The sequence below is a fragment of the Odontesthes bonariensis genome, chromosome 8 (assembly GCF_027942865.1).
Source record: "Odontesthes bonariensis isolate fOdoBon6 chromosome 8, fOdoBon6.hap1, whole genome shotgun sequence".
NCBI classification, from domain to species: domain Eukaryota; kingdom Metazoa; phylum Chordata; class Actinopteri; order Atheriniformes; family Atherinopsidae; genus Odontesthes; species Odontesthes bonariensis.
In genome coordinates this window covers 36,538,385-36,682,563 of record NC_134513.1, presented here as the reverse complement: position 1 = coordinate 36,682,563, position 144,179 = coordinate 36,538,385, and the positions used below count along the sequence as shown (strand labels likewise).

At 43.5% G+C, this 144,179-nt stretch overlaps 4 protein-coding genes across 9 annotated transcripts; all 4 read right to left on the bottom strand.

The window, feature by feature from the left end:
• Positions 1–31,859: 31,859 nt before the first annotated feature.
• Positions 31,860–50,410, bottom strand: tbk1 (TANK-binding kinase 1). Of its 4 annotated transcripts, XR_012770219.1 has the most exons (22): positions 50,002–50,350; positions 43,227–43,333; positions 42,531–42,671; positions 41,583–41,712; positions 41,306–41,487; positions 40,135–40,295; positions 39,941–40,051; positions 39,244–39,423; positions 38,966–39,162; positions 38,820–38,878; positions 38,630–38,721; positions 37,967–38,068; positions 37,807–37,885; positions 37,094–37,215; positions 36,932–37,008; positions 36,806–36,845; positions 36,619–36,720; positions 36,429–36,525; positions 33,430–33,530; positions 33,286–33,357; positions 32,129–33,154; positions 31,860–32,059 (listed from the first exon to the last, which is right to left on the bottom strand). XR_012770219.1 is itself a non-coding variant. In XM_075472338.1 (21 exons), exons 2-21 carry the CDS (start codon positions 43,311–43,313, stop codon positions 33,115–33,117), a joined length of 2,172 nt encoding a protein of 723 aa, XP_075328453.1. In that variant the 5' UTR covers positions 43,314–43,333; positions 50,359–50,410; the 3' UTR covers positions 31,860–33,114. The 4 variants fall into 4 exon arrangements, 3 of the variants coding, with proteins under 3 accessions (XP_075328453.1, XP_075328452.1, XP_075328454.1); XM_075472338.1 differs by lacking the exon at positions 50,002–50,350 and adding an exon at positions 50,359–50,410 and having other exon boundaries at positions 31,860–33,154; XM_075472337.1 differs by having other exon boundaries at positions 31,860–33,154.
• A 2,772-nt stretch (positions 50,411–53,182) lies between these two features.
• Positions 53,183–103,822, bottom strand: lrp6 (low density lipoprotein receptor-related protein 6). Of its 2 annotated transcripts, none has more exons than XM_075472343.1 (23): positions 103,513–103,822; positions 100,389–100,785; positions 90,031–90,228; positions 89,752–89,948; positions 86,470–86,604; positions 81,427–81,823; positions 81,173–81,344; positions 74,716–74,932; positions 74,201–74,490; positions 73,897–74,123; positions 73,621–73,805; positions 73,000–73,326; positions 72,677–72,879; positions 70,314–70,525; positions 64,737–64,927; positions 63,828–64,037; positions 63,461–63,586; positions 63,152–63,388; positions 60,411–60,521; positions 59,325–59,555; positions 58,901–59,037; positions 58,519–58,616; positions 53,183–56,659 (listed from the first exon to the last, which is right to left on the bottom strand). In XM_075472343.1, exons 1-23 carry the CDS (start codon positions 103,565–103,567, stop codon positions 56,359–56,361), a joined length of 4,854 nt encoding a protein of 1,617 aa, XP_075328458.1. In that variant the 5' UTR covers positions 103,568–103,822; the 3' UTR covers positions 53,183–56,358. The 2 variants fall into 2 exon arrangements, with proteins under 2 accessions (XP_075328458.1, XP_075328459.1); XM_075472344.1 differs by having other exon boundaries at positions 86,470–86,601.
• Positions 103,823–108,818: 4,996 nt separating this feature from the next.
• mansc1 (MANSC domain containing 1) lies at positions 108,819–132,143 on the bottom strand. Of its 2 annotated transcripts, XM_075472335.1 has the most exons (5): positions 131,556–132,143; positions 126,315–126,400; positions 124,799–125,122; positions 115,960–116,100; positions 108,819–112,054 (listed from the first exon to the last, which is right to left on the bottom strand). In XM_075472335.1, exons 2-5 carry the CDS (start codon positions 126,340–126,342, stop codon positions 111,015–111,017), a joined length of 1,533 nt encoding a protein of 510 aa, XP_075328450.1. In that variant the 5' UTR covers positions 126,343–126,400; positions 131,556–132,143; the 3' UTR covers positions 108,819–111,014. The 2 variants fall into 2 exon arrangements, with proteins under 2 accessions (XP_075328450.1, XP_075328451.1); XM_075472336.1 differs by lacking the exon at positions 126,315–126,400.
• A 7,326-nt stretch (positions 132,144–139,469) lies between these two features.
• Positions 139,470–143,433, bottom strand: c4h11orf98 (chromosome 4 C11orf98 homolog). Its single transcript, XM_075472334.1, has 4 exons — positions 143,275–143,433; positions 140,796–140,920; positions 140,626–140,723; positions 139,470–140,296 (listed from the first exon to the last, which is right to left on the bottom strand). The coding sequence occupies exons 1-4, from the start codon at positions 143,311–143,313 to the stop codon at positions 140,175–140,177; spliced, it is 384 nt and encodes a 127-aa protein (XP_075328449.1). The 5' UTR covers positions 143,314–143,433; the 3' UTR covers positions 139,470–140,174.
• Between the last annotated feature and the right edge of the window lie 746 nt (positions 143,434–144,179).

The window sequence follows — 144,179 nt, the reverse complement described above, 5'->3', positions numbered from 1 at the left end:
CACGAGCCCCCGTGAAGGGAGCTGACTAAACCCAGAGACTAAACCAAGAGAATAAAGCCAGAGACTAAGCCTAGAGACTAAACCGAGAAATAAAAAAACAAGAGACTAAACCCAGAGACTAAACCCAGAGACTAAACCCAGAGACTAAACCCAGAGACTAAACCCAGAGACTAAACCAAGAGACTAAGCAGAGACTAAACCAAGACTGAACCAAGAGACTAAGCAGAGACTAAACCAAGAGACTAAACCAAGACTGAACCAAGAGACTAAGCAGAGACTAAACCAAGAGACTAAATCAAGAGACTAAACCAAGAGACTAAATCAAGAGACTAAATCAAGAGACTAAATCAAGAGACTAAACCAAGAGACTAAGCAGAGACTAAACCAAGAGACAAAACCAAGAGAGTAAACCAAGACACTAAACCAAGAGACTAAACCAAGAGACTAAACCAAGACACTAAACCAAGAGACTAAACCAAGAGACTAAACCAAGAGACTAAGCAGAGACTAAACCTAGAGACTAAACCAAGACACTAAACCAAGAGACTAAACCAAGAGACTAAGCAGAGACTAAACCCAGAGACTAAACCAAGAGACTAAACCCAGAGACTAAACCAAGAGACTAAACGAAGAGACTAAGCAGAGACTAAACCAAGAGACTAAACCAAGACACAAAACCAAGAGACTAAACCAAGAGATTAAGCAGAGACTAAACCAAGAGACTAAATCAAGAGACTAAACCAAGAGACTAAACCTAGAGACTAAACCGAGAAATAAAAAACCAAGAGACTAAACCCAGAGACTAAACCAAGAGACTAAGCAGAGACTACACCAAGAGACTAAATCAAGAGACTAAACCAAGACACTAAATCAAGAGACTAAACCAAGAGACTAAAGCCAGAGACTAAACCTAGAGACTAAACCGAGAAATAAAAAACCAAGAGACTAAACCCAGAGACTAAACCAAGAGACTAAGAAAAGACTAAACCAAGAGACTAAACCAAGACACTAAGCAGAGACTAAACCAAGAGACTAAGCAGAGACTAAACCAAGAGACTAAACCAAGACACTGAGCAGAGACTAAACCAAGAGACTAAGCAGAGACTAAACCAAGAGACTAAGCAGAGACTAAACCAAGAGACTAAAGCCAGAGACTAAACCAAGAGACTAAACCGAGAAATAAAAAACCAAGAGACTAAACCCAGAGAATAAACCAAGAGACTAAACCAAGAGACTAAACCAAGAGACTAAGCAGAGACTAAACCAAGAGACTAAACAAAGAGACTAAATCAAGAGACTAAACAAAGAGACTAAATCAAGAGACTAAACCCAGAGACTAAACCCAGAGACTAAACCAAGAGACTAAGCAGAGACTAAACCAAGACACTAAACCAAGAGACTAAACCAAGAGACTAAACCAAGAGACCAAACCAAGAGACTAAACCAAGACTGAACCAAGAGACTAAGCAGAGACTAAACCAAGAGACTAAACCAAGACTGAACCAAGAGACTAAGCAGAGACTAAACCAAGAGACTAAATCAAGAGACTAAACCAAGAGACTAAATCAAGAGACTAAACCAAGAGACTAAATCAAGAGACTAAACCAAGAGACTAAGCAGAGACTAAACCAAGAGACTAAACCAAGAGACTAAACCAAGAGACTAAACCAAGAGACTAAACCAAGAGACTAAGCAGAGACTAAACCTAGAGACTAAACCAAGAGACTAAACCAAGACACTAAACCAAGAGACTAAACCAAGAGACTAAGCAGAGACTAAACCAAGAGACTAAGCAGAGACTAAACCAAGAGACTAAAGCCAGAGACTAAACCTAGAGACTAAACCGAGAGACTAAACCAAGAGACTAAGCAGAGACTAAACCAAGAGACTAAACCAAGAGACTAAATCAAGAGACTAAACAAAGAGACTAAATCAAGAGACTAAACCCAGAGACTAAATCAAGAGACTAAACCAAGAGACTAAATCAAGAGACTAAACCAAGAGACTAAATCAAGAGACTAAACCAAGAGACTAAATCAAGAGACTAAACCAAGAGACTAAGCAGAGACTAAACCAAGAGACTAAACCAAGAGACTAAACCAAGACACTAAACCAAGAGACTAAACCAAGAGACTAAGCAGAGACTAAACCTAGAAACTAAACCAAGAGACTAAACCAAGACACTAAATCAAGAAACTAAGCAGAGACTAAACCAAGAGACTAAACCAAGACACTAAACCAAGAGACTAAACCAAGACACTAAACCAAGAGACTAAACCAAGAGACTAAGCAGAGACTAAACCCAGAGACTAAACCAAGAGACTAAACCCAGAGATTAAATGAAGAGACTAAACAAAGAGACTAAACCTAGAGACTAAACCAAGACACTAAACCAAGAGACTAAACCAAGAGACTAAACCAAGAGACTAAACCAAGAGACTAAACCAAGACTGAACCAAGAGACTAAGCAGAGACTAAACCAAGAGACTAAACCAAGACTGAACCAAGAGACTAAGCAGAGACTAAACCAAGAGACTAAATCAAGAGACTAAACCAAGAGACTAAATCAAGAGACTAAACCAAGAGACTAAATCAAGAGACTAAACCAAGAGACTAAGCAGAGACTAAACCAAGAGACTAAACCAAGAGACTAAACCAAGACACTAAACCAAGAGACTAAACCAAGAGACTAAGCAGAGACTAAACCTAGAGACTAAACCAAGAGACTAAACCAAGACACTAAATCAAGAGACTAAGCAGAGACTAAACCAAGAGACTAAACCAAGACACTAAACCAAGAGACTAAACCTAGAGACTAAACCAAGAGACTAAACCAAGACACTAAATCAAGAAACTAAGCAGAGACTAAACCAAGAGACTAAACCAAGACTCTAAACCAAGAGACTAAACCAAGAGACTAAGCAGAGACTAAACCAAGAGACTAAGCAGAGACTAAACCAAGAGACTAAAGCCAGAGACTAAACCTAGACACTAAACCGAGAAATAAAAAACCAAGAGACTAAACCCAGAGAATAAACCAAGAGACTAAGCAGAGACTAAACCAAGAGACTAAATCAAGAGACTAAACAAAGAGACTAAATCAAGAGACTAAACCCAGAGACTAAACCCAGAGACTAAACCAAGAGACTAAGCAGAGACTAAACCAAGACACTAAACCAAGAGACTAAACCAAGAGACTAAACCAAGACTGAACCAAGAGACTAAGCAGAGACTAAACCAAGAGACTAAACCAAGACTGAACCAAGAGACTAAGCAGAGACTAAACCAAGAGACTAAATCAAGAGACTAAACCAAGAGACTAAATCAAGAGACTAAACCAAGAGACTAAATCAAGAGACTAAACCAAGAGACTAAGCAGAGACTAAACCAAGAGACTAAACCAAGAGACTAAACCAAGACACTAAACCAAGACACTAAACCAAGAGACTAAACCAAGAGACTAAGCAGAGACTAAACCTAGAGACTAAACCAAGAGACTAAACCAAGACACTAAATCAAGAAACTAAGCAGAGACTAAACCAAGAGACAAAACCAAGACACTAAACCAAGAGACTAAACCAAGAGACTAAACCAAGACACTAAACCAAGAGACTAAACCAAGAGACTAAGCAGAGACTAAACCCAGAGACTAAACCAAGAGACTAAACCCAGACACTAAATGAAGAGACTAAATGAAGAGACTAAACCTAGAGACTAAACCAAGACACTAAACCAAGAGACTAAACCAAGAGATTAAACCAAGAGACTAAACCAAGAGACTAAACCAAGACTGAACCAAGAGACTAAGCAGAGACTAAGCCAAGAGACTAAACCAAGACTGAACCAAGAGACTAAGCAGAGACTAAACCAAGAGACTAAATCAAGAGACTAAACCAAGAGACTAAATCAAGAGACTAAACCAAGAGACTAAATCAAGAGACTAAACCAAGAGACTAAGCAGAGACTAAACCAAGAGACTAAACCAAGACACTAAACCAAGAGACTAAACCAAGAGACTAAGCAGAGACTAAACCTAGAGACTAAACCAAGAGACTAAACCAAGACACTAAATCAAGAAACTAAGCAGAGACTAAACCAAGAGACTAAACCAAGACACTAAACCAAGAGACTAAACCAAGAGACTAAACCAAGAGACTAAGCAGAGACTAAACCAAGACTAAGCAGAGACTAAACCAAGAGACTAAACCGAGAAATAAAAAACAAAGAGACTAAACCCAGAGAATAAACCAAGAGACTAAACCCAGAGACTAAACCAAGAGACTAAACGAAGAGACTAAACCTAGAGACTAAACCAAGACACTAAACCAAGAGACTAAACCAAGAGATTAAGCAGAGACTAAACCAAGAGACTAAATCAAGAGACTAAACCAAGAGACTAAATAGAGAGACTAAACCAAGAGACTAAATCAAGAGACTAAACCAAGAGACTAAAGCCAGAGACTAAACCTAGAGACTAAACCGAGAAATAAAAAAACCAAGAGACTAAACCCAGAGACTAAACCAAGAGACTAAACCAAGAGACTAAGCAGAGACTAAACCAAGAGACTAAACCAAGAGACTAAATCAAGAGACTAAACCAAGAGACTAAATCAAGAGACTAAACCAAGAGACTAAAGCCAGAGACTAAACCTAGAGACTAAACCGAGAAATAAAAAACCAAGAGACTAAACCCAGAGACTAAACCAAGAGACTAAGAAAAGACTAAACCAAGAGACTAAACCAAGACACTAAGCAGAGACTAAACCAAGAGACTAAGCAGAGAGTAAACCAAGAGACTAAACCAAGAGACTAAACCAAGACACTGAGCAGAGACTAAACCAAGAGACTAAGCAGAGACTAAACCAAGAGACTAAATCAAGAGACTAAATCAAGAGACTAAATCAAGAGACTAAACCAAGAGACTAAGCAGAGACTAAACCAAGAGACAAAACCAAGAGAGTAAACCAAGACACTAAACCAAGAGACTAAACCAAGAGACTAAACCAAGACACTAAACCAAGAGACTAAACCAAGAGACTAAGCAGAGACTAAACCTAGAGACTAAACCAAGACACTAAACCAAGAGACTAAACCAAGAGACTAAGCAGAGACTAAACCCAGAGACTAAACCAAGAGACTAAACCCAGAGACTAAACCAAGAGACTAAACGAAGAGACTAAGCAGAGACTAAACCAAGAGACTAAACCAAGACACTAAACCAAGAGACTAAACCAAGAGATTAAGCAGAGACTAAACCAAGAGACTAAATCAAGAGACTAAACCAAGAGACTAAACCTAGAGACTAAACCGAGAAATAAAAAACCAAGAGACTAAACCCAGAGACTAAACCAAGAGACTAAGCAGAGACTACACCAAGAGACTAAACCAAGAGACTAAATCAAGAGACTAAACCAAGAGACTAAATCAAGAGACTAAACCAAGAGACTAAAGCCAGAGACTAAACCTAGAGACTAAACCGAGAAATAAAAAACTAAGAGACTAAACCCAGAGACTAAACCAAGAGACTAAACCAAGAGACTAAGAAAAGACTAAACCAAGAGACTAAACCAAGACACTAAGCAGAGACTAAACCAAGAGACTAAGCAGAGACTAAACCAAGAGACTAAACCAAGACACTGAGCAGAGACTAAACCAAGAGACTAAGCAGAGACTAAACCAAGAGACTAAGCAGAGACTAAACCAAGAGACTAAAGCCAGAGACTAAACCAAGAGACTAAACCGAGAAATGAAAAACCAAGAGACTAAACCCAGAGAATAAACCAAGAGACTAAACCAAGAGACTAAACCAAGAGACTAAACCAAGAGACTAAGCAGAGACTAAACCAAGAGACTAAACCAAGAGACTAAATCAAGAGACTAAACAAAGAGACTAAATCAAGAGACTAAACCCAGAGACTAAACCCAGAGACTAAACCAAGAGACTAAGCAGAGACTAAACCAAGACACTAAACCAAGAGACTAAACCAAGAGACTAAACCAAGACTGAACCAAGAGACTAAGCAGAGACTAAACCAAGAGACTAAACCAAGACTGAACCAAGAGACTAAGCAGAGACTAAACCAAGAGACTAAATCAAGAGACTAAACCAAGAGACTAAATCAAGAGACTAAACCAAGAGACTAAATCAAGAGACTAAACCAAGAGACTAAGCAGAGACTAAACCAAGAGACTAAACCAAGAGACTAAACCAAGACACTAAACCAAGAGACTAAACCAAGAGACTAAGCAGAGACTAAACCTAGAGACTAAACCAAGAGACTAAACCAAGACACTAAATCAAGAAACTAAGCAGAGACTAAACCAAGAGACTAAACCAAGACACTAAACCAAGAGACTAAACCAAGAGACTAAGCAGAGACTAAACCAAGAGACTAAGCAGAGACTAAACCAAGAGACTAAAGCCAGAGACTAAACCTAGAGACTAAACCGAGAAATAAAAAACAAAGAGACTAAACCCAGAGAATAAACCAAGAGACTAAACCAAGAGACTAAACCAAGAGACTAAGCAGAGACTAAACCAAGAGACTAAACCAAGAGACTAAATCAAGAGACTAAACAAAGAGACTAAATCAAGAGACTAAACCCAGAGACTAAACCCAGAGACTAAACCAAGAGACTAAGCAGAGACTAAACCAAGACACTAAACCAAGAGACTAAACCAAGAGACTAAACCAAGACTGAACCAAGAGACTAAGCAGAGACTAAACCAAGAGACTAAACCAAGACTGAACCAAGAGACTAAGCAGAGACTAAACCAAGAGACTAAACCAAGACACTAAGCAGAGACTAAACCAAGAGACTAAGCAGAGACTAAACCAAGAGACTAAAGCCAGAGACTAAACCAAGAGACTAAACCGAGAAATAAAAAACCAAGAGACTAAACCCAGAGAATAAACCAAGAGACTAAACCAAGAGACTAAACCAAGAGACTAAGCAGAGACTAAACCAAGAGACTAAACAAAGAGACTAAATCAAGAGACTAAACAAAGAGACTAAATCAAGAGACTAAACCCAGAGACTAAACCCAGAGACTAAACCAAGAGACTAAGCAGAGACTAAACCAAGACACTAAACCAAGAGACTAAACCAAGAGACTAAACCAAGAGACTAAACCAAGAGACTAAACCAAGACTGAACCAAGAGACTAAGCAGAGACTAAACCAAGAGACTAAACCAAGACTGAACCAAGAGACTAAGCAGAGACTAAACCAAGAGACTAAATCAAGAGACTAAACCAAGAGACTAAATCAAGAGACTAAACCAAGAGACTAAATCAAGAGACTAAACCAAGAGACTAAGCAGAGACTAAACCAAGAGACTAAACCAAGAGACTAAACCAAGAGACTAAACCAAGAGACTAAACCAAGAGACTAAGCAGAGACTAAACCTAGAGACTAAACCAAGAGACTAAACCAAGACACTAAACCAAGAGACTAAACCAAGAGACTAAGCAGAGACTAAACCAAGAGACTAAGCAGAGACTAAACCAAGAGACTAAAGCCAGAGACTAAACCTAGAGACTAAACCGAGAAATAAAAAACCAAGAGACTAAACCCAGAGAATAAACCAAGAGACTAAACCAAGAGACTAAACCAAGAGACTAAGCAGAGACTAAACCAAGAGACTAAACCAAGAGACTAAATCAAGAGACTAAACAAAGAGACTAAATCAAGAGACTAAACCCAGAGACTAAATCAAGAGACTAAACCAAGAGACTAAATCAAGAGACTAAACCAAGAGACTAAATCAAGAGACTAAACCAAGAGACTAAATCAAGAGACTAAACCAAGAGACTAAGCAGAGACTAAACCAAGAGACTAAACCAAGAGACTAAACCAAGACACTAAACCAAGAGACTAAACCAAGAGACTAAGCAGAGACTAAACCTAGAAACTAAACCAAGAGACTAAACCAAGACACTAAATCAAGAAACTAAGCAGAGACTAAACCAAGAGACTAAACCAAGACACTAAACCAAGAGACTAAACCAAGACACTAAACCAAGAGACTAAACCAAGAGACTAAGCAGAGACTAAACCCAGAGACTAAACCAAGAGACTAAACCCAGAGATTAAATGAAGAGACTAAACGAAGAGACTAAACCTAGAGACTAAACCAAGACACTAAACCAAGAGACTAAACCAAGAGACTAAACCAAGAGACTAAACCAAGAGACTAAACCAAGACTGAACCAAGAGACTAAGCAGAGACTAAACCAAGAGACTAAACCAAGACTGAACCAAGAGACTAAGCAGAGACTAAACCAAGAGACTAAATCAAGAGACTAAACCAAGAGACTAAATCAAGAGACTAAACCAAGAGACTAAATCAAGAGACTAAACCAAGAGACTAAGCAGAGACTAAACCAAGAGACTAAACCAAGAGACTAAACCAAGACACTAAACCAAGAGACTAAACCAAGAGACTAAACCAAGAGACTAAGCAGAGACTAAACCTAGAGACTAAACCAAGAGACTAAACCAAGACACTAAATCAAGAGACTAAGCAGAGACTAAACCAAGAGACTAAACCAAGACACTAAACCAAGAGACTAAACCTAGAGACTAAACCAAGAGACTAAACCAAGACACTAAATCAAGAAACTAAGCAGAGACTAAACCAAGAGACTAAACCAAGACTCTAAACCAAGAGACTAAACCAAGAGACTAAGCAGAGACTAAACCAAGAGACTAAGCAGAGACTAAACCAAGAGACTAAAGCCAGAGACTAAACCTAGACACTAAACCGAGAAATAAAAAACCAAGAGACTAAATCCAGAGAATAAACCAAGAGACTAAACCAAGAGACTAAACCAAGAGACTAAGCAGAGACTAAACCAAGAGACTAAATCAAGAGACTAAACAAAGAGACTAAATCAAGAGACTAAACCCAGAGACTAAACCCAGAGACTAAACCAAGAGACTAAGCAGAGACTAAACCAAGACACTAAACCAAGAGACTAAACCAAGAGACTAAACCAAGACTGAACCAAGAGACTAAGCAGAGACTAAACCAAGAGACTAAACCAAGACTGAACCAAGAGACTAAGCAGAGACTAAACCAAGAGACTAAATCAAGAGACTAAACCAAGAGACTAAATCAAGAGACTAAACCAAGAGACTAAATCAAGAGACTAAACCAAGAGACTAAGCAGAGACTAAACCAAGAGACTAAACCAAGAGACTAAACCAAGACACTAAACCAAGACACTAAACCAAGAGACTAAACCAAGAGACTAAGCAGAGACTAAACCTAGAGACTAAACCAAGAGACTAAACCAAGACACTAAATCAAGAAACTAAGCAGAGACTAAACCAAGAGACAAAACCAAGACACTAAACCAAGAGACTAAACCAAGAGACTAAACCAAGACACTAAACCAAGAGACTAAACCAAGAGACTAAGCAGAGACTAAACCCAGAGACTAAACCAAGAGACTAAACCCAGACACTAAATGAAGAGACTAAATGAAGAGACTAAACCTAGAGACTAAACCAAGACACTAAACCAAGAGACTAAACCAAGAGATTAAACCAAGAGACTAAACCAAGAGACTAAACCAAGACTGAACCAAGAGACTAAGCAGAGACTAAGCCAAGAGACTAAACCAAGACTGAACCAAGAGACTAAGCAGAGACTAAACCAAGAGACTAAATCAAGAGACTAAACCAAGAGACTAAATCAAGAGACTAAACCAAGAGACTAAATCAAGAGACTAAACCAAGAGACTAAGCAGAGACTAAACCAAGAGACTAAACCAAGACACTAAACCAAGAGACTAAACCAAGAGACTAAGCAGAGACTAAACCTAGAGACTAAACCAAGAGACTAAACCAAGACACTAAATCAAGAAACTAAGCAGAGACTAAACCAAGAGACTAAACCAAGACACTAAACCAAGAGACTAAACCAAGAGACTAAACCAAGAGACTAAGCAGAGACTAAACCAAGACTAAGCAGAGACTAAACCAAGAGACTAAACCGAGAAATAAAAAACAAAGAGACTAAACCCAGAGAATAAACCAAGAGACTAAACCCAGAGACTAAACCAAGAGACTAAACGAAGAGACTAAACCTAGAGACTAAACCAAGACACTAAACCAAGAGACTAAACCAAGAGATTAAGCAGAGACTAAACCAAGAGACTAAATCAAGAGACTAAACCAAGAGACTAAATAGAGAGACTAAACCAAGAGACTAAATCAAGAGACTAAACCAAGAGACTAAAGCCAGAGACTAAACCTAGAGACTAAACCGAGAAATAAAAAAACCAAGAGACTAAACCCAGAGACTAAACCAAGAGACTAAACCAAGAGACTAAGCAGAGACTAAACCAAGAGACTAAACCAAGAGACTAAATCAAGAGACTAAACCAAGAGACTAAATCAAGAGACTAAACCAAGAGACTAAAGCCAGAGACTAAACCTAGAGACTAAACCGAGAAATAAAAAACCAAGAGACTAAACCCAGAGACTAAACCAAGAGACTAAGAAAAGACTAAACCAAGAGACTAAACCAAGACACTAAGCAGAGACTAAACCAAGACACTAAGCAGAGAGTAAACCAAGAGACTAAACCAAGAGACTAAACCAAGACACTGAGCAGAGACTAAACCAAGAGACTAAGCAGAGACTAAACCAAGAGACTAAATCAAGAGACTAAATCAAGAGACTAAATCAAGAGACTAAACCAAGAGACTAAGCAGAGACTAAACCAAGAGACAAAACCAAGAGAGTAAACCAAGACACTAAACCAAGAGACTAAACCAAGAGACTAAACCAAGACACTAAACCAAGAGACTAAACCAAGAGACTAAGCAGAGACTAAACCTAGAGACTAAACCAAGACACTAAACCAAGAGACTAAACCAAGAGACTAAGCAGAGACTAAACCCAGAGACTAAACCAAGAGACTAAACCCAGAGACTAAACCAAGAGACTAAACGAAGAGACTAAGCAGAGACTAAACCAAGAGACTAAACCAAGACACTAAACCAAGAGACTAAACCAAGAGATTAAGCAGAGACTAAACCAAGAGACTAAATCAAGAGACTAAACCAAGAGACTAAACCTAGAGACTAAACCGAGAAATAAAAAACCAAGAGACTAAACCCAGAGACTAAACCAAGAGACTAAGCAGAGACTACACCAAGAGACTAAACCAAGAGACTAAATCAAGAGACTAAACCAAGAGACTAAATCAAGAGACTAAACCAAGAGACTAAAGCCAGAGACTAAACCTAGAGACTAAACCGAGAAATAAAAAACCAAGAGACTAAACCCAGAGACTAAACCAAGAGACTAAACCAAGAGACTAAGAAAAGACTAAACCAAGAGACTAAACCAAAACACTAAGCAGAGACTAAACCAAGAGACTAAACCAAGACACTGAGCAGAGACTAAACCAAGAGACTAAGCAGAGACTAAACCAAGAGACTAAAGCCAGAGACTAAACCAAGAGACTAAACCGAGAAATGAAAAACCAAGAGACTAAACCCAGAGAATAAACCAAGAGACTAAACCAAGAGACTAAACCAAGAGACTAAGCAGAGACTAAACCAAGAGACTAAACCAAGAGACTAAATCAAGAGACTAAACAAAGAGACTAAATCAAGAGACTAAACCCAGAGACTAAACCCAGAGACTAAACCAAGAGACTAAGCAGAGACTAAACCAAGACACTAAACCAAGAGACTAAACCAAGAGACTAAACCAAGACTGAACCAAGAGACTAAGCAGAGACTAAACCAAGAGACTAAACCAAGACTGAACCAAGAGACTAAGCAGAGACTAAACCAAGAGACTAAATCAAGAGACTAAACCAAGAGACTAAATCAAGAGACTAAACCAAGAGACTAAATCAAGAGACTAAACCAAGAGACTAAGCAGAGACTAAACCAAGAGACTAAACCAAGAGACTAAACCAAGACACTAAACCAAGAGACTAAACCAAGAGACTAAGCAGAGACTAAACCTAGAGACTAAACCAAGAGACTAAACCAAGACACTAAATCAAGAAACTAAGCAGAGACTAAACCAAGAGACTAAACCAAGACACTAAACCAAGAGACTAAACCAAGAGACTAAGCAGAGACTAAACCAAGAGACTAAGCAGAGACTAAACCAAGAGACTAAAGCCAGAGACTAAACCTAGAGACTAAACCGAGAAATAAAAAACAAAGAGACTAAACCCAGAGAATAAACCAAGAGACTAAACCAAGAGACTAAACCAAGAGACTAAGCAGAGACTAAACCAAGAGACTAAACCAAGAGACTAAATCAAGAGACTAAACAAAGAGACTAAATCAAGAGACTAAACCCAGAGACTAAACCCAGAGACTAAACCAAGAGACTAAGCAGAGACTAAACCAAGACACTAAACCAAGAGACTAAACCAAGAGACTAAACCAAGACTGAACCAAGAGACTAAGCAGAGACTAAACCAAGAGACTAAACCAAGACTGAACCAAGAGACTAAGCAGAGACTAAACCAAGAGACTAAATCAAGAGACTAAACCAAGAGACTAAATCAAGAGACTAAACCAAGAGACTAAATCAAGAGACTAAACCAAGAGACTAAATCAAGAGACTAAACCAAGAGACTAAGCAGAGACTAAACCAAGAGACTAAACCAAGAGACTAAACCAAGACACTAAACCAAGAGACTAAACCAAGAGACTAAGCAGAGACTAAACCTAGAGACTAAACCAAGAGACTAAACCAAGACACTAAATCAAGAAACTAAGCAGAGACTAAACCAAGAGACTAAACCAAGACACTAAACCAAGAGACTAAACCAAGACACTAAACCAAGAGACTAAACCAAGAGACTAAGCAGAGACTAAACCCAGAGACTAAACCAAGAGACTAAACCCAGAGACTAAATGAAGAGACTAAACGAAGAGACTAAACCTAGAGACTAAACCAAGACACTAAACCAAGAGACTAAACCAAGAGACTAAACCAAGAGACTAAACCAAGAGACTAAACCAAGACTGAACCAAGAGACTAAGCAGAGACTAAACCAAGAGACTAAACCAAGACTGAACCAAGAGACTAAGCAGAGACTAAACCAAGAGACTAAATCAAGAGACTAAACCAAGAGACTAAATCAAGAGACTAAACCAAGAGACTAAATCAAGAGACTAAACCAAGAGACTAAGCAGAGACTAAACCAAGAGACTAAACCAAGAGACTAAACCAAGACACTAAACCAAGAGACTAAACCAAGAGACTAAGCAGAGACTAAACCTAGAGACTAAACCAAGAGAATAAACCAAGACACTAAATCAAGAAACTAAGCAGAGACTAAACCAAGAGACTAAACCAAGAGACTAAACCAAGAGACTAAGCAGAGACTAAACCAAGAGACTAAGCAGAGACTAAACCAAGAGACTAAAGCCAGAGACTAAACCTAGAGACTAAACCGAGAAATAAAAAACCAAGAGACTAAACCCAGAGAATAAACCAAGAGACTAAACCAAGAGACTAAACCAAGAGACTAAGCAGAGACTAAACCAAGAGACTAAACCAAGAGACTAAATCAAGAGACTAAACAAAGAGACTAAATCAAGAGACTAAACCCAGAGACTAAACCCAGAGACTAAACCAAGAGACTAAGCAGAGACTAAACCAAGACACTAAACCAAGAGACTAAACCAAGAGACTAAACCAAGAGACTAAACCAAGACTGAACCAAGAGACTAAGCAGAGACTAAACCAAGAGACTAAACCAAGACTGAACCAAGAGACTAAGCAGAGACTAAACCAAGAGACTAAATCAAGAGACTAAACCAAGAGACTAAATCAAGAGACTAAACCAAGAGACTAAATCACGAGACTAAACCAAGAGACTAAGCAGAGACTAAACCAAGAGACTAAACCAAGAGACTAAACCAAGACACTAAACCAAGAGACTAAACCAAGAGACTAAGCAGAGACTAAACCTAGAGACTAAACCAAGAGACTAAACCAAGACACTAAATCAAGAAACTAAGCAGAGACTAAACCAAGAGACTAAACCAAGACACTAAACCAAGAGACTAAACCAAGAGACTAAGCAGAGACTAAACCAAGAGACTAAGCAGAGACTAAACCAAGAGACTAAAGCCAGAGACTAAACCTAGAGACTAAACCGAGAAATAAAAAACCAAGAGACTAAACCCAGAGAATAAACCAAGAGACTAAACCAAGAGACTAAACCAAGAGACTAAGCAGAGACTAAACCAAGAGACTAAACCAAGAGACTAAATCAAGAGACTAAACAAAGAGACTAAATCAAGAGACTAAACCCAGAGACTAAACCCAGAGACTAAACCAAGAGACTAAGCAGAGACTAAACCAAGACACTAAACCAAGAGACTAAACCAAGAGACTAAACCAAGAGACTAAACCAAGACTGAACCAAGAGACTAAGCAGAGACTAAACCAAGAGACTAAACCAAGACTGAACCAAGAGACTAAGCAGAGACTAAACCAAGAGACTAAATCAAGAGACTAAACCAAGAGACTAAATCAAGAGACTAAACCAAGAGACTAAATCAAGAGACTAAACCAAGAGACTAAGCAGAGACTAAACCAAGAGACTAAACCAAGAGACTAAACCAAGACACTAAACCAAGAGACTAAACCAAGAGACTAAGCAGAGACTAAACCTAGAGACTAAACCAAGAGACTAAACCAAGACACTAAATCAAGAAACTAAGCAGAGACTAAACCAAGAGACAAAACCAAGACACTAAACCAAGAGACTAAACCAAGAGACTAAACCAAGACACTAAACCAAGAGACTAAACCAAGAGACTAAGCAGAGACTAAACCCAGAGACTAAACCAAGAGACTAAACCCAGAGACTAAATGAAGAGACTAAACGAAGAGACTAAACCTAGAGACTAAACCAAGACACTAAACCAAGAGACTAAACCAAGAGACTAAACCAAGAGACTAAACCAAGAGACTAAACCAAGACTGAACCAAGAGACTAAGCAGAGACTAAACCAAGAGACTAAACCAAGACTGAACCAAGATACTAAGCAGAGACTAAACCAAGAGACTAAATCAAGAGACTAAACCAAGAGACTAAATCAAGAGACTAAACCAAGAGACTAAACCAAGAGACTAAGCAGAGACTAAACCAAGAGACTAAACCAAGAGACTAAAGCCAGAGACTAAACCTAGAGACTAAACCGAGAAATAAAAAACCAAGAGACTAAACCCAGAGACTAAACCAAGAGACTAAACCAAGAGACTAAGAAAAGACTAAACCAAGAGACTAAACCAAGACACTAAGCAGAGACTAAACCAAGAGACTAAGCAGAGAGTAAACCAAGAGACTAAACCAAGAGACTAAACCAAGACACTGAGCAGAGACTAAACCAAGAGACTAAGCAGAGACTAAATCAAGAGACTAAGCAGAGACTAAACCAAGAGACTAAAGCCAGAGACTAAACCTAGAGACTAAACCAAGAGACTAAACCAAGAGACTAAGCAGAGACTAAACCAAGAGACTAAGCAGAGACTAAACCAAGAGACTAAATCAAGAGACTAAACCAAGAGACTAAATCAAGAGACTAAACCAAGAGACTAAAGCCAGAGACTAAACCTAGAGACTAAACCGAGAAATAAAAAACCAAGAGACTAAACCCAGAGACTAAACCAAGAGACTAAACCAAGAGACTAAGAAAAGACTAAACCAAGAGACTAAACCAAGACACTAAGCAGAGACTAAACCAAGAGACTAAGCAGAGACTAAACCAAGAGACTAAACCAAGAGACTAAACCAAGACACTAAGCAGAGACTAAACCAAGAGACTAAGCAGAGACTAAACCTAGAGACTAAACCAAGAGACTAAACCAAGACACTAAATCAAGAAACTAAGCAGAGACTAAACCAAGAGACTAAACCAAGACACTAAACCAAGAGACTAAACCAAGAGACTAAGCAGAGACTAAACCAAGAGACTAAGCAGAGACTAAACCAAGAGACTAAAGCCAGAGACTAAACCTAGAGACTAAACCAAGACACTAAATCAAGAAACTAAGCAGAGACTAAACCAAGAGACTAAACCAAGACTCTAAACCAAGAGACTAAACCAAGAGACTAAGCAGAGACTAAACCTAGACACTAAACCGAGAAATAAAAAACCAAGAGACTAAACCCAGAGAATAAACCAAGAGACTAAACCAAGAGACTAAACCAAGAGACTAAGCAGAGACTAAACCAAGAGACTAAATCAAGAGACTAAACAAAGAGACTAAATCAAGAGACTAAACCCAGAGACTAAACCCAGAGACTAAACCAAGAGACTAAGCAGAGACTAAACCAAGACACTAAACCAAGAGACTAAACCAAGAGACTAAACCAAGACTGAACCAAGAGACTAAGCAGAGACTAAACCAAGAGACTAAACCAAGACTGAACCAAGAGACTAAGCAGAGACTAAACCAAGAGACTAAATCAAGAGACTAAACCAAGAGACTAAATCAAGAGACTAAACCAAGAGACTAAATCAAGAGACTAAACCAAGAGACTAAGCAGAGACTAAACCAAGAGACTAAACCAAGAGACTAAACCAAGACACTAAACCAAGACACTAAACCAAGAGACTAAACCAAGAGACTAAGCAGAGACTAAACCTAGAGACTAAACCAAGAGACTAAACCAAGACACTAAATCAAGAAACTAAGCAGAGACTAAACCAAGAGACAAAACCAAGACACTAAACCAAGAGACTAAACCAAGAGACTAAACCAAGACACTAAACCAAGAGACTAAACCAAGAGACTAAGCAGAGACTAAACCCAGAGACTAAACCAAGAGACTAAACCCAGACACTAAATGAAGAGACTAAATGAAGAGACTAAACCTAGAGACTAAACCAAGACACTAAACCAAGAGACTAAACCAAGAGATTAAACCAAGAGACTAAACCAAGAGACTAAACCAAGACTGAACCAAGAGACTAAGCAGAGACTAAGCCAAGAGACTAAACCAAGACTGAACCAAGAGACTAAGCAGAGACTAAACCAAGAGACTAAATCAAGAGACTAAACCAAGAGACTAAATCAAGAGACTAAACCAAGAGACTAAATCAAGAGACTAAACCAAGAGACTAAGCAGAGACTAAACCAAGAGACTAAACCAAGACACTAAACCAAGAGACTAAACCAAGAGACTAAGCAGAGACTAAACCTAGAGACTAAACCAAGAGACTAAACCAAGACACTAAATCAAGAAACTAAGCAGAGACTAAACCAAGAGACTAAACCAAGACACTAAACCAAGAGACTAAACCAAGAGACTAAACCAAGAGACTAAGCAGAGACTAAACCAAGACTAAGCAGAGACTAAACCAAGAGACTAAACCGAGAAATAAAAAACAAAGAGACTAAACCCAGAGAATAAACCAAGAGACTAAACCCAGAGACTAAACCAAGAGACTAAACGAAGAGACTAAACCTAGAGACTAAACCAAGACACTAAACCAAGAGACTAAACCAAGAGATTAAGCAGAGACTAAACCAAGAGACTAAATCAAGAGACTAAACCAAGAGACTAAATAGAGAGACTAAACCAAGAGACTAAATCAAGAGACTAAACCAAGAGACTAAAGCCAGAGACTAAACCTAGAGACTAAACCGAGAAATAAAAAAACCAAGAGACTAAACCCAGAGACTAAACCAAGAGACTAAACCAAGAGACTAAGCAGAGACTAAACCAAGAGACTAAACCAAGAGACTAAATCAAGAGACTAAACCAAGAGACTAAATCAAGAGACTAAACCAAGAGACTAAAGCCAGAGACTAAACCTAGAGACTAAACCGAGAAATAAAAAACCAAGAGACTAAACCCAGAGACTAAACCAAGAGACTAAGAAAAGACTAAACCAAGAGACTAAACCAAGACACTAAGCAGAGACTAAACCAAGACACTAAGCAGAGAGTAAACCAAGAGACTAAACCAAGAGACTAAACCAAGACACTGAGCAGAGACTAAACCAAGAGACTAAGCAGAGACTAAACCAAGAGACTAAATCAAGAGACTAAATCAAGAGACTAAATCAAGAGACTAAACCAAGAGACTAAGCAGAGACTAAACCAAGAGACAAAACCAAGAGAGTAAACCAAGACACTAAACCAAGAGACTAAACCAAGAGACTAAACCAAGACACTAAACCAAGAGACTAAACCAAGAGACTAAGCAGAGACTAAACCTAGAGACTAAACCAAGACACTAAACCAAGAGACTAAACCAAGAGACTAAGCAGAGACTAAACCCAGAGACTAAACCAAGAGACTAAACCCAGAGACTAAACCAAGAGACTAAACGAAGAGACTAAGCAGAGACTAAACCAAGAGACTAAACCAAGACACTAAACCAAGAGACTAAACCAAGAGATTAAGCAGAGACTAAACCAAGAGACTAAATCAAGAGACTAAACCAAGAGACTAAACCTAGAGACTAAACCGAGAAATAAAAAACCAAGAGACTAAACCCAGAGACTAAACCAAGAGACTAAGCAGAGACTACACCAAGAGACTAAACCAAGAGACTAAATCAAGAGACTAAACCAAGAGACTAAATCAAGAGACTAAACCAAGAGACTAAAGCCAGAGACTAAACCTAGAGACTAAACCGAGAAATAAAAAACCAAGAGACTAAACCCAGAGACTAAACCAAGAGACTAAACCAAGAGACTAAGAAAAGACTAAACCAAGAGACTAAACCAAAACACTAAGCAGAGACTAAACCAAGAGACTAAACCAAGACACTGAGCAGAGACTAAACCAAGAGACTAAGCAGAGACTAAACCAAGAGACTAAAGCCAGAGACTAAACCAAGAGACTAAACCGAGAAATGAAAAACCAAGAGACTAAACCCAGAGAATAAACCAAGAGACTAAACCAAGAGACTAAACCAAGAGACTAAGCAGAGACTAAACCAAGAGACTAAACCAAGAGACTAAATCAAGAGACTAAACAAAGAGACTAAATCAAGAGACTAAACCCAGAGACTAAACCCAGAGACTAAACCAAGAGACTAAGCAGAGACTAAACCAAGACATTAAACCAAGAGACTAAACCAAGAGACTAAACCAAGACTGAACCAAGAGACTAAGCAGAGACTAAACCAAGAGACTAAACCAAGACTGAACCAAGAGACTAAGCAGAGACTAAACCAAGAGACTAAATCAAGAGACTAAACCAAGAGACTAAATCAAGAGACTAAACCAAGAGACTAAATCAAGAGACTAAACCAAGAGACTAAGCAGAGACTAAACCAAGAGACTAAACCAAGAGACTAAACCAAGACACTAAACCAAGAGACTAAACCAAGAGACTAAGCAGAGACTAAACCTAGAGACTAAACCAAGAGACTAAACCAAGACACTAAATCAAGAAACTAAGCAGAGACTAAACCAAGAGACTAAACCAAGACACTAAACCAAGAGACTAAACCAAGACACTAAACCAAGAGACTAAACCAAGAGACTAAGCAGAGACTAAACCCAGAGACTAAACCAAGAGACTAAACCCAGAGACTAAATGAAGAGACTAAACGAAGAGACTAAACCTAGAGACTAAACCAAGACACTAAACCAAGAGACTAAACCAAGAGACTAAACCAAGAGACTAAACCAAGAGACTAAACCAAGACTGAACCAAGAGACTAAGCAGAGACTAAACCAAGAGACTAAACCAAGACTGAACCAAGAGACTAAGCAGAGACTAAACCAAGAGACTAAATCAAGAGACTAAACCAAGAGACTAAATCAAGAGACTAAACCAAGAGACTAAATCAAGAGACTAAACCAAGAGACTAAGCAGAGACTAAACCAAGAGACTAAACCAAGAGACTAAACCAAGACACTAAACCAAGAGACTAAACCAAGAGACTAAGCAGAGACTAAACCTAGAGACTAAACCAAGAGAATAAACCAAGACACTAAATCAAGAAACTAAGCAGAGACTAAACCAAGAGACTAAACCAAGACACTAAACCAAGAGACTAAACCAAGAGACTAAGCAGAGACTAAACCAAGAGACTAAGCAGAGACTAAACCAAGAGACTAAAGCCAGAGACTAAACCTAGAGACTAAACCGAGAAATAAAAAACCAAGAGACTAAACCCAGAGAATAAACCAAGAGACTAAACCAAGAGACTAAACCAAGAGACTAAGCAGAGACTAAACCAAGAGACTAAACCCAGAGAATAAACCAAGAGACTAAACCAAGAGACTAAACCAAGAGACTAAGCAGAGACTAAACCAAGACACTAAACCAAGAGACTAAACCAAGAGACTAAACCAAGAGACTAAACCAAGAGACTAAGCAGAGACTAAACCTAGAGACTAAACCAAGACACTAAACCAAGAGACTAAACCAAGAGACTAAATCAAGAGACTAAACCCAGAGACTAAACCAAGAGACTAAGCAGAGACTAAACCAAGACACTAAACCAAGAGACTAAACCAAGACACTAAACCAAGAGACTAAACCAAGAGACTAAGCAGAGACTAAACCTAGAGACTAAACCAAGACACTAAACCAAGAGACTAAACCAAGAGACTAAGCAGAGACTAAACCCAGAGACTAAACCAAGAGACTAAACCCAGAGACTAAACCAAGAGACTAAACGAAGAGACTAAGCAGAGACTAAACCAAGAGACTAAACCAAGACACTAAACCAAGAGACTAAACCAAGAGATTAAGCAGAGACTAAACCAAGAGACTAAATCAAGAGACTAAACCAAGAGACTAAACCTAGAGACTAAACCGAGAAATAAAAAACCAAGAGACTAAACCCAGAGACTAAACCAAGAGACTAAGCAGAGACTACACCAAGAGACTAAACCAAGAGACTAAATCAAGAGACTAAACCAAGAGACTAAATCAAGAGACTAAACCAAGAGACTAAAGCCAGAGACTAAACCTAGAGACTAAACCGAGAAATAAAAAACCAAGAGACTAAACCCAGAGACTAAACCAAGAGACTAAACCAAGAGACTAAGAAAAGACTAAACCAAGAGACTAAACCAAAACACTAAGCAGAGACTAAACCAAGAGACTAAACCAAGACACTGAGCAGAGACTAAACCAAGAGACTAAGCAGAGACTAAACCAAGAGACTAAAGCCAGAGACTAAACCAAGAGACTAAACCGAGAAATGAAAAACCAAGAGACTAAACCCAGAGAATAAACCAAGAGACTAAACCAAGAGACTAAACCAAGAGACTAAGCAGAGACTAAACCAAGAGACTAAACCAAGAGACTAAATCAAGAGACTAAACAAAGAGACTAAATCAAGAGACTAAACCCAGAGACTAAACCCAGAGACTAAACCAAGAGACTAAGCAGAGACTAAACCAAGACATTAAACCAAGAGACTAAACCAAGAGACTAAACCAAGACTGAACCAAGAGACTAAGCAGAGACTAAACCAAGAGACTAAACCAAGACTGAACCAAGAGACTAAGCAGAGACTAAACCAAGAGACTAAATCAAGAGACTAAACCAAGAGACTAAATCAAGAGACTAAACCAAGAGACTAAATCAAGAGACTAAACCAAGAGACTAAGCAGAGACTAAACCAAGAGACTAAACCAAGAGACTAAACCAAGACACTAAACCAAGAGACTAAACCAAGAGACTAAGCAGAGACTAAACCTAGAGACTAAACCAAGAGACTAAACCAAGACACTAAATCAAGAAACTAAGCAGAGACTAAACCAAGAGACTAAACCAAGACACTAAACCAAGAGACTAAACCAAGAGACTAAACCAAGACTGAACCAAGAGACTAAGCAGAGACTAAACCAAGAGACTAAACCAAGACTGAACCAAGAGACTAAGCAGAGACTAAACCAAGAGACTAAATCAAGAGACTAAACCAAGAGACTAAATCAAGAGACTAAACCAAGAGACTAAATCAAGAGACTAAACCAAGAGACTAAATCAAGAGACTAAACCAAGAGACTAAGCAGAGACTAAACCAAGAGACTAAACCAAGAGACTAAACCAAGACACTAAACCAAGAGACTAAACCAAGAGACTAAGCAGAGACTAAACCTAGAGACTAAACCAAGAGACTAAACCAAGACACTAAATCAAGAAACTAAGCAGAGACTAAACCAAGAGACTAAACCAAGACACTAAACCAAGAGACTAAACCAAGACACTAAACCAAGAGACTAAACCAAGAGACTAAGCAGAGACTAAACCCAGAGACTAAACCAAGAGACTAAACCAAGAGACTAAGCAGAGACTAAACCTAGAGACTAAACCAAGAGACTAAACCAAGACACTAAATCAAGAAACTAAGCAGAGACTAAACCAAGAGACTAAACCAAGACACTAAACCAAGAGACTAAACCAAGAGACTAAACCAAGAGACTAAACCAAGAGACTAAACCAAGACTGAACCAAGAGACTAAGCAGAGACTAAACCAAGAGACTAAACCAAGACTGAACCAAGAGACTAAGCAGAGACTAAACCAAGAGACTAAATCAAGAGACTAAACCAAGAGACTAAATCAAGAGACTAAACCAAGAGACTAAATCAAGAGACTAAACCAAGAGACTAAGCAGAGACTAAACCAAGAGACTAAACCAAGAGACTAAACCAAGACACTAAACCAAGAGACTAAACCAAGAGACTAAGCAGAGACTAAACCTAGAGACTAAACCAAGAGAATAAACCAAGACACTAAATCAAGAAACTAAGCAGAGACTAAACCAAGAGACTAAACCAAGACACTAAACCAAGAGACTAAACCAAGAGACTAAGCAGAGACTAAACCAAGAGACTAAGCAGAGACTAAACCAAGAGACTAAAGCCAGAGACTAAACCTAGAGACTAAACCGAGAAATAAAAAACCAAGAGACTAAACCCAGAGAATAAACCAAGAGACTAAACCAAGAGACTAAACCAAGAGACTAAGCAGAGACTAAACCAAGAGACTAAACCAAGAGACTAAATCAAGAGACTAAACAAAGAGACTAAATCAAGAGACTAAACCCAGAGACTAAACCCAGAGACTAAACCAAGAGACTAAGCAGAGACTAAACCAAGACACTAAACCAAGAGACTAAACCAAGAGACTAAACCAAGAGACTAAACCAAGACTGAACCAAGAGACTAAGCAGAGACTAAACCAAGAGACTAAACCAAGACTGAACCAAGAGACTAAGCAGAGACTAAACCAAGAGACTAAATCAAGAGACTAAACCAAGAGACTAAATCAAGAGACTAAACCAAGAGACTAAATCAAGAGACTAAACCAAGAGACTAAGCAGAGACTAAACCAAGAGACTAAACCAAGAGACTAAACCAAGACACTAAACCAAGAGACTAAACCAAGAGACTAAGCAGAGACTAAACCTAGAGACTAAACCAAGAGACTAAACCAAGACACTAAATCAAGAAACTAAGCAGAGACTAAACCAAGAGACTAAACCAAGACACTAAACCAAGAGACTAAACCAAGAGACTAAGCAGAGACTAAACCAAGAGACTAAGCAGAGACTAAACCAAGAGACTAAAGCCAGAGACTAAACCTAGAGACTAAACCGAGAAATAAAAAACCAAGAGACTAAACCCAGAGAATAAACCAAGAGACTAAACCAAGAGACTAAGCAGAGACTAAACCAAGAGACTAAACCAAGAGACTAAATCAAGAGACTAAACAAAGAGACTAAATCAAGAGACTAAACCCAGAGACTAAACCCAGAGACTAAACCAAGAGACTAAGCAGAGACTAAACCAAGACACTAAACCAAGAGACTAAACCAAGAGACTAAACCAAGAGACTAAACCAAGACTGAACCAAGAGACTAAGCAGAGACTAAACCAAGAGACTAAACCAAGACTGAACCAAGAGACTAAGCAGAGACTAAACCAAGAGACTAAATCAAGAGACTAAACCAAGAGACTAAATCAAGAGACTAAACCAAGAGACTAAATCAAGAGACTAAACCAAGAGACTAAGCAGAGACTAAACCAAGAGACTAAACCAAGAGACTAAACCAAGACACTAAACCAAGAGACTAAACCAAGAGACTAAGCAGAGACTAAACCTAGAGACTAAACCAAGAGACTAAACCAAGACACTAAATCAAGAAACTAAGCAGAGACTAAACCAAGAGACAAAACCAAGACACTAAACCAAGAGACTAAACCAAGAGACTAAACCAAGACACTAAACCAAGAGACTAAACCAAGAGACTAAGCAGAGACTAAACCCAGAGACTAAACCAAGAGACTAAACCCAGAGACTAAATGAAGAGACTAAACGAAGAGACTAAACCTAGAGACTAAACCAAGACACTAAACCAAGAGACTAAACCAAGAGACTAAACCAAGAGACTAAACCAAGAGACTAAACCAAGACTGAACCAAGAGACTAAGCAGAGACTAAACCAAGAGACTAAACCAAGACTGAACCAAGAGACTAAGCAGAGACTAAACCAAGAGACTAAATCAAGAGACTAAACCAAGAGACTAAATCAAGAGACTAAACCAAGAGACTAAACCAAGAGACTAAGCAGAGACTAAACCAAGAGACTAAACCAAGAGACTAAAGCCAGAGACTAAACCTAGAGACTAAACCGAGAAATAAAAAACCAAGAGACTAAACCCAGAGACTAAACCAAGAGACTAAACCAAGAGACTAAGAAAAGACTAAACCAAGAGACTAAACCAAGACACTAAGCAGAGACTAAACCAAGAGACTAAGCAGAGAGTAAACCAAGAGACTAAACCAAGAGACTAAACCAAGACACTGAGCAGAGACTAAACCAAGAGACTAAGCAGAGACTAAATCAAGAGACTAAGCAGAGACTAAACCAAGAGACTAAAGCCAGAGACTAAACCTAGAGACTAAACCAAGAGACTAAACCAAGAGACTAAGCAGAGACTAAACCAAGAGACTAAGCAGAGACTAAACCAAGAGACTAAATCAAGAGACTAAACCAAGAGACTAAATCAAGAGACTAAACCAAGAGACTAAAGCCAGAGACTAAACCTAGAGACTAAACCGAGAAATAAAAAACCAAGAGACTAAACCCAGAGACTAAACCAAGAGACTAAACCAAGAGACTAAGAAAAGACTAAACCAAGAGACTAAACCAAGACACTAAGCAGAGACTAAACCAAGAGACTAAGCAGAGACTAAACCAAGAGACTAAACCAAGAGACTAAACCAAGACACTAAGCAGAGACTAAACCAAGAGACTAAGCAGAGACTAAACCTAGAGACTAAACCAAGAGACTAAACCAAGACACTAAATCAAGAAACTAAGCAGAGACTAAACCAAGAGACTAAACCAAGACACTAAACCAAGAGACTAAACCAAGAGACTAAGCAGAGACTAAACCAAGAGACTAAGCAGAGACTAAACCAAGAGACTAAAGCCAGAGACTAAACCTAGAGACTAAACCGAGAAATAAAAAACCAAGAGACTAAACCCAGAGAATAAACCAAGAGACTAAACCAAGAGACTAAACCAAGAGACTAAGCAGAGACTAAACCAAGAGACTAAACCAAGAGACTAAATCAAGAGACTAAACAAAGAGACTAAATCAAGAGACTAAACCCAGAGACTAAACCCAGAGACTAAACCAAGAGACTAAGCAGAGACTAAACCAAGACACTAAACCAAGAGACTAAACCAAGAGACTAAACCAAGAGACTAAACCAAGACTGAACCAAGAGACTAAGCAGAGACTAAACCAAGAGACTAAACCAAGACTGAACCAAGAGACTAAGCAGAGACTAAACCAAGAGACTAAATCAAGAGACTAAACCAAGAGACTAAATCAAGAGACTAAACCAAGAGACTAAATCAAGAGACTAAACCAAGAGACTAAGCAGAGACTAAACCAAGAGACTAAACCAAGAGACTAAACCAAGACACTAAACCAAGAGACTAAACCAAGAGACTAAGCAGAGACTAAACCTAGAGACTAAACCAAGAGACTAAACCAAGACACTAAATCAAGAAACTAAGCAGAGACTAAACCAAGAGACAAAACCAAGACACTAAACCAAGAGACTAAACCAAGAGACTAAACCAAGACACTAAACCAAGAGACTAAACCAAGAGACTAAGCAGAGACTAAACCCAGAGACTAAACCAAGAGACTAAACCCAGAGACTAAATGAAGAGACTAAACGAAGAGACTAAACCTAGAGACTAAACCAAGACACTAAACCAAGAGACTAAACCAAGAGACTAAACCAAGAGACTAAACCAAGACTGAACCAAGAGACTAAGCAGAGACTAAACCAAGAGACTAAACCAAGACTGAACCAAGAGACTAAGCAGAGACTAAACCAAGAGACTAAATCAAGAGACTAAACCAAGAGACTAAATCAAGAGACTAAACCAAGAGACTAAACCAAGAGACTAAGCAGAGACTAAACCAAGAGACTAAACCAAGAGACTAAAGCCAGAGACTAAACCTAGAGACTAAACCGAGAAATAAAAAACCAAGAGACTAAACCCAGAGACTAAACCAAGAGACTAAACCAAGAGACTAAGAAAAGACTAAACCAAGAGACTAAACCAAGACACTAAGCAGAGACTAAACCAAGAGACTAAGCAGAGAGTAAACCAAGAGACTAAACCAAGAGACTAAACCAAGACACTGAGCAGAGACTAAACCAAGAGACTAAGCAGAGACTAAATCAAGAGACTAAGCAGAGACTAAACCAAGAGACTAAAGCCAGAGACTAAACCTAGAGACTAAACCAAGAGACTAAACCAAGAGACTAAGCAGAGACTAAACCAAGAGACTAAGCAGAGACTAAACCAAGAGACTAAATCAAGAGACTAAACCAAGAGACTAAATCAAGAGACTAAACCAAGAGACTAAAGCCAGAGACTAAACCTAGAGACTAAACCGAGAAATAAAAAACCAAGAGACTAAACCCAGAGACTAAACCAAGAGACTAAACCAAGAGACTAAGAAAAGACTAAACCAAGAGACTAAACCAAGACACTAAGCAGAGACTAAACCAAGAGACTAAGCAGAGACTAAACCAAGAGACTAAACCAAGAGACTAAACCAAGACACTAAGCAGAGACTAAACCAAGAGACTAAGCAGAGACTAAACCAAGAGACTAAGCAGAGACTAAACCAAGAGACTAAAGCCAGAGACTAAACCTAGAGACTAAACCGAGAAATGAAAAACCAAGAGACTAAACCAAGAGACTAAACCAAGAGACTAAACCAAGAGACTAAGCAGAGACTAAACCAAGAGACTAAACCAAGACACTAAGCAGAGACTAAACCAAGAGACTAAGCAGAGACTAAACCAAGAGACTAAACCAAGAGACTAAACCAAGAGACTAAATCAAGAGACTAAACCAAGAGACTAAAGCCAGAGACTAAACCTAGAGACTAAACCGAGAAATAAAAAACCAAGAGACTAAACCCAGAGACTAAACCAAGAGACTAAACCAAGAGACTAAGAAAAGACTAAACCAAGAGACTAAACCAAGACACTAAGCAGAGACTAAACCAAGAGACTAAGCAGAGACTAAACCAAGAGACTAAACCAAGAGACTAAACCAAGACACTAAGCAGAGACTAAACCAAGAGACTAAGCAGAGACTAAACCAAGAGACTAAGCAGAGACTAAACCAAGAGACTAAAGCCAGAGACTAAACCTAGAGACTAAACCGAGAAATGAAAAACCAAGAGACTAAACCCAGAGACTAAACCAAGAGACTAAACCAAGAGACTAAGCAGAGACTAAACCAAGAGACTAAACCAAGACACTAAGCAGAGACTAAACCAAGAGACTAAACAGAGACTAAACCAAGAGACTAAGCAGAGACTAAACCAAGAGACTAAACCACGAGACTAAACCAAGAGACTAAATCAAGAGACTAAACCAAGAGACTAAAGCCAGAGACTAAACCTAGAGACTAAACCGAGAAATAAAAAACCAAGAAACTAAACCAAGAGACTAAGCAAAGACTAAACCAAGAGACTAAACCCAGACTAAACCAAGAGACTAAACGAAGAGACTAAGCAGAGACTAAACCTAGAGACTAAACCAAGACACTAAACCAAGAGACTAAACCAAGAGACTAAACCAAGAGACTAAACCAAGAGACTAAGCAGAGACTAAACCCAGAAACTAAACCAAGAGACTAAACGAAGAGACTAAGCAGAGACTAAACCTAGAGACTAAACCAAGACACTAAACCAAGAGACTAAACCAAGAGATTAAGCAGAGACTAAACCAAGAGACTAAAGCCAGAGACTAAACCTAGAGACTAAACCGAGACATGAAAAACCAAGAGACTAAACCCAGAGAATAAACCAAGAGACTAAACCAAGAGACTAAACCAAGAGACTAAGCAGAGACTAAACCAAGAGACTAAACCAAGAGACTAAATCAAGAGACTAAACAAAGAGACTAAATCAAGAGACTAAACCCAGAGACTAAACCCAGAGACTAAACCAAGAGACTAAGCAGAGACTAAACCAAGACACTAAACCAAGAGACTAAACCAAGAGACTAAACCAAGAGACTAAACCAAGACTGAACCAAGAGACTAAGCAGAGACTAAACCAAGAGACTAAACCAAGACTGAACCAAGAGACTAAGCAGAGACTAAACCAAGAGACTAAATCAAGAGACTAAACCAAGAGACTAAATCAAGAGACTAAACCAAGAGACTAAATCAAGAGACTAAACCAAGAGACTAAGCAGAGACTAAACCAAGAGACTAAACCAAGAGACTAAACCAAGACACTAAACCAAGAGACTAAACCAAGAGACTGAGCAGAGACTAAACCTAGAGACTAAACCAAGAGACTAAATCAAGACACTAAATCAAGAAACTAAGCAGAGACTAAACCAAGAGACTAAACCAAGACACTAAACCAAGAGACTAAGCAGAGACTAAACCAAGAGACTAAGCAGAGACTAAACCAAGAGACTAAAGCCAGAGACTAAACCTAGAGACTAAACCGAGAAATGAAAAACCAAGAGACTAAACCCAGAGACTAAACCAAGAGACTAAACCAAGAGACTAAGCAGAGACTAAACCAAGAGACTAAACCAAGACACTAAGCAGAGACTAAACCAAGAGACTAAACAGAGACTAAACCAAGAGACTAAGCAGAGACTAAACCAAGAGACTAAGCAGAGACTAAACCAAGAGACTAAACCAAGAGACTAAACCAAGAGACTAAATCAAGAGACTAAACCAAGAGACTAAAGCCAGAGACTAAACCTAGAGACTAAACCGAGAAATAAAAAACCAAGAAACTAAACCAAGAGACTAAGCAAAGACTAAACCAAGAGACTAAACCAAGAGACTAAACCAAGAGACTAAGCAGAGACTAAACCCAGAGACCAAACCAAGAGACTAAACGAAGAGACTAAGCAGAGACTAAACCTAGAGACTAAAGCCAGAGACTAAACCTAGAGACTAAACCGAGAAATGAAAAACCAAGAGACTAAACCCAGAGACTAAACCAAGAGACTAAACCAAGAGACTAAGCAGAGACTAAACCAAGAGACTAAACCAAGACACTAAGCAGAGACTAAACCAATAGACTAAACAGAGACTAAACCAAGAGACTAAGCAGAGACTAAACCAAGAGACTAAGCAGAGACTAAACCAAGAGACTAAACCAAGAGACTAAACCAAGAGACTAAACCAAGACACTAAACCAAGAGACTAAACCAAGAGACTAAACCAAGAGACTAAGCAGAGACTAAACCCAGAAACTAAACCAAGAGACTAAACGAAGAGACTAAGCAGAGACTAAACCTAGAGACTAAACCAAGACACTAAACCAAGAGACTAAACGAAGAGATTAAGCAGAGACTAAACCAAGAGACTAAATCAAGAGACTAAACCAAGAGACTAAATCAAGAGACTAAACCAAGAGACTAAAGCCAGAGACTAAACCAAGACACTAAGCAGAGACTAAACCAAGAGACTAAACCAAGACACTAAGCAGAGACTAAACCAAGAGACTAAGCAGAGACTAAACCAAGAGACTAAAGCCAGAGACTAAACCTAGAGACTAAACCGAGAAATAAAAAACCAAGAGACTAAACCCAGAGACTAAACCAAGAGACTAAACCAAGAGACTAAGCAGAGACTAAACCAAGAGATTAAACCAAGACACTAAGCAGAGACTAAACCAAGAGACTAAGCAGAGACCAAATCAAGAGACTAAAGCCAGAGACTAAACCTAGAGACTAAACCGAGAAATAAAAAACCAAGAGACTAAACCAAGAGACTAAACCAAGACACTAAGCAGAGACCAAACCAAGAGACTAAGCAGAGACTAAACCAAGAGACTAAGCAGAGACTAAACCAAGAGACTAAACCAAGAGACTAAATCAAGAGACTAAACCAAGAGACTAAACCAAGAGACTAAGCAGAGACTAAACCCAGAGACTAAACCAAGAGACTAAGCAGAGACTAAACCAAGAGACTAAACAGAGACTAAACCAAGAGACTAAGCAGAGACTAAACCAAGAGACTAAACCAAGAGACTAAATCAAGAGACTAAACCAAGAGACTAAAGCCAGAGACTAAACCTAGAGACTAAACCGAGAAATAAAAAACCAAGAGACTAAACCCAGAGACTAAACCCAGAGACTAAACCAAGAAACTAAACCAAGAGACTAAGCAGAGACTAAACCCAGAGACTAAACCAAGAGACTAAACGAAGAGACTAAACCAAGAGACTAAATCCAGAGACCAAACCCAGAGACTAGACCAAGAGACTAAACCAAGAGACTAATCCAAGAGACTAAGCAGAGACTAAACCCAGAAACTAAACCAAGAGACTAAGCAGAGACTAAACCAAGAGACTAAACCAAGAGACTAAGCAGAGACTAAACCCAGAAACTAAACCAGAGACTAAGCAGAGACTAAACCAAGAGACTAAGCAGAGACTAGACCCAGAGACTAAACTAAGAGACTAAGCAGAAACTAAGCAGAAAAAATTCAGGGATCGTGACAATGAGCTGCAGCCATAAAGCAGATCACATAAAAGCAGGTTGGAATTAAAACAAACTCTATGACTTTGAAAATGATGAAATAATGTGAAAACATTGAGAACTGAGTTGTACTGAATGGTGGTTGGGACCCTGCCCTCAACCCTGTTCTACCTTCATCATGAGGCAGATTTATTCCCATTGAAAAGGTGTGATAAAGGCTGAGGTGCAGCCCATCCGGTACCAACCATCAGAACCTGGTTCCAGAACATTTAGAAGGATTCTGCCTGGTTTCAGCCTCAGACATTTAGATCACCACAGTGAGATCCAAAGAGCTCTCTGAGGCCTTCAGGAAGAAGATTGGAGATGCAGATGCGTCTGAATCAGCTGTTCCACTGTCTGAAAATAACCTACAAGTGAGGAACATTTCGAACAAACAGAACCTCCAACAGGTTCTGGACGGCTGAAGAAGCCTCCAACTCCGGGAACGTCATCACAGACCTCCAGGAAGCTGAAAGCAGCTGCATCCTCCATCAGAAAGTACAAGATTCATCTTCACAGTTGTGTTTCATTGTCTCGACAGGTGAAAAAAGTCGACATTTAACCGCCTTCACATCTGTGCGGGTCATTTAGAAATTAGCAGGATTCCCCACCGTCCCTGATGTGCTAAACGTCAGCAGATCTTGTGACTGAAGAACGCCGCTCTGCAGAGACGCCACACAGCATGACATCATCACCTGGAAGGAGCTCTCAGACCCGCTGAGCTCTGGTTGCTGCCTTCCTTTCGCTCTCCTCTCCTCCCAAAAACGCCAGATTACCGACTATCTCCTGAAACACGAAGAAGACACGAGGCAGCAGCTTCTCTCCACATGTTTGTTTATTTATTTACAGGATGTCTGAACAGCTGATTACTGAGAAAACAAAAACACGAGCAAAGATGAAGCAACGGATGGTTTCAGTCGAGGTACTTCTGCAACAAACTGAGAAATATAACCGATCAGCCTTCAGCACGTGACAGAAAACAGAAGAGACGAGCAGCTGTGACGCCTGACCTTAACCCTCTGACCATCACAGGTCCTCCATAAATCTAACCCCTGACCATCGTTACAGGTCCTCCATAAATCTAACCCCTGACCATCGTTACAGGTCCTCCATAAATCTAACCCCTGACCATCGTTACAGGTCCTCCATAAATCAAAGAAGTCTAACGGAGAATCTGCAGAAGGTGAAAATAAAATTAAATCTAGCGTCCCTGTGAACATTTTACATCTGATCTAACTGGGAAAGTAATGCTTAAAGGGGAAGTTCGGTTTCTTTCAGGTCCAGGTTTCAAACTTCCCCTTTAAAGCCCCCGGGTCCACTTTAATAAACCTTTCATCAATTTGACACAAGCGACGGATCCGTCCCCGGTCAACTCGTTCAGGCCTCAAATATAAGATTTTATTCTATGATCAAAACTCACATTTATGTCCAAATTTGTGACTATTTTATGAATTCTTTCGGTTTGGTGCAAATTGAAGTGTTTGTTCATTATTTAGTCTCAATAAATGACTGAAATAAATCTTATTTATTCCATTTTTAAGCAGATTTTCTGTAGTTTATGTATTTGATTGATACATTTTATTAACTAAAATAGTAAAATGACTCAAGTCCATGAATCTATCCTAACAAATGTTTAAAGTAGTTTTTAATCTTCTGGATCAGGTGAAGCTTTCAGGTCAATTTAAGCACAGAAAAGTCTTTTAAACATCTAAATAAACAGAAAATAAATCCCAAATGAAGACATAAAGGAGAAGTTTTTCTACTTTTAAACTATTTAATGTGTTTGGATCCATGAATGTGTCTCATATCGCAGTTAGAAGAAGGAAATTAACTCGTGAATGGATCTGTGAACCCTCTGAATCAAAGCGTTTCCAGGGGGTCGGCTCTGATTTGCGTCTTTCTGGGTCGCAGCTCGGCGTTTTTCTCTGATCCCCGTCTGAAAACGTCTCCGGGTGTCGTGAGAGATGCAGCAGGCTTTATCCGACTGACATTATTTACAGAGTTAACACACAGAATATGTACAGAGCGGCTTCAGCAGGCAGGCGGCGGCGGCGGCGAGCCTCTGGCGGCCTTCAGCCCCTCAGGCCTCCATCCAGCGTCAGAGTCCCGAACCTGCAGGAGGACGGGTTCTGGAGTTAGAAACTGTGGGCAGAAACACATCCGGCCCCAGTTTTATGACTCGGAGGTTTTTATCCCCGACGGCGGCCTGATCACAGAACACGTGACACACGGGGAAGTCTGACCTCTCTAAGAAGTGGTTGTTCTCCGCCAGCTCTTTGACCACGCCCTCCATCTCCTCCTTCAGCTTCTTCATCCTGAGAGACAACACGCTGCAGTCAGACCTGAGGCAGGAAGGTGCGAGCAGGGGGACGAGGAGAGGAACTTACCCCAGAGTCATCTCCACCAGCGTGTTCTGGCTCAGGTAGGCCTGAGGCTTCATCCCGCTGGACACCAGAGGAAGAACCTTCTGAGGAAGCTGTTCCTGCAGCTGGAACACACCACACTTCATTTAGATTCACTTTCAACATCTGAATGTTTGATTTAGCCACCGTAATTTTTCTTTAAAAAGCAGCTCGATTAGAGTCGACCTGCTTGGCCTCAGTGAGATATACACGGCTTTAATGCTGGTTAGGGCTGGTTAGAGCTGGTTAGGGTTGGTTAGGGCTGGTTAGGGTTGGTTAGAGCTGATTAGAGCCTATTAGGGTTGGTTACGGCTGGTTAGAGCCTGTTAGGGTTGGTTAGGGTTGGTTAGAGCTGGGTAGGGTTGGTTAGAGCTCATTAGGGCTGGTTAGAGCCTGTTAGGGTTGGTTAGGGCTGGTTAGAGCTGGTTAGGGTTGATTAGAGCTGGTTAGTGCTGATTAGGGTTGGTTAGAGCTGATTAGGGCTGGTTAGAGCCTGTTAGGGTTGGTTAGGGTTGATTAGCGCTGGTTAGGATTGGTTAGAGCTGGTTAGAGCTGATTAGGGCTGGTTAGAGCCTGTTAGGGTTGGTTAGGGCTGGTTAGTGCTGATTAGGGTTGGTTAGGGTTGGTTAGAGCTGATTAGGGCTGGTGAGCTGGTTAGGGTTGGTTAGAGCTGATTAGGGCTGGTTAAAGCTAGTTAGGGTTGGTTAGGGCTGGTTAGTGCTGATTAGGGTTGGTTAGAGCTGGTTAGGGCTGGTTAGAGTTGGTTAGGGTTGGTTAGGGCTCGTTAGGGTTGGTTAGGGCTGATTAGGGCTGGTTAGAGCTGGTTAGGGTTGGTTAGGGCTGATTAGGGTTGGTTAGAGCTGATTAGGGCTGGTTAGAGCTGGTTAGGGCTCGTTAGGGTTGGTTAGGGCTGGTTAGGGCTGGTTAGAGCTGGTTAGGGCTGGTTAGAGCTGGTTAGGGCTCGTTAGGGTTGGTTAGGGCTAATTAGAGCTGGTTAGGGTTGGTTAGGGCTCGTTAGGGTTGGTTAGGGCTGATTAGGGTTGGTTAGGGCCTGTTAGGGCCTGTTAGGGTTGGTTAGGGCTGGTTAGAGCCTGTTAGGGTTGGTTAGAGCCTGTTAGGGTTGGTTAGAGCTGGTTAGGATTGGTTAGAGCTGGTTAGGATTGGTTAGAGCTGGTTAGGGTTGGTTAGAGCTGATTAGGGCTGGTTAGAGCCTGTTAGGGTTGGTTAGAGCTGGTTAGGATTGGTTAGAGCTGGTTAGAGCTGGTTAGGGTTGGTTAGAGCTGATTAGGGCTGGTTAGAGCCTGTTAGGGTTGGTTAGAGCTGGTTAGGATTGGTTAGAGCTGGTTAGAGCTGGTTAGAGTTGGTTAGAGCTGATTAGGGCTGGTTAGAGCCTGTTAGGGTTGGTTAGGGCTGGTTAGAACTGGTTAGGGTTGGTTAGGGCTGGTTAGTGCTGATTAGGGTTGGTTAGAGCTGATTAGGGCTGGTTCGAGCCGGTTAGGGCTGATTAGGGCTGGTTAGAGCTGGTTAGGGTTGGTTAGGGCTGGTTAGGGCTGATTAGGTCTGGTTAGAGCTGGTTAGGGTTGGTTAGGGCTCGTTAGGGTTGGTTAGGGCTGATTAGGGCTGGTAAGAGCTGGTTAGGGTTGGTTAGGGCTGATTAGGGTTGGTTAGAGCTGATTAGGGCTGGTTAGAGCTGGTTAGGGCTGGTTAGGGTTGGTTAGGGCTCGTTAGGGTTGGTTAGGGCTGATTAGGGCTGGTTAGGGTTGGTTAGGGCTGGTTAGAGCTGATTAGGGTTGGTTAGGGCCTGTTAGGGCTGGTGGGTTGGGGGGGTTGGGGTAACCGCTCAGTGAGGTTCGTTCTGATGGGATCTCGTCTCTGGACATTTCAAACACTTCATCACAGTCTTAGTCCTCGTTAAGTCATATTCATTTAGTGTTTGTCTAATTTTAGTCATGAAGAAAAGTTGTTGGCGATAACTATGAGTTGTTTTTCTGTCTTTGTGGTGATCCACAGTCTCTGTAACACCATAAACAAAAAAAATCTGGGTTTGACCCATAAAACCTGCCGGGCCGGGCCCTACAAGCACAATCAGCTCCTTGTTTTTGTATCTTTACTACTATTTCATTGGTGCCGGAAGGACTTCAGCTGGGAACTCTGTTATGATGCGTAACCACGGCAACAGGAGAGTTGGTAACCTGTTGGACCAACTAACTGAGCTTTCCAAAGTCTAAGTAATGCCTGGGATAAGATCCCAAATCAAGATGAGTTGAATAGGAGACGTCCAGGATGCAGAGCAGGAATAAAATGGAGGAAAAGGAGGAGGAAGTTTAAACCATTCCTTCCCCTGATCATCAGGGGAATGTGAGATCACTGGTGGATCAAATGGACGAGCTTGGAGCCCTGATGAGGACACAGCAGGAATATCAGGCAGAGACCTGGATGCAGGAACAGCTCTAACAGCTCTCTGCTCAGCTCTAAGACTATCCGGGCAGACAGAGACTGCAGACAGAGCGCTAACAGGAAAGGAGGAGGATCACAGAGCTGGTTAACAACAGATGGTGTAATCCTGGACATGTCACTGAGAAGGAGCGTCTCTGCACCTGAGTTACCTGCTGACGCTGTGTGTGACATCATCAGCTACCTGCTGACGCTGTGTGTGACATCATCAGCTATGTGTGTGACATCATCAGCTACCTGCTGACGCTGTGTGTGACATCATCAGCTACCTGCTGACGCTGTGTGTGACGATTAATAACCAAATTATGATGAAATATGAATAAATTAAACCAGTGTTCTGATCCTGGTGATTGATTGGTTTCCTCCAGCAGCCAATAAGGTCTGTTGATCAGAAACTGACAGGAAGCATCTTTCCTTCAGGGTTTAAAACCGCCGCCAGTTTGTGTGAACGATGGTTAAAAACTTGGTCAGAAAAATGGTCAGAAACTTTAAAAATCAGACTGATCTGCGTGTTCCTGCTGGTCGTTTACCTTGATGGCTCGCTCCATCAGCACCGTCACCTCCTTCTGGACGCTGATCAGCTGACCCGACACGCCGATCAGCTGCTTCCTCACGTGATGAACCTTCCTGCAAACAAACACACGACTCAGCTTCTTGTTCAGCGCGCTGTGGGCCGCCGCTACCGCTCAAACATCTCAACAGAGACGACGCCAGCCGTACCTCATCCACTCCTCGCTCTTGGAGATGAAGAGGCGGTACTTCATGGCGCACTCCTCGGTGAACAGAGATCTGGCTTTACCGGCGTGAAGGACCAGCTTCTGTCTGCGGGAGAGACGACAGAAACAGGCTCAGAGCTACAGACTCTGATGGAGAACAGAATCAGGACACGGGCAAAACAGGAACCTACTTATCGAACTTGTGGATCTGCTCCTCGTTGTACGGCAGACCTGAACGCAGACAGACAAACGCCACGTTTATCAACCTTTAAATAATCAGACAAAATGGCTGCCGTGTGTGTAAGTGTGCGCCTCACGTCTCTCTGCTTTGTCCTTCTTGAACTGCTGGTAGATGGCTGTGATGGCGTCCAGCAGGACTTTGATTTTCTCCACGCTGCAGAGCAAAACCAGGCGTCACGATCTGGATTATCACACACATGCGAGTGCGGCCCTTAAAACACACACACACGCGGTCTTACTTCCTGTCCTCCGGGTGCGTCCCCACTTGTTGCGTCCAGCCGTCACTCAGCACGTTTCCTGGCAGGAACTTCGTCTTGATCTCCTGCGTTGTTCGATCGATGGGCTCCAGAGAGTTGGAGATCTGCGGTCACAGAACCATGAAGAACCAGAACACCCGGACACACAGAACCACCTCCAACACCTGAGGGGGTCTCAAACACCTGAGCAGACACCCGAGGGGGTCTCAAACACCTGAGCAACCTGCCCTGAGCGCAGGATGGGTCACTAACCGGGAAAACTACACCTGTGACATCATCAGGACAGATTCTGGTGGGCAGCTCAGGTAAACAAAAAAAAAAAAAAAGGGGGGGGGGGGGGGGTTTGTAAAACCAGGAAGTGAACTGATGTTTGCTCCAGCTGCTCTGGCATTCTTCTTCTTCTAAGTTGGAGCTTCAGGAATGTACAGATTTGATGTGTTTTTGAAAATGTTGACTTCCTGCGCTCAGCAGCGTGCACTAATTTGCTGTATCACGAATTTTCCCGAATTTAATTCATGAAAGCTGAAAGCCTGGACTGTTTGATTTAAGAGGCATTAAGGTGGGCCTGACGATGCCATCTGGACCTGACTGCATGTTAACCGCACCTTTTGATAATCCAGCCAATCAGAGTGCAGAGTCTCCATCATTCAACAGTTTGATGATGATGATGGAGACGGAGGGAAGGCAGTACTCACCCTGAGAACTTTCTTGTGCATGTCTGAGATCTCGTCGTACTCTGACGACAGCATGCTGGCCTGCATCAGCACCTCGAACCTGCAAACATGGCGTCATTGCATCGTGAAACAGACGCTCACACCTGAACGTCACTGCGACTGGTCATGTGATGACACTCACAGCTGTTCGGTCTTCTCCAGCAGCTGTTTGCAGATGTTACACAGGTGGAAAACCTCAGACTTCTTGTGCTGAATCTCTCCGTAGTCCTCCTTCATCAGCTCGCTGCGGACAAACAGAGGAAGCGGCTTTAGATGAAGATGCCACAAACAGGAAGTGAGGCGTGTGATCAGAAAAACAACTCGAGTTTGGTTGACTTTTTGAATTTTTCAGTGTTTTGTGTGCTGTGTTTCTGGTTTTAAATGTAGTTTTATGGCACATTTAAAACAACCACAGCTCACTAAAGAGCTGCACAAATGTACGGGACTTATAATCAGCTCCCAAACAGCAGTAAACACCAGTTAGTGAAATAAAATCCATAATCAGCTTTAAAATGATTGAGACAACCCAAATAACTGCACCACCTGCAGCTTTTCACCACCTGACTCAAAGACCTGAGGCTTCGAAGGTTCAGACGGGTTTGCTTGCTTGAAAACCAGCAATAACTTTTTAAACTGGTTCCTGTAATGGACTGGATCCAGGGTAGAGGAGCCACAGCAGGCGTGATGTGATGGCGCCGTTTAGAAGGCGGGCGGCCCGCAATCAAAGTGACGACTGATCAACACCAACATCCAAACATTTAGAGGTGATAAAGCTTTATGGCCCAGTTTGACAGCTCGGACTCACATCAAACCTCGAACTCCTTTGCGCACCAGCTCCTGATAAACCAGCAGAGACTCTGAAGTCTTCCATAGATGTCCGACGTCACCTGAAAAAGTCTGAACGACAACCCAGAAGGGTCAGCAAGTGTCACATGACCAAACAACAGATGTTGGCTGAAGGTGTGACAGGACGCGATCGTGCGTTTGCTCTGTACCTTTGCGTAGCTGGCGTCCAGGTCCAGATCGTAGCGTGGCTGAACTTTAGGAGGACACGCTATGAAGACAAAAACACATCCAGTTATGTTCTCTGCAGAGCGACCTCACCGCTGCATGAAATCATCAGATCAGAGGCGTCTCGTACGGTCTTCAAAGATGAGTCCCACGGTGGTGACGGACTCTCGGCTGACGATCATGATGGGGTTGTCTCTAGAAGTCTTGGGGAAGTTCTTGGCCTGGCGGTTGGGGTCGAGGACGAGGTGGCGGCCCTCATACAGCAGCTCCTGGTTGTGCAGAGGGATGCTGGTCCTGCGGCACAGCAGCTCCTGAAACAGCGCCACTCTGTGGACACATGAGGAACAGCAGCTGACAGACATGTAGACCGGGATGATGGCGCCGAGCAGAACCCGAAGCATGGCTTACGTGTTGTACTCGTGGATGTAGACATGGTGCAGTGTAGCCTGCTGCAGGCTGAAGACGTAAACGACAGTCCGGTGCAGGATGTCATTGGTTTCAGCGAAGAACTGATCGAAGCCCCAACATTTCTCCTGGTCGGCCTCCAGGATGTTGGCAAGGACCGGAGTCAGGAGGCTCTGCAGACCCCTGAAACATCCAGAGACACGATGACGAGGTTATATCAGGTGACCTGTTCAGGCTCTGCCCACTCCGCCCACAGATGTTATACTAGCAGCTTCCTGATGTTTGTAAACAGCGTGTTTGTTGTTTCTGACTGTAAACAGCAGCTTCCTGATGTTTGTAAACAGCGTGTTTGTTGTTTCTGACTGTAAACAGCAGCTTCCTGATGTTTGTAAACAGCGTGTTTTTCGTTTCTGACTGTAAACAGCAGCTTCCTGATGTTTGTAAACGGCGCGTTTGTCGTTTCTGACTGTAAACAGCAGCTTCCTGATGTTTGTAAACGGCGCGTTTGTTGTTTCTGAATGTAAACAGCAGCTTCCTGATGTTTGTAAACGGCGCGTTTGTTGTTTCTGACTGTAAACAGCAGCTTCCTGATGTTTGTAAACGGCGTGTTTGTCGTTTCTGACTGTAAACAGCAGCTTCCTGATGTTTGTAAACAGTGTGTTTGTCGTTTGACTGTAAACAGCAGCGTCCTGTTTCCTACTTGGACAGACTGCAGGACACCGGCATCTCCGTGCTCCACTCAATCTTCCCGTTCTCACTCTTTTGATGACCTGAGATCGTCCCCGATGGCTTCTCCGTGATGATTTTATACCTGAGACACACGACAAGGTGCTGCGTCAGTATGATGTCAGCTGACCAGGTGACCAGTGACCCAGCGCCACGTTCAACTCTTACATCACTTCTTTGTTCCTTCGTGGCCCCTCGAATGGCCTGAAGGGGAGGCTGCCAGTGGCGGCGTGGTAAAACGTGACGCCGATGCTCCACAGGTCCACCGTGGCGCCATACTTCTTCTGGTGATCCTTCCTCAGCACGGCGCGCTCGTACATGTCCGGGTGCTGCGGAAAACAGAGAAACAAGAGATGAGGGTAGTACCCTGGATGAGTTCTTCCTCCCCAGATGTGTGTGTTTCCTCCCCAGGTGTGTGTGAGTTTCCTCCCCAGATGTGTGTGTTCTTCCTCCCCAGGTGTGTGTGTTTCTTCCTCCCCAGGTGTGTGCGTTTCTTCCTCCCCAGGTGTGTGCGTTTCTTCCTCCCCAGGTGTGTGCGTTTCCTCCCCAGGTGTGTGTGTTTCCTCACCAGATGTGTGTGTTCTTCCTCCCCAGGTGTGTGTGTTCTTCCTCCCCAGGTGTGTGAGTTTCCTCCCCAGGTGTGTGTGTTTCTTCCTCCCCAGGTGTGTGCGTTTCCTCCCCAGGTGTGTGTGTTTCTTCCTCCCCAGGTGTGTGCGTTTCCTCCCCAGGTGTGTGTGTTTCTTCCTCCCCAGGTGTGTGCGTTTCCTCCCCAGGTGTGTGTGTTCTTCCTCCCCAGGTGTGTGAGTTTCCTCCCCAGGTGTGTGTGTTTCTTCCTCCCCAGGTGTGTGCGTTTCCTCCCCAGGTGTGCGTGTTTCCTCCCCAGATGTGTGTGTTCTTCCTCCCCAGGTGTGTGAGTTTCCTCCCCAGGTGTGTGTGTTTCTTCCTCCCCAGGTGTGTGAGTTTCCTCCCCAGGTGTGTGTGTTTCTTCCTCCCCAGGTGTGTGTGTTTCCTCCCCAGGTGTGTGAGTTTCCTCACCAGGTGTGTGTGTTTCCTCACCAGGTGTGTTTGTGTTTCCTCACCAGGTGTGTTTGTGTTTCCTCCCCAGGTGTGTGTGTTTCCTCACCAGGTGTGTGTGTTTCCTCCCCAGGTGTGTGTGTTTCCTCACCAGGTGTGTGTGTTTCCTCACCAGGTGTGTGTGTTTCCTCCCCAGGTGTGCGTGTTTCTTCACCAGGTGTGCGTGTTTCCTCCCCAGGTGTGCGTTTTTCCTCCCCAGGTGTGTGTGTGTTTCCTCCCCAGGTGTGTGTGTGTGTTTCCTCCCCAGGTGTGTGTGTTTCCTCACCAGGTATTCCTCGGTGCCGTACAGCGACACAAACTGCTCGTCATCCTCCAGCTCCCGGGCGGCTCCGAAGTCGGTCAGCTTGTAGACGGAGCGTCCGTCCTCTCCGATGACCCGCATGATGTTTCCAGGTTTGATGTCGCGGTGAACGATGCCGTACTCTCTCAGGTGGTTCATGCCCGCCACTGGAGGAGGAGCATCACGTTATCTGACCACTCATGCTTTCACATGTTCAAACAGAAACATCTGTGGGATGTTACACATCTGGATCGTTCCTCACCCACGTCGTGTAGAACGATGAGGAACTCATCCTCGGGGAGTCCGTAGGCGTTGGATGGCTCCTCTAAGACGGTGTAGAGGCTGCCGCAGGGGCAGTACTCCATCACCAGGACCTTATGGCGGGTGTTGGACTGAGAGGAAGAGGAACACGTTACAGAGAACACGGAGCTGAAGCTGAAGTTTGAGACCCAAACAACAAGCATCCTGATGCCTGTTCTGGTCCTGATTCATTATTTTCACAACTTGTTTTGAAATAAAAAGCAGGTTTTAATTTGTATGTCACAGCTTTTAGTTCAAACTGCTGCAGATAAAGTTGTCCTTAAACCGGACACGGACCTGCCTGACAGACTGGACTCAGGGCAAACCTTTGAACTGTTAAAATCAGTCACAAACATATTCATTTGACTGGAATTCATTTCATTAAACGACCAACTAAACAACTAAAGGTATTACAATTATTATGAACTAAATGCAGCTTCCGTGTGCGTATACACTGAAAAGACGTTGACCTCTGTTATTGTGACAAATGGAACTTTAACTTTAATAAATTCACTGAATCTTCACACGAGCTTTAGGGTTCACCTCCGACTTTACAACAGAAAGATGAAACTTCCCTATATTCACTCAGTGAAAGGTGATCTGACACACCCGTAAAATCAAACAGTGACAACATCCTTATCTACAGGGAGGAGAGCGACCTCATCGTCAGCGCAGACAAGACCAGGGACATAATACTGGACTAAGGAAGAATCCTCCTCCTCTGAGGTGGAGAGGGCCGAAGGCAACAGGTTCCATCTGACCTGTGCAAAGGCTTTACTTCATCAGGCTGCTCAGGAAAGCTGGTCTGAACCATCGCCCTCTCACCCAGGCCTGCAGAGCACTGACAGAGAGGCATCGCTGGCAGGTGTGGAAACACCTCACAGGCAGGATTATAGGGACAGATACTGACCTCCTCCTCCACAGCGAACAGCTTGACAATGTTCTTGTGGTTGAGCTTCTTCAGAACCTCGAACTCTCTCATCTGGACGTCCAGCGGCCGCAGGAAGCTCAGGTTGTTGAACACCTTGACGGCGTACAGGTCGCCAGTTTTCTATGAAAAGGCACAAACACGAGTTCAGCCTCCAACTGTGGAAACAGATCAATATTCCTGAGTTCCAGAAACAGAAATCATCCAGCTCTACTGCCTTCCTCCTGCTCATCGTGTGACTCTTTGAGTTTTGGATGTGATGGAGGACCAATAATGAGAATGATCAGCAGTGAGAATCCTGAAAATTCTCATCAAACAGAAATGTCACGGCCAGAATTCATTCTGGTGGTTTATGAATCCGTTTGGATTTTTCTTACTTAATTATTTGGTTGTTTTAACTTTTAAACCTCAGAAATGATCAACAACAGAAGATCCAAACCAAGAGGAAGTTCAGTTCCCTTGTGCCTAAAAACAACCACAATTACACTCTATCAACGATTTATCAAACTGTTCAAAAACAGCTTGATTATCTTCTGACCAACTCAGAATTAACTGAAACATTTCTTATGTTTTCTCCTGCAAACCGATGTGAAACACCAGAATCAGAACCCTCCAAGAGCCCGAGCAGATCCAGCTTCTGCTCAGAGTTCTGATCCAGCAGCAGCTGTCGGCTCGTACCTTGTGCCGTCCACGGTAAACGTTGGCTGTGGCGCCCTGACCCAGCAGGTCTGAGATCAGCCACAGGTAGTTGGTGGTGCTCTGCATCCTGGAGGCTGACACTGGTCCTGGAAACACAGGAAGCAACGATCAATACACCTGAAGACTCTGTTCAATACACCTGAAAACACTGATCAATACAGCTGAAAACACTGATCAATACAACTGAAAACACTGATCAATACAGCTGAAAACACCTGAAAACAGTGATCAATACACCTGAAGACTCTGATCAATACAGCTGAAAACACTGATCAATACAACTGAAAACAGTGATCAATACACCTGAAAACACTGATCAATACAGCTGAAAACACTGATCAATACAACTGAAAACACTGATCAATACAGCTGAAAACACCTGAAAACAGTGATCAATACACCTGAAAACACTGATCAATACAGCTGAAAACACTGATCAATACAACTGAAAACACTGATCAATACAGCTGAAAACAGCTGAAAACACTGATCAATACACCTGAAAACACCTGAAAACACTGATCAATACAGCTGAAAACACTGATCAATACACCTGAAAACACCTGAAAACACTGATCAATACACCTGAAAACACCTGAAAACTCTGATCAATACACCTGAAAACACTGATCAATACACCTGAAAACACCTGAAAACTCTGATCAATACACCTGAAAACACTGATCAATACACCTGAAAACACCTGAAAACTCTGATCAATACACCTGAAAACACTGATCAATACACCTGAAAACACTGATCAATACACCTGAAAACACCTGAAAACACTGATCAATACACCTGAAAACACCTGAAAACACTGATCAATACACCTGAAAACACTGATCAATACACCTGAAAACACTGATCAATACACCTGAAAACACTGATCAATACACCTGAAAACACTGATCAATACAGCTGAAAACACCTGAAAACACTGATCAATACACCTGAAAACACTGATCAATACACCTGAAAACACCTGAAAACACTGATCAATACACCTGAAAACACTGATCAATACACCTGAAAACACTGATCAATACACCTGAAAACACCTGAAAACACTGATCAATACACCTGAAAACACTGATCAATACACCTGAAAACACCTGAAAACACTGATCAATACACCTGAAAACACTGATCAATACACCTGAAGACTCTGATCAATACACCTGAAAACACTGATCAATACACCTGAAAACACTGATCAATACAGCTGAAAACAGCTGAAAACACTGATCAATACACCTGAAGACTCTGATCAATACACCTGAAGACTCTGATCAATACACCTGAAAACACTGATCAATACACCTGAAAACACTGATCAATACACCTGAAAACACTGATCAATACACCTGAAAACACCTGAAAACACTGATCAATACACCTGAAGACTCTGATCAATACACCTGAAAACACTGATCAATACACCTGAAGACTCTGATCAATACACCTGAAAACACTGATCAATACACCTGAAAACACTGATCAATACACCTGAAGACTCTGATCAATACACCTGAAAACACTGATCAATACACCTGAAGACTCTGATCAATACACCTGAAAACACTGATCAATACAGCTGAAAACACTGATCAATACACCTGAAGACTCTGATCAATACACCTGAAAACACTGATCAATACACCTGAAAACACTGATCAATACACCTGAAAACACCTGAAAACACTGATCAATACACCTGAAAACACTGATCAATACACCTGAAAACACCTGAAAACACTGATCAATACACCTGAAGACTCTGATCAATACACCTGAAAACACTGATCAATACACCTGAAAACACTGATCAATACACCTGAAGACTCTGATCAATACACCTGAAAACACTGATCAATACACCTGAAGACTCTGATCAATACACCTGAAGACTCTGATCAATACACCTGAAAACACTGATCAATACACCTGAAGACTCTGATCAATACACCTGAAGACTCTGATCAATACACCTGAAAACACTGATCAATACAGCTGAAAACACCTGAAAACACTGATCAATACACCTGAAAACACTGATCAATACACCTGAAAACACTGATCAATACACCTGAAGACTCTGATCAATACACCTGAAAACACTGATCAATACACCTGAAAACACTGATCAATACACCTGAAAACACTGATCAATACACCTGAAGACTCTGATCAATACACCTGAAAACACTGATCAATACACCTGAAGACTCTGATCAATACACCTGAAAACACTGATCAATACACCTGAAAACACTGATCAATACACCTGAAAACACTGATCAATACACCTGAAAACACTGATCAATACAGCTGAAAACACCTGAAAACACTGATCAATACACCTGAAAACACTGATCAATACACCTGAAAACACTTGAAAACACTGATCAATACACCTGAAAACACTGATCAATACACCTGAAGACTCTGATCAATACACCTGAAAACACTGATCAATACACCTGAAAACACTGATCAATACAGCTGAAAACACCTGAAAACACTGATCAATACACCTGAAGACTCTGATCAATACACCTGAAGACTCTGATCAATACACCTGAAAACACTGATCAATACACCTGAAAACACTGATCAATACACCTGAAAACACTGATCAATACACCTGAAAACACTGATCAATACACCTGAAGACTCTGATCAATACACCTGAAAACACTGATCAATACACCTGAAGACTCTGATCAATACACCTGAAAACACTGATCAATACACCTGAAAACACTGATCAATACACCTGAAGACTCTGATCAATACACCTGAAAACACTGATCAATACACCTGAAAACACTGATCAATACACCTGAAAACACCTGAAAACACTGATCAATACACCTGAAGACTCTGATCAATACACCTGAAAACACCTGAAAACACTGATCAATACACCTGAAGACTCTGATCAATACACCTGAAAACACCTGAAAACACTGATCAATACACCTGAAAACACTGATCAATACACCTGAAAACACCTGAAAACACTGATCAATACACCTGAAAACACCTGAAAACACTGATCAATACACCTGAAAACACTGATCAATACACCTGAAAACACTGATCAATACACCTGAAGACTCTGATCAATACACCTGAAAACACTGATCAATACACCTGAAAACACTGATCAATACACCTGAAAACACCTGAAAACACTGATCAATACACCTGAAGACTCTGATCAATACACCTGAAAACACTGATCAATACACCTGAAAACACTGATCAATACACCTGAAAACACCTGAAAACACTGATCAATACACCTGAAAACACTGATCAATACACCTGAAGACTCTGATCAATACACCTGAAAACACTGATCAATACACCTGAAAACACTGATCAATACACCTGAAAACACCTGAAAACACTGATCAATACACCTGAAGACTCTGATCAATACACCTGAAAACACTGATCAATACACCTGAAAACACTGATCAATACACCTGAAAACACCTGAAAACACTGATCAATACACCTGAAAACACTGATCAATACACCTGAAAACACTGATCAATACACCTGAAGACTCTGATCAATACACCTGAAAACACTGATCAATACACCTGAAAACACTGATCAATACACCTGAAGACTCTGATCAATACACCTGAAGACTCTGATCAATACACCTGAAAACACTGATCAATACACCTGAAAACACTGATCAATACACCTGAAAACACTGATCAATACAGCTGAAAACACCTGAAAACACTGATCAATACACCTGAAAACACTGATCAATACACCTGAAAACACTGATCAATACACCTGAAGACTCTGATCAATACACCTGAAAACACTGATCAATACACCTGAAAACACCTGAAAACACTGATCAATACACCTGAAGACTCTGATCAATACACCTGAAAACACTGATCAATACACCTGAAAACACTGATCAATACACCTGAAAACACCTGAAAACACTGATCAATACACCTGAAGACTCTGATCAATACACCTGAAGACTCTGATCAATACACCTGAAGACTCTGATCAATACACCTGAAAACACTGATCAATACACCTGAAAACACTGATCAATACACCTGAAAACACTGATCAATACAGCTGAAAACACCTGAAAACACTGATCAATACACCTGAAAACACCTGAAAACACTGATCAATACACCTGAAGACTCTGATCAATACACCTGAAAACACTGATCAATACACCTGAAGACTCTGATCAATACACCTGAAAACACTGATCAATACACCTGAAAACACTGATCAATACACCTGAAAACACTGATCAATACACCTGAAGACTCTGATCAATACACCTGAAAACACTGATCAATACACCTGAAGACTCTGATCAATACACCTGAAAACACTGATCAATACACCTGAAAACACTGATCAATACACCTGAAAACACTGATCAATACACCTGAAAACACTGATCAATACAGCTGAAAACACCTGAAAACACTGATCAATACACCTGAAAACACTGATCAATACACCTGAAAACACTTGAAAACACTGATCAATACACCTGAAAACACTGATCAATACACCTGAAGACTCTGATCAATACACCTGAAAACACTGATCAATACACCTGAAAACACTGATCAATACAGCTGAAAACAGCTGAAAACACTGATCAATACACCTGAAGACTCTGATCAATACACCTGAAGACTCTGATCAATACACCTGAAAACACTGATCAATACACCTGAAAACACTGATCAATACACCTGAAAACACTGATCAATACACCTGAAGACTCTGATCAATACACCTGAAAACACTGATCAATACACCTGAAGACTCTGATCAATACACCTGAAAACACTGATCAATACACCTGAAAACACTGATCAATACACCTGAAGACTCTGATCAATACACCTGAAAACACTGATCAATACACCTGAAAACACTGATCAATACACCTGAAAACACCTGAAAACACTGATCAATACACCTGAAGACTCTGATCAATACACCTGAAAACACCTGAAAACACTGATCAATACACCTGAAGACTCTGATCAATACACCTGAAAACACCTGAAAACACTGATCAATACACCTGAAAACACCTGAAAACACTGATCAATACACCTGAAAACACCTGAAAACACTGATCAATACACCTGAAAACACTGATCAATACACCTGAAAACACTGATCAATACACCTGAAGACTCTGATCAATACACCTGAAAACACTGATCAATACACCTGAAAACACTGATCAATACACCTGAAAACACCTGAAAACACTGATCAATACACCTGAAGACTCTGATCAATACACCTGAAAACACTGATCAATACACCTGAAAACACTGATCAATACACCTGAAAACACCTGAAAACACTGATCAATACACCTGAAAACACTGATCAATACACCTGAAGACTCTGATCAATACACCTGAAAACACTGATCAATACACCTGAAAACACTGATCAATACACCTGAAAACACCTGAAAACACTGATCAATACACCTGAAGACTCTGATCAATACACCTGAAAACACTGATCAATACACCTGAAAACACTGATCAATACACCTGAAAACACCTGAAAACACTGATCAATACACCTGAAAACACTGATCAATACACCTGAAAACACTGATCAATACACCTGAAGACTCTGATCAATACACCTGAAAACACTGATCAATACACCTGAAGACTCTGATCAATACACCTGAAGACTCTGATCAATACACCTGAAAACACTGATCAATACACCTGAAAACACTGATCAATACACCTGAAAACACTGATCAATACAGCTGAAAACACCTGAAAACACTGATCAATACACCTGAAAACACTGATCAATACACCTGAAAACACTGATCAATACACCTGAAGACTCTGATCAATACACCTGAAAACACTGATCAATACACCTGAAAACACCTGAAAACACTGATCAATACACCTGAAGACTCTGATCAATACACCTGAAAACACTGATCAATACACCTGAAAACACTGATCAATACACCTGAAAACACCTGAAAACACTGATCAATACACCTGAAAACACTGATCAATACACCTGAAGACTCTGATCAATACACCTGAAAACACTGATCAATACACCTGAAGACTCTGATCAATACACCTGAAAACACTGATCAATACACCTGAAAACACCTGAAAACACTGATCAATACACCTGAAGACTCTGATCAATACACCTGAAAACACTGATCAATACACCTGAAGACTCTGATCAATACACCTGAAAACACTGATCAATACACCTGAAAACACTGATCAATACACCTGAAAACACCTGAAAACACTGATCAATACACCTGAAAACGCTGATCACACATCTGATCAGAATGGCACAGCTCAGGTGTATTGATCAAAGCATCCATACTGGAACAAACAGCTGATCAATACAACAACTGATCAGTTTACCTGCAGCACGTGATCAGCAACGGATTCATAATCAGTGATTAATACTCACAGCTGATAAAAATCTGAACAGAAACTGAAGCCACGCCCTCTTCAAAATCAGTAAATAAACTAATAAAAACAAAGTTCTCTGAACGTCATTTGGTGCGTCATGACGTCATCGCGTCCGGTGGGAAATTCCCCATTTGAGGCCCAAAACAATAAAAAGTGCGCACGACGTGATGTGCCGATGACACAGCAGGTTAGCGCTCAAGAAGCTGATCGATCACTGTATTGATTACCGGCGTTGTTGATAGGCAGCTGACCGGAAACAGAACACCGTCACCTGCGGGGCTTCACAGCTGCGCGAGCTTCTCTCCGCCGCTGGATCCGGCTGCAAGCCCGAACCGTGACGGAACTCGTTCAGAGTCTCGTGGACTCTCGTGTTCCGTTTATTCCGTCACCAAAGTGAAACTTCACGGACTCCCGAACCAGACTCGCCTCGGCTGTTCAAAACCGCGTCGAGCTAACGATTAGAAACCGGGTCGGAACACCGGGTCCGTTAGTGGACTCCCTGAGTAACGGAACCGGAACAGAAACTGGCGCCGAGTTTTAACGTCATTAAAAAGATTCGTTGTTATTTTTGTTTATTTCCTCACCCTTCAATCTGCGGCCGAGCCCTGTTCTTCCGCTGTAAACAGGTCATGTGACCGCAGCGGGCTAATCAGTGAGCAGGGGGATGAAGGGGCGGGACTAAAGGGATACCGTAATACTCAGAAAGGCGGGATAAGATTAAAAAAAACGGAACATACACAGAACAGTTCAGATGATTGTTTTACCCATAGACATTATAGAATATATGTCTATGGTTTTAATCGTTGTGTTCTGTAAAGTATCGATTTTTGGAACAATGCCATCGGTTGCGACTCACAGCAAAGTGCGCAAATAGAAAATAAAATGGTGGGAGGAGCTTAAAGAGCGCTGCGTCTGTGGTTTGTTATTACGGTAAAGTGAAGAAAACTGAAACGTAGAGAAATAAAAACTGATCGTAATGAAATGTTTGTAAGATATCTGTTGATCACATTCATTGTGCGTCTATATTTACATGTGTGAGCGAAATCATGGCTACAGCATTCACTTTCAACTTTACCAGTTTCCGGCTGTAAAACAACGACAAACCATACAGATGTGGTCCGTCTTTGTTTTTTTTTTGTCTCATTCCGATTGTTTTGAGCCCATTTTGTTTATAATTTTTGTTGTTTTGCGTCTCTTTCTGGGATTTGTATCATTTTTCTGGGCCAGGATTTTAAATTCACTGAGTTTGTGAGTTTCTTAGGTCAGAAATGTAAAAATAACCAAATTCTAGCATTATTTTCCAAAGTGATACTCATTCTGAGCAAATGTCTGTGAATAAATACATGATTAAAAACGGTGTTTCTGTTTTTGTCTAATGGGTTTGCTAAATTATTTTTATGACCTTAGAATGAACCATTTATATCCATTTCTACAGCAAGTTCCTCTACACAGATCGGTCATATTACTGCCATAAAATGGAGGTAGAAGAAGAGTACTGATCAGCGGGTGATGAAGAAGAAGAACGTGGGGGAATCAGGGTTGTGGATGCTGCTTTCTAAGAAGTCTGAGGGAATAAATTACATAAACGGAGGATATTTGTGTCGTAAAGGAAGAACTGACGACAGCGTGTGAATCAACCTCACCAAAGAGAAAACATGAAGAATCTGGGGGATTTCCCAAACACCTGGAAGAAGCCCCCTTTTCAGGAATAAGGTGCCATTTTCCTGGTTATGTTGCTTTTTTGGGGCCTTTTGGATGGTTCGATGACCACAAGGCCGTGGAAACAACTTTTTATCCATGTAGTGCGAACCAAACACCATCCCCGCAGGGAAACACGGTGGAGGTAGCATCATGATGTGGAGAAAACTGATCAGACATAAATGACAGATGTTACTAAATGCAACTATACTCTTAATGGGGACATTTTATATCTTTTTAAAAATCAACAGTTTTCTGAGCTCTTATTGAGACGTTTGAAACAGACTTTGGTCTGAATACCTGTTGGTTTAAACACAGCGGCTCTCTGTCTTAACCCTGTTTTAACAACTCTTTGTTAACAGTCTGTTTTCAGGGTGGAGACTCAGTTCGTATGTTAGCTGTCATCCAGTCAGACCAGAAACACTCCAGCTCTATATATACAGATAGTTCTTCTATTGATCCCAGAGGGAAATAGTTTAGCAGTGTAGCTGTAAGCTAGCAGCAGATGCTAGTTCAGGTGGATGTGAGTGGGTGGGGCTTAGCAGAGGAGGTGGGGTCAACTTAAGGAGTGACGTACTTTGGAAATGAAAATCAGAACGGCTCGTAAAATGAGGACCTTTCAGACAAAAAGGAACAAAATAAATACCAGGGTTGTGTTTTTGGGGAGTTTTACACCTGCAGGTGACCTCAGACGCCCTGATATATGCTCCCAGGAACAGGAAGAAGGAGTTTTACACCTGCTGGTGACCTCAGACGCCCTGATATATGCTCCCAGGAACAGGAAGAAGGAGTTTTACACCTGCTGGTGACTTCAGACGCCCTGATATATGCTCCCAGGAACAGGAAGGAGTTTTACACCTGCTGGTGACCTCAGACGCCCTGATATCTGCTCCCAGGAACAGGAAGAAGGAGTTTTACACCTGCTGGTGACTTCAGACGCCCTGATATATGCTCCCAGGAACAGGAAGAAGGAGTTTTACACCTGCTGGTGACCTCAGACGCCCTGATATCTGCTCCCAGGAACAGGAAGAAGGAGTTTTACACCTGCTGGTGACTTCAGACGCCCTGATATATGCTCCCAGGAACAGGAAGAAGGAGTTTTACACCTGCTGGTGACCTCAGACGCCCTGATATATGCTCCCAGGAACAGGAAGAAGGAGTTTTACACCTGCTGGTGACCTCAGACGCCCTGATATATGCTCCCAGGAACAGGAAGAAGGAGTTTTACACCTGCTGGTGACTTCAGACGCCCTGATATATGCTCCCAGGAACAGGAAGAAGGAGTTTTACACCTGCTGGTGACTTGAGACGCCAGAGCAAGGGAAACATTCTGGCCAAAGCAAAGACCTCAAACCGATTGTATCAGGACCGCAGAACACTCGCAGAACCCATCCAGCTTTAAGGAGCTGAAGAGGTTCTTCGAGGAGGAATCAGCAAGAATCCCAGAGGTTAGACGTTTCACGCTTCCAGAGATGTAACCCTAAAAGAACCTTTCTTTGTTTCATAATTAGGTTAGAACTTTTAAAGTGGCCGAGTTGTGTTTATGAGGTGATATAATCCCCCCAAAACCAGTTTCAAGTTCAGGTTTTTAAGAAAGAAAACAGGTAAAATACCAAAGGGGGTGATTACTTGGACAAGTCAATCATTTCTTTGTGTATTTCTTCCCATTTTTGTCCTGTTTAATCATATATCAGCACACGGACACTGAAGTAGAAGTTCACTCAGTTTATATTTAACAAAAAGACAAAGAAAATCAGCATTTTGATGAGTTACAACAGCTTATGGAGGCAGCTGGATGGGCTGTACAGGTCCATCTGATGCTCAGGTTTACAGGTGAGGCCGTCATCGTACAAAAACGGACATTCAGTGGAAACTAAATGAAAAGTGACGAACCAAATGTTGGTCGTCTCCACAAACACAAAGCACCGTGAGAACCAAACAGACGAAGGTTGCCTGTCGACCCTCCGAACAACCTGGAGACAAAAGTGCTTTTCATTGAAAAAAATAAAAACCAACCTTTTCTACATTTCTACTTCCTGCGAGCCTTTTTATCTACGTTCAGTCTGTCCATCACTTCCAGCGGTTGGCGTGTCCAACAGCACCGCCTGCAGGCCTGGAGGGAGTCTGCAGGCCGGTTTCCAGCAGATTACATTAAAGGTGGGCAGACCTGGCAACCAAAATCTTCCTGATCCTGATTTTAATTTGCAAACTTTAGGAGCCGACCCAACAGAAACATATTTTTTGGCTCTTAAATGGACAGAAAACATCCCAAAAATGTACTTTTTTTTTTTTTTTTTTTAAATGGGATTTGTTGGAAATCATCTTCACATTTCAAATTAAAAACATCAAATCAATAATTCTCTTTTTTTCCTCATAACTCAAATAGTTCCCTTAAATGATTCAGCTGTAGCTTTTAGATCTTTTCACCTTCATTCCACCTGAGTTTGTTCACGTCCCGGATGTTAGACGTCACCTTCGACCAGCTCAACTCTCCCCCTAAAGTCCCCGACACCAACCGGGCTGCGCCAGTCTTCTAACGCCCACCTTCACACACTTTCACTCAGATTTGTACCGAATCAGCTCAGACAAGAAAACGTCCTGTAAAGTGCAGAAACGAGAACCTTTCCAACAGTACCACAGGTAGCGGCGGCTGGCGGACACGTGAGCGGCGAGACCAAACTGCGACCGCCGACTACAGCGCGAAAAGTCACAAATTCTTTTCCTCTGCTTCACTTCCGTCACAAACATCTACAGAGGCCTTAAAGTCCAGAAAGACTGATACATGGTGGGTTTTAAAGCACATTAGTAACGAATCTCTGCAGCAAGACTGGAAGAAAAGGTCGTGACAAACGAGGACTTGAAAGTTCTTTTCAATCATACGTGAAGTTTTAGTGTCTCTGTTTGACTTTTTTTTTTTTGTTCAATCATCAAAGTCCCCATGAAACACTTTACAGACTTTTTCTTTTAGCACATCACGTTTCCTGTTAAAAACAGAAGCTCAAGGGGATTTTCCCCCTCTGGAAACACCCAATCTGCTCTGATTGGTCGGCTCCAGAGGCCTGAAGAAGTACCGCCCACTGCTGAGGACACGCCCCCGAGCACAGGAGGACTCTAAAATACCTTTAAAACTACAAAGAAATCCACTTTTGGGGTGATGATTGGAAATGTCAACAAATGTAAAAACATCTAAAAATATAATTTAATTTCATGGAGACTTAAAAGTAGAGAAACGTTTCTACAACCTTCATGTTCAGGGTCTTTTTTTACTTTAGATTTAGAAGGTTTGGTTTGAACCGAGCCGAATGGAATAAACAATGAACGATGTGTAAAGAGAAGCTGCTGCTAGCTCCACTGGTTTCCTTCCAGTCTGCAGATCCGGAGGACTGAAACGTCTCCGCCTCAAGGAAAACAATCCCACCGAAAAGCTGGCGGGAAGCTTATTTTGTTCTGATAAAACTGATAAAAACCAGTGTAAAGCGTTCGATTGTCTTGAGTCATGCTGGTGTTTCTTTTACGTCTGGTCGCACAGATGGCGGGCTCCGGCACCGAGCCGATAAACAACAGACTGATTTGGCACAAAAGTCCTTCAAACATCAGAGCGACTTTACACGAAGAGACATTAAAACCTGGATATGTTCTAGGACTGATCTGAGATTGTCACCGTACGTCTGATTCTGTAGAAAAATAGAATGAGGCAATATAAAAAAAGACGGAATGAAAAGTACTGCAAGGATTCAATGGATAGATTTACAATGATTTTCTATATAGCTTATAAATACGTTATCTACACAATATGTGGTACAAAAATACTATATAGCATTTAGTGGGCACTGGAGCTCTTTGTGTTCTTCTCCTCAGAGTAACGACAACGGAAAGTAAAAAGGTGTGAAGTTGTCTAACTGCTCAGGCACAAGGTCGTGTGAGAGATTCAGAAACACAGAAACAGAAGTCACAGAGTGGCGCCGCGCTCGCCGACGCCGGGCGGCTCGAGCTGCCGTCAGACGTGAGCAAACAAACACAAACGTACGTTTTGGTTTAAATCGCGTCAGAACACGGACCCGCTGCGTCCGGATGTGAGTCCTGATGCTGCGGCGGCCTCAGAGGGACGCGAGCGGCGCCGTTCCATGTTTACGTTGCACAACTTGTTGGTTTGTTTGTTTGTTGTGCGCAGCGGAAAGTTTGTAAACAACTGAAGCCGTCCTGCTCGCGCCCGCTCTGCGGTTCTGTAGAATTGGATCAAACTTCTTGACTTTGACCCTCCCGCATCATCACCATTTCTCTGATTGGCTCCGTGTTGGATCGGTCGGTGGATATGTGCCTTACAGAACCGGCCCGGTTCTGACGGGTCAGCCCAGGACTCACACCCTCAGCAGACGCCTTCCCGCCAACCGTCCAAAAACAAGAGGAGGTAAATGTGAATCAAAGAGCCGGTACCGCATTCTGGAACCTGATCCAGTTGGCATGGTAACTGCAGGGGTGCGGCGGGGGCGGGGCCTCCGGCGCCTGTTCTTGTGGCTGTCTTTGTATTTGGCATCGGTGAGTTCATCGTCCCACTGCTTCCTGCTCGTCCTTCAGCCTGTTTCTCCTGGTTTAAGGCAACTTATATCTGATGATTTTAATAAAACCTTTTCTTAAAAAATGTACAAATTTCTTAATACAAACCTCTATGGCGTCATCAGTAAACACTGTATAGAAAATATATAAATATGTTTTTCTCTTTTCAATGTACAAATGTCCTGCCGCTCCCCATCTGCTTCCCTTTTTCATCGCCGGCGCTCCTCCCGATACTTCAGTCTCGCTTTCCCGTTTTTCACCTCATTTATGCACAATTGCTATTTACAGTGAGGGGGCGGAGCTGCGGAGGGTGGGATTCTGGGGGGTTTGGCTCACGAGGAGTCCGTACAGGGTGACGGCGGCGGCGGGTAGAGGTGGTGGGAGTAGCTGCGCTCGGTGTAAGGCGACGGCGGGCAGCTTTCGCAGTTCTCCTCCGCCGACAGGTACTGGCTTCGGGGCGTCGGTGGCGGTGGGAAAGGCTCAGAGTCGTAGTTGAGGTCGCTGGTGTAGCCCTTGGTGGCGGCGCTGGACTTGAGCGGCGCCCGGCGCCCAGGTGTGTAGTCGCTGTCGCACACGTCGGTGCTGCAGGGGGTGGTGGGGGGGGCGAAGTGGCGGTAGGTGTAGGGTCGGTAGCTGAAAGAGCAGAAGAGAAACATTTAGTGTCTTTTTTTATAAGTTCTGTTATGATGCGCAACCGTGGCAACGGGAAAGTTGATATCCTGTTGGAGCAGCTAGCTGAGCTTTCAAAAGAACGAGTAATGACCTGGGATAAGACCCCAAATCAAGATGAGTTGAAGAGGAGACGTCTACGATGCAGAGCGGGAAGAAAATGGAGGAAAAGGAGGAGGAAGTTTAAACTAATTTCTTCCCCTGATCATCAGGGGAAATGTGAGATCACTGGTGGATAAAATGGACGAGTTGGAGCCCTGATGAGGACACAGCAGGAATATCAGGCAGAGACCTGGCTGCAGGAACAGCTCTAACAGCTCTCTGCTCAGCTCTAAGACTATCCGGGCAGACAGAGACTGCAGACAGAGCGCTAGCAGGAAAGGAGGAGGATCACAGAGCTGGTTAACAACAGATGCTGTAATCCTGGACATGTCACTGAGAAGGAGCGTCTGCACCCCAGATGTTGAACAGCTGGCTCTGAGCTTCTGTCCATGTTGTCTGCTGAGAGAGTTCACCTGAGTTACCTGCTGACACTGTGTGTGACGTCATCAGCTGAGTTGTTGCTAAGCAACAGAAACAACAGCCCAACCCACTGATGGAGACCTCTGAAGGTTTCTACCACACCTTCCTCTCTGCTACACTTCAGCTTTCTACATGTTTGTCAGCTAATTTATATTTCATTTTGTCATCTGTAACAACAGCTGATCTTTAATAATAACTAATGCTGCAGGGATATAAGTTACCTTCAGGGGTTAATAAAGTTGTATTGAACTTAACTCAATTGAATGAAGAGGGTTAAAATAAGTTGGTCAAGATTGTCGTTTGATTTTAATTCACATCAAATCAGAAAAAGGCGGAATGTTTTCTATAAATAACGGAATTATATTTACATCTTTATTTACTTTCACTGCTTCAGCTGCTCTGCCCTCATTTCTAATATTCTGTTATTAGAGTGAATCGTCATATTCTTCCTCAGTGTCTCGTTTTGGTGTCTTAACTCTAAATCTGGAAGGCTGACAATGTTTAAGTTCTGGTGGATTCCTCTGAGAGAAAGTTGGATAAATGAGGTAAAAACAGGCCAACGAACTGCTCACTACAGTTTGAAAAACCCCTGACATATCCAACCAATAACCAGTGTTAAACTGACCAGGAAAACTGCTGAAAGTAGATGTCTTATTGCCACGGTGATGTTGTTAACCACTTCCCCGAGCTGAACAGCAGAGGGCGCCGTCTGTATGTCAGACAGAACCATTCACGTGTGAAGCCAACAGAACCACAGCAGGATCGTTTCATGTTTCTCACTGATCCAGTCCAGCTGGATTATTTCTGCAGTAAAAGTTCATATAATAAAGACCATGTTTATGATCCAGAGCGGGTCAGAACCGGTCCCGTTTGGTTCCAGCCTCTAAATGAGTCCGTGCCTGCTTTTGAGTTCCAGCTGCTGCATGTTTTGTCACCTCTTTGATTTAGATTTCTCTCTAAATATTTTGTGTTGAATTACGTTTGCTTAACATCTGTTCTGATTCTGATCCAAAAGCAACAAACCCACCAGCCGCTCGGCAGCGCTCGGATAAACATGTCACAACAACCGGATCAAACATTTATCTGATTAAAAAGACAATGTTTGAATATTTTGGGATTTACTTGGAGGACTGAAGCCACAGCTGTAAACCGCCTGAGGTCAGAATCTGTCGGCATCGAGGTTCTGATGAACAAAACTATGTTTGAGGAGTTCTGTGAAACGTTCACAGCTTTAGAAAAAGAGTCCAAACCCCAACCTGAGCTCAGCTCCCAAAAGTTCACATGTGATCAAACGGGAGTACCTGTAGGATCTGTGAGTGGATGGACTGTTGGAGGAGTAACCGAACTCCAGCGTGTACTGGGAGCGGACCGTGGCGGGAGACGGAGGAGGGTTCAGGATCTGGAAAACACAACACAGCAGGTCAGGACCAGCACCGCAGCTGGTTACCATCAGGAACGTCATCGACAGACGAGTCCGGATCAGAGAGGCCAGTCCGGATCAGAGAGGCCAGTCCGGATCAGACAGGCCAGTCCGGATCAGACAGGCCAGTCCGGATCAGAGAGGCCAGTCCGGATCAGACAGGCCAGTCCGGATCAGACAGGCCAGTCCGGATCAGAGAGGCCAGTCCGGATCAGACAGGCCAGTCCGGATCAGACAGGCCAGTCCGGATCAGAGAGGCTCACCGGGGGGAAGTAGGTGCCTTTGGTGCTGGACGAGCTGCTGGACGAAGCTCCGGTGACGTGGGCGCGGTCGTACGGAGGCCCGCTGCTGCCGCCCATGATGCTCAGAGAGCCAATCACAGACTTGCCTCTGGAGATGCCTGTCCACAGGTACAGAGGTCAACGTTAGCACCGAGTTTAATCTACTGGTGTGACATTCTCCAGCTGGTTTTAAACTCCTGAACAACTAAAGCATCCAACGAGCAGTTATTTATTTCTGACATTTTAACAGTTTGAGTTCTGTTACAGATTCTCAGGAATAAAACATGTTACTTAAAACTCAACAGCTTCACTTATCATTCAAAACAACAAAACTCTCCAGTTTAAGGAAACTCAAACCCGACAGCAGACGTTCAGTCCATGTCGGAAAACTTCAGCGGCGGCTCACCTGGCAGCGAGCTGGACAGCGAGCTCGGATGCGGGACGTATCCCAGCGGCACGGACGACGGCCCGTGGACCACAAAGTCGTTGGTGACCGTCTCGCCATCGTCCTTCATCTGAGGACACAGGACGCGCTGACACACAAAGTAGATGGCGCCCACCACGAACAGGGCCATGACCACGCCCACGATGGAGCTGATTGTATTGTTGGGCGGAGGCGGCGGCTCCTCTGTCGGATCTGAACCACAGAAGAAGACAAACGTTTTATTCCACCGACATTACGATCAGAAAAGAAACAAAGAAACTATTCTAAAAATTTACAAAACAAGTTTTGTCTCCAGGAAACGCTGAAAAATAAATAAATAAATTAACATTTTCTGTGGATCCAACAGGCGGCTGATAAAAGGTCTCACTCTGATTGGACGGCCTCGGTGTTGGATAAATGTGGAGTCCAGCTGGCTCTGGATATATTTTTTACCAGATTTCATAAAGAGCTGCATGGAAATGAAGAAACACTGAACTGACCAAAGCGAGCTCTTCTGTTAGAAAGAATGCAGAAAAGCTGAACTAAAGAATAAACTTCTGTGTGTTTGGAGCAGAAGAGTTCATTTAAATCGGACTGAACCGCTGAGTGTGAACACGGAGCAGGAGGGTGAATCATAAAAACTGGGAGTGTGTTCATCAAACAGATCAAATTATGTTTCCTGCTGCAGAACAGCTGCTTCTAGCCTTTCGTGGTTTTAATCAATAAGATCCAGGTTACTGTGTTGCTTTTGTGATCAACTTTCTGTTCAATGATGCAAAGAACAAAGTCAGACGGTTCTGTCTGATCCAAAAAGAAAATATTAATTCAACATTTAAAAACTACCTCCTGAATCAACTTTAGGACTTGGATTAAAGCCAAAAGTCTGAATCTAACTACATATAAAAGATGCGGACATACAGATGGCATCATTTTAAATCAGGTGCTGTAAGAAAAGGCGTAAAGGCATATGTTTGCAGCTGTTTATGGTCAGTAACATGAGCATAAACTGGATGTTTTAACAGAACCGCCACATGTTGTAACCTGTCGTGTGTTTTAATGGAGACTCACAGCAGCCGATCTCGTCCGAGTTGTCGCTGCAGTCCATGTTGTGGTCGCACTTCTTGTGTTTCCCGATGCACTGACCATTGGAGCAGGTGAACTGGTCGGCGGGACACCGAACTGAAAACAGAAGCATCAGCAGCTCGTCAAACCAGAATTTACGTCTCTTCAGGCAGTTTTTCCTTCATCTTTGATCATTTCTGATAACAGGAGGTCATCAGACAGCATCAGTACAGCGACCTCAAACGGTCACATGCTGTCAAACCGAAGGAAACGGTCAGGGAGGTTGTTCCCATCCAACAAACACTATCGTGTTAACTTCCACTTTAAGCAACGTTAACTTCCACTTTAAGCGACGTTAACTTCGTTAACTTCCACTTTAAGCGACGTTAACTTCGTTAACTTCCACTTTAAGCGACGTTAACTTCGTTAACTTCCACTTTAAGCGACGTTAACTTCGTTAACTTCCACTTTAAGCGACGTCAACTTCCACTTTAAGCGACGTCAACTTCCACTTTAAGCGACGTCAACTTCCACTTTAAGCGACATCAACTTCCACTTTAAGCGACGTCAACTTCCACTTTAAGCGACGTTAACTTCCACTTTAAGCGACGTCAACTTCCACTTTAAGCGACGTCAACTTCCACTTTAAGCGACGTCAACTTCCACTTTAAGCTACGTTAACTTCCACTTTAAGCTACGTTAACTTCCACTTTAAGCTACGCTAACTTCGTTAACTTCCACTTTAAGCTACGCTAACTTCGTTAACTTCCACTTTAAGCGACGTTAACTTCCACTTTAAGCGACGTTAACTTCCACTTTAAGCGACGTTAACTTCCACTTTAAGCGACGTTAACTTCGTTAACTTCCACTTTAAGCGACGTTAACTTCCACTTTAAGCTAGGGATGTCGAAATTTAAAAAAAGTCTTGACCGACCACTGAGCCTCATTAGTCGATTAAAGTCGGTCACCGAAAATTCTATAAGTGCCATTTATGATATCTGTGTCCTGTCGCGCGTCTTTCTCTGCCGACTGGTTAGGCTCCCACCACACAATTAATGTTGGTTCGTGCCCTTGGTATTATACATTTTCCCCAATCATTGACCACTAGTTCTAGGCGTACTTGTGGATGAATAAGGGTTTTGGGTAGAAAAATAATTGCTGTGCCTGCGCAGACACGCACAGCCACACATTACGCGCAACGGCGCCCTTCCAGTCACGGTACTTTTTAAACACGAATCAAACGCGGCACCGAACTCGGGCTGTTAAAAGCCCACGTTACAAAGTCACAAACAGAGACCGGTGCATTTGGCGGTGTTACAGGGAAGTAGGTTAACCAATGACTTCGTTAAAAGAAAAACTTACCGAATGCCAACAGCCTCTGTGGCGTAGCCTATGCTGCACAAAATCCTTTGCAATAAGTTCCTGTCGTCTTGCTATTTAAGTACAGATGAATATATCACAAGAAGTAGGCTAAGTTAGTCTTGTGTCTTTTGCCATTACAATGTTACAATTATCATTATGTTGTAGTCCACACGCAGCCACATTGGCTTTATTTAGGTTAATAGTGGCGATTTTTTTTTAACTGCGCAGACAGGACCCGTCATGTACGGCGTACAAGTTGCAACCGGTGTAAGAGAGGACCTCTGAGGAGGGCGCTACGTGAGCTCTGCTGCGGTTGTTCTTCCATCGTGGGATGGCTCATGCTCACATAACATTTCTAAAGATATAGTTTTTTTGTTTTGTTTGTTTTTTTTAAACCGACGGCAGAAAAATTCTAACCGGACGACGTTGATTCGGTCAACCATCGGTCATACGGTCATCGGTTAACATCGCTACTTTAAGCGACGTTAACTTCCACTTTAAGCGACGTTAACTTCGTTAACTTCCACTTTAAGCGACGTTAACTTCCACTTTAAGCGACGTTAACTTTGTTAACTTCCACTTTAAGCGACGTTAACTTTGTTAACTTCCACTTTAAGCGACGTTAACTTCCACTTTAAGCGACGTTAACTTCCACTTTAAGCGACGTTAACTTCCACTTTAAGCGACGTTAACTTCCACTTTAAGCGACGTTAACTTCCACTTTAAGCGACGTTAACTTTGTTAACTTCCACTTTAAGCTACGTTAACTTCCACTTTAAGCTACGTTAACTTCCACTTTAAGCTACGTTAACTTCGTTAACTTCCACTTTAAGCTACGTTAACTTCCACTTTAAGCGACGTTAACTTCCACTTTAAGCGACGTTAACTTCCACTTTAAGCGACGTTAACTTCGTTAACTTCCACTTTAAGCTACGTTAACTTCCACTTTAAGCGACGTTAACTTCCACTTTAAGCGACGTTAACTTCCACTTTAAGCGACGTTAACTTCCACTTTAAGCGACGTTAACTTCCACTTTAAGCGACGTTAACTTCCACTTTAAGCGACGTTAACTTCGTTAACTTCCACTTTAAGCTACGTTAACTTCCACTTTAAGCTACGTTAATTAAAATAAAATAATTGGGCCGCTCTGGAATAATTTTTCCCATCAAAAAGTTTTCAGGAATTAAAAAACACACAGAACTGGTTCTGGATCAGAGCCAGAAATACATCAATGAGGTCTCAATCCGACTCTGTTCTTTTCACTGGTTCTGGCGTGGATCAGTTTATGCTTTAATGGAAGTCGGTGTTAAACTGGACCGTACCACTCGGAACAGACTGCTCTCACTCTGACCCGTCTAAGTGGGCGCAGGCCGGCCGGTCTTACCTTCACACTTGTTCTCGTCGGACTGGTCCTGACAGTTGATCTCGCCGTTGCAGCGCAGGCTCAGGTCGATGCACTGCCGGTTGTCACACTGGAACTCGGACTTGGAGCAGACGGGACAGTCCTCTTCGTCGCTGCCGTCGTCGCACTCGGGGACGCTGTCGCACCTCCAGGCCTGAGGGATGCAGTCCACCTCCCCGGACGTGCAGGTGAACTGCTCCGGCGAGCAGGTTGGTGGTTCTGAGGACGACACGGAACACGGTCAGATTCTGCTGACACACTGCAGCACTCAGAACCAAACCTGAGCTCTACCTCCGCAGGACAGCTCGTCTGGCAGCAGCACCAGGTGGACCGGACACGAGCAGCGGGTCGTCCCGTCGCCTTTCACGATGCAGATGTGCGAGCAGCCGCCGTTGTCCCACGTGCACGGATGTTTACCTGCAGAACGCAAACACAAGCGAGGCTTTAGTTCTGGTTTTATCTCCTGATGGACGGATTCTGCATTTTGTACCATTTAACCATGAACAAAGCTGAGGTTCTGCTTCTGAAACAGAGAGCCACTGAGCTTAAACCAACAGGTATTTAGACCAAATTCTTCCAGTTTAAATGACAGAGAAAAGCTGTAAATCTACTGGAAACAGCTGATTAATGCTGTGGTGTCACAGGAAACTGGACTCACTGTACTCCCTCATGTCGAGCTCGTGCACAGCGTGGATGTCGCTCAGGTAGGCGACGCGCGCCTGCACCTTGGTGCGCCCCTCCCTCGTCGTCTTGTCGATGCGTTCAATCATCTGCTGCTGTTTGTCGATCCAGTACAGGTGGTCCCCGAACACGGTCAGGCCGACCGGCTGCAGGATGTTCGAGTCGGCGATCACGATCCGATTGGCTCCTGAATCGTCCAACAGAACAAAAGCACCAGGGAGAAAAAAACAAGGGCGAAAACTTCAGGAACAAATGCAACAAAACGGGAGAGGAACTGAGGGGTGAGGCAGGAGGGGAGGCGGGGGAGGGGGGACAAAAATTATACAGACGCATCACAACAAGAACGATTCATTCACAGGATTAATATCAACGAGGAGGTTGTGTGGTGGTTTTGTCCTTCAGGGGGCGCCAGTCTGAAGTCTGAGGATTTATTGGGCTGACGGAGGGTCAACTTCACCAAACTCTCATTTAAATCCCCCCGCCCCATCCATTTATCCATGTTTTATTTCAAAAGTAACAAATAAGAAAAAAAATTAAATATATTAAAATAACAAATTGATAGCAGAGTTGCACAGTCAGTAAAAAGCAACATGAACGCAGCATCTGTCATCAGATATACTTTAAATATATTCAGCCATCACTTATTTTGGATCATGGCAGTTCCAGTCTTCCATACGACAGTCAGGATGTTCGGGTGTGAAATTAAATAAAAAAAATTTTTCATTCATTTATCATCTTTTTTTAACCAGCATGAAGTAATGAGGTGCTTCCATCACCGTGTTCTGGGTTCAGACAGTTAAAGTTCACTAAATCATGAAATATTTGACAGAAGTTTGACTGAATTTCTGGAAAAAAAGAAGAAAACTTGAACTTGCTCAGAACTCACCGGACAGATCGCTGCTCTCGATGCGGCGTAGATCCGAGTCGACCCAGAACAGCTTCCCCACCTCATTGTCGATAGCCAGAGCGACAGGTTTGCCCAACCCGCTGAAGAACAGCACCTCCCGCTCTGTCCCGTCCAGCGCCGCCCGCTCGATCTTCGGAGAGCGCTCCTGCAGGTTGGTGAAGTACATGTACCTGCAGGGCACATCGGATCAGCTGTGAGGACGGGCGTTCAGCCTGAGCGGCTGCTGCAGTTTGTGAATGTTTGGTTCTGAACATCTGCAGACTCCATTTCTGCACCACAAAGCGACCCAGAAATTACTGCCTGAAGGAAACCCTACAATTATGGGTCCAAACGAGCCGCTTGGAACTTCAGCGGCCCGACAGAACAAACAACGAGGACAAATTACATGCACACGCACAGAAGTACTTTTGTTTGTGAGGGGAAGAAGTCTGACGAGAAGCAGCTGAGCTTCAGGTTTCAGAACCACCTCCTGGTACCACAGGAGTCTGCAGAGTTCAGAACAACAAGTGGGGCTCTTCCTGGAACCGGACCGAACAGAAGTAAACAAAGCATCAGGAGTCATACGTTCACTTTCTGCTTTTAGAGGGAAAGGAAATCACTTCCAGCATAAAACACTGGTCGAGTTTTATCAACAGAAACACGTCACAACTGTTAAGTTTCATGTGTTGTGTTCTTATTAAAAAGAATCTGGAGGAGTGTGAAGCTAAAACAACGTACGAACTTCAACGGATGGTTTCAAAGAGTTAAAACACAACGTACGAACGAACCTCTACCTATGGTTTCAAAGAGTTAAAACACAACGTACGAACGAACCTCTACCTATGGTTTCAAAGAGTTAAAACACAACAAACGAACTTCAACGGATGGTTTCAAAGAGTTAAAACACAATGTACGAACCTGTACCTATGGTTTCAGAGTTAAAACACAACATACAAACCTCTACCGATGGTTTCCAAGAGTTAAAACACAACATACGAACCTCTACCGATGGTTTCCAAGAGTTAAAACACAACATACGAACCTCTACCGATGGTTTCCAAGAGTTAAAACACAACGTACGAACCTCTACCGATGGTTTCCAAGAGTTAAAACACAACATACGAACCTGTACCGATGGTTTCAAAGAGTTAAAACGCAACGTACGAACCTGTACCTTTGGTTTCAAAGAGTTAAAACACAACGTACGAACTCTACCTAGGCCTAAAAAAAAAATTTTTTTTGGTTCCGGTTTCCGACCGACCCTGTCAATTTACGTGCGACTCAAATTATTTTATGAGTTTGGGGAAGAAAAAAAAAAAAAGAACACAAATACATTTTTTTTAATGCAAACTATAATTCCGTTTTTGTACAGCACCTCTTCATCCTGTATAAGGATGAGCGCATGCTCTCGTGAAAACAACGACTTCACGTGAGATCTGAATGCAGACTGGATCGGTAGCGCGTGTTATATGGTTGCGGGAGAAAGATGGATATATGCGTGGTCTCCATTGTTTGTCCATGCAATAGCGTGACAAACAAAATTGTAAGATTGGGTAGGAAATCTTTCGAAAATGTCCTTGAAGAAGTCAAGCAGTGCACTTGTTCATTTGTGTCAGCAGCCGGTGTTCAGTCGATTTCTCCTACTTGTCGAGAATTGCTACTTTGTGGTTTTGCACATGCGCCGAGCCGATTTTCTAAGTTTCGTTTTCACGCCCATAATGTTTTGCTACCCTGCGTCTGATTATTTTCTCTTTTGGAAGACATGCAAAGTAATAAAACACTTATCGTATTAACAAGCAGTTAGCTTAACATGCACAAATGGGGTGTCATTCACCATTTGAGTTTTGTATTTGGGACACTTCTGTCTTTATTCTGCTCCATCATTGTCATGAATGCATTGAGAAGGGGGAGCATTATTTGACAGGGTGTTATTGGATTATCAAAATGTGCTACCCTCTTAAATATTGATTAGAAAATGTTATGAACATGCTGCCATTCATCCTACAGTGGCAGTGAGGTGATAAGTCGTCTTACAAGAATGCATTGAGAAGGGAGAGCATTATTTGACAGGGTGTTATTGGACTATCAAAATGTGCTACCCTCTTAAATAAATCAATTTCATTACACTTTTTATAATTACACACATGAGAGACAAAAACACTAGGCTACTTCTGACGTTCTGTGGAGATCTAGACCGCGGTTTGGTCAGATAGATTTTAATCAGATTAAAGGGTCACCCCAACACTGGGAGACCCTCAGGAAAACGATATGGGTTAAACATGGCTGGAATTATCCTATTATAGATAGATCTATGATAATGATCTAAAAATAACAATGATTATATGTTTCCTACTAATAGCAGGCAGTAATGTTGGACAACAGGGCTATGAGTCGCAGAACACCAGAGTGACACTTTAACTAAACTATTAGATTTATTTATGAAATATTGATGTCTTCAATGCCAATGGTCCAGGTTGTATTGACTACATATTTTGTTCATATAAAATGTGTGTGTGTGTAACATGCTGGGAGTATCCATTGCTGCTGTAATTAAAAAAAAATAAATAAATAAAATCGACCTATCCCTTGCTGTCACTAGAAAAAAAAAAAATAATTAAATAAAATAAATTCCCTACCTACCCATGACATCAACTGACAACCAACAGGAACCAAACTTTTTTATTTTTTTAGGCCCTATGGTTTCAGAGTTAAAACACAACATACGAACCTCTACCGATGGTTTCAAAGAGTTAAAACAACGTATGAACGAACCTCTACGATGGTTTCAAAGAGTTAAAACACAACGTACGAACGAACCTCTACCGATGGTTTCAAAGAGTTAAAACACAACGTACGAACGGTTTCAAAGAGTTAAAACACAACGTACAAACGTCAACGGATGGTTTCAAAGAGTTAAAACACAACGTACAAACGTCAACGGATGGTTTCAAAGAGTTAAAACACAACGTACGAACCTCTACCTATGGTTTCAAAGAGTTAAAACAACGTATGAACGAAACTCTACCGATGGTTTCAAAGAGTTAAAACACAACGTACGAACGGTTTCAAAGAGTTAAAACACAACGTACGAACGGTTTCAAAGAGTTAAAAAACAACGTACAAACGGTTTCAAAGAGTTAAATCAACGTACAAACATCAACGGATGGTTTCAAATAGTTAAAACACAATGTACGAACCTCTACCGATGGTTTCAAAGAGTTAAAACACAACGTACAAATGTCAACAGATGGTTTCAAAGTGTTAAAACACAGCGTACAAACCTCTACTGACGATTTCAAAGAGTTAAAACACAGCGTACGAACCTCTACCGATGGTTTCAAAGAGTTAAAACACAATGTACGAACCTCTACCGATCATTTGAAAGAGTTAAAACAACGTACAAACCTGTACCGATGGTTTCAAAGAGTTAAAACACAACATACGAACCTCTACCGATGGTTTCAAAGAGTTAAAACACAACGTACGAACGAACCTCTACCGATGGTTTCAAAGAGTTAAAACACAATGTACGAACGGTTTCAAAGAGTTAAAACACAACGTACAAACGTCAACGGATGGTTTCAAAGAGTTAAAACACAACATACGAACCTCTACCTATGGTTTCAGAGTTAAAACACAACGTACGAACGAACCTCTACCTATGGTTTCAGAGTTAAAACACAACGTACGAACGAACCTCTACCGATGGTTTCGAAGAGTTAAAACACAACGTACAAACGTCAACGGATGGTTTCAAAGAGTTAAAACACAACGTACGAACGGTTTCAAAGAGTTAAAAAACAACGTACAAACGGTTTCAAAGAGTTAAAACACAACGTACAAACATCAACGGATGGTTTCAAATAGTTAAAACACAGCGTACAAACCTCTACCGACGATTTCAAAGAGTTAAAACACAGCGTAGGAACCTCTACCGATGGTTTCAAAGAGTTAAAACACAATGTACGAACCTCTACCGATCATTTGAAAGAGTTAAAACAACGTACAAACCTGTACCGATGGTTTCAAAGAGTTAAAACACAACATACGAACCTCTACCGATGGTTTCAAAGAGTTAAAACACAACGTACGAACGAACCTCTACCGATGGTTTCAAAGAGTTAAAACACAATGTACGAACGGTTTCAAAGAGTTAAAACACAACGTACAAACGTCAACGGATGGTTTCGAAGAGTTAAAACACAACGTACAAACGTCAACGGATGGTTTCAAAGAGTTAAAACACAACGTACGAACGGTTTCAAAGAGTTAAAAAACAACGTACAAACGGTTTCAAAGAGTTAAAACACAACGTACAAACATCAACGGATGGTTTCAAAGAGGTAAAACACAACGTACGAACCTCTACCGATGGTTTCAAAGAGTTAAAACACAACGTACAAATGTCAACAGATGGTTTCAAAGTGTTAAAACACAGCGTACGAACCTCTACCGATGGTTTCAAAGTGTTAAAACACAGCGTACGAACCTCTACCGATGGTTTCAAAGAGTTAAAACACAACGTACGAACGGTTTCAAAGAGTTAAAACACAACGTACAAACGGTTTCAAAGAGTTAAAACACAACGTACAAACGTCAACGGATGGTTTCAAAGAGTTAAAACACAACGTACGAACCTCTACCTATGGTTTCAGAGTTAAAACACAACGTACGAACCTCTACCGATGGTTTCAAAGAGTTAAAACAACGTATGAACGAACCTCTACCGATGGTTTCAAAGAGTTAAAACACAACATACGAACCTCTACCTATGGTTTCAAAGAGTTAAAACAACGTACAAACCTCTACCGACGATTTCAAAGTGTTAAAACACAGCGTACGAACCTCTACCGATGGTTTCAAAGAGTTAAAACACAACGTACGAACGGTTTCAAAGAGTTAAAACACAACGTACAAACGGTTTCAAAGAGTTAAAACACAACGTACAAACCTCTACCTATGGTTTCAGAGTTAAAACACAACGTATGAACGAACCTCTACCGATGGTTTCAAAGAGTTAAAACACAACATACGAACCTCTACCTATGGTTTCAAAGAGTTAAAACACAACGTACGAACCTCTACCGATCGTTTCAAAGAGTTAAAACACAACATACGAACCTCTACCTATGGTTTCAAAGAGTTAAAACACAACGTACGAACCTCTACCGATCGTTTCAAAGAGTTAAAACACAACATACGAACCTCTACCTATGGTTTCAAAGAGTTAAAACACAACGTACGAACCTCTACCGATGGTTTCAAAGAGTTAAAACACAACGTACGAACCTCTACCGATGGTTTCAAAGAGTTAAAACACAACGTACGAATGGTTTCAAAGAGTTAAAACAATGTACGAACGGTTTCAAAGAGTTAAAACACAATGTACGAACGGTTTCAAAGAGTTAAAACACAACGTACGAACGGTTTCAAAGAGTTAAAACACAACGTACGAACGGTTTCAAAAAGTTAAAACACAACGTACGAACGGTTTCAAAGAGTTAAAACACAACGAAGGAACTGCGACCAATCAGGCGAGTGTGTGAAACGATCATGAAGAAATGCGAGCATACTGACCCTCTCTCCGGGTTGACCACGATGGCTCGGGGTTTGTCGTGCTCGCTCCGCAGGACCACGCCCACCCTGCTGCCGTCCGTCCGGGTCACATTGATGACGTTGGTGACCTCGCTGGTCCAGTAGATGAACCGGCTGTAGATGTCGATGCTCAGGTCGTACAACTGCAGACCCTGACTGTGTCCCACCAGAGAACTCGACACCACCGTCATACTCTGACAAGATGACACACAGAACGGTCAGCGCAGTGGATCAGAACCAGGACTTTAACGACCGATGCACAAAGAGTAAACACAGCACCTGTAGATGTCAGACCTGATATAACGGAAAAACCAGCACACCTTGACTCAACAGATCTGAACCTTACCCGACTTTAAAATGCACCTCTGAATATGTGGAACTTTCATTTCACACACCCTAAACATTTCACATTTTTAATGTTCATTGATATATTCTGACCAGAGTTCGCGTTAACCGACAATTGTCCGTCATTGACGGAATTTTTTCAGCCATGATGGAAAAATTTGAAGGCCGTCCGTTGTTTTGACGGATTTGACCATTACCATTACCAATAATAAAAAAATAACAATAAAACACACAATTGAAATCATAGGCAAGTTATGACATTTTTCTTACTCTACATAAGTTTCATTGCCGTCACCAACTTTCAATCTGAGCCGCAGCTTTGGTGTTCAGTGGGCCGATACATTGTAGCCAGCTGCGCGAGGGTGTTCTGATAGCCGCCCGTCTGTAACTTTGACAGATGATGAATCATAAAAGTAGCCTACCGGTAACCTCACACCCGACCTGGTGGTGGCGAGCTCGTGCATATTAATTAGCAATTTATTAGCGATTGATTAGCTGTCATCACGTTCAGAGGCTCTTGCCGGCTTCTTATCGTTTCATTGGGAGACATGTTTCCCGACTTCAGAGCTTTGGCTGAAGTGGCGCTGGTCATTCCAGTCTCCAGCGTCGCAGCTGAGCGTGGGTTCAGCCTTCAGAATAAGATTAAAACCTCAATGAGAAGTCGTCTGTCGGAGGCAAGGACGCAAAATTTAATGACAATCGCCTCGGCAGCAGTCTCAATTGATGCGTTCGATTACACACAAGCGAGCTCCCTATTCAAATCAATGCGGGCCAGAAGGAAGGTTTGAGCTACAACAGGTCAATTGCAGATTACCACTGCAACCATTCTAAGTGGACTGTTCATATTTCCCTTCAATTGTTCTAAGTGGACTGTTCATATTTCCCTTCAATTGTTCTAAGTGGACTGTTCATATTTCCCTTCAATTGTTCTAAGTGGACTGTTCGTATTTTCACTACAATTTTCTTTGTTCGACTACGTTATAAAATAACATGTTCATATGCCCAACAGCCGCAATGTTTTTAGCAGCGAAAAAAACGAGTTCACAAGTGACCGAATGTCAATCTCTGAAGAAATGCATAAATAAAAAAAAATATTAGATAATACACACTTGTTCTGTGAATTATTTTTTAAATGAAAATAAGTCAATAAAACACGAGTTATTATAAGCATTAGGATATAGCCTGTATATTAGCCTACCATTTAAAAGCCTGTATATTACCATTTAAAATAAAATGACGGATAATAATGGACAATGACGGAATTTTTACGACCCTGTCCGTCAAAATGACGGACAGTGAAAAAGTCTAGCGCAACCACTGATTCTGACCCTGTGTTACATGGATAAAACTCCAAACGGTTAGCCTACTACAGCTGGAGTCATCAGAACTAGACTGGACCAACAGGGGAAGTTTAAACTGGGCTGCAGTCATCTACAGTTTGTTTTAACAGATGTGAAAGATGTCAGGACACTTGTTCATCTTTTCCAAGCTGCTGTGATGTGACCATCATGATCAAACCTCTTGTTATCAGCGTTACTTTTCAGAAGGTTGTGCTCCCAACAACCCAATGCCCCGCTGCATGTTTTTGGATTGACTCTCTTGAGAAAGAGCAGGTTTAAGGTTTCCTCCTGCTCCCTGTGTTTACTTTCAGAGCGACAGAAAACAAACGTCTGAAATGATTCATGTGAAAATCTGGTTTGTTTGGCTCTCGCAGACCACCATGGTGTACACGACTCTGAAATTTATGAGAAGTGTGGCAGGTTGATATAAACTGAATCATCTTTTCAGAGCTCACAATGCTGTTTTTATGCTCTCAGACGTCTGTGTTACAAACTCAGAGCAGACTCAGGCTCTGAGCGGTTCTGCCTGCAGAGCCTCAAACAGCCATTAACCTCACCGGTGATTTTATCCAACCTTTTCTACCCCGAGCGTCAGTCCAGATCAGATGAGCCGCTCTCAGCTAAAACCGCCTGGCCCAGTCCCTGCGCAGCATGTGGTACCTGGTTCCCGTCCTCCTGAGCGCGTCGGATGACGTTCTGCTTGGAGTCGATCCAGTACAGCTGCTTGTCGAGCGGGTCGTAGTCGATGGCCCGGACGTTCCTCAGGCTGTGGATGGGCAGGATGATGTCCGGGCTCTGCTGCTCGTCGATCACCATGCGGTTGATGGCCGTCTTCTGGCTGAACAGCAGGAACGAAGTGGGAGCTGAAAGAAAACCACAAAGAGTTGGACACGGAGCTGCTGGTTGGACGGAAACCATCAGGGAACCCAGAACCCTGAAACCAGGGCTTCCCAACAGCCTGCAGAGAGTGACGCGAGCCTCACCGCTGCAGGTCTTGTTGTCGTAATTGAGGGAGAAGTGGGCGGGGCATCCGCAAACGAAGCTGCTGACGGGGACGGCGAGGCACAGGTGGGAGCAGTGTCCGTTGGTGGAGGCGCAGGCGTTCCAGCCACCCTGTCGGGATGAGTGGAACACCAGGATGTCCATGACATAGTCCAGGTGGCCCTGGATGACGGTGCGGTTCTGACCGCTGGTCTTGTTGGCTCGCTCAATGCTACGCTGGCTCCAGTCCGTCCAGTAGATGTAATCCTGGTACTGCGTGAGGCCGAACGGGTGAGGAAGGTCATCAGCTATCACCTCACGGTCCTGACCTGCAGGACAAGAACCCAAAAAAAAAGATCAGAGAGGAGACGATGACTAAGAAACTACAGACCAAACTGAGGCCAGGTCTAAAAATGATTCAAACAAGTCTTAAACCAGTTCAAACCAGTCCAAACCAAGTCTTAAACCAGTTCAAACCAAGTCTCAAACCAGTTCAAATGAAATAATAAACAGTCCAAAATCAATGCCGTGTGCTAGCTGAACACGGAAGAAGCGGGACCAGCAGGTGTTTCTGTGCGCGGTTCTGGTTTTGGTGGTCCGATCCGTGTGATGGAGCATATTACCGAGCATGTTGGATGACTCTATCAGTGTCGTGTCCAGGTCGGTCCAGTAGAGGCGCCGCTCTGCGTAGTCGATTGTGAGGCCGTTGGCCCGGCCCACGTCGTCCACCAGAGTGATGCGGCCGGTCCCGTCCATCGCCGCCCGGTCAATCTTGGGCTTCCCGCCCCACTCGGTCCAGTACATGTACCTGCAGAGAACAGGGTCAGAACAGATTCTATGACACGAACCAGACCTGCTGGCTGGATATAAACTCAGCTCATCTGATCTGCAGTTCTTACCCCTCAGCTGGATCTAGCGCCAGAGCTCGGGGACTGTCCAGGTCCTTCCAGACCAGAACCTGCCGGTGCTGCCCATCCAGTTTGGCCACCTCGATGCGGTTGGTGCCGGTGTCAGCCCAGTACAGGTTCTTCCCCAGCCAGTCGACCGCCATCCCCTCCGGATAATCCAGGCCGAACTCTACCACGTGTTCCAGAGCGCTGCCGTTCATGAAGGCCCGGCTGATGGTCTGTGAAGTCACACAGCGGGTCAGAACCGGGTCTGCTCACACATTCACCCCCTGCTTCCACTCGGTTCTAAACCCACCTTCAGAGTGATGTCGGTCCAGTAGATCCGATTGTCAGTGACGTCGAAGTCGAGCGCGGACGCCTCCTTGACGCCGGTGAGCGGGATGGCCACGTTGTTGTTGTTGGTCTCCAGGGAGATGCGGCGGATGTCCGTGTGGCGGGAGAAGAGCAGGAAGGCCTCGGGCACGATGCAGGTCCTCATGTCGGCGATGAGCTCCAGACCGATGGGGCAGCCGCACTGCACGCCCTGCGGCTTGTAAAGGCAGAGGTGGCTGCAGCCGCCGTTGTTCTCAGCACACGGGTTTGTTCCTGGAAATCAGAAAAGCACACTTCAAGATCCACCAGAACCGAACAGAAGGTCTAAAGGCTGGAGTATGGCGAGCAGAACTGAAGATGGGACCGTGCGACTCTTCAAAGCCGATTCTTTTCAGTTTGAACGCGAGGTTAAAGCAGAATGTAAGAAGGTTATACCCCAGGCTCCTCACTCCCGATGATGTCACTCACACCCACATGAGCCCAGCGTCCTGAACTCACCGAAGACCTGGTGCATGTTGGCGGCCTTGAGGCCCATGAGGTCGGGCAGCTGGTCGATGATGAACTCCCTCTCGGCGGTGCGTTTGTGGACGCGCTCGATGCTGCGTCGCTGCCAGTCCGTCCAGTAGATGTAGTCCCCCAGCAGGGTGAAGCCGAAGATGTGAGGAAGTTTGTCCTCCACCAGCACCCGTCGACCCGTCCCGTCCATGTTCATCACCTGCAGACGCGCAGAGACAGAAGGAAGTTCAGCTTTAAACCGTCAGAGGAGGATTCACCACGATGTGACGACGGACATCATCCAAATCAAATCATAGTCAACTCTTACTTTAAAGAACTCCGTCTGTAAGTGAAGGGCGCTCTAATTTCAGCTCCATCTAATCCACTTTTTAGTAAAAGAAGCTCATCGTGTTTTAGTTTCAGAGGACAAAAGAGAAGAATCAAGGTGTTGCAATGGTCCAGTCAGAGTCCAGACCTCAGCCTGACTGAGATGCTGTGGTGGCACCTTCAGAGAGCCGTGCAGAAACCAAAGCTGCAAACCTCAATGAGCTGAAGCAGAGCTGGAAAGAAGAGTGGGCCGAGATTCCTCCTCAGCCATGAGAGGGACTGATAACGTCTGTTACAGTTAAATTTAAGAGCTTTTAAAGACCTTTATGAATTAATTATTTTATTTTTATCCATTTTAGCTATTGAAGATGACATTTTATTAAATAGCTTCTGTTTGACTATTTCCTCTCCCTTCGTATAACTGCGTGCTGTGTAGACCGTGCAGACCGAGCAGCAAACACCGTAACAGGCGAGGCTGTCGGCAGCAGGCAGTGATATGAAGGAGAGAAAATAGCGGCAGGCGATTGTGAGGTCTGATTTTTTCTGGAGAACGATTTTGTGATGCAAACGTTTTACTCTTTTGAACGCATATTGTTCTGAGAAGCAAAACGCTTTATTTTTATGTGGCCCCTGCCAACTAGCCGGACTACAACCCCTGGCAAAAATGATGGAATCACCGGCCTCGGAGGATGTTCATTCAGTTGTTTCATTTTGTAGAAAAAAAAGCAGATCACAGACATGACACAAATGGCAACTTTCTGGCTTTAAGAAACACTAAAAGAAATCAAGAAAAAAAAATTGTGGCAGTCAGTAAAGGTTACTTTTTTAGACCAAGCAGAGGGAAAAAAATATGGAATCACTCAATTCTGAGGAAAAAATGATGGAATCATGAAAAACAAAAACGCTCAAACACATCACTAGTATTTTGTTGCACCACCTCTGGCTTTTATAACAGCTTGCAGTCTCTGAGGCATGGACTTAATGAGTGACAAACAGTACTCTTCATCAATCTGGCTCCAACTTTCTCTGATTGCTGTTGCCAGATCAGCTTTGCAGGTTGGAGCCTCGTCATGGACTGCACAAGGAATGTTTTCAGTTTTTGCTCTATGGCAAGATGCATTATCATCTTGAAAAATGATTTCATCATCCCCAAACATCCTTTCAATTGATGGGATAAGAAAATTGTCCAAAATAGCAACATAAACTTGTGCATTTATTGAAGATGTAATGACAGCCATCTCCCCAGGGCCTTTACCTGACATGCACCCCCATATCATCAATGACTGTGGAAATTTGCATGTTCTCTTCAGGCAGTCATCTTTATAAATCTCATTGGAACGGCACCAAACAAAAGTTCCAGCATCATCACCTTGCCCAATGCAGATTCGAGATTCATCACTGAATATGACTTTCATCCAGTCATCCACAGTCAATTCAATTCAATTCATTTTTATTTATATAGCGCCAAATACAACAAATGTCATCTCAAGGCACTTAGATAATAAAGTCCAATTCAAGGAATTCAATTAATTGTAATCATAATTATTCATAAAATAATTCAATTCGTTCACATAGAGCCAATTCAAACACAATTTCCTAGCTAAGGAAACCAACAGATTGCACTGAAACCTTTTTTTTCCCTCGGTCCAATCTCCCGTCCTGAGCGTGCCTGAGGCGACTGTGGAGAGAAACGACTCAGTCCACGATTGCTTTTCCTTAGCCCATTGTAACCTTGTTTTTTTCTGTTTTGGTGTTGATGATGGCTTTCGTTTAGCTTTTCTGTATGTAAAGGTTTCTTACAGTTCGGTCACAGACTCCAGTTTCCTCCCATTCGTTCCTCATTTGTTTTGTTGTGCATTTTCGGTTTTTGAGACATATTGCTTTAAGTTTTCTCTCTTGACGCTTTGATGTCTTCCTTGGTCTACCAGTATGTTTGCCTTTAACAACCTTCCCATGTTGTTTGTATTTGGTCCAGATTTTAGACACAGCTGACTGTGAACAACCAATTTCTTTTGCAACATTGCGTGATGATTTACACTCTTTTAAGAGTTTGATAATCCTCTCCTTTGTTTCAATTGACATCTCTCGTGTTGGAGCCATGATTCATGTCTGTCCACTTGGTGCAACAGCTCTCCAAGGTGTGATCACTCCTTTGTAGATGCAGACTAACGAGCAGATCTAATTTGATGCAGGTGTTAGTTTTGGGGATGAAAATTTATAGGGTGATTCCATAATTTTTTTCTCAGAATTGAGTGATTCCATATTTTTTTCCCTCTGCTTGGTCTAAAAATGTAACTGTTACTGATTGCCACTGCCAATTTTTTTTCTTGATTTCTTTTAGTGTTTCTTAAAGCCAGAAAGTTGCCATTTGAAATGACTTTAGTTTTGTGTCATGTCTGTGATCTGCTTTTTTTCTACAAAATGAAACAACTGAATGAACATCCTCCGAGGCCGGTGATTCCATCATTTTTGCCAGGGGTTGTACCTTCGTCAACGTCAAGGCTGTATATATATATATATATATATATATATATATATGTATATATATATATATATATATATATATATATATATATATATATATATATACACACACATACATACAGTCTAGGTAAATAAGACAAATACACACACTGAAAAATTAGCTTAAAGAAATGGCATGTCTATCTATCTATCCATCTATCTATCTCTCTATCTATCTGTCGTGAAAGTTGAACGCAACGAAGTTTGTCTGAGCCAATCTCAACTTTTTCATTAAATTTTTTTAACTAAATGTACAGAAACATGTGGCATGTATACACAAAGGTAAATCAGGTTGCACATGTTCAAGGGACAAATAAGGTTATAAGATGAAAGAAAAAAAACTAGCCAATCTCAACTGTTCGGTTCGACGTACAGCTAATCGCAATGTTTTTTTTGTTTTTTTTTAATTATTTAAACATGTCACATAGACAGAACAATGACATACTTCAAAGTAAACAGTTTGGTTTTTTAACTTCACATATTCATACCTCCACATATAGTAAAAACTGAAAGAAAATAAATTATTGTAGTGTGGGCTCAGCCAATCACAATGGACTCCCATTCAAGCGTACAGCCATATTGTGTGACGTGTACAACAGACGACGGACCCCGAGCCGATCTGGTACCTACAACGGTTTCAGTAATAAAGGAGCATGATTTGCTCTGCGTGTGCTGATCATGTGCAGACTGGATCCACTTTATGATGAAAGTAAACAAAAAGGTGGAAAACTTTCCAGACAGCCCGTAAACCTCCAGAACCAGATTCCAGCAGCATCAGAACCAGCCTGGTCCAAACAAAGCAGCAGAGCGGTTGCGTGCCGCCTCACCGGGAAACACTGCACATCTGGGGGGGCATCGAGTGGAGACTGAGCGCGCTCAGAGCGGCCCGGCCGACCTGGCAGCACATCGCAGCGCCGCTAATTACAAGCAACAGCCCAAGTAAACAAACAACAGCAGCATGTGTAGGCCACACCCACCCAGCATTCTTCTGCTCTGTCTGACGGCTCAATCAGACAATGTCACTGACCTTAAACACACCGTTAGAACTAGTTTTTATTATCTTCTAACCAAACAAGGTTTCTGTTTCCTCTCAGGCCCTGAATGCACCGGCACAGGTACTTTAAACGCCTTCTGGGTTTAACATCTCAATATAACACTCATCCGTTTCCATGCCAACCACAGCACGAATGAGAGCAGCTTTATTGGGACTTCAGCTGCATGAATGTACACCGTCCCCTCACCAGAAGATGCTTTAACATCTGTAGCTCAGACCCTTCCAGCCTCCAGTGACTGAACTATGGTCCAAAATCACACAACTGACGCAGAAACTGCAACATAACATCATCTAACCCAACCCTGGAAGTTATTCAGCACCCGATTGGATCCGATTCATTTAAGATTGACGATCTGTCGGTACACTTTCAGAATGAGCAGATAAAAACCCATTTAACAGCTATTTGATCAGTTCTAATGGAGGATAACAGAACTTTAATGATCCTATTCATTCAATTCAAATTCAAATTCAAATTCAAATTCAATTCAAAAATACTTTATTTATCCCAGAGGGAAATTAAATGTTGATGTAACTCAATTAAATCAAGGAGTTATTATAGATGCTGATGGCTGTGGGCAGGAATGATTTCCTGTAGCGGTCCGTTTTGCATCCAAACTGAAGAAGCCTTTGACTGAAGAGACTCTGTTTTCTGATAACAGTCTCATGGAGAGGATGTTCAGGGTTGTCCATAATTCTCTTGATTTTATGCAAAATCATATTCATCAATACAATCTGCAGAAATGTGACGTATTTCAGAAGTTTACACTTTGGCTTTAAAGGAGAGATGTGACCGGACTAACTTCCCAACTAATCCATGACACAAGATGCTTCATTTTGTTGTTTTGGAGCCTCTTTTAAAGCTGCTTTTTAAACGTTTTAAAGCTTCACATCACCCACTTTTGGCTTCTTATTGCCCTCATCATGCTAATATGTGAATATTTAAAAAGATAAAATCTCTGAAAGCTGAACGTGACACATCCTTGCTGTCACCTGATCACCCTATCAGGGATAAAAACTGTCAAATTATGCAGCTCTCAGATCAGATTTACAGTCGTCACATGTTTTAAGTGACCTCCTGTGAGTCAGAGGCAGTTTTTTATGAACCAATTCTTCACAGAACCGAGAAGTTTCAGATGTTATCTGAGCAGAAAAAGTTTTTCAGGTCATCCTCTTTGCTGAAAAACATCCCACGAGCTGAGAAATCTGATCTGAGGACACCTGAGTTCAGGCCGATAAGATTCCTGAAACATGCCGAGAAGCTCCAAGTGTTAGCGGTGGAAAAATGTCAGGAATCTGCAGAAACTCGAAACCAGCGAGGCCTGTAATCTGCGCAGCATCCGTCCACCCATCAGCGCCGCGTGGAGCGCCGCCATTCGCTGGCGGCAGGACGGCCCCGCGTGGCCGCCTGCCATCCTTCAAAACATCCTCCAACACTCAGACTCGCAGGAACGTGGAGGATAAATATAAAGTGAAGTTTCCATCCTCAGTGCGATGGCCTCAGCCAGAAGGTCTCCGCTGGTTTGGGAGTTTGACCGCAGTGCGGCAACGGTTTCAGATTCTGGGTCTATTCTAAACAGAGCCGACCGCAGCTGGAGTGCAGGCCGCAATCGGAACCAGATGTGGGCTCTCGCCGCAAAAACTAGGTCCTCTGAGGAGGAAGAGGCTGAGGGGAGGGAGGCCGGCAGGGGCCCCGCAGAGGGGAGCTCAGGTGGGGCCCCACCACCCCCAGAAGAGGGAGAGCAGAGCAGTGAAAAGCAGCTCCAACACGATGGGAGGCGCGTTTCAGACCGGAGCGTCAGGACGTCTCCTCCCAGCTAAGCCGATGGTCGGCGTGAGGCCGAAGGTGGAAGCCTGACGACCAGCTTAGAATGCTCAGACACAAACAGGACTGATGCGTCCTCCTCAGAGCGGGGGCCTTCTAAAATCAAGTCTGAATCCAATGTGAATGGGAATGAATAGGCCAGGTCTAAACAAGACCAGGAGTTAAACCGGTTTAAAAAAAACAAAAACTCTTTAAAGCAATTAAAAACAAAATGTCCAAAATCAATCTAAAACCAAGGCAGAAGTGCTCTAAACCCCGCCTAAAAAGTCTAAAGAAAGCCAGGACACAACAAATCTGAATCCAGTCTAAACCGAGACCATAACCAGGTCTAAAGACAAATGTAAAACTAGTTCAAACCAAGCCTGAAGTCATGTTGTCTTTTTAAAGATATGGTTGTTTTAGATGTTATCAGCTGTAAGGCAGCTAACAGCTGATAACATCTAAAACAACCATATCTTTAAAAAGACAAAAACATCTGAATATCAGAGCTGATTTAAAGGTTTCTGGGATTTTCCTGCTTCTTTAAAGGGGACGTACTGTGTGTGAAGTGGGCTCATAGATCCTCCACCCAACTTCATCTTCAGATGATGCTGCATTCACTGTCCCTCAGAAGTGGGATGTTTAAGCTCTTTTGCTTTGATATGAACATCAAATCATGATCATGGTTAATTCTAAAATGTACTTCGGTGTTTAAACATTTCTGGAGCAGAACCACCAGCAAACCAAACACCAACCTCGATCTTGTCCGTCTTGGCGTCTCCCCAGTAGATTTTGCGTTCATCATAATCGAGAGCGAGCCCGTTGGGCCAGCCCAGAGACGTGTTCACCATGACCAAGCGCTCCATCCCGTCCAGGTCGGCTCGCTCGATCTTCGGCACCTCGCCCCAGTCAGTCCAGTACATGTACCTGTGACACAGAAGCAAATGAAGTGAAACCAGAGTTGGCCCTGACCAGCACGGACGTTCTCCTCTCCAGGCGTTAGACTCACCCGGCCACAGGGTCCAGTACGATGGCTCTGGGCTCGTCCAGGTCTTCTGAGATCAGGATCTTGCGCATGGTGCCGTTGAGCCGGGTCACCTCGATGCGATCGGTCCCGGTGTCGGTCCAGTAGAGGTTACGGGCGATCCAGTCCACGGCGATGCCATCGGGATGGTTCACCTGGGATGTGACCACAAACTGCGAGTCGCTGCCGTCCAGCTGGGAGCGGCGGATGGCCTTCACGTCGTCGTCCGTCCAGTAGATGTAGCCCTCCACCGGGTCGTAGTCGATGGCGATGGCGTGGCGGATGTCGTCCACCTGCAGGATGATGTCGGTGAAGTCTGGCGTGTCCAGAGAGATCCGCCGCAGGTCTGTCCGCCGCGCCAGCAGCAGCATCTGAGTCGCACCTGAGGGGGAGGAGCATCACCACGGTCAGGTTGGCCATACACAGAGCTGCTCTGAACCACATTTAGATGGTTCTACAGTGAGGAACCTCGGAGTTATTTTTGACCAGAATTTATCATTTGACTCGCATATAAAACAGGTTTCTAGGACTGCCTTCTTTCACCTTCGTAATATTGTTAAAATCAGGAACATCTTGTCTCAGAGTGATGCAGAAAAACTAATTCATGCATTTGTTACTTCAGGATTGGACTACTGTAATTCTTTATTATTGGGCTGTCCCACATATTCTCTGAAAAGCCTTCAGTTGATCCAAAATGCTGCAGCCAGAGTTCTGATGAGAACTAACAGGAGAGATCATATTTCTCCAGTTTTAGCTTCTCTTCATTGGCTCCCTGTTAAATTCAGAATAGAATTTAAGATTCTTCTCCTTACATATAAAGCTCTTAATGACCGAGCTCCATCATATCTTAAAGATCTCATTGTAAGATATTTTCCTAACAGAGCACTTCGTTCCCAAACTGCAGGTTTACTTGAGGTTCCCAGAGTTTCTAAAAGTAGAATGGGAGGCAGAGCCTTCAGTTATCAGGCCCCTCTCTGTGGAACCAGCTGCCAGTTTGGGAGGCAGAGCCTTCAGTTATCAGGCCCCTCTCTGTGGAACCAGCTGCCAGTTTGGGAGGCAGAGCCTTCAGTTATCAGGCCCCTCTCTGTGGAACCAGCTGCCAGTTTGGGAGGCAAAGCCTTTAGTTATCAGGCCCCTCTCTGTGGAACCAGCTGCCAGTTTGGGAGGCAGAGCCTTCAGTTATCAGGCCCCTCTCTGTGGAACCAGCTGCCAGTTTGGGAGGCAGAGCCTTCAGTTATCAGGCCCCTCTCTGTGGAACCAGCTGCCAGTTTGGGAGGCAGAGCCTTCAGTTATCAGGCCCCTCTCTGTGGAACCAGCTGCCAGTTTGGGAGGCAGAGCCTTCAGTTATCAGGCCCCTCTCTGTGGAACCAGCTGCCAGTTTGGGAGGCAGAGCCTTCAGTTATCAGGCCCCTCTCTGTGGAACCAGCTGCCAGTTTGGGAGGCAGAGCCTTCAGTTATCAGGCCCCTCTCTGTGGAACCAGCTGCCAGTTTGGCTTCAGGAAGCAGACACCCTCTCTACCTTTAAGACCAGGCTTAAAACTTTCCTTTCTGATAAAGGTTATAGTTAGGGATGGCTCAGGTGATCCTGAAACATCCCGGCCCACAGCAGTTAAGCTGCTGCTGCAATCTGGTTCCAGATTGATGGTGAAAGTGACACCAAATATAAATCAATAAGCTTATTTCATCTACAACTTTTTAGTAGTTTTAGCTGATGTGAGATAAACAAACTATCCTGCATTTCATCAAAGCCCTGATGCAATAGCTTCAGAACTTTTAGTTCAGAGAGATATTCTCCTGGAGCCAGAAGAGAGGCTGCAGATTCACAGCCAAACAACAGACTTGAGGCCTTCATCTCAGTCTGAGGCGGCGGCTCGCTGCTGCAGACCCACACGAACCCTCCACCGCAACAGTTAAACCCCGGCAGTGAAAGGGGGCTTTGTCTGCGGGGGGAACATGTGATCCCTTCCCTCACAAAAGCCCCCCTGCCTTCAAAACTCCATCGCTCTGCAGGCGAGGGTTACCCGACCAAAAAATGTAAATAGAGGAGGCAGAGGGGGGCCTACCATGGCAACAGCAGGTCAGCCAACCGCCACCTTAAGCCACAACGAGTCGACAACAACAAGAGGGTGGAAAGAAGTGAGCGTGTTAGTGCAGTTTTTAAATTAGAGGAAAAGTTAATGAGGTTTGGCAGCAGCTCACACACTAATGGATCCAATCTGCATGTTTGGGCTGAATTCTTCTCTACGGTTACACAAGAAAGATCGTTTTGGCTTTTTTTGTCTTTCTGAAAATCAGAGATAATCTGTCAATTTCTACGTCTTTCACTGACGCACGTCAGAAATATTTGGGTCTTTTTCTGTTTCCTGAAGCCAAACAGAGCTTCCTCTGCAGGAGTTTTCACTCTAAATCAAACAGATATCAATAAACACACTTTATCAGGGCCAGTTGTGAGCTCTGAGCTCGACTTTAATACGTCTATAATCTCACTGTGGAAGGTTGGTTTATCCAGAGTGTTCCTAATGCAACAAATGAACATCCAGGAGAACTCGTTACTGCCAAAAAACAGAAAACAATGAAGAAACATGTAAAACTCACACACGACCTGCTCCTGATCAGCTCAACTGGGAGGAAATATTTGCATCTGTTGGCTGATGACAGACTCAGACTGAAGTTGTTAAATGAAACAAACTGAAGGAGGAAAACCATGTGAAGTAGTACAAAATTAGACCTACTTAAACACCACCACGGTCTCAGGATGGGACAGAAAATATCCCAGAGACTGATTTAAAGGTGACATATTGTGTACAACTCCACCTTCCTGTTCCTGGGAGCATATATCAAGGCGTCTGAGGTCACCAGCAGGTGTAAAACTCCTTCTTCCTGTTCCTGGGAGCATATATCAGGGCGTCTGAGGTCACCAGCAGGTGTAAAACTCCTTCTTCCTGTTCCTGGGAGCATATATCAGGGCGTCTGAGGTCACCAGCAGGTGTAAAACTCCTTCTTCCTGTTCCTGGGAGCATATATCAGGGCGTCTGAGGTCACCAGCAGGTGTAAAACTCCTTCCTGTTCCTGGGAGCATATATCAGGGCGTCTGAAGTCACCAGCAGGTGTAAAACTCCTTCTCCCTGTTCCTGGGAGCATATATCAGGGCGTCTGAGGTCACCAGCAGGTGTAAAACTCCTTCTTCCTGTTCCTGGGAGCATATATAAAGGCGTCTGAAGTCACCAACAGGTGTAAAACTCCTTCTTCCTGTTCCTGGGAGCATATATCAGGGCGTCTAAAGTCACCAGCAGGTGTAAAACTCCTTCTTCCTGTTCCTGGGAGCATATATCAGGGCGTCTGAGGTCACCAGCAGGTGTAAAACTCCTTCTTCCTGTTCCTGGGAGCATATATCAGGGCGTCTGAAGTCACCAGCAGGTGTAAAACTCCTTCTTCCTTTTCCTGGGAGCATATATCAGGGCGTCTCAAGTCACCAGCAGGTGTAAAACTCCTTCTTCCTGTTCCTGGGAGCATATATCAGGGCGTCTGAGGTCACCAGCTTGTGTAAAACTCCTTCTTCCTGTTCCTGGGAGCATATATCAGGGCGTCTGAAGTAACCAGCTTGTGTAAAACTCCTTCTTCCTGTTCCTGGGAGCATATATCAGGGCGTCTGAAGTCACCAGCTTGTGTAAAACTCCTTCTTCCTGTTCCTGGGAGCATATATCAGGGTGTCTGAAGTCACCAGCAGGTGTAAAACTCCTTCTTCCTGTTCCTGGGAGCATATATCAGGGCGTCTGAGGTCACCAGCAGGTGTAAAACTCCTTCTTCCTGTTCCTGGGAGCATATATCAGGGCGTCTGAGGTCACCAGCAGGTGTAAAACTCCTTCTCCCTGTTCCTGGGAGCATATATCAGGGCGTCTGAGGTCACCTGCAGGTGTAAAACTCCTTCTTCCTGTTCCTAGGAGCATATATCAGGGCGTCTCAAGTCACCAGCAGGTGTAAAACTCCTTCTTCCTGTTCCTGGGAGCATATATCAGGGCGTCTGAAGTCACCAGCAGGTGTAAAACTCCTCCTTCCTGTTCCTGGGAGCATATATCAGGGCGTCTGAGGTCACCTGCAGGTGTAAAACTCCTTCTTCCTGTTCCTGGGAGCATTTATCAGGGCGTCTGAAGTCACCAGCAGGTGTAAAACTCCTTCTTCCTGTTCCTGGGAGCATATATCAGGGCGTCTGAAGTCACCAGCAGGTGTAAAACTCCTTCTTCCTGTTCCTGGGAGCATATATCAGGGCGTCTCAAGTCACCAGCAGGTGTAAAACTCCTTCTTCCTGTTCCTGGGAGCATATATCAGGGCGTCTGAGGTCACCTGCAGGTGTAAAACTCCTTCTTCCTGTTCCTGGGAGCATATATCAGGGCGTCTGAGGTCACCAGCAGGTGTAAAACTCCTTCTTCCTGTTCCTGGGAGCATATATCAGGGTGTCTGAGGTCACCAGCAGGTGTAAAACTCCCCAAAAACACAACCCTGGTATTTATTTAGTTCCCCTTTGTCTGAAAGTTTCTCATTTAACGAGCCGTTATGATTTTCATTTCTAAAGTCATCACTCCTTAAGTTGACTCCGCCTCCTCTGTTAAGCCCCGCCCACTCACATCCACCCTGCTGGACGGATGAAGCCAGCTCCTGGTGGAAACATTACATCATCGGCATGTTTCTGATAAACATGTAGGTCTCCGAGTACAATTGTTTAATGAAGTTAATATATCCAAAGTGTTTAAACGCAGCAATTAACGGTACACATGCATTACTACGAGTCACGCTGTGTACATCTCTGGCTTGGTCCATCACTGTTGATGAGAAAGCATTGTTTGCTAGCATCTGATGCTAACTAAATTCAACAAAGAGGAGTTGAAACATGACTGAGACTGGGAGCCACTGAGCCTAAACCAACTGGTATTTAGACCAAATCCTGTCTCATACATGTCAATAAAACAGAAAAAAGGCAGAATATGTCACTTTAAACTGAACCAAAGTGATGCAGCTGACGGGCGTTCTTACCATTTCTGCAGGTCTTTCCGTCCTCCAGCAGCTGGACACCGGTGGGACAGGCACACTGGTAGAAGGGCCTGGTTGGGGAGAGGAGGCAGAGGTGGGAGCATCCTCCGTTGCTTTGGGAACAGGGGCCGTTTACTGCTGACAACACAGAAACTACAGTTACCTTCATCAATATGTCACAACATCAACCTCAGCAGCTGCCACACATCTGGAAATCATGTCTAGTCACTCTGAGGCTGTGTGACAAACCAAGAAAGACTTCAGATATCAGACATAAAGTAACGATGATCCTCACAAACCTTTCACATCTTAAACTGTACAAACAGAAACCAGCACGAGAAGATATCTGAAAACAATCATATCTAAATATGCGATTTCTTAGCTTAGATTTATAGTAACATCAGAGATTTTTGGAATTTTTATGTTCTTCAGTGGAGATGCACAGATCCAATATTTGGATCGGATATCTGTACTGATATCGAAGAAAATTTGAGTTTGGCTATTGTGACAATGGGCCGATCCACAGCCATATATTTTTATGGTTAAGATTGTTCTACTCGTGCACAATTATTAAATAAATAAGTAATTCAGTACATTTATATCTGTTTATTTGTTTTTTAAAAAAATAGGAAAGAAATGTTTCTTAAGTCTGATGTTGCCCAATCTGTACATCTTTCCACTAGGCCAGCTAATACGCAGCTATAATGTGTCCTACCACAACTATGCAGATGACACTCAGATCTACGTATCACTGACGGCAGGAGAACACGGGCCTGTAGATACATTGTGTCGCTGCATCGAACAGATCAGTGTGTGGATGCAAAACAATTTTCTCCAGCTAAACTCAGACAAAACTGAAATCATTGTCTGTGGCCCCCAGAAACAAAGAGAAAGTGTTATCAGTAGAGGTGCACCAAATATTCGGCAACCGAAAATATTCGGCCGAAAACGCAAAAAAAAAAACGCATTCGGCTTTCGGCCGAAAGCCAAATGAGTGGCCGAATCGGAGGCCGAATAGTGGCGACGCAAAATTATCCACTTCCAGACGGCGGAGTCGACAGAACCAAAGTCATCTGTAAACTCTGCTAATATGCCGCCCATTGATTCAATGCGAGACTCCGGTTCTTTTCACAGATGTTTATTAACGCCACATCAACACCGTAGAACTAAATGTTCAAGCAAACAAGTAAACAAAATAAAATACAACATTAGTTGTTGTAATTATTAAAGAAATAGCACTCTTAGCATTGTCGCTGGTACCAATAAATAATCAAAGTAATACTGGCCACTTTAGCTGCTTCTCAACCAACGGCAGAGTCATTCCCCAGAGGCAATCTGCAGGGTCAGAACTAGAATTCTTTAACTTACACTTCTCCTCTGCATCACATTCACACAGTTACAGCAAACACCACGAAGCATGGAGTAATAAAATAAAAATAAACTAGCAGGTAACATCACGTTACAGGTGCTCCTCGGTCTCTGTGTGAAGCTCTCGGAGCTAACCGGTGCTACTTCCTGTTTTACTTGTTTCAACGTAAAAGCATGCATTTCACAATACATTTTTTAAAAACTCCTGCATTTACAGCCAAGTTGAATTGTCTTCTCACCGTAGTAGTTTCAGTCCAAAATATCACTTAAAGGCAAAACACACAAACTACAAAAAATGCTGCCACTGTTCCTGAAGGAGCAGGCTACCTAGACTCTATGCCAAAAAGGACACTCAGATAATTTGTTATATTGCATGTTTTTACATTTTTGTGTTGGAACGCTTTTATAATATGTTGTATTTTTTGTTGTTGTATGAAATGAATGAAAAAAAACCCAGAATGAATTGAAAATGGGAATTAATGAAACTTATCTCTAGTTAATAGATATTAGTAATAACTTTTGAAGATTTCAAATAAACATTTATTTTCTTTGAAAAACATGTCTAAACATTTATTGTAAGGCGTAGATTTAAGCAATATTTCAAAATGGTGAAAAATCTAACTTTTGATAACTTAACTGAACTGTTATATTCGGTTTCGGTTTTCGGCCAAGTGATTAATTATTATTCGGTTTCGGCCACAAATTTTTATTTCGGTGCACCTCTAGTTATCAGTCACCTTGAGACTCTCTCTCTAAAACCTAACTATCAAGTTAGAAATCTCGGGGTAATTTTGGACTCAGACCTGAACTTTAACAGCCACATTAAATCTGTAACATCAGCAGCTTTTTACCATCTAAAAAACATTGCCAGAATCAAAGGAATAGTGTCTAAACCAGACTTAGAAAGACTGATCCATGCGTTTGTCTCCAGCAGGTTAGACTGCTGTAACGGCCTGCTCACTGGGCTCTAAACGGGCTGTAAGACAGCTGCAGTACATCCAGAACGCTGCTGCTCGAGTCCTGACCAGAACCAGGAAATACGACCATATTAGTCCAGTGCTCAGGTCTCTGCACTGGCTTCCTGTCGCTCAGAGAATAGACTTTAAAACAGCTCTACTTGTGTACAAGTCTCTTCATGGTCAAGCGCCAAAGTACATCTCTGACATGTTAGAGCCAAATGAACCAACTCGGGCTCTGAGAACCTCAGGGAGGGGTCTCCTGCTGGTGCCCAGAGTCAGGACGAAACAAGGTGAGGTTGCGTTTCCGAACAGTCTTCCAGCAGATGTGAGACAGGCCTCAACTCTGACAATGTTTAAATCCAGGCTGAAAAAGGTTATATTTAGCTGTGCATATGACACCAGAAAGTATTTAATCTGCACTGTTCACTTTTTAATTAATTAATTAATGATTATTTTTTATGTTTTATGGATTGATTCTATTTGCCTTCTTGTGGTTTTATGTAGCTGTAAAGCATTTTGAATTGTGCTCTACAGATAAACCTGCCTTGCACTAAAGAATGATCCCAGTCTTTTCCACACAATGAAACTTACTGTTTGTTACCAGAATTCTGCTGTTTTTCTGTATCGGCCGATACTAAACCTCAGATATCGTATCAAGAGGTGAAAAAAGCGGATCGTTGCATCCCTATTCTTTCGCTCCGAAGTCACCAACGTCATTGTTTTAAGGTTCACAAACTTCTCTGGCGTTGTTTTAGTTTCTGATTTTAGAGACTTTCAGCCAAAGTTGAAGTTAAAATAACTTTAAAATAATTTGAAATAGTTCAGTATCATCAATAAATCCATTAATACCACATTTACCTCTTTTAATTCTCTAGGTTTTCTAAGAACTCTCTTTCTCTAATGAAAACCACCATGTGAACAGAACCCGTCTGTAAACGTCTCAGCGTGTTGGACTCACCGATGGACTGCCTCTTGGAGCTGAAGACGTGGATGTCCATCGGCGAGAAGATGTCGGAGTGGACGATGCGCTGCTCCGTGCCCGTCTGCTTCCTGCACGAGTGGATGGAGTGGGTGTTCCAGTCGGTCCAGAAGAGCGTGTCCTCGTACAGAGTGAGGGCGAAGGGGTGAGGCAGCTCCCCTTTCACCACCACCTCCCTGAAAAAGAAACCAGACGTCAGTCACAGCTCAAAGCTCCACCCAGACGGGCTGTGCGGGACCCTGGCGGTGGCGTCTGTACCTGGAGGATCCGTCCAGGTTGGCGCGGTGGATGAAGTTGTGTTTGGCGTCGGCCCAGTACAGCTTCTGCTGGCTGTAGTCCAGGGTCAGCCCGTTGGGCCAGTAGATCTCCTTGTCGATGATCATAGAGCGATTGGTCCCGTCCATGCCGGCCCGCTCGATCTTTGGGATCTCACCCCAGTCGGTCCAGTACATGAACCTGAAGAGTGAAGGACAACGGGAACCATCAGAGGGGAGGAGCTCGGCCTGAACACAACCCCACCCACAACAGAGGCTGAGAGAGTTATCAACGGAGCGCCGGCTGCTTTGGTGCCGTTTAACCCGGTAATCTGCAAGCAGGTCTGTGAAAACCCAAGAGGTCCAATTACCCAAAAGGCTTCAGAAACATGTGGAACGGTTTGAAAGAGAACCAGAGGGTGAAACCGTGTCATCATGTTCACGTATGAACGATGTTCTTCCCGTTCTGGTGCCGTGTGGACCGGGCTGAGCATCACAACCGGACCCTGTGCCATCCAAACACCACAGACGGATGATGCCGACGCCACCCGTGAACGGGTTTCTTTCACCTTTCAAACGCCGTGGATCAGAAGTGTGTTTAAAGACAAAAACACGCGAGCTCAGCCCGAGGACATCACTAAATATGAACCTGCAGATGGCGTTTACTGAGAGAAACTCCGGCTTTATTCTGGAGCCACTCATTTAACCTGAGTGAGACAGCAAACCCACACAGTTCACACTCAGGCGCACATTACTGCTGATTTAACACATGTTCACACGTCCTGAACGAGTAAAGCTGCAACTCCTCACGTGTACGAAGCAAAAACAGGTAACACTGAAGAAGAGTTAAACCAGGGCTTGAAAACTAAATTATTTTTCAATCGTTCCGTTCCGAACGGTTCAGGCATGTTTAACGTTTTCGTTCTTGCGTTCCGCCACCAACATATCCTTCCTGAACCGGTTCGGAACGTAAAATATCGTTCGTTCTTATCGTTCCGGCAGTGTTTGGCGGGCCTATCAAGTCTACGTGTGTGGACTTTACCTTAGAATAGACGTACTCATTAGTATTTGCCCTTGATTTACACCGTAGCTCTATGCCCAAAAATAATAAATCACCGACAGCATCCAAAAACATTCAGATGGGCTAAAGCTGCGTCGACGTCACTTCCTTGATCTGGGAGCTTCAATGTAATATGAGGGTTGATCTACTACTGTAGACAACAAAGTATATGCTACATTCTACATGAATTTTCATGTTGTAGAGTTGTCAATTTATTTTATCAATGGAGAAATTGAGCAGCCTTGCTTTGTTGTCTACAGTAGTAGATCAACCCTCATCTTACTTTGAAGCTCCCAGATCAAGAAAGTGACGTCGACGCAGCTTTAGCTGCAGAGAAGCTATCAGGCTTGTGTTGATGATAATAATAAACTCCTGGACTATTTTCAAACTTCCAAATGCATCGTTTGGTGAGTACAGACCATATTTGTACTACTGTAGAAGTTTGGTTCATGGCATGTGATTTTTAGTGTGGTAATTTTGGAGATACTGCCAGGATCCATTAGCGCTTGTACTAAGCTATTCGGGATAACTCAGTAACTCAGCTGATGTTCAGCCAAGATCGGAAAAACTTCGGGTGGGCTACTTGGCTGGATGTCACGGTTCAAATGACCCTAGGGTGAATCTACTCCGAACTATCACTTAACTAGTGGATAACTAGACTAAGTAGTGGATAAAGGAAGTGATTCGTGACAGCTGCCTGCATTGAGCCTAGCGGGCAGCGAAGTGAACGCACAACCGGAAGTAGTCTTTTTTTTCCCCCCTGACAAAGGCTACGCTTTTGTGAAATTTTATAAAATATATAGAGAACGAAAAAAAAACGTTATTAACCGGTTTTGTGGATTTCAGAATAACGTTTCTGTTCCGGAACAGTTGAAGACCATTTCGTTTTCGTTTCCGTTTCTCGTAAAATTCCGTTCGTTTTTGTTCCTTGAACCGGTTCAGAGCCCTGGTTACAACAAAAACAACCATCAGACTGAACCTATTCAAGCAGCATCCTCAGAAATCTCAGCTAAAGCTTGTAAAGATGCACAGGAAGTGTCTCCACTCTACACTCTGCTGGTGGTTTGAACAGCGCCTGCAGAAGGTTCATACAGCTCTTCTCTGAGCAGGACCCCCAGCTGCAGGGCGGGCTGCTCTACTGCTGAGCAGCTAATTCCCTCTTTGTTTTACCTGAAACTGGTGCTGAGAGCCCGAAGCTGCGCTCCTCTGAAGTGGATTCAGTCTTTGATGGGATGTTTTACAGCACAAACCTCCTGCTGATGCAGCCGCCGCCTCAGTTTCCATTCCTCGCTTTAATAAGTTCTCATGGAAACATCAGGAAATCTTTTCAATGCTAAAAAATAACAAAACCTCTCTCAGTTCTATTTAGCAGGTCAATTTGTAACTTTTTTGTTTTATTAGAGAGATGTAACTATGAGGACCAGCGGCTGTAAAGCATGAAGTTGTGCTCACTGCCTATCAGCGGGTTTGTTCTTTCTGAGACAAAAACAATAAGCAGATTAGTGAAGTCAGTGGAAACTGGGAATGAGACTCATTTCTTTAACCAGCTTTCTGAAGGTCTTTCAGGGTTTTTCTTTGCTAAAGCCGACTCACAGTGAGCAGAATGTGATGCTCTGATGAGCTTAAAAACCGCTGTTTGAAACTGGACTCCAGGAAGTTGTAATGTGTGAAGAATTGATTCGTCCTTAGTCATAAAATTTATGTTTTTAGGTGTGATTTGTGTGAAATAAGCAGATACCTGAGCCACAGCCTCTCTGTGAGGGCAGAGTTGTGACTGAACTGTCCAACATGTGGCCCATCAGAACAGTATCATCTTATCCTTCATGTTTCTGACCCACAATCAGAGCTGCCCCACCTTACCCCATTCATGCAGGAACAAAAGCTGGAAGCTGGTTGGGTTTCACTGCAAACAAAGCAACCACCAGATGGTCGAATCAGAACCAGACACCAACAGAACCAGTCTGGAGTATTTACAGTCTGATTTCAGGGGGACATTTTCCCCCGTCTGAACAATGTGGGCCGGGCAGAGAGGAGGAGGAAGCTGCCGTGCACCGACACAAGAGCTGCATTGTGTTTGGTACTTGATGCATTAATCATCCCAGCTGAACCGGGTCCAGCTCTGCGTTCCAGCCTGGGTTTTTCCTCAAAGACGGCTCAGAGAGAACAACGGTAAAATGTTCACGCTGTGAGCTCACAGGACACAGAAACGTCGAAAACTCGAAAACTGAGGCTCGTAAAGCTCACATCTGTTTCCACCCGACTTATTCTAACTCTCCTCCACCAGAGCAGCGTTACTTCCTGTTTCCACCCGACTTATTCTAACTCTCCTCCACCAGAGCAGCGTTACTTCCTGTTTCCACCCGACTTATTCTAACTCTCCTCCACCAGAGCAGCGTTACTTCCTGTTTCCACCTGACTTATTCTAACTCTCCTCCACCAGAGCAGCGTTACTTCCTGTTTCCACCTGACTTATTCTAACTCTCCTCCACCAGAGCAGCGTTACTTCCTGTTTCCACCCGACTTATTCTAACTCTCCTCCACCAGAGCAGCATTACTTCCTGTTTCCACCTGACTTATTCTAACTCTCCTCCACCAGAGCAGCGTTACTTCCTGTTTCCACCTGACTTATTCTAACTCTCCTCCACCAGAGCAGCGTTACTTCCTGTTTCCACCCGACTTATTCTAACTCTCCTCCACCAGAGCAGCATTACTTCCTGTTTCCACCTGACTTATTCTAACTCTCCTCCACCAGAGCAGCGTTACTTCCTGTTTCCACCCGACTTATTCTAACTCTCCTCCACCAGAGCAGCGTTACTTTCTGTTTCCACCCAACTTAATTATCGTCCATCAACTCTTTTGGGCTTTCACATGCGCGAGCGTACAACTAACCAGTGAGTGACATGCTGTTTATAAAGTTGTTTTGTAACGTCCCCATGCCAGTAATGTGAGAACCATGCATATGGTTTTGATGGTAAGGCTTGTGACTTTATTGTCGGATGGTTTATAAAGTGGTGTGACGTTTCTGCAGTGTGCAAGTTGTTGTTTTACGTGGAAGGGTTAGCGCTTGCCCCTAGCCACCACGTATTAGCCTCGCATGACAGGCTGTGCGAACAGCGCGATCTCCACACAGGGAGCGCCGATTTGCACCTGTCTGTGTCCTACTATCAGTATTTGACAACCTCTAGCAATGGAAACGCGCTTCAAATGCCCCGGAGTTCCCCTTTAAGCTAGGGCTGGGCAATATGGGGAAATATATATATGTATTTTTTCATATCAGTCAATATCAATATATATCACGATAAAAACAAATCACTATTTATACATTTTAAATGTTCCCTGTTACTCTTGATTGAGATTTGATGATATCAGAATGTTCATTTTTAATTAAATATTTATTTTCTGTCAAAGTTGAACGTGACATGTGACGCTATACAACTGTTTCAGATAAATACAGAACAGGTGTTTTAAATTAAAATCGTATATCTGACCGGTCAGCTGTTTGCTCTCCAGCAGCGGTGGTCTCTCTTGCTTGCAGCTCTCTCCGACGTCTCAGCTGATGAACACATCCCTCACAAACGTAGTAAACTCACTCAGCTACTTGTTTCAGAAACACAGGAAACATGTTGCTCTGCACTCGCTCACTTGCTTCAGTGAGGAGGTGCCGCTCTCTTTATTAAACAGACCCGGAACACAACTACGACGCATATGTGCATGTAAAGATTGTCTATAGTGACAGACATCGCACATCAACATCAACTAATCAATTAAAAGTTTGCCTTCTCTGTGCTCAAACGGGTGGCGCTGCTTCAGCTGACGAAACAAATTAGTAGGGGTGCAACGGATCAAAAATCTCACGGTTCGGATCGTTCCTCGGATCAGAGTCACGGATCGGATCATTTTTTGGATCAGCAAAAGAAAAAAAAAAAAAAAAAAAAAAAAAAGACAAATAAACATGTTTTGTCTTTTTGTTTATTAACACTTTTAAATTATTAAATTGAAATATATAAAACTTAAAGTGCACAATTAACATCTTCTTTTCAACATAATAAAAAAAAAAAAAAAACTTAAAGTGCAACATAAAAATACACCGATAGCGTTTGTGATCGCTTTAGCCCGGTCAGATTGTGAAGGAAGGGGCTGCCTAAATGCCGCGGTGATGAGCGGTTGTTCACCCGCTTTCGGTTTCACTCCTGTCAGTGAAACACCGGGGTGATGTCGCTGCAAAGTCAGCACCGAAGTCTAGCCTACTGTTATTTTCCATGCCCACTGTTCTACATGTTTTACGCTGAGGACGATAAATCACAAACGAGCCATAGGACTGTTTGCTTATTGAAGAGGGAACTGTTGCAGACTTTTACCCAGAGCGTGGAAAGTAGCTCTGTCCCTGAAACTAGCAGGAATGGTAACGGCTGTGTGAGGACTGAACATGCGCACAATTTTTTTTTTCATAAAGCAATCCGCGGATCATGTGTGTGCCGAACCGAAATAATTGATCCGAACGGATCACGGATCAATGATGATCCGTTGCACCACTACAAATTAGTGGTATTCCGTCTTTGTCGGAACACCACTAATCGACGCAACACACTACTCGTTTCGTGTCGGGCTCACGGCTCAGTTATGTGAGGATTCTATGCAAACTCAGGACGCAGCGACGTGGGAGGAGATTCCAGTTATCACCGACCTGCGTCTCCTCTTCGACCCGTTTCACTCATTTTCTCCTCCTTTTCCCAACTTATATATTTTTTTTTCTTTCTCTTCTCTCTCTGCAGCCATGCTGCTCACAACAGGGAAGTGGGCCCTGAACAGAAAAGGATTCTTTACGTATTTTTGTGTTTTCTGGAAGCCGATTATGAACTGAAACTTGAACTTTTGTGTAATCAACACTTTAATATTTAAGGAAGTGAATGAGAGGTTTTTATTTCTGCACACATACAGCCCAGCTGATGTTTTACGTGCTTCGTCTTCCATCTCTCAGCAACTGACGTGATGACCGACCCGTTTCTCACAAAGTTCCCGAAATCAGTTCCTGGAATTGAAAGTTCAGAACTTCCACAGAAATGCCCCAACATCCTGCTGGACCTTTTAACCCCGTTTAAGCCCTGACCATCACTTCTCTCCCTCCACTGTGAGCTTAAACCTTTGTCGTATCACAAGCTGTTTTCACACTGAGACCCGCTACCTTAGCGGGTCTAAATTGCCACTTCATCCCGCGTCGATGCAATGTGAAAGCTTGGCGTATTAGGTGATCCGTGTCGCCTGAAACCGAGTTCAGGGGGCGTGGCCTAGTGGCAGAGCGTCACATGAAACACATAAAATGCTGGGCGTGTACAATGACGTAGGCACAAGCCATGCGCCGGAGGTAGGCCTAAATACACCTGTCTGCATCAAATTTTTCAAACCAACGATGGCGGGACACCTTGAGGACTTGTTTTCGTTGCTGGCTGTTTGTTCGGTCACGCAAGTGTATATGCAGTTCATGGAGATGTTATTTTACGGGGGGTGGATGGTCACAACGTGGGATGCCGCCGAAGAACATATGCGGAGAATACAACAGCACTATAATGTCCAAGTTGAGGAAATCCATCGACAATTTGAAGTAGAAGAACCCGAACGGCGCCGACGCAATTGACGTTTAGCTGTCATGGCTCTGAACACACATGTCTGCAAGAAGAGTGCGGAAGATGGCAAGACCACAAGGGTTGGTGTTTGGTTGTGATCAGCTGTCCATTCTGTCTTTTAACCCCTTCACGTCATGCCACGCCCACGCCCATCCCGCGTCAATTGCTTTCACATCAAATTCGGCTCGGCAAAAAGACTAGGGTCCGACGCGGGTCGAATCGAGTTGACACCCCAGCCCGGATCGTCAGTGTGAAAGGAACAGCGGACACACTAAATTCACGAATTAAACGTGGGTTCTTCCTCAGTGTGAAAGGGGCTACAGAGGCCCAGATCCGATCCAGCAGCTCGACATTAAACCACAGACGAACATCCTGCCACGCGTCAGCTGACATGTCATCTGCAAACATCTGCTGTTCTGTAGTCCTGTTATCAGTATCAGGATGAGGAATTAAAACACGTTTTAAGCCCAACTGTGGCTAAGAGTTCATTTAAGTTATTAATGCAGATGTATTGGTAATATCACAAATAATCGATGGAACAATCGATTACCTAAATAACGGTTGGCTGCAGCTCTACTTCAGAGCTGGAGATGAAAACGCCACCAACAGACACAAAGTCAAACCCAAACCGGACTCCACAGTCAGCTACCCGGAGTGGATAGACGGCGTGCACATGCTGAGACTTTTATCTGCGACCCGGAGGCGGATCAAACGCCGAGCGGCAAGACTTTCCATGAATAGAAACCCGAGAGAAGAGACGGAAAGACAGCGAGAGGCGGCGCCGGGCCAAAATTTAAATAAAACTAATGAATACATTACAGGCTGCTTTTATCTGCGTCCTAATGGATTTACATCCTAATCCGACAGCTCCCAGGAGAGACGCAGTGGGAACAGGGCGCTGAAGGACGGGAGGTGGAGGAGCGGGCTGAGCAGGTGGAAGCTGGTCAAAAATAAACTCCGCTCTTCATTTTACTCAGCAGGAGGACAGAAGGCCACAAGCACCAGTTTACGCTGTGAAACAGGGCTTAAAACCGGGCCTGAAACTGTCTCCTCCGGCCCAGAAAAAGGAACCTTTGGCTTTCAGCGTCAAGCTGAAACTATGAGGAGATGTCTTCAAATACCTTCAGCCAGAAACCCAAACAGAAGAACTTCTTCCTGTTCAGACCCAAAGTGAACCGAGAGCTGCTGCAGAACCAGAACCATCTGGGATACATGGGATTCTGGTCCATTTTCAAAGTTCAACCTCTAAACTTTTCTTCCAGAACCAGCCTGAGACCACACCAGGCCCCAACCTGACATCCTTTTACTTTGTTCTGATTGGACCTGCTGTGATCTCTGCAGCAGAAAATGTTTGGATCAATCACCAGAACCAGAACGTCCAAGATCAGCTTTAATCAGGGTTAAAAGGTCATTCAGAGACCCGATAGCTTCATTCATGTGAGAACTAAAGAAACTTTCACTTCCTCTTCTTCTTCGTGAGTGTTTGGGCGCCACGTCCAGCTGTGATGTCACTAACAGGAACCAGAAGCTGTGTCACAACAACGAGACTTTAAATACACTTCATCCAGAAACTCCCTCATTTCTCTACATATTTCATATAAAAACAGGAAGCAGCTGCAGAGATTCACTGAAACATGTTCCAACATGAACATAAACCCAGAATCTGAGTCAGAAGCAGAGTTAGTTCAGTTCTGAGCAGCTTTAAAGTGAATATCTGCAGATGTTTCCATGGTAACAGCTGCAGAGATTCACTGAAACATGTTCCAACATGAACATAAACCCAGAATCTGAGGCAGAAGCAGAGTTAGTTCAGTTCTGAGCAGCTTTAAAGTGAATATCTGCAGATGTTTCCATGGTAACAGCTGCAGAGATTCACTGAAACATGTTCCAACATGAACATAAAGCCAGAATCTGAGGCAGAAGCAGAGTTAGTTCAGTTCTGAGCAGCTTTAAAGTGAATATCTGCAGATGTTTCCATGGTAACAGCTGCAGAGATTCACTGAAACATGTTCCAACATGAACATAAACCCAGAATCTGAGGCAGAACCAGAGTTAAAGTGAATATCTGCTCTGAGCTCCTTTCTCCTCCAGCACAGCCTGAACCCCCTCAGATGAGCTTTCTGTCCTTTCTTTAAGGAGTCTTCAGGAATAGTTCTCCAGGCTTCTTGAAGGACATCCCAAAGCTCTTCTTTGGATGTGGGCTGCCTTTTGTTCCGTTCTCTGCCAACATGATCCCACACTGCTTCAGTAATGTTGAGCTCCGGGCTCTGGGGAGGATCCATCCCTCCATCAGACCTGCTGCCACTGATTTTCAGCCCACTTCTTGTGTCCTTTGGCACAGCTCAGCCTTTTCTCCCTGTTTCCCTTCCTTAAGAACGGCTTCTTGACAGCCACCCTTCCATGGAGCCCATTTCTGATGAGGCTTGGGCCAACAGCAGATGGATCAGCTGAAGGTCCAGATGCATCTCTCAGCTCCTGTGTCAGGTCTTTGCTGGATTTTTTCCTCTTTCTTGAAGTGATACTCCGGAGTAGATTCACCCTAGGGTCATTTGAACCGTGATATCCAGCCAAGTAGCCCACCCGCAGTTTTTTTCGATCTTGGCTGAACATCAGCTGAGTTACTGAGTTATCCCGAATAGCTTCGTACAAGGGTTAATGGATCCTGGCAGTATCTCCAAAATTACCACACTAAAATCACATGCCATGACACCAAACTTCTACAGTAGTACAAATATGCTCTGTACTCACCAAACGATGCATTTGGAAGTTTGAAAATAGTCCAGGAGTTTATTATTATCAACACAAGCCTGATAGCTTTTCTGCTGCTAAAGCTGCGTCAACGTCACTTCAGGGAGCTTCAAAGTAAGATGAGGGTTGATCTACTACTGTAGACAACAAAGTATATGCTATATTCTACATGTTTTTTTATGAATTTTTTATGTTGTAGAGTTGTGAAATTATTTTATCAATGAAGAAATTGAGCAGCCTTGCTTTGTCGTCTACAGTAGTAGATCAACCCTCATCTTACTTTGAAGCTCCCAGATCAAGGAAGTGACGCCGACGCAGCTTTAGCAGCAGAAAAGCTATCAGGCTTGTGTTGATAATAATAAACTCCTGGACTATGTACAAACTTCCAAATGCATCGTTTTGTGAGTACAGACCATATTTGTACTACTGTAGAAGTTTGGTGTCATGGCATGTGATTTTAGTGTGGTAATTTTGGAGATACTGCCAGGATCCATTAGCGCTTGTACGAAGCTATTCGGGATAACTCAGTAACTCAGCTGATGTTCAGCCAATATCGAAAAAACTGCGGGTGGGCTACTTGGCTGGATATCACGGTTCAAATGACCCCAGGTTGAATCTACTCCGGAGTATCACTTTAAGGACATCACTTTCAGATGCTGTTCATCTGCTGGAGATAGTTCTTTAGGCCTGACACTTCTTCTTCTGTCCTCCACTTGTCCAGTTTCCTCAAATGTTTTAAGGACACACTGCACACCATGCTGAGATATGCCAAGTTTTCAGCTAACAGCTCTTTGGGAATCACCTTGTTGCTGCAGAAATCCTGTTTTCTGTCTGTCACACTGTGTTATCTTTGCTGTTTTTCACACATGCAGCTAAAGAAATGGGAACAAATGATGTGTCTCTGTGACAAAGTTTAGTTACAGTTGGACTCACCCTCGTTCTGGATCCAGGGCGATGGCTCTGGGCTGGTCCAGCTCCTGCCAGAACAGAACCTTCCTCAAAGATCCATCCAGCTCGGACACCTCGATCCGATTGGTTTCCGAGTCTGTCCAGTAAAGTTTACTTCCTAACCAATCGCACGCCAGTCCGTCTGGGGAGGCCAGGCCCGGCACCACCGTCTGGACCGCACTGGCGCCCGACTGGTTGAAGAAGGTGCGTTTGATGGCCTCCTCGCTCACGTCGCTCCAGTAGATGAGGCCCTGCGAGTAGACATAGTCCACGGCAGCCGCGTCCTCCAGGCCTCCCACCACCACCGTGGCGTTGGCCTTCTCGTGCGCCGCATCCACGATCCGAAGGTCCCGCCGGTTGGCGTACAGGAGCAGCGGCTCGCCTGCCATCACAAACAGAACAGAACCGGTTAGAGTTTCAGAGGAAGAGAGAAACACTCAAAGATTCACTAAAAACATCCAATAACATCCAATATAATATCTGCACAGAGAACCAGCAGGGTTCAGACCCATAGGACGGTCAGCAGGGTTCTGGTTCTGTTGTCATTTCAGACCCATTACAGGGACTTTACCTCCTGAAATCACCCAGGAACACTCAGTGCAGTGCATTCTGGGATACCAGGCAGCCCGCTTTGACTTGCAACAGAACCTTCACCGGAACGCTCCAGCTTTACAGGGTCCAGAACCAATCGGGCTTATTGCCGGCCCGTTTTCGCTCCGCTGAGGGGAGCTTCCTTTCGCAAACATTTACAGAACCACGACACGGACACCTTCAGGACCTGTGCCACACAGCTGCTCTGACCCGACCCGCAGGGGGCCCGGTCCAGCTCACATTTCTGAGCTGCATTAAACGCCGGTCCTTCTTTTTATTCATGTGGATCAGACAGAACTCGACTGCTTCAGAACCAGATGAAACCAGACAAAGTGGACTTTTATTATTTCATTAGCAGATGTGAACACGCAGAGTTAGAGGTTTCAACATGGTTCTGGTTCGGCTTCCCGTCAAGGCGTCCTTTGCACTGGACTGGATCTGAAGCTGAAAGCTTCCAGCTGACGGATCAGTAATCAGACGGATCAGTAATCAGACGGATCAGTAATCAGACGGATCAGTAATCAGACGGATCAGTAATCAGACTGATCAGTAATCAGACTGATCAGTAATCAGACGGATCAGTAATCAGACTGATCAGTAATCAGACGGATCAGTAATCAGACGGATCAGTAATCAGACGGATCAGTAATCAGACGGATCAGTAATCAGACGGATCAGTAATCAGACTGATCAATAATCAGACGGATCAATCTCTCATCCGCACCTGCCAGCAGAGGCTGATCAGCTGATTCATTCTTATTCTTCCATCATAAACAGCTGATCAATAGTTGGTCTCACTGCTAATACGTCACCATTGATGAGCTGACCTTTAACCTGACAGACTGAAGGCCCCCTTTCTGCTCAGGGTTCTGGTTCTGGCTCAGTTGTGATCCTTTGTGTGTCCTCAGAAGTGAGGAGAAAAGCTCTCCTGGTATGAGAGGAGGCCGTGAGCGTCTGATGTGGCTGCACAGCTCTGCACAGCTCTGCACAGCTCTGCACAGCTCTGCACAGCTCTGCACAGCTCTGCACAGCGCTGCACAGCGCTGCACAGCTCTGCACAGCTCTGCACAGCTCTGCACAGCTCAGATAAATCACCTCTGAAGGAATTTCAAAGGCAGAAACCTGAGAGCAGACTTCATGGATTTGTTCTCGTCGGGATCTGTCAAACAAACAGGAATTTAACTCGACTGAGAGACGGGTTGGAGCGAGGTGTTTTTACTGATGTTATCTGCGGCTGAGTCACACTCGGAAACTTCTGCTTCAGACCAGCTGCACCTCAGCTACGTATCTAATCACTCCTCTTCCTCACAAACGCATTTTACCAGGTAAATATGAACTCTGCAGATCAGGTCGACACATCAGTTCAACTTCAATAACTTTATTGACTTTAATTCCTTTCTATGTATTCATGTTTCACACATTTCAACCAGTCAACTTTTAGAGTCATTAAATGGTCTTTGATCTGTTCATTTAGCTGGGAATGATCTTTAGATAAAGCGTGTTGTTGCTCAGAAATGTGTTTTACCAGGTGAATATTCACTGGCTTTTTCTCTCTAACACCCATTAATCCCTGCTGTTATTCAGTTAAACTGCAGTGATCATTTGTTACTGTCTAACACTGGTTAAATATGTCCAAACTATATGTTTTAACCCCATATTTTCCTCATGAATCTATTGTTAATCAGGTAAATAATAGTCTCCTGCCTTTTTTTAACCTGTTAATGCTTGTTACAGTTTAGTTGAACCTTTGAGGGCTTCTTTATTACAAAGACTTTGTCCTGATTGTGAACTTTATCAACCTGCTGAACACTTACTTTACCGGTTAAGACTGTTTAACGGATCAGTTCAGCTCTGGTGGTCTTCAGTTATCTTAGTTCAAGTTAACTCTTTAATGTTTAACCTTCAACCTGCGCACACTGTGCCACAGGTGTGTGTTTTATCAGGTAAATATTAACTCAGTTTTCCTGTTTAACTCGGCTCAGTGTTACATGTTTGTTATAAACCAAGTTTAATGTGCTGGTTTTACAGTTTTATAGCAGAATGGGTAACTCTGCTCAGAGCCCTGCTGTAAAAACAGATCATTATCCCAGCCTGAGGACTAGTTAAGCCAACCTGTTAGCAGAAGCTAACTAGCTTCCATAGCATCTGTTGTGCTAACTGCTGCTATTCCCGATGAGCCCGTTTAAGTTACACAATACAAAGTTGGAAAACCTACATCAGCTGATAGCTGAGTGAAACCCTCACACTCGCGGTGTGAAAACTAGCACAAGCAGGCAGGCAGCGGTTCTCCGCGGGGTCTCAGGGGGATGTTTTCCCGACAAACACGGACTGTTTGTGGCTCCTGTGTTCCAGCACAAACAAGCGGCTAGCAGGAAGCTAACGTTAGCTCCGCTCGGGCCGAGCTCCAAACATCCACCGAAAACCCGCTGCCCCCGGCGGTTAGCAGCACTTTTCTCCTCCCGCACAACCCAAACAGAATAAAACTGCATTTTAAAAGCCGTCTGGAGCTTAAACTCACCTCGTATGAGAAAACAGAAACTACACAACAACAGACTCCGCAGCGCGACACCCATCTTTCTCCAGTTTCTCGGCCCAGCCGCCGCGTCTCCTCAGCGCAGTATTCCCATCGCTGCGGTCGCTTCCTCAGAAGAAAAACAAAGGCGGATTTCCAGCACAATTCCCAATCAATTTCAGCTCCAATGTGAGTTACACCGTCCCCGCTTCCATCCTGGCTGGCTGCTCACTGCTGCGTCCGATCGCCTCTTCGTGTGTCTCACATTGTCCTGCAGGAGCTCCGTCGTCTCCTTCCGCTGTGAGGAAGCTGCTCCCTCCCCGCACCACCCCCCTGCTCTCCCTCCTCCTCCTCCGCCGCTCCGCTCCGCTGCTTTCCATTGTTCACGTTGAACGCGCACAACCACACATTGCGTCACAGCACTGACATCTTCCGCAGAACCGCAGGCGGAACAGCCGCAAACCACCGAAAGCCCGCAAAGAGCGCCGCTGATAACGCGAGCATTCCTGTGGGACTACTTTATCCCACAAAAAAGGGCCCCCACAACCCAGGGGCCCCAAATGGCCCCTCATTAGCTTCTAATTAAAACAGATCAGCCCATGCTTTGTTGGTAGGATTGATTTTCAATCCAAAATTCATTCATTTTTCCCACATTTCAACGAGTGAACTTTTAGCTCTTGAAGTCAGTAAAATGCTGTTTGATCTGTTCATTTAGTTCTGAAGGATCTTTAGATCGAATTCAGCCATGAGCTTTGTTTCTGTCTCAAAAATGTGTTTTACCAGCTGAATATTCACTGTGTTTTTCTCTCTTTAACGCCCATTAATACCTGCTGTTATTCATTTATTACTAAATATGTCCAAACGTAAGCAGTTTACTGTCATTCTGGACTTTTTAACCCTATATTTTCCTCATTAGGGTTAGGGCCTGTTTAAAGGTGGGGTAGGGGATCTTTTTCTGGAACATTTTTTTACATATTGCTTGAAATACTCTTCACACCCCCATTGCAACCAATTAATTAAAAGTTTTGACACAAATATGAAAACTTTTAGTGGCCTCTAGAACGTACAATCTAGGAAAAACAGTATCCAATCATTGTGAACGGACCGTTAACAATGATTGGATTCTGATGCCGTCTATCAAACTGCAATCTGCTCCTCCCTCCCCCTCCCCCTCCCCCTCCCTCCCCCTCCCCCTCCCCCTCCCCCTCCCTCCCCCTCCTTCCCCCTCCTTCCCCCTGTGCGCGTACCCTGCTCCGTGAACGATGCTTGGCAGGAAGCTAAACTAGAGCCAGCTTGGCTAGCACCTAGCATTATTAAACGTATAGTTAGCATAAACTAAATACTAAATACGGCAACGATCGATGCTTGCTGTCAGAACAGCGCTCGTGCACCTTCGTGCTCGTGCGCGTTCATGTACTCTAGAGGCGTGGCTTCGGGGGGAAAGTGAAGAAAAGGGTTGGGACTTTTTACCTGTGTATTTTCAAAATGCAGCTTCGCTGGACTCAAAATCCAGGATCTCCTACCCTACCTTTAACTCTTAGAGCCGGTTTTGCTGTAATTGTCTTCAGTTCTCTTAGTTTTAGTGAACTTTGTCTCCACTGTTTCTGTTGAACGTTCCACCTTATGATGTGGCACAGAGGTAGATATGAGCATTTTTACTCTTTAAAGGTAGGGTAGGAGATCCTGGATTTTGAGTCCAGCGAAGCTGCATTTTGAAAATACACAGGTAAAAAGTCCCAACCCTTTTCTTCACTTTCCCCCCGAAGGCACGCCTCTAGAGTACATGAACGCGCACGAGCACGAAGGTGCACGAGCGCTGTTCTGACAGCAAGCATCGATCGTTGCCGTATTTAGTATTTAGTATTTAGTTTATGCTAACTATACGTTTAATAATGCTAGGTGCTAGCCAAGCTGGCTCTAGTTTAGCTTCCTGCCAAGCTTCTGGACGCGTAATTCGTTCACGGAGCAGGGTACGCGCACAGGGGGAAGGAGGGGGAGGGAGGAGCAGATTGCAGTTTGATAGACGGCATCAGAATCCAATCATTGTGAACGGTCCGTTCACAATGATTGGATACTGTTTTTCCTAGATTGTACGTTCTAGAGGCCACTAAAACTTTTCATATTTGTGTCAAAACTTTTAATTAATTGGTTGCAATGGGGGTGTGAAGAGTATTTCAAGCAATATGTAAAAAATGCTCCAGAAAAAGAACCCCTACCCCACCTTTAACTCTTAAAAAAGTCCCAGAGGATATTTAACCTAATGTCTGACTTTTATTCTGGTTATCATCGACTTTATTTTTAAATATAAAAATCTATAACTGCTCCAAGAAAGATTCATGAGAGTCAGAGAATAAAACAAACCTGAATCAGAAAAACGCTGAATTCTTACAGTAACTTTGACTTTTGTCTTATTGATTTTATTTCATTTGTTCATGTTCATCAGAGGCTGAGTCTGAGAGGAGCAGAGGTGCTCAGAGGATCTCCAGTTTGTCCACAAATGTGTTTAAAACAACGTTCCTCAGAGAAAGATTGAAAGGGATCTGCATATTTCAGAACATCATGAAAGCATTCAGGGAATCTGGAGGAGTTTCAGGGAGCAAGCCTAAGCTGGACCCCCGTGACCTCTGACCCCTCAGACGGCGCTGCATCAGGAACCCTCATTCATCAGCAGCTGATAGAAGCACACGGACAAGGGATTACTGTGGGAAACCTTTGTCCAGCACTACGATCCAGAGTTCCATTCACAGACTTTACTGTGCAGAGAAGAAGCCTGATGTTAACCTGGTCCAGAGGCGGCGTCCACTTCTCTGGGCTCGGAGGCGTCTGGGATGGAGCGTCACACGAGGTGTGGTCAGAGCCATCAGTGTTCCAGATCTTTGTTGGAAGAAATGGAGCAAAGAGCCAAAGGAGCATCCAGCCTGCTGTCAGCAAGCAGTCCCTGCAGCCAGGCTCTGTGATGGGATGGGCTTGGATCAGGGCCCCAATGAGCAAAGCTCATTTCCACTTCTGGGATGGCAGCATTGATGCAGAAAAGCTCACTGAGTGGGAGAAGGAAACGTCACAGAGCGGGAGAAGGAAACGCCACAGAGCGGGAGAAGGAAACGCCACAGAGCGGGAAAAGGAAACGTCACAGAGCGGGAGAAGGAAACGTCACAGAGCGGGAAAAGGAAACGTGACAGAGCGGGAGAAGGAAACGTCACAGAGCGGGAGAAGGAAACGTCGTTTGTGCCTTTCGTTTATACATAAACAAAATTTTTTCCTCCGAAAACGAAGCTAAAAAAAAACTCCGGCAAATGTGGAGATTTTTTAAAAACTCCGTTTAGCGTTTGTGTGTAAACTGGTTGAGAGAGACAAAAACGGAGTTTTGGGAATGGAATGAGGAGTTGTCGTCATAGTACAGAGCCCCGCCCCTATCCGCCATGTTGGCAGGATGCTAGCGTGAAAACGCCATTCTCTCCGTCCATTGTTTATCTGGCAAGCATGGAGGTACTAGCAGCATTTCTGTTGTTGAGAGCTATACTCGCTTGTGTGATTTTGAAAATTACAGTCATACAATGTATTGAACAACAAAGATATTTTTCACGGCTTTAGCAGTTTTATAGTCCAGCGCAACGTGTAAAAGTAGCTCAGTCTCGCTATCAGTCCACACACATGAGCCTGGCGCCATATTTTCTTCTTGAAAAGGATCCGGAAGTTCTTCCTGTCAGCGGTTCTCTATTAGGCTTTTGATTGGCTTGTGTGGAATTCTCATTGTTCTAACACTGCCACCGTCAGGCTTGGCGTAATTTAACAGCTCTTGATAGCGTATTTATGCGGATCAATGTAGACGTGTTTTTTTTTTTAAAACGGGGCTGTGTGCACCTAGTTTTTTTTGCAAACGAAGGTTAGAAAATATGCGTTTGTCAAAATACCCGGGTATGTGTAAACAGCACCTTAGTCAACCTTCACCTGGTGTGGTGTGTTTCTGCAGCCACAAGGCGGCAGTAATGTGCTGCAGACACAGAATGAGTGCTGGAAAGCTCCAGTTCAACAAGAGAAACCTCCAAAGCCAAAGAGCACAGCGTCCAGCAGCTCCTGGGATTCCTGCAGAAGTGTGAAAAAACCAGGAGATCTCAGCGGGATGCTGCGTGTTCACAGCGAGCTTCAGGTGTCAGTCTGACGTGCTGCTGCTCACACTGCTGGACTGTGTGTCGCAGTTAACGCAGACATGCCCCCCCCCTTACGCAGACACTCTGGTGCACCTCCTCAAAATTGTAACTCACCGCAGACAGTGCCGCAGACATCGCCGCAGGGACAGCAGACAGCGCTTCAAGGCATAAATCAAAAATAACTGTGTCGTGTCTGCGACAAGCTCACTGCGACACACTGCTGCGAAGTATACATGAGCCTTTACAGCCGTGCATCAGAGAGCAGGTGGGATACTGTGATGTAACAGAACCCTGCAGGTCATTTTCAGACCCAAGCAGAGACCGGGTTCTGTTTTCATTCATGGTCGTATGCAGGGGCGATTTTAGGATCTGGTCTTTAGGGGGGCCCAGCCCCCAGTGCTCACAGAGGCACATTATTTCTCACTAATTGAGGCGAACTAGTACATTTATAAATTTTGGAGCCGTATTAGTTTTGCTGTGAGTAGTGTTTTCCCCTACAACATGACCTCTTCATTTCAAAAGACTGTGGCTTGACAGGGATAACAGAGAGCCTGAGACAAATATTGAAGATAACTCAACATTTATTTTGGGAGTAAAGAGTTAAAACAAAAACAAATGCTAGAAAATAAATAAAATGGTCACTAAAATAATGCATCCTTGAGCATAATATAATATTTTAAAAATGTGCTGAGCCAGGGGGTGCCAAGCTTTCTCACGGTGGTGCCTTGGCACCACTAAAATACCCTAGCCTCGCCCCTGGTCTATGTACTGATATTCACATTGGATTTGGCCGTAATGTTCAACCTTTTAATCATTCAGTCCCTGATCAATAAGCTGAATATAAACCAACTTAATTACCTGTGACCTCAGCTGATCTTTAGCATTTTTACTTACTTGAATTTGTCCGTTTCCAAACCTTCCCCCCAAACAGCAGTGTGAGGTAGTTTCAGATCCCCCTCTCTCTGATTATTTATTGACACTTTTTCAGTTATTTCTCTTTGTTCTGTGGTCAGCATTGACCCTCTCCTGTTTGTCATTCAGCTACGAAGCACAGTTCAGTTAGAAACGTGACTCTTTAACTCAAAAGTCTGAGATTAAAGCTATGAAATACAAAAGATGAATGACGCTGCGCAGATGCTGTGCTCAGAAACAAACACAGAGAAATTGTTCAAAAATCACAACTTTTTTTAATCTTTACATCAAAACATCAAAACTTATGCAAAAGCATCACTTCACAAAACAAGACCTAAATATCACCATTCATGTTTCTAATTAGAGTAAAAATTGAAGCAAGGAGTGAAAACAAGTCAGTGCCTCCTCAGCTGATCAGGCTGCTGCTGCTGCCACCTGGTGGTGAGATGCTGCTGCAGCAGCCTGATCAGGCTGCACACATCCAATACAAATGTGCTTATTATAGGAAAATAGTGCGCAGCCAGTGTCCTCTTAGCTATGAAAAACAATCAAATATCTCAAAAGAAGAAGACTGTTTTTATCAAAAAACACAGGATACAATAGTGCATCGTCTTCACAGGACGGCAGCCATCGTCTGAAGCTTCAGGTGGAGGAAATAGAAAAACAACACAGTGGCAGAGTGAGTCTGACATCGACACTGATCAAGTGAGTGAAGGCTGAAGAAGACATGCAGGTGTATACACAACGAGCTGCTGAGACCAAGCAGTCCCGACGTTCTCAGCTCCACTTCAGAGGCTTCCTGAGTTTCAAGGAGTTTAAGTATTGCTGTTTGTTCCGTCGAAGCTGAAGTTTTCCCGAGTCAGTGAGGAGAGAATGAAGGAATCCGCAGACCGTTTTACCTCCTAAAGTCTAACGCTTGTGTCCACGTCAGCAGGACAAAGCTGCAAGCTCATGAACATTTACATCAAAATCAAAACTGTAAGAAAGAGCCAACGAGAAAAGTCCAGAAAAATGTGCTGCGTCCACAAAAGGAGCCAATGAGTTTGGAAACATGGGGTCATAGTTAGGATTCTTCTTCTCTTCTTGTGATTTAGCTCGGAAACACGAGAAAAGACCTCCAAGCTTTGGAGTTTGTGAGTTTCATGGCCCAATCCCACTTGCTCCCCTCGGCCCTGGCCCTTCGTTTTTCATTCTTATGGGATGGATAAGTGTCCCTTTTCTTTTGAAGGTCAAAGAGCGAGGTCGCGTTACCATTCAAATGATCCCAAGTTGAAGGGCCCTGAGCCACCTCACCTTTAACAGGAGGTGAGGAGCTGAAGAGGAGGAACTAGGATTGGTTGGTAGCATGAGGGAGATGATAAAACTGGGTTTAGGGAGGAAAAAGACAGTTTATAATTTATAAAATGTTTAAAAATGAGCAGCAGCCAAAATATTGCTGAAACTAATCAGGTCAATTTTTTTGTATTTATTCTGAAAACGTTTCTTCTTTAGTTTGATGAAATACTTTCAGCAGAAATCTAAAAAAATATTAAATGCAGCTTCTGCTGTTAAGAAATAAAAACGTTACTAGTCACCTGGTAACGATCTTATAAAAACTCACCACTACGTGATTGATCTGTTATTAGGGTGGTGAGGGGGCGGAGTCCTTATGAAGCCTAGTTTGATGTTCAAGTGTTGGTAATTGATCCGTCTTTAAAAGTAAATCGTTTACACATCAGTGTCTGAAACTCCGACAAAGTCAATTTCTTGGTATTTAAGAGATTTTCATTTCCTGGGACACCCCTTCAAGAAAGTTGATGACTCATCGTCCACCTGGATATGTGTACGAACTTTGCATTTAACGAAAACCAGAGCTGATGTGGAATTGTGGGTGGTGCCTGATCAGGCCTCTGGAGCTGACCAATCGGAGCAGACTGTGCTTTTAGAGAGGGGTGTGGCCTCCCTTAGCTTCTGTTTTTGTAACACAAGCTGATTCAAGAGCTTTAAGTATAAAGAAAGCAAATACTCTGCAGTTCCAGCCACTCTGTCACCATAACCGATTTTCTTCTTTAACGATTATCGTGGCCGAAAGAATTCAAGCACGTCTTCTTCTGATTAATTATTTTCTTTGTCTCTTTCGGTAACTAAATTACACTCAAAATACAAAGTAATGACTGTAAATTGACAAAAAAAGCTGAAATTAATAATTTTGTGATTTTAGCAGCTGAGATTAAGTCATGATATTATCATAAATGGTTCTAATATCACGATTATCGTCAATTTTTGTTTTTAGCTAGACCCCGACTTCTAACAAAGTAATGCACGCCCTCTGACCAATCACAGTCCAGGACTCCCCACAGCCACAGTGTGACACCGTTTTTACAAAGAGACGGTGTTAAGAAACTAAGATTTAAGATTTAAATCGGATGAACAGCGTTAAATGAACCACGCAAGCTTGCTTCTGCCTCCTCACACCTCATAGTGCAGGTCATTGAGCTCCAGTCTCGTGTAATGGCGTCTGTCGAAGGACTCCATCGCCTTCCGGCCCCCGACGGCCAGAGCCAGCATGAGCACAGCGAGCCCCAGCACCATGAATGCCACCACACCGCTCTTCAGCATCCCATGTCCAGCTAACACTTTCTCCTGACCAGCATTCAAGTTCTGGAGTGTGCGGTCAGGCTGGAGGGCATCTTTAGGTACGATGATCAGACTTGCTGCTGGAGTTGTCATTGTGGTGGATGGCTCAGTGGTGGTGGTGGTTGGAGGTGAAGTAGTAGTAGTAGTTGTGGTGGTGGTGGTAGTAGGAGTAGTGGTAGAGGTAGGGGTGGTGGTGGTGGTAGTGGTGGTGGTGGTGGTGGTGGTAGAGGTAGGGGTGGTGGTGGTGGTGGTAGAGGTAGGGGTGGTGGTGGTGGTGGTAGAGGTAGGGGAAGGGGTGGTGGTGGTGGTAGTGGTAGAGGTAGGGGAAGGGGTGGTGGTGGTGGTAGGGGTAGTAGGAGTAATAGTAGAGGTAGGGGTGGTGGTTGTAGTTGTCGTTGTAGTAGTCATGGGAGCTGCAGTAGTAGTAGTTGTAGTGTGCGGCTTTGGTGTTTCAGTAGTTCTGTGCTCTCTGATCACTGTTACGACAGGAAGTGATGTCGTGAAGCTCGGAGCTGGCCGGGCGGTGGTGACGGCGTCGGCAGGATGAGGTTTTCCTTTCTTGGTGATTTTATTTTGCTTTTTGCTGGTTTTGTTTGGTTTTCTTGTGATTAAGGTGGAAGAAAGTGCAGCTGTTGTTGTTGTTGTTGTTGTAGTGGCGGCAGTGGTGGGTGGTGAGGTAACAGCCGGCATTGTGGCGATGATGATGATGGGCGAAGGTTCTGTGGTGGTGGGTGGTGCCTGTGTGGTGGTGGGTGGTGCCTGTGTGGTGGTGGGTGGTGCCTGTGTGGTGGTGGTTGGTGCCATAGTTGTTGTGGTGGTTGGTGTGGTGGTTGTCACTGTGACAGGTCTCAGGGTGGGTGGATGACTTAAACCTGTGAAAGACAACATGAGACATTAATGTTCTGTTTATTGAATTTTGGCCATAAGAGAGCAGCAGTAATCCACAGCAAGCTGTGACAGTAAATACACCTGACATCACAAACCATCGTCCAATAGAAACACGGGAAGGTTCAGGAAGTTAACGGCACACTTTATATTTCAGTATTTTTCGGTATATATTTTCAGTTTCAGTTTGAAGGCTTTAGGTATAGGGTCAAACTGACATATCCCACTGTGTCATTATCTATTGAACAAAAAAACAAGACAAAATACAGAGAAATTAAGTGAATCCTTACTGCTTGCACAGGAATTATGAGGGTAAGTAGCAGCCAGTCCATCACAGGGCCAAACACGCTTACAATCCCTCCAACTTAACCTGCGTGTTTTCAAACCTGGAACCCTCCAGCTGTGAGACGGCAGTGCTAATCACCACACCACCGTGCAGCCCCTGGGGCATTCAAGTGTGTGTTAACACAATGCCAAGGAGGAAAGACATCAGCAATGATCTTAGAGAAGCAACTGTTGCTGCCCACCAATCTGGGAAGGGTTATAAGGCCCTTTCCAAACTATCTGGAGTCCCTCATTCTACAGAGAGAAAGATTATTGACTGGATGGTCAAACTCCAAAGAGCGCCTCAGTAACTTTGCAGAGATGAAGATATGGTCCCCACTGCTCCTCCTGAATCCGAAGTTTGGTAATTAGTCGGAGCCTCCTCTCCAATACTCTGGCGTTAACCTTTTACAGGGAGTGTGATCCCCCCAGGGTCGGACTGGGAAAAAAAATCAGCCCTGGCAATTTTCCCCGGGACCAGCCCCCCCCTCTCAGTATTAATTAGTATCTCCAATCTAATTAAATAAAAATAAAAAAACGAGCACAGACCGCTCATACAGTCAATGGCATGTACCCATAGAAAAAATACACACTCACACAGACATCACACAACCTGACTATCGACTGCTAACAACCATGATCAGTAACCTACACAAACCCAGACACATAATGGCTCGGCGGCCAGCAATCGGATAAACCAATGAAGTGAATCAATCCTGTGAAAGAATGAAACCTGCACTCACCCATTATGAAGTTAACTCTGCCAGCCCCTCCATAATCTTGCCCCTGCTCAGCCAACTCCTTGACGTCGGGTATGGTTGGTAACGTTACGGCGGCTAGCATTAGCAACGAGGCTGCTAAGCTTGCTAAATAAGGTAAGCATTAGGCTACTGAAGAAAGCTAGTCTTTTTAGCTACGTTATATTATCATCTTTCTTCTCGGCTATAAGTTAACCTTCGTTTACGGCCACTGGCTCTAACCTGACGCGCTAGCTGTCAAATCACCGGAAGTTTTCACCGGAAGTACTGGCGCACACACAAAAGCTCGAACGTCAACGGTCGCCATATTGTGCACAGAGCGATAGAAAATCGTCTCTCCAGACATATCTTTCTTTCATTCCGCCCAGATGAAATTTAATGCCACCCAGATGAAATTTAATGCCACTCTTCGAAAATCGGCGAAATTTAAGACATTTTAAGACCATAAAAAACGTATTTTTTATTTAAGACTTTTTAATACTTTTTAAGGATCTGCGGAGATCCTGTAAGGGCGGTATGGACAGATCCACTTGAGGGATGGGGGCAGGGGGCGCAATCGTAACACGCACCTGCTTCTGAACTTGTCCTGAAGAGGCAAGGTCTGTGCACGCACCCCCCCCCCCCCCGGCCCAAAAAAAATGTATACAATACATTACGAGCCACATGGCCATTAATGGGCTGCCAGCAAATGTAGACTAGATAAATACATTTAAAAATCGTATATTTAAAAAAAATAAAATAAAAAAAATCGGGGGCCACCGGCCCACCGGGCATTTGCCCGGTTTCACAGATTGCCAGTCCGAGCCTGGATCCCCCTGTAGTTGGAACGCCATCTCCGGTCCCCATTCTTAAAAATGAGAACCACCACCCCAGTCTGCCACTCCACAGGTGCTGTCCCATTCGACATTGAAGAGGTGTATCAGCCAAGACAGCCCCACCATGTCCAGAGCCTTCAGCACCTCGGGCGGAATCTCGTCCATCGCCAGAGCCCTACCCCTGGGAAGCTTTTTCAATATCTCGGCTACCTCTGCCAAGGTGATGGGCAAATCCTCACTCAAGACCTCACAGTCTGCCTACCCAGGTGGGGAAATGCTGGTCAGATTAAAGAGATCCTCAAAAGTGCACCTTCCATGGCTCGCTGACATCCCCAATTTGGGTGAGCAGTTCTCCACCCAGGCCAAGCCAAACCTGTGACAGGCCCTGCAGGTTTGCTTGAACATCCTGAAGTCAGACAAAATTCCTTCTCCGTGGCCTTGCCAAATTCCTCCTACATCTATTTTCTGAGTTTTAACTTCTGCTACACTTTTGATCACTCTGTATCTATCAGCTGCTTCAGGTGACCACCAGGACAACCAGGGCTCTTGCTTCAGCTTGATTGCTTCCCTCACTGTTGGGTTTACCAGCGTGTCCTTCGGTTGCTGTCACCACAGGCACCAACGACCTTCTGCCCACTGCTCCTGGAAGCCACGTCCAGAACGGAGGTCCTGAACATGGTCTATTCACATTTCGTGTCTTTACAGGAAGATGGGAACAACTTTCCAGGGGATGTTAGTTAAAGATCTCACAGACCTGTGCAAGGTTCACCCTCACTACCTGCTTGGGCTTACCAGGTCTATCTGGCAGTGTTCCCCACCCACAGACCCCTCTTACCCCCAGATGGTGATCAGTTGACAGCTCTGCCCCTCCCTTTGCCAACGTGTCAAGACACTGCAGGTCTGATGATACAACTACAAAATCGATCATTGATCTTTGGCCGACGGTTGCCTCGTTCCAAGTACACTTGTGAACCACCTTGTGCTCAAACATGGTAACATTTACATAACAAAATGCCACTTGGGTCATTGCCCACATGGGCATTGTAAAGTTTCTCCTGGCAAGTCCCCCAGCAGAGTGATGGAACCCCCACCACGACGCCACCCAGAGACTCTGAGAAGGCCAGGCAATTTCAGCTGCTGTTTGGAGCATACAGACAAACCACTCTGAGCCTTCCCTCCTGCGACTCAAAGCTGAAGTCAGGCAACTCCAACTCCCAGTAGAGGGCTTGTGAGTATCCCCACACCCACCTGAAGCATGAGAGTATGAGTCCAGCCCCTTTCCCCCATTGTATGTGGAAGTGAGCCCACCAGCTCAGGCTCTTTCCCCACCAACAAGGTGACGTTTAAGAGCCAGCTTGCAACGCTGAGATTCGGCACACCCAGGCCCTTAGATTTTCCGGGATCATGGGGTTCACTTAGTTTTTCACACACTGCTTCTGTGTTTTGTCTCATTTTTTGTTCAATAAATAACACAGTGTAATATGTGGTATCTGAGGTTGGATTGATCTTATTTACCTCATTATTGCATGATGTTGTGATCAGTAAAACCTTGAACGAGTGAGTACTTTCTTTTTCATACAACTGTACTTGCTCAAATATCAAATCTCCACACTTTAAAGGCAACTAAATTCAGAAAAAAGTTTTGAGGTTCACCCGATTCACGAAGAACAGATGTGCTTTTCACCTTTTCCCACTTTACAGGAACAACCATAAACATGCGTCTGTCCAGTCAGACTCCTGAAGCTTAATCTTTTTTATTCCTGAGCTCATCATCTGGCTTTAGATACTCTAAAATAACCCCTTAAAAATTGCTGCAATTTTCGCCTAAAACGCCTAAAAAAAGGCATCCCTCAAAGTAAATGTGAAGCTGTCCTCGAAGCATTTGGAGTAGAGGCCTGGTTTGCAGTAGTGGACTATGCGTCTTCATGGATGTAAGACGTGTTTTGTTGAACTATTTTCTACGGGAAACCATGAGAAAAAGGCAGATTTCCTCACCTTTGTAGATGTCGTACGCGTTGATGCCGTCCTGAGCCTTCATTAATGGGCAGTCCTGCTCACTCTGACAGTGGAACAGGATGCAGTTATCATCCCCGGCTTGTTTGTTGGAGTTGAACACGGCCATGTTGCACCTGGCGCCTTCAGAAACACAAAGTTCTTCTTTAACCGTGTTATCCGCACATTTTTCTCCCATCGTGACTACTGACACATTTCTGCTTCAGATTATTATTATAAAACAGGAGACAAAGTTGCTGTTTCTTTAAAATCAAGAAATTCTAATTGTGGGTCAAATATATACCAAAATATTCATTGATCCAAATCATCGGCGGCCACAACAACTCTGGTGTTGTTTTTGTTTTGTTTTATAGATAAAGGTGGTGAGAAATAACAGTTCAGACATATGGAAACAGAATCACAGATTTATTAGTTTTCTTACTTTCCTGTATGATCATAAATAATGTTTTGTAGTTTAAAACAATGTGGGTGCTCTCTGACTCACTTTTCAGTAAGACGTCCTTCCAGTTTTTGATGTGTGGTTTAAAGTTATATTTAAAATAACTTCAAATATAACTTAGCAATTAAGCCATGTTTCTAAATTAAGCTCCTACGTCCCAGCCAGAAATACCACCAAAGACTTATCAGTGTTTTCAAAGGAGGCTGCTGACAACCCTCACAGCTCGTCACACAGAAATAGTTCAGCCTGAATGTTTGGTGCTACTCATCTCTGAGTGTTTGTGAGACCATGGCAGTGTTTTTAAGCATCTTTTGGCAAAATGATGCCTCAAAATTATGTGAACATCAGTGAAAACACTTGTTTTCTACTTTTAAAAGGGACAAATTCTGCTCCAACCAGCTCAATATCTTTATTCTGTGACTCCACCTTTTATACTGCTCTGTTATGAGTCCCCCAGCTCATCCTCTTTCTTTGAGCCAGGGGTGGCCAACCCGTGGTTTGTCTGGTTTCATGCGGCTCTTACATTCATATCAAAATTTGTGTTTGTGGTTTTTTTTAGGGCTGGGCAACGATTAAAATGTTTAATCTAATTAATCACATGATTTCCCTGATTAATCGTGATTAATCTCATTTGTACGCCGAATCCAAAAATGAATCCAAAAGTAGCGTATAGCTTTTAGCATTTAGTTTTATTTTAAATGTGCTGCCATATGAATGAAAGTGCCATAACATTTGTTGTGCAAGCACACTTTTAACATCAGCATCTTTCTGTAGTTTTTATGTAGAAGCCTCGCTCCACTGTCTGTTTCCTTGAATGACTTGCTGCTATCAGTTGTGTGTTTTGCCTTTAAGTGATATTTTAGACTGGAACTACTACGCTGAGAAGACAATTCAACTTGGCAGTGTTTACAGATGACTTTGGTTCTGTCGACTCCGCCGTCTGGAAGAACTTTTTTTTTTTTTTTGATCAAGGTCTTTTTATTGGAGATTTTCACAATATACATAATTCAAACAGTATACTGTATCTAGTCTAATCCCCAGTATCCACCCATCCTACCCACCCCACCCGCCAGACCCACCAGAGACACGCAAACGAGAAAACAAAAAAGGCCATATAAAAGACAACACCAAAACAACCACACCAAAACAAACAAACAAAAAAACAAAAAAAACAAAACAAAAAAAAAAACAGACACGGCACAAAACAAGTCTATGGGGTTACATCCTCTGCTTCCATTTTTTCCACAAATGTCCTGAAAGGCTGCCAAACTGCATAGAATTTCTGAGCAGACCCTTGGAGAGAGTATCTGATCTTCTCTAGTTTAAGATGTTGCATAATCTCTTTGACCCAATGAGAATGCGTAGGGGGAGAGGGTCTTTCCACCTGAACAGTAGAAGTCTCCTGGCCAACAAGGTGCAAAAGGCCAACATGTTGCACTTATAATTACTGAGACGTACACATTGCGGTGCAACACCAAATAGGGCAATAAAGGGGGAAGGATCCAACGGCTCTTCTAGCACTTTAGAGAAAGTCTTGAAAATAGATTGCCAGAATTTATATAGTCTTGGACATGTCCAGAACATGTGTAATAGACTTGCAGGAGCTTGCTTGCATCTATCGCATGTGGGGTCCAATTCTGGTCTAATTCTAGACCTTATTCCTGACCTTCGACCAGTGAAGTCGGTGTACTATCTTGAATTGCACAACAGCATGCCGTTGACAAATGGATGATGAGTGAATCTTTTGGATAATTTTCTGCCAGATTACATCTGGGATCTGCACATTTAAATCTTCTTCCCATTTGTTTTTGAGGTGATCTAGAGTTGTCAGATTATGTAGATTGAGAAGGTTATATATCCTACCTATAATCTGCCTTAAATCTGTCCTTAACTTGAAAATAAAATCTAACAGAGATGTGGGGGGATATAAGGGGAAACAATTGGAGTGTGAGGTTATAAAGTTCCGCAATTGTAGATATCTATAAAAATGAGGCCTGGGAATACCAAATTTGTTTACCAGTTGCTCAAAAGATGCAAAATTATTGTCTACATAAAGGTCCTGCAATGATAGGATCCCACTCTTAAGCCAGATACCAAAGGCTCCATCTAGTATTGAAGGGGTAAACATATGGTTTTTAACTACTGGAGCGGAGAGGGAGAGATTCCGGAGAGCAAATGATCTCCTAAACTGATTCCAAATTCTTACTGACTGTGCAACTATGGGGTTAGTGGTATAATAAGAAATGGGTTTTAACAGCGGGAGTTCCGAGCACAGTAGGGCTGGTAAGGAGGTGAGCCTACAGGACGTATTCTCCAGTATTAGCCATTTAGGGGTATCAGGGTTATCCATGTCACTCATCCAGTACATCAGAGCCCTGATGTTGGCTGCCCAATAGTAGAATAAAAAATTGGGGAGTGCCATACCACCCTGGAGACGAGGCCTCTGCAGTATGCATTTCCGTATTCGTGGGTTTTTATTATTCCAGATAAAGGCTGATATAAGTTTATCTATGGAGCTAAAGAAGAATTTGGTCAGAAATATAGGAAGACTCTGAAACAGATAAAGGAGTCTAGGTAATACATTCATCTTGATGGTATTAATCCTTCCACTCAGGGAAAGAGGCAGCAAATCCCAACGTTTGATGTCCTGTTTCAGACGATCTATTAAGGGCAGGAAGTTAGCTTTGTAGAGGTCTTTATAATTATGTGTAATCCAGATTCCCAGATATTTAAACTTTTTTGTGTTGATTTTAAAAGGGGTCGAATTAAGGGAGATGTCATTTGCAGTTATGTTGATTGGCATCAACTCACTTTTTTGAAGATTTGTTTTATAACCGGATATTTTGCAAAATCTCTTTAATAGGTCTAATATTCTAGGGAGGCTTGACAGGGGATCCGACAGGTACAATAGCAAATCATCAGCGTAAAGTGATAGTTTACACTCTTGACCTCCTCTATCAATTCCTTTAATATAAATATCCTGTCGAATAGCTAGTGCTAACGGCTCAATAGCAACTGCAAACAGGAGTGGAGACATAGGACATCCCTGTCTAGTACCTCTTTGCAGGTTAAAATAAGCAGAGAGGTTATTGTTGGTACGCACCGCGGCCATTGGGGAGGAGTAGAGAGTTTTAATCCAGGATAAAAACTTTGGGCCAAAACCAAATTTTTTGAGAGTGTAAAAAAGATAGTCCCACTCTACCCGATCAAAAGCCTTCTCAGCATCAAGTGACAGCAAAATCTCTGGTGTGTCAGATGGAGAGGGGCTATAAAGAATATTTAGAAGGCGCCTAATATTGAAGAATGAATACCGGTTCTTAATGAAACCGGTTTGGTCTGTTGAAATGATTGAAGGGAGGGATACCTCAAGACGTCGGGCCAAGAGCTTTGCAAGAAGCTTTACATCTGTATTCAGGAGAGAGATTGGGCGATATGAGCCACACTGAAGGGGATTTTTGTCTTTCTTCAAGATAAGTGAAATGGTCGCCTCGCGCATAGTTGGAGGGAGAGAATTTGAGGAGAGCGATTCCTTGAAAACGGAGAGCAAAAGAGGGGCAAGTGTTTCTGAGAATGTTTTAAAGAATTCGGACGGGTAGCCATCAGGCCCTGGAGATTTGCCACTTAGCATACTCTTAATCGCCTCTACGACCTCCTCGATAGAGATATCATCCTCTAGCTCAGCAGACAGCTCCGGACCTACTCTGGGGATGTCAAGATTGTGGAAAAACATATCCAGAGCAGAGCTATCATCTGGTGGCTCTGAAGTGTAGAGAGAGGAATAGTAGCGACGAAAGCATGAATTAATTTCCAAGTGGTCGGTGTGCTTCAAACCTTGTTCATCACTAATTTCAGTTATGTACTGATTGGCGGTTCTCTGACGCAACTGATGTGCTAAAATTTTTCCAGCCTTCTCCCCATGTTCATAAGAGCTGTGTCTAGATTTTAAAATAAGATTTTCTGCTTGGCGCGTCGAGAGGAGGTCAAACTCCATTTTAAGTATCAGGCGTTGTTTGAGTATGTCATCTGAGGGTGAATGGCTGTACATTATATCAAACTTCAAAATATCATCTGTCAACTGCTTAAGGCGTACAGTGTTAGCCTTCCTTTGCATTGCGCAATAAGATATGACCTGTCCCCTTAAATATGCCTTCAATGACTCCCAAACCGTTGAGGACGACACTCCCGGGGTCTGATTGTGGGCAAGAAAAAATTTGATTTCAGATTTAATGAAATTTACAAAAGCTTCTTCTGAAAGAAGCAAAGAATTTAGTCGCCATGGGCTATAACCAGGGTCTGCACCGGGAATGCGTATCCTCATAGTCAAGGGGCCGTGGTCAGAGATGACTATGGACTGGTATTCACAAGCAGCTACCGTTGGGAGAAGTTTTTTATCGATAAAGAAATAGTCTATCCGTGAGAACGTCTTATGGACAGGGGAAAAAAAGGAATAGCTCCTAGATGTAGGGTTGCGGAAACGCCAGACATCAGCCACACCATATGCCTGAAGAAAAAGCTGGATTGATTGGGCCGATTTCGACTTGGATATAGTCTTAGAGGAGCTACGGTCCAAATCTGGAGAGAGCGCACAGTTTGTGTCCCCACCGAGAATGAGGTGATGTGTTTCCATGTTAGGAAGTCTGGAGAAGGTGTTAATAAAAAAAGCGCTGTCGTCCCAATTTGGAGCATATATGTTGGCCAAAATAACTGGGAATCCATGCAGTCGACCAACTACAATAACATAACGCCCCATGGAGTCAGATTCTATGCTAGACATCACAAATGGTACATTCTTACTGATTAGGATTGCTGCCCCCCTCGCCTTGGAGCCAAAGTTGGAATGATATGCTTGTCCTATCCATCCACCTCTCAATCTGAATTGATCAGCAGTAAAAAGATGAGTCTCCTGGAGGAATGCAATATCAGCCTTGAGATGATAAAGATGTGTGAGTACCCTTCTACGCTTCACAGGGTGATTTAAGGACTTGATGTTCCAGCTTACAAAGTTAACCAGGCAACCCATAGTCACTCCTAAGTTATTTGTGTCAGCCATTAGGAATGATTGTGAACGATACACCATAGATATACCCCAAGACTTCAAGATAACGTACTTTAAGACACGTAAGACAGTTAACAAAACAAACAAATAGTATAACTCTGGTGGGTCCCCAACCCCTGTCACCTAAAAGAACACAGTGACTGCAACACCCTTTGCAAACCAAACCACACATTAAGTGATGGTAGTGGGGAACCGTTTAGTGTCCAGCGGGCCGGCTCCCGCCAAGCCTCCCATCCAGGAATAGAAATAAAAAGCGCATCAAGGCATATAACATTCAGTAGTGCCAGTGGGACAAGCAAGGACTGCACATGAATGACCGGAGAAAATGATAGCTAATAATATATATTTTAACAAAAAATAAATAAAAGAGAGGGATATTAGTTAATTAAAATAAATTATACATATATATATACATACATACATACATACACACACACACACATATATATATATATACATACACACAGACATACATATACACACACGAATATTAAATAAATAAATAAAATAAAAAAAATTTAAAACGGGAAAAAATAAAATAAAAAAAACGAGGAAAAAAAAAGAATAATAAAAAAAAAGAGGAAAATAATAATAATAATAATTAAAAAAAACGAGGAAAAAAAATAAAAATAAATAATAATAATAAAAATAAAAAAAACACACATCCCCCCACCCGTCCAGGCACATATCTGCACACATACAGCAAAACATAACGTATCCATAACTGCCATATATATGCGCATTAGCATGAACACACACCCCTACACTCCATTTAGAAGTGGCAAAATAGTCAAATAAAAACTGGTCTTCAGCATGAGACACGGGAACAAGCGTTAGCAGATGAACTTACCCTATGATTGGGGGGGGGGGGGGGGGTGCATCATGATATCCCTCTAAACAACATATAGATAAAGTGAATAAGTAAATAAATTGCAGTCCAGTAGGATTGTCTCCGAGCCATCTTCAAGCCTCCCATCCGCCTGAGGGAAAAGAGCTGTGTTCAAGATCATATCGATCAAAATAATAACTGTCACTGTGGAGCCTCTGCTGGAATAGTGGTCTTCACATAGGCCATCGCCTTCTCCGGGTCCAGGAATTCCTTGTCATCTCCGTTGTATGAGATGCGGAGTCGAGCAGGGAATAGTATCCCATATCATGTCACGTCGGCCTCGGAGAAGATTCCTGACGTCGTTGAACGCAGCCCGGGCTTTGGCAACACTTGCGGTGTAGTCTGGAAAGATGGCAATCTGCTCCCCCTGGTATCGGAGTGGGCCCCGCTCTCGGGCTCGGCGTAGTACAGCAACACAATCCTGATAGTAGTGAAGTTTGGCAATAATAACCCGAGGTTTTCCATTAGACTTTCTCGGCGCGAGACCTCTGTGCGAGCGATCAACCAGGATTTCTTTCTCCAAGTGCAGAGCTTCCTTCAGTAGTTTAGAAACTGAAGCAGTGGAGCTGGAACCGGGTTCCTCTGCAACACCCACGATACGAACATTGCACCTCCGCATCCTCCCTTCCATGTCCTCACTCTTCTCCCTCAAATTAGCCACCTCAGTTTTAAGCTCAGCAACTGCCGCCGCAGCGCGGTTACCTCACCCGACCATGTTGACAGCCCTTCTTCCATGTCGACGATGGTGACCTTCATATTGTCCAGTTCAGAGCGAATGGCCGCTGTGTTGTTTACAATTTCAGACTTAACCTCTTTCAATTCACTTTTAAGAAAGTTAAAGTCTTCCGTGAGCGCGCCCTTTAGCTCTGACCTGATAGCAGTAGAGATGTCCGCTCTCAGTGAGGAGAGAATGTCCGCTTTCAAGTCCGTAGTGTCCATTTCTGACTCCGGCTGTGTCGTGGAGGCGTCGGACCTCGTGCTCGAGGGACCGCCGTATTTATATTTACGGAGCTTGGTCGTCATTGAAGTAATGTGCACAGCTCAAACTTACTCCAGTGTGTCTCGTATGTGTTAGAAGGTGATATTCACATTAATTTTGCAGAAAGTGCGCGATGAAATAATATTTTTGGAAAAGCTAGGCAGGAGCACGGCTTAAGACGTCCTACTCCATTGCTGGCTCACTAGCGCCCCCCCGTCTGGAAGAACTTTAAAATGACAATGGCCGAGTAAAAGTTCCGTACCCTTCTCCATGTTTGGTGGATTCACCGATTACTTTCGTTTCCGGTTTCGCAGCAGACAGAAACAGACTTTTACAAAATAAAATAAATAATAAAACAGGGGTGGTCCGTGGCGTAGTGGGTTGAGCAGGTGCCCCATGTACAGAGGTTACAGTCCTCGCTGCAGCTGGCCCCGGTTCAAGTCCCGCATCAGACGGCCCAGTGCTGCGTGTTGTTCCCCCTCTCTCTGCCCCCTGCTTCCTGTCTCTCTGAACTTTCCATTAAAGGCACAAAAGCCCCCAAAAATATTCTTTTTAAAATGTAAAAAAAAAAAAAGCGTTAATGCGTGATAAAATAATTATCTGCGTTAAATAATCAATGCGTTAACGCGATAATAACGAGTTAACTCGCCCAGCCCCAGTTTTTTTTAAAAGTGCGTGTTCGCTTCGTTTGAGCTCAGTACGGCAGCGGTCTCCAACCTTTTTTGCTCCATGGACCGGTTTGATGTCAGACAACATTTTCACGGACCGGCCTTTCAGATGTGGCGGATAAATACTACAAAATAAAATGATACGACCAACACAGACACTGTGGTATTTAGTAAATATAATAATAAACTTGAATCCACTGTGTACTTGTATGAAACTTTATTAGCAGCGTCCTCCTGACATAACATCCTCTCTGCCTCCTAACGCTCTCTGGTCGCTATGGTAACGCTTAAACATGCAGCTTTCTTTTTCTTGGTGGTCACAGCCTCTTCTTCTGTCTCCTCACTGGGAAGAAGCTCTCCAAACACGTCTGTTTTTGACTCACTTTGCTCGGTTCCTGGCTTTAATATCAGCGCTGATGTGACCGAGACGAGAGCGAGTCGAGAACAGACGGATGTAACAGAGAATTCGGTCATTTTTCGAAATAATGCGGCTCTTTGTGGTAACAGAGTAAGTAATGCGGCTCTTAGTCTCTGACTGGTTGGAGTGCAGAGTCTGAAATATCATCAATGACCCCCTTTTTTGTCAGTGTTGGACCAGACAGTGGTGTCCAGGTGACACATGATATAAAAACATCTGAACTTGATAATAATAATATTTTATATAAGCTCAAATGATGCGCTGCCTTTTCACAATGACAGAGAACTGCATCATTTATTGGATTAAATGCATTATTCTCAGTGTGGTGAAAAGATAAGATGACCTTTCATAACCCCAGGACCTGTTACTCACCTGGTTTGACTTCCTCTGAGCAGCAGGCGAGGACACAGTCCCTTTCTGTGCGGACCACCCGGGCGGCCATGACCGTCGTGGCTCTGCTCGCGGCCACTCTGACGTCGACGGTGGCGCTCTGGTGCTGTCTGGAGAAACACGTCTCTGGTTCCAGAGCCGACACAGGAAGTGATGTCATCACGAGCGCAGCTGCAACGGAGAGGAGGAGCCTGAGCTTCGGTAAAGGTGGGAGGAGCGCCGGGGGAGTCATGGCTGCAGCGGGTCCACTGGAGTCAGAAAGGCTTCGGGGTCCGGAGCGGTGGAGCAGAGATCCACAGGAAGGTTCTGTGGAGCAACGACACCCAAGGCGGTTATTCCCTGAGGATTCACCCGGGTCATGTGACCTGTCATGTGACCTGCCGTGCAGAGGTGCATGGGCGTCGCACCCGTGGGGGATGGGGGTGTTTCGACATCCCCAATTTTACAGCAAGATGATTTTACCCCCCCCACATTTTCCAAAGGTAAACCCGTTTGCCCCATGGATGTATTATATTAACGGTTTGCCCACCCTCATAGTGCACCAACATACAATGTGTTTTAAAGACTCTGTACCCTCTTTAGAATAATTATATCCACATTTGAGCAGTCTAACTATTGTAGTTTCCATACAGGACCTAGTTTAGGGCGATCAAAATGCAAAAATGCAGTGAAATGGCCCTTTATACCCATACATTTAATTCGCGAATCGGATGCCAACTTCAGGATTGTATCTATGGGCTTGATGTGGTACTCAAGTGCCCCCCCGGAACACCCCCACATTTAAAATCCCTGCTCCACCCCTGCAGAGGTGTGTCACCTGCGACGCACTTTGAGCTGTGAAAAACATACTGTATAACACAATGAAGTGTGTGTGATCAGCTTTCATTTCTAAAGCGTCTCAGAGCCGCTGAGGTGTGACGCTCCTCTTCTGACAGGAAACGTCAGGTGGGACAAACACAGAATTCACATGCTGAACAACTGTGTCCCAGATCTGTCTGAGAACCACAAAGAGAGCTCTTTTTTTTTTAGAAAGCTAAAAATGGAAGCTGCTCCAGAAGGAGGCGAAGAGGCAGCTTCCACTTTTAGATCTCCTGAAGGAGGTCACGAACGTGTTGGGGGCAGGCGGTCCACGACTCAAAGCCACGCTCACATCAAGCACACAAGTGAGACATTTCAGAGGAGAGAAGAAGAGTTCAAAGCTAAAAATACACGGAGGTCCGCGTTAACAGTATAAACTCCTGATGAATGAAGAGAAACAGAAGTTTTCTGTGCTGAGTGTCATGCTGCTGTGCAGCTGGAGCTCAGCACACAGTATACCACAGTTTTCTGATGCCGCTGGAGTGTGAGATCAATCACATCCTGACACTTTAGTTTCCTCAAATTTCATCAGTTTGTTGGTTTTTATGAGAATAAAGAATCCTTTTGAGATTTACCTGTGAATGAAATGCTGAGCTGAGCCATGAGGCGTGAATATGAGTGATTAAGAGCAGAGACTCACCGGGCCGATGGTGTGAGCAGTCCTCCATCAGACGCTCAGCGGCTCTTTGAGTCCACAGTCCACAGAACAGGACTTTAGCCCGTCTCCTGGAAGGGACACAGTGCTGTTAACTCCCCTTATCTGCTGCTATCTGACCCACTATCAGCCACCAGGTGCACCTTGGTCATCACTTATCGTGACCCCGATGTGCCGCCTGCACGGGAGGATTTCAGCTGGCAAACAGCAGAAGCTGCTGATCTGGCTCCGTCTGCGCTGAGGCTTGAGCCAAACAGACTGAAACTGGGAGCTCAAAGTCCCCATGAAATCATTTTGGATCTTTAAACGTGTTCATACGACAGTTTGTTTGTCAGCTTTCTACCAAAGTTGCTTTCTTCACGGTGTTTATTTCACCTGAATGCTTGAACAACACAAATTTAATCTTACTGCTGATAACATACGGGATGGTTACAACAACACAACTGACTGTACATGTGTACAATTAGCATTATAAGATGGCTACCAGCTCCTGCTTTGTCTTAGCATATTAGACACCACAGTGACTCACATCCCATCTAGTGGCAGAACGTGGTATTGCAGGAAAATCCAGAAAGCCTTTAATAGCCGCTTTCGGACAGACCGTTCTAAGAAAGTAGTTATCAGAACTACCCTCCTCGAATTTCGTTCTGATAACTGCCCTTCCCCAGCGGAACTGTTTCAGTCTGCATTCGCACATGAGTCGGGACCTGATAGGGACTGATGCGCCGCGCGCAGCCGTCTGCTTCAGTGACGTGTTAGCCGTTAGCCGTTTAGCGCTACATTCAAACACAAAACAAAACGGTAAAAGTAAGGAGAGTAGAAAAAACACCACCAAGAAGCTAATATGGAGAGCGGGGAGGCCACTGTGTTTATGGTCTGCATGATGGTGATATTAATCATGGACAATCACATCAGGCGTCTAATATCGAGGCTGGAAGAGCACACAGAGAGTCAGGAGATACTTTTTCATTTCATGAAGGAAGAAAGGAGAGCAGAGCGCTGCAGACAAATGAGACCAGTGTAAGTTTCACTTATTAAACACCCGCCGGTTGTGTCCGTGTATGAGGAAACATTTCAGCCGTGATAGCATGACATGGGGCGTAGCTACCGACCACCACACACCTCCGTCAGATCGTTCTATAGAACCATGAAAAGACCCGACCTCGGAGAAGGAGCTAAATAGTTATAGGAACTAAGGGAGAAAGCCCCGAGTTCCTGTATGTCCGAACACGGGAGAAAACGGCCCCGCGGATTAAAAGGTTATTAGAACTGCCAAAGGTTCCTACAGTCCGAAAGCGGCTAATGTCTCTGTTAAATCTCAGCCACATAGACTTTTGCTTATTCATGTATTTTGATTAAAGAAAGTCACATGCATTGCTTTTTCCAGTCTTTCTGACAGCGCAGTTAAAGATAAACACAAGACTACTACTTTTGGTGCACCATGTGACATGGTTGCAGTTGTTTAGCAACTAAAAAGTTCAAGTTAACATTTTTAACAGCAGAACAAAATGGCTGACTTACATTTCAGTCCACTATGTATTATTCAGTCCACTATGTAGTGATTGGCAAATGCAATTCAGATACAGCCCAGCAGAGCTGATGCAGAGTAGTGGGCGGAGCCTGATCAGGCCATTGGAGCGGACCAATCACAGCAGCCTTGGCTTTCCAGGGAGGGAGCAGGTTTCCTTTTTAAATTTCTTTAAAGGAAACACTCAAGTGTAAGCAAGTAGGATGCAGAGAGCTTTAAATAAAACCAACAGAGGGATTTATTTTTCTGACAGACTCACTGAATGAGTTGAAAATACTAGTTGGTTGCATGAACAGGAAAAACTTCCAATTGTGTTGAACTAAGACGGTTTAGGACTGTAGCCAAAACTTATGAGCCTGGAAGTAAGAACAAGCAAAGCTAAACACCTTTCCGCTTCACAGTGCATCAGTTAGGACTTACGGATACCAAACAGAAGGGAATATAGTCAACCAATGGAATTCATCTGAAGAATTATTTGCTATTAATGAATTATACATTAAATCGACTGCTAGTTTAAGAACACTCCCTCATCTCCCGACTCTGTCTGTCAGATTTTTCACAGTTGAGCTGTTTCATTTCTCTAATCTTCACAACTGATTGCTTAGTTAACTGAGACAAGTCAAGAAGGAAAGGTAACTTTTGGTTGACACATCTGAAAGGATAAAGGAAATGAGTTTCAGCCACAGTCACGTTAGCTACTACAGGCTTTACCTTTGATCATACTTTTTGGGATTAAGGTGCTGTTTACACATACCCGGGTATTTTGATAAACGCATATTTTCTAACCTTCGTTTTTAAAAAAAACTTGGTGCACACAGCCCCATTTAAAAAAAAAAACACATCTACATTGATACGCTATCAGGAGCTGTTAAATTACGCCAAGCCTGACGGTGGCAGTGTTAGAACAATGAGAATTCCACACAAGCCAATCAGAAGCCTAATAGAGAACCGCTGACAGGAAGAACTTCCGGATCCTTTTCAAGAAGAAAATATGGCGCCAGGCTCATGTGTGTGGACTGATAGCGAGACTGAGCTACTTTTACACGTTGCGCTGGACTATAAAACTGCTAAAGCCGTGAAAAATGTCTTTATTGTTCAATACATTGTATGACTGTAATTTTCAAAATCACACAAGCGAGTACAGCTCTCAACACCAGAAATGCTGCTAGTACCTCCATGCTTGCCAGATGAATGGCGTTATCACGCTAGCATCCTGCCAATATGGCGGATAGGGGCGGGGCTCTGTACTATGACGACAACTCCGCATTCCATTCTGAAAACTCCGTTTTCGTCTCTTTCAACCAGTTTACACACAAACGCTAAACGGAGTTTTTAAAAAATCTCCACTTTTGCCGTAGTTTTTTTTTTAGCTTCGTTTTCGGAGGAAAAAACTCCGTTTGTGTGTAAACGAAAGGCACAAACGAAGGGAAAGGTCTTCGTTTTTCATAATACCCGGGTATGTGTAAACAGCACCTAAGCCTATGACCAAATCATTTACGCTTCCGATATTTGTTTGTTGGGTTGGTTAGTTGTTTTTTAAATATGTGAACCTCAGCATCGGGCTTCAGTTCACTTTAACTGACACCTCTTGGTAGATTTACGTGCTTTTTGATGCCTTTTTGTTGGTTTTATAGTTCTAAAAAGGACCAACTCACAAATCAAGAAATATTTGGGACAAGCCCAAGCCCCGGATAACAACAACACGGCAGCTCTGAGCTAACAGTGCAATAGTACGCGTTCATTCATTCATTGGTCTTAAAGTATTGGTGAAATAAAGACAGATAAAGCCTTATTTAGTGGCTGTATTGTCTCTGTTCTCTCTCGTTATATGGATTACGCCGATCTCCAGGGATCTAAATATCTTCCGAAGGACGCCGACTTTCACCAAACTGTTATAGGTAGGGATGGGAATTGATAAGATTTTTACGATTCCAATTCCATTTTCGATTCTGCTTAACGATTCGGTTCTTTATCGGTTGCCTTATCGATTCTCATTTGGAGAAAAAGGACAACAAACCGGTCGATTAGCATCAACTTTGTTTAGTTTAGAAGTAACACGAGTCATGACCTCACAAACCCAACAACGGTGAGGTCCACATTGGTCTATCATGGCCTGGGTAATTTAACTCTTCCTGCTCTGGTGAAAGGAGAAGCTGGAGGTAGAGGTGAACTGGGGGTAGTACCACCAGCCTCTGGCTCTGAGCCAGTCAGGCTCTGTCTCTCATGATTTCATCTAAATGTAATGCCTGAGAAGGCATTCATTTAACCTTAACCGTTACTAACAGCAGCTTTTACAATGAGGCAAATGGTGCTAACATGATAGGCAGTGTTAGTTAGTTACCTGCAGTGTTAGCCGAGACATGCTAACGTTGCTGGGTTCAGATTCACCAACGTTAGTCCGGAGCGACATTCATTCATAGTTATTGCATGTTGGTAGCATTTCTAGCCTGGCGACGCCATCCTACATACTTCCGCCCAAAGATTTTGGCTCTGCACATAGTCTGGCCAAATCCCCCTACCTCGGTTCGCTCAGTGTTTTGCCAATCAGCAAACAGTTGCGAGTGGTGACGCAGAACTCACGCGCGGAGTCCATTGTAGTCCATATAATTGTAGTTCAACCGCAGCGGAAATAAACATGGCGATGGAAGAACGCTAGAAGCTATCCATGAAGTTGTCTCAACTCTGGAGAGCATTACACAATTAAAACAAGAGCAAGAGGAATGCCTCGTCAATTTTGTTAGTGGCAAGGATGTCGTAGCTCTCCTTCCAACTGGCTTTGGGAAAAGTTTGATTTATCAAATGGTACCGGTATAATGAAAGCGGATGTGGGAAGCGTGATTCGCGAGCTAGAGCCTCGCGAGAGTAAGCATGAACCTCGGCGCATAACCTACGTCCTTTCTAAACATTACTGATTGGTTAAGGGAACTCCAATGAATTTAAGTTGCTGAGTAAGGTCCCACCCTCCATGGAAACGGATTCCTCTTGGGTTTTTCCAGACTGTTTGACGGAGTCAACAGTCGGCTTTCGCCCAGGCTATAGTATTTCCTCCCTTTGGTGAAATATTCACTTTGCAAGTTGCCCTGTTGTCGTCTTTTTTAGGGATGTGTAACCAAACTTTCGAGCGTTTGTACCGCTTGGGCGCCATGTTTACTGTTGACTGCTGGCTGCGCTGGACTCGCCACGCAACGTTGCGTGGTGACGTCATTTGCGCCCACTGGAATCGATAAGGGAATCGTTTGCAAAATCGCCAAACGATTCCAAGGAACTGAAACACTGGGAACCGGTTCTCAACAAGAACTGGTTTTCGATTCCCATCCCTAGTTATCGTGAGTAGATGAACGTATTTTATGCCAGAAATAAGGTCCAGGTTTAAAAAAATGGAACCTCCTCTTTAATTATGTGGCTGTACTGGTTTTATAGGAGCAGGTTTTCTAATCATAAAACCAAACCAAACTCAAGTGTTTCGGGGTCCTGGTGGGTTAGAAAAGTCCGAACTTTGGACTCATTTCAAGCTAAGTGGAAATCAAAAATAAATAAAATAAATCTACACAAAAACCACAGAAAGGAGGACAGAATGAGAAGAAATGATAAGTGGGATTTCAAAGCAAAAGCATCCATGTGGGGACCTTTAGATTGGTTTGTTCAGAGCTAACCAGAGGGGGTCTGAGCCCCCCGACTTAAAGGCCATCATTCCCCACCTGGACACATCCGGAGGCTCCGGAACACCAAGCCGATGTGTTGCTCTAACTCCTCACACCTGCCTGAGAACAGCTCTGTGCTGGTTGTACTGGTGGTCCTGGTGGTCCTGGACAACAGAGGCTGAGCTGGGACACAAAGCGGAGCCCTGGCTGTTGTTCCCCGGCTCTACCCGCACGTTCAGCGGGACACGGCTCAGCTCGGCGCCGCCTCCATCGTCCTCCGTCGGTCGGTCAGCGGTCAGATGAGTCGGTGTTTGCCTGGAAAGTGGAGGCTCCGCGGCTCCGGTTACAACCAGTTCACTTCCAGTCAGCGTCTCCCTCCATCCTGAGAGGACATGTTGGAAATGGAAATAAAAAAAACGGAGCACGATTCGGAAAATAACCGCAGAACAGCGGTGGCTTAGCTCCGGCAGTGAGCGTCACATCCAGCGGAGAAAAGCGGGGAAAACAGCCTGAAATGCGGTCACCTGCAGCTGCTCTCTGTCTCCGGATGATGAACTGCTTTACATGATGGCTGGTGCGCAAGATGTGCTGCTTCTCTCCAGAGTCTGACCCATTTTAGTCTTTGTCCTCTGGTAGGGGGAGGGATGAGCACACCCCCAATCTGACGAAAATGCGTCTTCACACCTGATAAAAAGCTGAAAATAGTCCCGTTTCAGTCCAAATGTCCCATTAAACCTCCTTCTGTTCCCCAGCACCCCGTTAATCCAGAATAAAAACAGTTTATATAAGAGATGCACACAAAGCAGGCTCATCAATAATTAAAGATCATGAAGAAGAGAAGCTCAGCGACACAATTACATAAATCAGATTTCAGAGACTTTATAAATCCTCCATCAGAGCAGAAAACTATGTGAAACCAACATGAAAATGGGACATAACGAAAGGACTGAAGGTTTAACCCCCAGAGACGAAATCTAATTCAGAAATCATGTCTCTTTGGGACTGGAAACGCTGAAGAAAGCATATTTAACATGCAAAGAAGCCAGTTTCAGCCTCCAGAATATGAAACATGAGTCTGAGATGGAGATTATGTTTGAAATGTGCAGAGCATAAAACACAGGTGTGAGGTCACAAACTGGTCAACCTACCAGAAAACCATTAAAGAGACAGAAAGGACAAGAAAAACCGACGAGTGGGATCATTTGGATGTGAAACGTCACTCAAACACTGCAGGGACAACAGGGTTTTATATATTATATTATATTACAGTATTTCTGCTCTGAGAACTCACATGAACCAAGTCTGCAGTGTCCAGCTGCTGGAAAACTGTCCCAAACTTCAGTGAGTTTGGATTAATTTTATGTGTTGGACATTAACATCTGGAGAGCACCTGCACCTGCTCAGGCTCCTCTATTAAAATAATCAAACAGAAGACAGGAAGGTGATTTCCTATCATAGCTGTTCTTAATGCATGAGACAGACTTTGGTCTGAACTCCTGCTGGTGTAAGCAGGTGACTCAGCAGGTGCTCAGCTCCACCCTTTCAGTGAGGTCAGCAGGTAGTTAGATAGTTCCTCTGCTGATCCCAGAGGGAAGTAGTTTAGCATTTAGCTGGAAGCTAGCAGCAGATGCTAGCAAACACTGCTTCCTCATTAACAGTGATGGACCAAGCCGGAGATTTACACAGCGTAACTCGTAGTAATGCATGTGTACCGTTAATTACTGCATTTAAACACTTTGGATATATTAACATCATTAAACAGTTGTACTGGGAGACCTCCATCTTTATCAGAAACATGCCGATGATGTAACGTTAGCACACCGAGAGTGAGGAGAGGACCGGTGTTGTGTTGGAAACAAACACACCTTATCCCAGCGCTGGTGCTTGGGGGGGCACCAAAAAAAATCATCATCATAATAATAATCATAATAACACGATGTATTTAAAATAAACATGTGTAAAACGTGTTAATAGATAAGCAATACAAAAGTAACATTTGCTGGAGAAAAAGATGCGTCTCCTGTGCGGCCCTCTCTCTCGCCCCTTAGTGCCCCCCTCCCCCACATCCCAGTGGTATGTTCGATTAGAATCATTCTCATGTTTGGCAGACACCTGTGTTTGGACATGGCCTCGAAAAGGCATCAAGAGTCGGGGGCGGATAAGAGAAAAAAGAAGAGACAGCGAGATGATGTACGCGCGTCGATGGCAGGTAAGACAATGTTTTAAATAAAAATGGCTAATTCTGTAACATTTAGTCCTTGTATGAATGTCTATGCTCATGATAGGTAGTGTTAACGTTAACGTCAACAAACTAACGTTAGCTCCATGTTCCGTGTTCTAAGTGTTCTGTTGCAAATAATGAATTGATGCTGGTTAGCTAGTTATTTCACGTTATTGATATAGATATTGATTATTGAATGCAATTCATTATGGTCACTCTGCTGTTTTCAGTTAGCAAGCGGTGCTTGTCGTTCTTTTAGCCATCAGAAGTCGTCAGCCAAGTATTAGCCAAGTTTACTTATATAGGCACCACAATGTATTTGTGCTTAGGGCACCCAAATGGCTAGCGCCGGCCCTGCCTTATCCACACAGCTGCAGGTTGATGAGTTACAGAACGGTTCAGCTAGAAAGCTTCAGCTAACAAAGTAATGTGGGAACAATAATGTTCATCTTTCAGAAAGGAACACCAATAACTCCTTAGAAGCTGGTGTACGTCACCTTCATTAGCTAAGCTGTTAGCGTTAGCTGCTGCTAAAGGAACAGCAATAACTCCTTAGAAGCAGGTGTACGTCATCTTCATTAGCTAAGCTGTTAGCATTAGCTGCTGCTAAAGGACCAGCAATAACTCCTTAGAAGCTGGTGTACGTCACCTTCATTAGCTAAGCTGTTAGCGTTAGCTGCTGCTAAAGGAGCAGCAATAACTCCTTAGAAGCTGGTGTACATCATCTTCATTAGCTAAGCTGTTAGCGTTAGCTGCTGCTAAAGGAGCAGCAATAACTCCTTAGAAGCTGGTGTACGTCACCTTCACTAGCTAAGCTGTTAGCATTAGCTGCTGCTAAAGGAGCAGCAATAACTCCTTAGGAGCTGGTGTACGTCACCTTCATTAGCTAAGCTGTTAGCGTTAGCTGCTGCTAAAGGAGCAGCAATAACTCCTTAGAAGCTGGTGTACGTCATCTTCATTAGCTAAGCTGTTAGCGTTAGCTGCTGCTAAAGGAGAAAATAACTCAATAAATAAACCATGAGGAATTATTTCTCAGATGCTTCCATTTCCCTGCTCTGAAGTTCAGGCTCTGAGAGTTGGAACTGATCCCTCTCTGTAGTCCCTTTCAAACTGAGACCCGCTACCTTAGCGGGTCCAAATTGCCACTTCGTCCCGCGTCGAGCAATGTGAAAGTTTGGCGTATTAAGGCTCTAGCATGGTTGCCGCGTCTGCTGGCGCGAGCGGTGTTGATGACATCACGATTTCGTGCCCGCCATATATAGTGGCGCAAATCGATCCGCCAGTTGTTGCAATTTTCTCCGTCACAGAGGTGTCGCTGCTACGTGTAGGTTACCGCTACTCTACAACGACGAAAGTGGAGAAGAAAACAATGAAGAGCAGGAATACTGTCATTAATTATACTGCTGCAGTATTCGGATAATTTAAATTTTTTAATTCAGTTAAAAGAGGTGAATGTCGACTTCCGGTGGAGCGAGCATCCAAGATGGCCGTGTAGGGAATCCGCTACGAAGCCGTTCACCTTACCCCCTCCTTTATATAAGGATGGACATATCCTAAATACTGAAAATAAGCGTGCGGAGGATTGAAACTTGATATTAATATGCAACAAGTCCAGAAAACCCTTCCACAGTACGGTTTGAGAAGTATAACTCGACAGACTCAGGAAGGCACAGAGGAGCACATGGCGGCTACTACAGACCCACTGCAGATGGATACTGCAGCTGAGCTAACGAACATTAAGGCGCTGCTACAGAACATCGCTTACAGTATGAATGGGTTAAAGTCGGGCATGGATGCAGTTCAAACAGCGGTGGAGAAACTGGGAGCTCGGGTGGCTGAAGCTGAGACTCGAATTTCAGCCCTGGAAGATAAAGACCAAAGCTTGGGTGTCGCGGTGGACACGGCTACCAAAACCATTGCTCAACTTCAGGAAAAAGTAACGTACTTAGAAGACGCCGGCCGCCGTAATAATGTCCGTATAGTTGGAATATCAGAGGGCGCCGAAGGACGAGACATGCAAAAGTTTGTACAGACATTTCTGGAGGAAGCATTGGATATCGAAATGGGTCCGGACTTCGAAATCGAGCGCACCCATAGAACAGGTCAGCGGGGCAACAGAGACCGACATGTCCTGGTGCGTTTCCTGAGGTTTGGAGCCAGAGAAGCAGTGCTGCGGGCGGCCCGGGAGAAGAATCGTGTGGAATGGGGAGGCAAGCGGGTATCTTTTTACCAGGATCTCTCACAGGACATCATCTAGAAGCGCAAAAAGTTTGATGGAGTGAAGAAGCAGCTGCAGGAGAGGGGGCTTCGGTACTCCATGTTATACCCAGCCGTGCTGAGAGTTGTGGATGAAAATATCCGACACACCTTCGCTTAAGAAAACAGTTGGACACCGTGTGCCCTTGCCCGGACGCGGGTCACCGGGGCCTCCCCCTGGAGCCAGGCCCAGGGGTGGGGCCCACCGGCAAGCGCCTGGTGGCCGGGTCTGTGCCCGTGGGCCACTGGGAGGAGGCCCCAGGGAAGACCCAGGACACGTTGGAGAGACTATGTTTCTCGGCTGGCCTGGGAACGCCTCGGGGTCCCCCCAGAAGAGCTGGAGGAAGTGGCCGGGGACAGGGACGTCTGGGTCTCTCTGCTCAAGCTGCTGCCCCTGCGACCCGATCCCCGGACAAGCGGAAGATAATGGATGGATGGATGGATGGACACCTTCGCTTCTCCAGAGCAGGTGATGAGCTTTATTTCTGGGAGAGCCTCATGAAGATCCCAACGCGACACGGAGGACATTATTGATTACTGGAGATGTCGGATGAGCCGTCTTTAGGCTCCGTCTAGGTGAACTACCACGAGAGTCATCCTCTGTTCTCCAGGTACATATTGGGATATAATATCAGATAAGATACAGTTATGTCTATATTGTTCGAGTATGCTTGTGTTCACCATATCTAAGGGTGTAAAGAAGTTAAATCATTGCAATATTGCTGCATCTGTTCCTTTTCGCTTAAAAAAAAGCTACGTAATAACAGCAGGTATATTATATTATTTTGGAGCAGACTGGACCTTTTTTTTCCAGATTGGAATATAACTTTAGGACATTAAATTCCTGCTCTTTATATGACTTAGGTTTTGGATTTATGTGGTTGCTTGTACAAAATACAGGCTTAGTTAAGTTCTGTAGCCTATAAGATAATAGGTGTGTGTATTTGATGCGTGTGGAGGGGGGGGTATTTGGCGGGTCAGGACTTCGAGCTCCACAGACGCACTATTCTGTTGTTTTGGTTCAGGGGGTTATGGAGAACCGTTCTGTTCTTCTCAAGGTTCTCATATGTGTCCCAGTCTGTGTGTGTCTTTTTCTTTTCTTTTTCTCTTTTTATGCGTGTGTTTTTTTTATGTGCACCTATTTAACGTAGGACATCAAATTCAGGTCATTTCTCACATGGTACCACTTTCACTGGCATTTATCTCAGAGATTGACAGGATGCTTGAGGGTAGAATAGCGGAAGGGTTATATTAATATGGCAGATATGCTTAAGGTCATATCATGGAATATTAAAGGGGCAAATCTTTCTATTAAAAGAAAGAAACTTCTTCTATATCTAAAACAATTAAAAGTAGACATCTGCTTTTTGCAGGAGACTCATTTAAATGAGGAATCAACTAAGTTACAAAGGGATTGGGTTGGTAAAATATTTTATAGTGCCTATTCATCTGTCTGTATACTAATTCGTAAAAATGTAAACATCACTATCCACAAACAACTCTTGGACGGGGAAGGTAGGTGGTTTGATATCAGTGTAGACCTATGTAGCAGCAGATGCTCTCTTATTAATGTCTATGCACCAAATATAGATTCTCCAGATTTTTTTGTTGACATTTGCAATGTTGTGAAACAAATGGGGAATCATACGTTATTATTGGGGGAGATTTTAATCAGGTAAGAGACCCGGCCCTAGATAAGTCAAAGGTTGCCAATACAAGATTAGTACATAAATCCCAAGTAGCTATTGATGTTTTAGAAGAGGAGCTGGGTCTAGTTGACATTTGGAGGACTCTGCACCCCCAAGATAGGGAATACACCTTCTACTCAAACCCACATTCTTCATATTCATGGATAGACTATTTCCTAATATCCAAACAATTAGTGAGTACAACTATCACTACCTCAATTGGTAATATTGTATTATCAGACCACGCTGCAGTTGAAGTGGTGTTAGGTTTGGGGTCTTTATCTGAAAACCCTAGAAGCCGTTGGAGACTCAACACCTCTCTACTTCAAAATGAAAAATCCTGTAACTTTATTTTGAACAATATTTGAAAAAACAAAATACTATTCGATTACTTGAATTGGAGAAAGAAATTAAAGATCTTGAAAAAATATATGCATCCCAATTAGATCCAGCAGTGTTTACACAGCTAAACAAAATGAAACTTGAATTAAACTGTATTCTACAGAAGAAGGCAGAGTATGCATTGTTTCAATGTAGACAAAAATACTACGAGCAAGGTGAAGCGGCAGGGAGATTTCTGGCCCAGAGAGTAAAACAACAGTATAATCGCACTTTAATAACTTCTGTGGAGAATGAAAAAGGGACCTTAATGACAGACAGGGGGGAGATCAATGAAACATTTAGGGTATTTTACCAAAAATGTTATTCATCCCAGGGTACAATTGACCAGGAGGATATAGATAAGTTCTTGTCACAGGCACACCTGCCGACCCTGTCCCAGGAAAAACAAAAAAAAATAGGGGGAGATGTCACATTAGAAGATTTTCAGCAAGCTATTAAAAAAATTAGCTCTGGGAAGTCCCCTGGGGATGATGGACTACCGACAGATTTTTATAAGGAATTTGTGGACCTAATAGCACCAAGGTTAGTGATAGTATTCAGGGATGCTATTGAAAGGGGCAAAATGCCAGAAAGTATGCAATCGGCAGTAATTACTCTGATACATAAAAAAGGTAAGAATGCGCAGCAATGTGGAAGCTATCGCCCGGTGTCTCTAATTAATGTAGATGCAAAAATATTAGCTATTAGGCTAGAGGCGCACCTGCCCAGACTTATTCATCCAGACCAAGTTGGTTTTATTGGAGGAAGGTCATCTGCAGATAACGTTAGGAGATTACTTCATTTAACTTGGCAAGTAAGAAATAACCCTGAACCTGTGGTCGCTTTCTCTCTCCACGCTGAGAAGGCGTTTGATAGAGTGGATGAGATATTTGTTTAGGACACTATTTAGGTTCAGATTAAGCTCCTCATTTATAAAATGGATTAGACGCGGGTTCTTCCTCAGTGTGAAAGGGGCTTGTGGCTCAGCTTCTTCAGTCCAGCGTTGAACTGGACCAAGTTATTCAAACAGTGGGATGAAAAGTGGCTGCTGCACATCCACAGTCTGTAGCTAACTCTGCTGGAACATTAGCCTCAGATAGAGTTTATCCACAGTCTTTAGCTAACTCTGCTGGAACATTAGCCTCAGATAGAGTTCATCCACTGGGCTCTGATATCCTCTGAGGCTGCTGCTGGATGGAAGATGCATGCTCCTCAGTGCAGCTGACAGCAGAACATTTCCACCAGAAGCTGGCTTCATCCGTCCAGCAGGGGGGATGGGAGGGGGCGGGGCTTAGCAGAGGAGGCGGAGCCAACTTAAGGAGTGACATACTTTAGAAATGAATATTAAACTTTATAACTTTACTTTCTCTGGCAGAAATAATTGGACAGTAACATAGACACATGTATATAATATCTACAATAGCATTAATCATTCATTATTCTCTTTATTGTTTTTATCATCAAGTTTCTCCACTTTTTAAACATAAGAAGGATGTTCCCGTTGGAAAAGCGTAATTCTAACATTTAAATCTAAATCAGGACGTATCTCATAACATTTGGAACCTGAAATAGAAGCAATGTTGAGCAACTCTCAGGAATAATTCTTTGTCTAATTCCATTTATTAAACCTTAACGTTTATATTAATTTCTGACTGTTTGAGTGAAGTTGGCTGAAACTGCAGCTGAGACGAGTGAAGACCAAAGCCAGATGTAAAACTTCTTCAGAGATCATGACGAGCTTTAATGAACATGTTCGCACAGAAGAAAACAAAGTCCAGCAGTGGGTTCAGGTTCAGGTTCAGGTTCAGGTCTGCATGGATCTGATGGACCTAATAAAAACTACCTTTGGTTGCTCTGGGCTCTCAGACATTTTCTCTTCCAGAGACGGGTTAAAGAATCCCAGAATGCCTCTGAACTGTGTCGTGTTTTCAGGTTGAGCAGGTGAGAATCAGAACCGGTTAAAGCCACATTCATGAGATGGTTTCTCCTCCTGATGTGACGTCGACATTCAGAACAGCTGCAGTTTAACTGGTCCACATGTGTGCAGTTCTACTTTATTTTGTCAGCTATGGGCTTCCGTACTTTTCTGGAACTCCGCAGCTTCCCGTCAGACAGAAATCTGACGTCAGTTCATTCCACATCTGCCATCTCCACATCACCGCGGCCTTCAGAGGCGTTCTTCTTCTTCTTCTCCTTCTTCTGGGTCGGAGCTGCTGAGGAGGAGTCCTTCTTCTTCTGCGGTGCTGCTTCCACTGTGGGGAGACGGAGAAAAGTTGAACAGAGGTGAACGTTTGGCAGGAATAAAGACACTGATGCACCCCGTCAGTCAGGGGTCCGGGACCCAGGCGGCCAACATGCGAGGGCCCCTTCCTGAGCGCCTGCGGGGGGCAGTGAAAGGAGAAGCTGGGGGGGGACGCAGCTCGTGTGTTCAGGAAACAGAGCCTGTCAGCCGTCAGAGGCGTGATGCCATCCAGATGTTCAGCTCTTCACATCTGGATTCACTCTGCACAGCTCCACGCATCAGACCCAGAAGCATTGAGGTTTCCCAGCTGTTGGTCCCCTGAGCCTCGGGGCCACTTACCCTCCATGGTGGCCTTCTCCTGCTGCAGGTGCTGCAGCTGCTTCAGCAGCTTCCGTCTCTTCTTCCCAGACAGAGTGATGTTGGCCCTCGCACTCGACCTGAAGGCGGAGGACAGAGAGGGTCAACGGGTGGAGGAGGTCAGCCGGCCCTCGGACAGCTGGAACACTCACTTTCTCTTCTTCAGGTGATGGACGGTGATGAGACCTTCGTCCACCACGGCTCCGACGATCAGGTGCTTCTTCCTCTTCTCTCGGCTCAGAACTCGCCGCCTCTTGAAAAGATTCCTTCCCAACTCCTGAAAGAAAAGACGAGGAGGTCAAAGTTTAGGAGGTGAAACCTCAACATTAACCTGAACGACACAAACGTTCCACCGATCAGTCTCCAGGATAAGATCACATCGAAACCACCAGGCCGAAGAAACGAGGAACAACAATCAGAACACGCCACATCTGGGAGACTGTGTTCAGGAAACCAACGAAGACACAAAGTCTGCTCCGGTTATACATCTTCAGCCCAGTCCTTGTACCTGAGCATCTTCAGAGGAATGTGTTTTTTCTTTGTTAAGCCACTTAACTCTGACCTCTGAACCATTCAGGCAGGAAAAAGGCTCCTAACTCAAGGGATGAACCAGTGTTGTGTCCAACTGAGCAGAGAAGCCATTTTAAACTGGATCTTTAGGCACTTTGTTCCCAGCAGCCTGTCACAGAGACACATCATTTGTTCCCATTTCTTTAGCTGCATGTGTGAAAAACAGCAAAGATAACACAGTGTGACAGACAGAAAACAGGATTTCTGCAGCAACAAGGTGATTCCCAAAGAGCTGTTAGCTGAAAACTTGGCATATCTCAGCATGGTGTGCAGTGTGTCCTTAAAACATCTGAGGAAACTGGACAAGTGGAGGACAGAAGAAGAAGTGTCAGGCCTAAAGAACTATCTCCAGCAGATGAACAGGATCTGAAAGTGATGTCCTTAAGAAAAAGGAAAAAATCCAGCAAAGACCTGACACAGGAGCTGAGAGATGCATCTGGACCTTCAGCTGATCCATCTGCTGTTGGCCCAAGCCTCATCAGAAATGGGCTCCATGGAAGGGTGGCTGTCAAGAAGCCGTTCTTAAGGAAGGGAAACAGGGAGAAAAGGCTGAGCTGTGCCAAAGGACACAAGAAGTGGGCTGAAAATCAGTGGCAGCAGGTCTGATGGAGGGATGAATCCTCCCCAGAGCCCGGAGCTCAACATTACTGAAGCAGTGTGGGATCATGTTGGCAGAGAACGGAACAAAAGGCAGCCCACATCCAAAGAAGAGCTTTGGGATGTCCTTCAAGAAGCCTGGAGAACTATTCCTGAAGACTCCTTAAAGAAAGGACAGAAAGCTCGTCTGAGAGGGTTCAGGCTGTGCTGGAGGAGAAAGCAGCTCAGAGGAGATATTCACTTTAAAGCTGCTCAGAACTGAACTAACTCTGCTTCTGCCTCAGATTCTGGGTTTATGTTCATGTTGGAACATGTTTCAGTGAATCTCTGCAGCTGTTACCATGGAAACATCTGCAGATATTCACTTTAAAGCTGCTCAGAACTGAACTAACTCTGGTTCTGCCTCAGATTCTGGGTTTATGTTCATGTTGGAACATGTTTCAGTGAATCTCTGCAGCTGTTACCATGGAAACATCTGCAGATATTCACTTTAAAGCTGCTCAGAACTGAACTAACTCTGGTTCTGCCTCAGATTCTGGGTTTATGTTCATGTTGGAACATGTTTCAGTCAATCTCTGCAGCTGTTACCATGGAAACATCTGCAGATATTCACTTTAAAGCTGCTCAGAACTGAACTAACTCTGCTTCTGCCTCAGATTCTGGGTTTATGTTCATGTTGGAACATGTTTCAGTGAATCTCTGCTGCTGTTACCATGGAAACATCTGCAGATATTCACTTTAAAGCTGCTCAGAACTGAACTAACTCTGGTTCTGCCTCAGATTCTGGGTTTATGTTCATGTTGGAACATGTTTCAGTGAATCTCTGCAGCTGTTACCATGGAAACATCTGCAGATATTCACTTTAAAGCTGCTCAGAACTGAACTAACTCTGCTTCTGCCTCAGATTCTGGGTTTATGTTCATGTTGGAACATGTTTCAGTGAATCTCTGCAGCTGTTACCATGGAAACATCTGCAGATATTCACTTTAAAGCTGCTCAGAACTGAACTAACTCTGCTTCTGCCTCAGATTCTGGGTTTATGTTCATGTTGGAACATGTTTCAGTGAATCTCTGCAGCTGCTTCCTGTTTTTATATGAAATATGTAAATAAATGAAGCTGATCAGGACTGTTGAACAGGTCTGTGGATCTTCTTGGTTTTTAGAGAACAGTTCATAGTTTTTCCTTCAGGTTTTACAGGCTGAACATGTCAAACATATTAAAGACCAAACACAAAAACTAATCTGATCTTTTTACATCTTTTCTGCTTTTTAAATTGTTTTAACTACAGTTTCTCCATCAGAACCAGAACTGAACGGGTTTCCTGAGATTCAGCTGTTCTATAACCTTAAACCTGCTTCTATAATGGAGTCGAACACACTTTTACACAGTCTCAGATCAATAAGTTCAGAATCCGCCCATCCAGACTCTGGGTTCTGGTTTGGAAATAATTCGGGTTTACTTACAGTTTTCGGCCTGTTTATCTTTCCTCCTGGAGGCGACATGTTGCTGTGGATCCTCACACATGGACCGGAACACGTTCTTCTTCTTCTTCTTCTTCTTCTTCTTCTTCTTCTTCTTCTTCTTCTTCTTCTGCTGCTGCTGCTGCTGCTGCTTCTTCTTCTTCTTCTTCCTGTTTTAGAGCTAACTGAGGCTAAGTCGGTACGTACCGCCCCCTGCCGTACCGCTCCACTTTAACATGTTACATTAATTCCTCCTCTCTTTAGATTCAGTTCGTATTGTTTAATAAATATTTTATAGTTTAATTCTGTTAAATAAACAGTTTAAATGGAAAACTTTTTAGTTGAAACTTCTTCTTCGGGGCCTAATTCACCGGCAGACTCGCAGCTCTTTGCTGCCCCCTGCAGCTCAGTTTGAACATCACCGCGAAGCTTAAAGCAAAGAGCAAAACAGCAACTGATCACAAGAAAACCACATTTTAATAAAAACTCCAACACAAAACAATCATTTCCCCGCAAACATTCAGTTTTTAAATCCAGGAAACAACAACTGAACACAAGAAGAGAATCATACGATCTGAAAGCAGAAGAAACGCAGAAATAAAGACAGAGGGTTGATTAAAAAGCAGCGTTGATGCAGGAACTTTGGCCTAAGAAGAAGGTTTGACGTGATTCAAAGTGTGGGTACTTTGTTTCTTTCTGGTACCCGTCAGGAGTCCGGCTGCTGGATTCTGAACCAGCTGCAGACGGGCAAAAACAGGCCGATTGATTCCCGGAAACAAGAATCCAACCTGGAGGTTAAAAACTGCCTTCGGGTCATCACTGGAAAGGTTGGATTTCAGTTTAGAGATGTTCCTCAATGGGGAATTTGATCCCATTAAGGAATTTCAAACTTTTGTTTTACAGGGAAA

Bases quoted from the DNA above. Each gene is read 5' to 3' on its own strand.
- mansc1 (XM_075472335.1), bottom strand. From the start codon at position 126,342: ATGGAGGACTGCTCACACCATCGGCCCG. The intron at 125,123-126,314 runs GTGAGTCTCTGC...GTTGCTCCACAG, and splicing joins CTGCTCACACCATCGGCCCG to AACCTTCCTGTGGATCTCTG. The intron at 116,101-124,798 runs GTGAGTAACAGG...GTGTTTCTGAAG, and splicing joins CTCAGAGGAAGTCAAACCAG to GCGCCAGGTGCAACATGGCC.
- tbk1 (XM_075472338.1), bottom strand. From the start codon at position 43,313: ATGCAGAGCACCACCAACTACCTGTGGCTGATCTCAGACCTGCTGGGT. The intron at 42,672-43,226 runs GTACGAGCCGAC...GCCTTTTCATAG, and splicing joins TTTACCGTGGACGGCACAAG to AAAACTGGCGACCTGTACGC. The intron at 33,358-33,429 runs GTAAGTTCCTCT...GTTGTCTCTCAG, and splicing joins CTGGTGGAGATGACTCTGGG to GATGAAGAAGCTGAAGGAGG.
- lrp6 (XM_075472343.1), bottom strand. From the start codon at position 103,567: ATGGGTGTCGCGCTGCGGAGTCTGTTGTTGTGTAGTTTCTGTTTTCTC. The intron at 86,605-89,751 runs GTGAGTCCAACA...CTGTGTTGTCAG, and splicing joins CTCCAAGAGGCAGTCCATCG to CAGTAAACGGCCCCTGTTCC. The intron at 59,038-59,324 runs GTGAGCCGCCGC...ACCTGTGGACAG, and splicing joins GCTGTCCAGCTCGCTGCCAG to GCATCTCCAGAGGCAAGTCT.
- c4h11orf98 (XM_075472334.1), bottom strand. From the start codon at position 143,313: ATGTCGCCTCCAGGAGGAAAGATAAACAGGCCGAAAACT. The intron at 140,921-143,274 runs GTAAGTAAACCC...CTTTTCTTTCAG, and splicing joins AGATAAACAGGCCGAAAACT to GAGTTGGGAAGGAATCTTTT. The intron at 140,724-140,795 runs GTGAGTGTTCCA...CTCCGCCTTCAG, and splicing joins CATCACCTGAAGAAGAGAAA to GTCGAGTGCGAGGGCCAACA.